The 139294-nt window shown below is 43.7% G+C and overlaps 6 protein-coding genes across 6 annotated transcripts in view; 3 read left to right on the top strand and 3 right to left on the bottom strand.

Annotated features, from left to right (window-relative positions):
* The first annotated feature begins 11688 nt into the window (after positions 1-11688).
* On the top strand, positions 11689-14382 carry terb2 (telomere repeat binding bouquet formation protein 2). The gene is made up of 7 exons (XM_018739582.2): positions 11689-11798; positions 12158-12239; positions 12682-12821; positions 12964-13019; positions 13169-13212; positions 13629-13717; positions 13935-14382. The coding sequence occupies exons 1-7, from the start codon at positions 11735-11737 to the stop codon at positions 14036-14038; spliced, it is 579 nt and encodes a 192-aa protein (XP_018595098.2). The 5' UTR covers positions 11689-11734; the 3' UTR covers positions 14039-14382.
* Positions 14383-28554: 14172 nt separating this feature from the next.
* On the top strand, positions 28555-37593 carry sord (sorbitol dehydrogenase). The gene is made up of 10 exons (XM_018739571.1): positions 28555-28631; positions 30857-31021; positions 31326-31359; positions 31618-31782; positions 32332-32491; positions 32721-32839; positions 33266-33331; positions 34110-34288; positions 36630-36751; positions 36953-37593. Exons 2-10 carry the CDS (start codon positions 30968-30970, stop codon positions 37116-37118), a joined length of 1065 nt encoding a protein of 354 aa, XP_018595087.1. The 5' UTR covers positions 28555-28631; positions 30857-30967; the 3' UTR covers positions 37119-37593.
* Positions 37594-38409: 816 nt separating this feature from the next.
* On the bottom strand, positions 38410-56348 carry LOC108926713 (dual oxidase 1-like). Its single transcript, XM_018739591.2, has 33 exons — positions 56274-56348; positions 55963-56046; positions 55556-55720; positions 54742-54929; positions 53680-53878; positions 52403-52569; positions 51979-52042; positions 51368-51464; positions 50034-50124; positions 49662-49764; positions 49042-49214; positions 48764-48939; positions 48499-48617; positions 47646-47783; positions 47267-47380; positions 46140-46342; positions 45596-45781; positions 44679-44904; positions 44437-44530; positions 44036-44208; positions 43825-43897; positions 43604-43687; positions 42189-42367; positions 41849-42079; positions 41100-41199; positions 40906-40955; positions 40659-40786; positions 40269-40422; positions 39809-40041; positions 39560-39718; positions 39290-39445; positions 39045-39173; positions 38410-38940 (listed from the first exon to the last, which is right to left on the bottom strand). The coding sequence occupies exons 1-33, from the start codon at positions 56326-56328 to the stop codon at positions 38818-38820; spliced, it is 4614 nt and encodes a 1537-aa protein (XP_018595107.2). The 5' UTR covers positions 56329-56348; the 3' UTR covers positions 38410-38817.
* A 1239-nt stretch (positions 56349-57587) lies between these two features.
* On the top strand, positions 57588-60380 carry LOC108926707 (dual oxidase maturation factor 1-like). Its single transcript, XM_018739583.2, has 8 exons — positions 57588-57630; positions 57851-58073; positions 58503-58560; positions 58828-58962; positions 59058-59265; positions 59414-59628; positions 59874-60061; positions 60369-60380. Exons 2-8 carry the CDS (start codon positions 57927-57929, stop codon positions 60378-60380), a joined length of 963 nt encoding a protein of 320 aa, XP_018595099.1. The 5' UTR covers positions 57588-57630; positions 57851-57926.
* Positions 60381-65164: 4784 nt separating this feature from the next.
* On the bottom strand, positions 65165-121119 carry LOC108926703 (amyloid-beta A4 precursor protein-binding family A member 2-like). The gene is made up of 13 exons (XM_029256046.1): positions 120969-121119; positions 85041-86104; positions 82501-82581; positions 81353-81389; positions 79226-79371; positions 75987-76019; positions 74521-74607; positions 72095-72280; positions 68705-68884; positions 68199-68411; positions 67617-67736; positions 66673-66813; positions 65165-65526 (listed from the first exon to the last, which is right to left on the bottom strand). The coding sequence occupies exons 2-13, from the start codon at positions 86061-86063 to the stop codon at positions 65455-65457; spliced, it is 2319 nt and encodes a 772-aa protein (XP_029111879.1). The 5' UTR covers positions 86064-86104; positions 120969-121119; the 3' UTR covers positions 65165-65454.
* Positions 121120-134436: 13317 nt separating this feature from the next.
* mtmr10 (myotubularin related protein 10) overlaps positions 134437-139294 on the bottom strand; it is a 24113-nt gene continuing 19255 nt past the window's right edge. The window contains exons 8-16 of the mRNA XM_018739661.2: positions 139268-139294; positions 139072-139160; positions 138198-138328; positions 137791-137860; positions 137404-137474; positions 137111-137283; positions 136828-136998; positions 136543-136722; positions 134437-136427 (exon numbers count right to left, since the gene is read on the bottom strand). The exon at positions 139268-139294 is cut by the window's right edge and continues 61 nt beyond it. Coding sequence (XP_018595177.1) covers positions 135813-136427; positions 136543-136722; positions 136828-136998; positions 137111-137283; positions 137404-137474; positions 137791-137860; positions 138198-138328; positions 139072-139160; positions 139268-139294 — 1527 coding nt within the window. The 3' untranslated portion in view covers positions 134437-135812. The remainder of the gene's footprint in view (positions 136428-136542; positions 136723-136827; positions 136999-137110; positions 137284-137403; positions 137475-137790; positions 137861-138197; positions 138329-139071; positions 139161-139267) is intronic.

The raw sequence follows: 139294 nt of genomic DNA on the forward strand, positions 1-139294 counted from the left end.
CTCCTGTACAGAGCATGCTCACATTCACACGTACAGTACAGGGTGAAGTGAAGGTCTGATGCTCATAGTGCTTCTCAGTGGTCATCCAACTTAGCCATGGACACTAAGTGCCTGGTTTTTAGCGCACACAGGATAGGATGTGCCAGTCCACGGACAGATGGTGTGTGGACGATACTCTGTGGGCTCAATTATAGCACTCAAGCTTTTTTCTTTTTCCAAGGTGGAACCAAGGGGAGAGCAGGCAGACTGCAGAAGTTTACACATGTCCAGAAATTCAGTGCTGACTAATGGGCCTTTCACTGACCCCATGGTCATACACAGGAACCTATTACTCATTCTGCTGTGTGACTTCTGCTGTTTTCCAAAACGTAACCTTCATTCCACCATGACAGACTAGTGGGAGCTTATCTCCCCTTTGAAGTGATGACCTGGGGTCTTGGTGAGAGGACAAGAGGCAGAGTGCAATGCAGCCAATAAAGTGGAGCCAATAAGTTAACCAGGGCAAGAATTTTGCCAGGGCAATACAGAACACCAGAGCTCTGTGAAATCAGTCGTGTCATTGAGCATTGTGCAACTACTTTTCATGTATTCTTTCAGAGGGCAATGGGTTGCATAGTGGTTAGAACCATTGTACTGGGTTCAAATCCTTCTAGTACCCTTGATCAATATACTTACCCTAAACTGATATAGTAAGATTACCATCCTCAATAAATCATTGTGAACAGCATGGTATAGAAACCTCACACTCTAAATCCCTTCAGACAAAGGTGTCAACTAAACGAGCGTTTCAGCTTTTATAATTTAATACTGTCATGGTGTAAGAATGATGAGTTTCACTATTATAATAGTAATAAAGCATCTGGTGTCCATGTGACCAAAAAATTACACTACTCTAACAATATTTTACAGGCCTTTCTACTCGTGTGTTTCAAAGGGTGATTGAGATGTTCTCAATATTTCTTTATCTCTTAGTTTATGTAGTTCTGAACAATTCTAACATCTGTTATTTGTTACTTGGATTTATATCTTAATGACTTCTGCTTTAAATCTATTCACAGAGCCAGATGGTTGGTCTTAATGCTATTAGTTAGCTATTAGTTTATCTTGTTTTGCTCTTGTATGTTTGATTGGTTTGGCATCTGTTGCATCTGCAGTAATGTAGCATCCTTAGACACTGCAAGACTTCTCTTTAATACATCCTACACATAATGTCTTAGAAAGTAAACACTTCTAAACAAAATTTTTAGTGGACTTGAAAAATAGATGCTGTAGTTGATCCAACAGTGCCCTGCAGACTTACCTGTCAATCTGCTCATATTCAGAATGTCAGGCCTTTGCACATTAGCTGTCAAGACTGCTGAATTTAGAAATGGTATGATTTACTGTTCTGTAACCTGCGCATTTGTGCTTCATAGAGTACAGTACATATTAACCTGTGTCTAGGAAACACACTCTGTACTGGTCTGTGATGAAGAGAAACAGACCTCGATCTCAGACATAACGGAACAAAACCAGACTCACGCAACAGCCTGTAAACCATTTTAAGACCTTGCTTTGCCTTGGCTGGCTGTTACTTTACACACAAGTGTGGCAGAGGAAGGAAAAAGAATGAAAACCTCTTTTAGGCAGGTTCACAGGGATAAATTCCTCAAAATGCCTTTTACTTTTTTCTTTCCTGAAGAAAGTACAAAAATCAATATAAGGTGCCTAAGGCTGCCACACATGCACACACACGCATACACAGGTTGTCCCAGTTGCATAAAACACTGTCTTTGTGTATCTATCTCCTCACTTTTAAATCTCTTCCTTTCTGTCCTTAAACTTTCCAAGCCACAGCCTCATTCCCCACACAGGTGACTCATTTGGCTGGAGACACTAGTGTTGGCACCTTCTCTGTCCTGGAAGTATCCGAGCCAAATCAGGCTATGCAGTTCCTGCAGTGTCATGCATGCTGGGAAGACTGGGCTCCGTCAATCCTAGCAGGAAGCCACTCGGCATGTCAGCACCATGTCCACCGCTGACCTGCAGTGCTAATTATAAATTGTGAAGCCAAACCAGGGGAGCAAGCCAAACATCCCACAGCTCACAGCTTCGCCTGTTTTATCCTGAGGTGGACCTGCAAGCTTCACATTGACTCCACTGTAAGGCATGGCACATTTTGTTTCCTCTTACTAGTCTGAGAGAGACCCCACAGCTAGAGCAAGCAGCACATCATACTAGTCAGAGCTGAGAGCCCCAGCTGGACAAGGAGACATGACAGCACATGACAGCACAGGACATAAAGACATGACAGTTGGTTTCCTCCATACACCATATCACACCATGCACATCAAAGTCACTTCTTAGTGTTAACTCCCATTTTGGAAACAGTAGAGAATCACAAAATTCAATTATCAAAATAAGCAGCAGAACACAGATACACACAAGGTAAAACTGATTTCATGTAAAAAAATTTTTACTTTTTGGAGATTTTACTAGTGCACCTTTTCATATATAGCATGTTCGCAGCTAGAGGTTATATCTCTTCAAGGTATTGTATCATGCAGTATGCAGCAGGAATTTCTTAGGAAGTATGTCAAAATTTCTATATGAAACGCTGGAAAAAATGCTGGTGTCTCGCAGCTCCTGGGATTTTGATTCGGATGTGGTTTGAACCCAACTCAGTCTAGGTGGGGTTAGCGTATTTGCATGTTATCCCTTTCTTTGCACGGTGCTCTGATTTTCCCCTCAGTCCAAAGAAATGCTTTAGATGAACTGGTGACTGTGAACTGCCCTTACATTGTGTTACATTGCCCATTGTATAATAGGTATAAATGATTGATTGTTGTGAGGGGGGTGCGGTGGCGCAGTGGGTTGGACCGCAGTCCTACTCTCCGGTGGGTCTGCGGTTCGAGTCCCGCTTGGGGTGCCTTGCGGCGGACTGGCGTCCCGTCCTGGGTGTGTCCCTTCCCCCTCCAGCCTTACGCCCTGAGTTGCCGGGTTAGGCTCCGGTTCCCCGTGACCCCGTATGGGACAAGCGGTTCTGAAAATGTGTGTGTGTGTGATTGATTGTTGTATCTAGCATTGTATACAGGTATTAGCAAAAGTATCAGCTAATTACCAGTGTAGAAAGGTAAATTAAGTTGTAAAAAAAAAACAGAGAATTTTCAGATGAGTGATTTTGGTGACGAATTTGTCCCATAGAAAGGAACGAGTAGGTGAGCTCAATGGTGCAACAGACTTCAGAAAGCGCAACAGAGTGGGGCATATCAGGACATCCTGCAGTGGCCTTAATCCTAAAACCCTTGAGATTAAGAAGCTTCTTCTGAAGTCTCTTGCTTAGCTGCAGTGGAAAGGCATGACAGAAACAGAGGAGCAAATGCACTGCCTGACTTTCAAAAACCCTGTCTCCTTCTCCTTCCACTCTTCCTGCATACAGACCAGCACGTGGGCCGTGGGCCAGCAGCGACACACAGCAGGGATAAGGCAATATGTTAAGCACGTGTTACGTAGCCCCAAGTTGCAAGCAGCACGTGTCACTTCTTGTCACCATTTTGGGGGGCCAGGCAGATTTATGGCCACTGAAGCGTGGACGCTTGCTCCTCCAAGCACTTTTCGAAACAGACATGGGGAATGTCATTGGACACGCACCTAGCATAGATGTGGAAAATGTTACATCACAAGCATGCGCGCGCGCACACACACACACACACACACACACACACACACACACACACACACAGAAAGGCAAAACAGCAATAGAGAATGTTAGAGGACACACACAGGACAGATGTGGTAAATGTCACATAACACATACTCAGACACAGAAAACGAGAATATTGTGGGATGAAAATACACACATAGGACCCATGGGGAGAATTTCACAGAATAAACACATAGAACAGACATTTACATTTATTTATTAGATGCAGTGAACTGCCACCTAGTCAGGGGGTCTCCTGCCTAACCCTACACTTCCCAGACTCTGGACTTCTGCAACCCTGAACTGGACAAGTAGTTGTCAACAGTGAGTTTATTCATTTAGCTCCAATTCAGGATATGTACCTTGCTCAAGAGTACTACAACAATAGGTGAGATCTGAACCTGGGGACTTTGAGTGACAGCTGCCCATCTAGCAGAGTGCACACATGGGACAAATTGCAGGACTGTCACACACAATTTTATTTAATCAAGCCTATTTTTCTAAAATTTTAGGATAGATGTATTATGACACAGCAATGTACCATGGGCTGTCACTTTCATGTAAAAACCACAATGTTCTTTACATGTATTCCTTTAGCAGGCCATATTTTACAATGAAAAGTTTAATAGGTTGTTTAAAAGATTTACATCATGTATTGTGGTGTGAGAGGAAAAGAGAAGTCAACTCCATTTAAAAATCACCAACAATGCAAGACAACAAAGAGAAGAAGCACAATAGTTGTTACTATAGCGCAACTGTTTCCCTGACCATTAGATTCGCACATCCTCAATTTTGTTCATTAAATAACCATGCAACATGCTTTGCGGCTGAGAAAGGTGTCACCTCTAGCACTGAGAGACACTCGTATCAATTCATCCTCAATGCATCAATCTCCCTGTCCGTAATGATTCCACCATGCCAACCAGTTACTGCCTGCTGTATACACCAGCTACTAAACTCTTATGACTTTCCGTCATTCAAGAAAATCAAGGAAAAAGGAAACAAACATAATAATGGAAATTGTCTGCAGGTCATTAAAAGTTGCTCATCCCCCTGCACCTGTACACAACTCTATAAAGGAAACACACAAATATCCATCCATCCATTGTCGACAACCGCTTGTCCCGAGCGGGGTTACAGCAAGCCGGAGCTTTACCCGGCAACACAGGGTGCAAGGCCGAAAAGGGAGGGGACACACCTAGGACGGGATGCCAATCCATTAGAAGGCACCCCAAGCAGGGCTCAAACCCCAGAGCGGTCACACAGCAAACACCGGCTGAACCCGCTGCACTACCACACCCGCCCGCACATAAATATTTAAAATTCTAAGTTTTTGTTGACTGCCAGTATAAGGAGGAAGACAGCATGGATATCCAGAAAGAGAAACAGATGGAACTTGGGATCAAATCAAATCAGAACTGTCTTTAGATATGCAAATAATGAGGCTGAGGTCATCACTTTTTGGACACAACATGAGAAGACTGGATTCTCTCAAAAAGCATGTAAAAAGCACTGGTACAATAACTTGAAACCTTTCCGGCACTCTGTTTCCATAACTTCAATGATAAATCATTTCTCATTTCAAAGCCATGCACAGGCTCTTGTTATGTCAGTGCTTGATGTAACAAAGTACACCCTGCAGGAATGCTTGGGTTTTTGTTATTTTTCCTTTTCTGTGCACAAGCATATGCAAAATGCTGAGCTCCTGCAGCTGCCTTTTGTAAATTTTGTACCTGGCAATACATGTGTACACTCTTTTCTACTTTTCAAAGCTCTTATCATAGAACTGGAAGAAAAGCTCACATGCTGCACAAAAAACATCCAGCAGAACTAACCTTAGGCAGATCAATACGTAGCTAGTAGCACCTGCAATCAAATCAGTATATCACTGCTAATCACCACAGGTGCTCACCATCACAATCATTGTGAGATATGATCAATTCACCACAGGCTGCTGTTTGTCAGCAAATTGTCATGCTGCTGGAAAGGCTCAAATGACACCTACAGAATGAGGATGCAGAATGCAGCCCCAAAGATTTGCACGAGTGGACCACACCCCACCGGTGTAAGACACTCAGAGAGGGAAAGACTGTGAAACAGGTGTTGGTGATGCAGTGGTGCTGCACTTCCTATCTTGAATATCTCTTGAGTTTAATCATGGTGTGATTAGTTTTTCCATCTCCTGCCATACTCCAGACTGGTTTGACCAGTTTTCATTGTGCTGTTACCCACACTGCTCTCATATTGTTCCTAATACTGTAATGTGAGCTTCAAACACAAAGCTACACCACAAAATGTGAATCAACCAGAAGACGGAAGAAGAGCTCGCACAAGCCACACGGAAGTTCATGTGTTAAAAAAGCTCATTTATGTTGCATTTCCTGATCGGTCTCATTCTGTTTAGGTGGTTTTTGTAAAGGTCGTGAAACATGTTTTGAAAACCTTTTCTCTACTCATCCCCTAAAAGTTAAACATATTTGCAAGACAACGTTTGTCACAATCATCTTTGTGCTTCCTCTCATAACAGCTACTTGGTACGGTACACACAGGGATACGGTGTTATGAGACAAACTATTCTTTGACAATCAGGTGTCTACCTTTGTCTGTTGTAGGATGCATTTGTTACCGGGTAGGCTCCAGTTCCCCGCGACCCCGTATGGGACAAGCGGTTCCGAAAATGTGTATGTGTGTGTGCTTTTATGTTGCTTTAAATAAGTGTCTGATGAATGAGTAAATGCAAATTTAGTTGCTCCAGATGTTATATATCACCTTGTAACACATTTTGTTGGAGGTTACGTAACAAATATGACATATCTCATATTGTATCTACTGTATATAATACAATCAGCTATGTAGAAACAAGCAATATTTCAAAGAGATTTTTAGACTTTGAAGTGAACTGCAATCAATACAATAAAAATCCAGAAAGAAAAACCCATTATTCTAAAAGCAAACGGAAAAACACCATATTCATCAATAATTCCTATGATTATCTTCATTGTACTGTCCATTACACCCACAGTAAGAAACACTCCCACTTTTATCACCATCAGCTGATCAATTCCTTAGGCTAATTGCCATTATCTTAAAGGAAGAGTAAAAGACTGAAAGAAGAGCATGCATTATAACAAAATTATAAAGAAACACAGCGTAATATGAAAATTCCACTGGCCACCTTCAACCCAAAATGGGTTATGCATCAGCTATGGATTAATCTTGCAGTTCTTTTAAGGTTTACAAGTGTTCAGTAAAAACAGTCTCTGGAGAGCTACAATTACTACAGATCAACTTAACTAGCCTAAATTAAATTGTTTCAAGCCATTATTAATTTATGATTATGGGCAAGTGCGCACACCATGCAGCCAAAGTAGTGTGTATTATACAGCATCATGATGAGTCATGAGACTCTGACATGTCAGTCTGCAGCACAACCTCGTGGCCACAAGTACAAATGACGCCTAAACACTGAACAAGAGTGCCACTGGAGTACAGTACCAACAAAAAACATGTTATCCTGTCATCCACAATGATGGCATTTTTACATTTAAATATATCATTTTGAATAACTAGGTACTCTGTAGTACCCTAAATAACTGTCTCTCCAGCTCATGTATGGTGTAAATGTTCATGCACCATAACTTTGTGAGCATCACCAGATAAAGCCTTTTATCAGCCAGTACTCCGCCATTTTATTTGCTTGCTTGTGTATCTTAATATTATTTTTTTAAAAAAATGGTAGGAGGGTATCAGGATTTGTCTATCCTGTGTTTTATGCACCTACTTGAACGATGAACCTCGGTGCAGCAAGTGGTAGGTAACAAACTAGGTTTACTTGAGTCACATGTCTGCAGCTATGTCTCTTTCTCTTAATGTAATGCATAAATTGTACTTTTGCTGAGATGTATGTTGCTTTGGACAAAAGCGTCTGCTAAATGAATAAATGTAAAGATAAATGTAAACTGACTTGTCAGTAGCTTATATTCATACATTGAGATACTCTGGAAAGAACTTTCTTCCCAGAAGAGAGCACCTGTGAAGCATGCGGAGTCAAAGAAGTACTGTGTTAGGGCGGATTAACGTCAAAAAACTTCATTGGACACACACATGAACATGTGTGAACGATCATCGGGGGCAGAGGCAAAAAGACCAAGGAGGAAATGGCTTACCATGGATTGAAGGCAGGGGCTATGTAAGGGGGCAGTGGAGGCACCACTACTTCACTGTCCTGGGAACTGAAGTGCATCTGGTTGTGTGGTGCCATGGGCCTATTTTTTGTTCTGTTCTGGCCCACTGAACCCTTTGTCGCAGACTGATCTGGGAAACAGAAAACGCAGGACCTCTTTCACTACACAAGCCCAAAACAGAGAATGTTAACCCTCAACTGCTGCCACAGGTGTCAACAAATGAGGAGAACCAGACGAAAGATTTTTAGGCAGCAGTGTGGCCTCAAGATTCACAGGAAATTGATCTCAGGCAACAGGTAGTGAAAGTCTATTTGATAAAATATGAACTTGTGTTTATAAGCTTAAAATGTTTACAGAATGTAGACACTGTAACAAGACTGAAGCGGTCTGCAGAGAACATAACCAAAATTGTAAACACTCACGTATGAGGCAGCTGAACAGACGATACAACCGTAATCCCCTTAGTAACAATATCCTCAGACATGGAAAAATATAGAACAGCACTGCCCATGGCCTAAAATTTCAAGTTCTATGTGTAATATAAATACAAAACCTAATTGGAACCTTATTTCCATTTTGCCCTTGCCCAGGGTGTATAGGAGATATATTTGAGCTGTGCCATGACTCACAGGAACCATATGCTGTATTTTTCAAACTACACCGCAGTAACTAGCCACTAATCTCTTCAGTGCTGTGACTTAAAGAGGCTTTTTTGGGCTTCTTAGGTGAAGGCCAAAGCTTAGTGAGTTGCGCTATATATGTAGTCTGTACAAGTCTGTACAAGAATATTACATTTCAGCACTTGCATACAATTTTCACAGACCAACAACAGAAAGGAGTTCTTCAAGTGCTATTTTGAAAAGCTTTAAAGATTCTTTCAAATGGCCTCTGACAAGGACATGTTTATTGGTACATTAACTTAAATGTAACACAAAATCATTTCTCACATTCAAGCACTGCACAGATTAAACACAGGGATAACATCCTGATATGAAGCACTCTACAAAATCTCCAACTAAAACACCACAAAGACTTAAAAGCCTATACATTGATTAAGGGGCAGACAAGGACATTTTACTAGAGTAATCGCAGTCAGCTGCTATAGCCAGCAGTACAACAGCAAGGCCACTCCTGTGAACTGAACAAAAAGCCATCGGGTTAAGTTTGTATCCTTAACCCACACAACTGTGCTCTCTGCTCTTTCCTCAAACCTTGTTATATGACAGTTTGACCGATTTCATTAACATCCTAAAGATTTTTAGCTGAAGAAGCCTTTACATTGTAACCGCACTGTTTTTAATTAGCTAAATATGATCCTACTTCAAAACCTTACTTGAGCCCTAATGAATGAATGAAGAATTTTCAAAAGCTAAGGGAAAAAAACATTTTCATATGCATTTGAAAATACATGATAAACATTGTGAACCAAAAACGGTTTCCATTTTTCAACAAGATAGACAGATACAACATTGGAGCAGTAGCTAAATCGCGGCTCTCCTCCTAGTAAACACTTGTCTAATCTAATGTAAGCCAGCTACTGGATAAAAAACATCACAATGAAGGCTGTACCTTCACAATCCAGGAGAAAGCAGGTGAGCAAGTGAGGACACACTTCTTCTAGAACTTTGCAAAAGGCACAGAAAGCCCCAGGGTCCTTCACAGACAGCTGGTCCAAGAACACCTCAGCCCGTTTTGCATTGGTTTCACACCCCAAAATCTCTTTGTATTCTCCAAGAGAGAACACCTTGTTGTACACAAGGTACGGCAACACCTTGTTCACATTGAGGTCTTTCAGTATGACTTCCCTGTGTTGCTGAAGGATCTCAGCCACCCATTTCTTCCTCTTTTTCTTCTTACCAGTTGGCTTCATTTCGTTCTTTGCAAACCAATTTCCAGTGCCACCACCAAACATTTTTAAGTTGAGGAGAAACGCTAAGACTTCTGACGTTCTGCTAAAGTAATGGTCAGCGAGAGGAAAGAGCATATTTCACATAAAGGAATCAGCCATGTCCCATTTCTCCACTCACACCCTTTTGTTATTGCCACATAATACGCCTGGAAGAAATGCTGATAGTCTGCTTCGGGGCCACAAAGTTAGCCCAGCGCTTACAACCGTTAAGAGGATTACTGTTCTCTAATTAGAAAACACAAACCGTTAGCCACTACCGAGACGTAATTAAACTATTCATTTTTGTTCCTTCAAACCACATGCAACAAAAGTCGCATTATGTTTTTTGTCTGCACAATGTGTTACGTTTCCCAAGGGATTCCACAGCATACAACCAGTACAAAAATACCAAAATATATACAAAAAGGGCATTATCTCAGGGGTGCTATCAACAAATGGCATTTAATGTCTGGATTCACTAGTGGTTCTGATTCATTTTCTTTAAATAAAATGTTTTCATTAGTTTTTTAATAAAATTAAATTACACACAGATTTCTGAATTTTTTGTATATACATAAATAATGAAAACCTTAAGATCAATTGCTATCTCACAAGATCAGCTTAACATTACCTTCAAAACCTGGTGGGTGAACTCCAAGAATGGATCCTTTCAAATCTTAGTTTTCCTCTAGTTCTCCATCAGAGTTACCTAAAAAAAATCAAAATATAGGATCTAATGATACACATTTAAAATCATACAAAATGTAAGAATTTTCATATAAAGTAAAATGCCTTTTAGCTATACTGCACATACTCTCTTGGTTTCCCACAGAGGAGGGTTTTCAGGAACAGCAGCGTGTCTACCAGTCATTACTAGTTAACTCAACAGGAATAATTGGTGGCACTGGTTTGCTCCTCTGCAGGGGGGTTCCAACTGTGCCCAAAACGTGCTGATGAAAACAATCTGTTAATCTGCCTTGACGTGAACATGTGCTGTATTGTTCCAGGCAAAGTCCTCGGGCATGATCAGCTCCTGTCCATCGGAGTGAACAGAGGAAGAAGGAAAGTCGTCAGGGACTTAACCACAAGCCACCCCAGATATGCGACGGACACCTTAACATCATTAACTTATATTTAACTGATTCTTTTGCACAAAAGCAACTTACAGTGTTACACATAATCAGCTTAATAGTGATTTCACCATTTGTATAGTATGGTGTTCTTGCAGTTTTAATTCAAGGTAAGTACCTTGATCAAGAGACTAGCAGGAGGGGGATTCAAACCGAGCATCTTCAGGTTACACCGCAACAGCCCGACCCACTTCCCCTCGTACTTAGGCATGTACTCGTTCCCCAAGTCACAGGGGACTCCTGCCATTGTCTGAGGAACACACACAGAGAAAGTGATGTAAACAACCAATGTCATGGGTCTGTAAAGGTTGTGGGGTTGTGTCTCAACCCATGTTAATACCCCTAGTACCCTTGATAAAGGCAGTTACTGTAAAAATCTGCTTTTTAAGTATCTTGCTTTATAAATTAATAAAATAGTAAGTTGCAGAATATTCATGAAAGCAACTATTTATCAATAATTTCACAAGTTGTAAACGGTCCTACGTCCTGCGACACCCATAAAACCCAGCCATTTAGCGAGATAAACACTTAACTTAAGCCTTAAGTTAAGGCCAGAGAAGGGAGTTACTTATCACGTTATTACAAAAACATTATTATTCCTTTGGGAATTCTTTGATAAAATGTTTACTAAAACAAAACCAGTTTATACCAATAAGCTTGCTAAGTGTAGCATTTATTTTCTACATTAATTACAGCACCAGAAGTTCTAGTCAAGCCGGTGCACTACTCACTACTGCGTTCGATGATATCGTCGATAGTACCGTTTAATAACGGACTTCACAAATAATAAACAAAGAACCGGGATTTAAGAAATATTTGTTACTAACACGGTACAGCACACAAAAGTGACATGTTTAGGGGGAAAAGTGCCTGGTTTTCAAAGAGTGTGAATGAAGACCTTCGTCGCCTCTGGGGTACAGGCCCAACACCGCCGACTAGCTACCCGTCCTTAGCTAACCTATCGCTAGCGTATTTCGCAAAACAGCTACACTCAGAACATACAACCTCTTTATTTGGGTCAATCATAATAACACATTTATTGTCGCGACGTCATTTGCAGGACGTATATCTGTGAATAAAAGAAATTAGGACGGTTAAAACCGGTCAGGAGTCTATCCCCCATTTTGTCTGAGTAACGACTAACGTGCTCAAACTCAGTAAATGTGACGAAAATGATAAAATACACCATAAATGTGACACGACGATGCATGATTCTCTAATTCGGGTGACTTCGGGGTGTGTGACTTTTACGGTTGTAAACCGTTCTTTTCAGTGTCAGAAGGCGGAGAGACGGCGAGCTGTACCACCGCAGACTACCTTTTCAGCCAGGACGCGTCGTGCCCTGATACGAGACGGTATTATTATTATTATTGGTTTATCTAACGCATTTTGTATAACGTGACCTATTTTTTCCTGCGATACTCGCTAGAGAAGTGCTTTCCAGATATACTCTGCAACAGGACTTTGCTAAACTTGTCTTTATTCAAGGAGATTTACATTCATTGTCAGGCTTACAGAGAGCAATTTACCGCTGTTCAACCGTTCAACTAAGATGGGTTTTTTTTACTACAGTAAGTCAGAGTGAGTACAGCAGTTGCTAATGGGAATCAAACCAGCGACCCCAGGTTACGGAATTATGGTTCTCTTCTTAGTCTCTTGGTCCGAGCCGTTGGCAGTTTTGTTTGTTTTGTGTTGTATAACCCTGCTGAAAAAAAAGGTTCATAATCATCGTAAATGAACTGTTTCTTTCAATCTTATTTCAATATTTCTTCAAGTAAGACGTTTGCATCCACACAGGATTTATGAAAGTGCGGATTATTCGGAAGGCAAGGTGTCCGTTTTCCACAGCTCCTACGTGTCGGCGTGCGGACGAGGGCAGAATGGAGCCTCTGTGGCCATCGGTCACTACGTGCTGCCTCCCGCATGTGTTCAGCAAGGTCCCTCCATGCCCGCCTTTCCCTCACTGTACACACACTGTACTGTATTCAGAAAAGAGCAAGATGCAGATTGCATCCTATCCTCCCTGCACAGTGTAAGTAGTGACGCACGCAGGTAGCTCAAGTTTTTCTTTCCTTTCAGAAGTGAAAGCTGCTTTGGGAAGCTTCGTTTGGGAGCAAGAGGAGCAGCACAAAGCGGTGCAGGCTCTCATTTTACCGTGCAGATAAGCTACACGTTCTGTTGTATTTTATTAACAATAGTGTATGTACACTTACTGTTACGTTTACTCAGTTATTTTTGCACATTTTAAAAGTTTTTTTTTTTTTGTTCCTTTTTTGGAGTACAGGTGGAAGAAGATAACCGTGAAACCAGAAAAGAAACTAACATTTCGTATGTACATTTAGTTGATGGAAACCGTACAAATTTGTACTGTACGTATTACTGTCTGTATGCATGGTACAAATTTGCCGAAGTTGTAGTAGACTATTTCAACCACTAGGGGTCCTACTGGTTCAGTGAATACCACGTGGCAGCATCCGCGAGAACCTCGTTAAACTAATTGGTTGAAACGAAATGACGCTACAGTACATCGCTCTTTGTGCTCTGCGCTGTTGCACCTGCCAATTAATTAATTGAATTTTAAATAATTGGTTTAATGTAAAACGAAGTTGAAGTTCTTTATATGAATTTTCATATGAAACTAACTGCCAGTCAATAATTACTTAAATTTTAAATCATTGGTTTAATGTAAAACAAAGTTAAAGTTCTTTATATGGATTTTAACGTGACCATTTTTATTTTTAAAGGCCTGAAGAGCTTGGGATAGAAACCTCAAAGAGAGGGCCATTCACCTGTTGCAATACACAACATTATCCTGTCAACAACATGATCACAGGTAAAATGAACATGTTTTATTAGTCTAGAAAGACTCACTGCTACATTTTTAAGGAAAAGTTCCTGATTTAGAAGCTTCATTTATTTAGAGTAGAAAATGCATAAAATGAGAACCATCAGTGCATTATACCTTTTCACTAAACTAGTTGTCGATTGTGAAGATAGTACTGTCTGTATGCTAAGAGGCCATATGGCATGTTTTGTAACTTCTCCTGTAGGATATGTTTCTGCAGATGAATTGAGGAAATATTCTGGTGAGCTGCACGACTTTCTTCCTGGTCACCTTGGTTTTTCAGTCACTAAAGCTCCTTGTGAAAAGTAAAGCATTGCCCCTGTATATACAAAACAATCACACATAGTACTCTAATAGTGCTTCTGTATAAGTTTCTTATTACGTAAGAAATGGCTAAATATGCTTTGCAGGACACTGGACTGCAGAAAAAGAAAACTGAATGCCTAGTCTCAATAAATTTTGGTTATTTTACACTAACGTCTTTCTAGTATGAGTAATTATAGCAGACCAGTGCTTAGAAGTAAATTAGGAAGGAGTGTCTTCGTATTTGTCACATTGATTATCACTACTAGATGTTGTAATTAGCTGGCATTTCCATTACAGTATCTCTCTTTATTATTTGTTAGAGCAGCATGTATTCTGTACAATTAACATTAAAGTATTGCCTTTATATCTTTGACTATATCAAAAATATGTCAATGTACGTTTTACTTTATAAAGCCTTTCTTTGTTAAAAATAATGCATTGGAACATCCCACTTTAAATACCCTAAAATAATCTTCCAAATTTGTAAAAATGTTTACTTTGGTTTAGATGTGGCTTTTGTACTTGATAAATTAGTGCTGTAGTGACATATACAGTAAATACTCAATGCTGTGTGAATCTTTCAGTCCTAAATGACTATAGTGATAAAGATTTAAATGCATCTGTTCCCTTATACAGAGTATAGCTAACATCAGATTTTTTTTTCTTGATGTCAGTAAAATAATTTTCTCTATTTTCCATTTGTGCCGAGATAAAAAAGGCTGCATGGTGTTATTTGAAAAATCGAGATCACACTATTTCCCCCTATATTCAAGTCATCATTTTAAGAAAGTAGCTAAGGGGAAATCTCAGTATAGATGCACTGAAACCTTTCTTGGCCAATGGCCATAATTGTTGCTGTGAACTGGTTCAAGCATGTGTAAAAACAAAAGTGACATACTGAATCTTAAATGTCTAAATTGAAAAATTATCACCCAATCTGTTATATTTTTTAAATTGTTATTGTCATTATTACTGATATTATTTAATACCCAATATATAATATTATTACATTAATTTACTTATGGTAAGATTTTTTTAAAATATACCTAGTATTTCCTAGAATAAGACAAGTCTCACATACTGTGTAATTCATGAAAAGCAGTGTAAATATTGCATTTGGTTACATTTGCATTTATGCATTTAGCAGATGCTTTTGTCCAAAGCGACGTACATCTCAGCAAAAGTACACTTCATGCGTTACATTAAGAGAAGGAGACATAGCTGCAGACATGAAAGTCTCAAGCAAACCTAGTTTGTTCCCTACCACTTGCTGCACCGAGGTTCATCATTCAAGTAGGTGCATAAGACACAGGATAAACAAATCCCGATACCCTCCCACCAATTTTCTTTTTTTTTTTTTTTTTTTAAATATAAGATACACAAATGAGCAAGTACAATACCAGAGTAGTGGATGAATGAAGGTTGTATCTGGGGATACTTATGGAGTTACAATGCATGCTCAGTTACACCGTAAATGAGCTGGAGAGATCTTGGGCGAAGTGGATCTGGAAAAGGTGGGTTTTCAAACCCTTCTTGAAAATAGTTTCCACAGTTCTGAGTGACAGGAGAAGGTCATTCCACCACAACGGACCCAGAACCGAGAACCTCCGAGCTTTGCCTTTCGTGCGCGGGACCACCGAGCGAGCAGAAGTAGACGAGTGAAGGGGCCTAGCTGGGGTATACCGGTTCATCAAGTCCTGTAAATAGCCAGGAGCAGTTCTGTTGATGCATTTGTACACAGTAACCAGGGTTTTGAATTTGATACGGGCAGTCAGTGCAGAGAGGTGAGTAGAGGAGATACATGGGAGCGCTTTGGCAAATCAAACATAACTCGTGCAGCAGCATTCTGTAGAAGCTGCAGATGTCTGGTGGCATTAGCAGGAAGGCCACACAGAAGAGAGCTGCAGTAGTCCAGATGGGAAGTCACCATGGCCTGGACAAGTAGTTGGGTGAAGTCAGTAGTGAGGTAGGGACAGATCCTACAAATATTATGCAGGATGTATCTGCAGGACCGGGTTGTGGTGTCAATATGTTGAGAGAATGACAGACTCGCATCAATTGTAACTCCCAGACTCTTAGCAAAGGAGCTAGACGAAATGAGTGAGTTGTCCAGTTTGATCAAGAGGTCGTGACAGGAGGACAGGCCAGCTGGGAGGTAAAGAATCTCTGTTTTGGAGAGGTTGAGTTGGAGGTGGTGATCATATATCCATGAAGAGATGTCCGACAGGCAAGCAGCAATGCGTACCGAGATGTCTGATGCACCAGGTGGAAAGGAGAGAAAGAGCTGGGCATCATCAGCATAGCAGTGGTATTTGAATCCATGGGAGGCTATGACCGGACCGAGGGAGGAGGTGTAGATGGAGAAAAGAAGAGGACCCAATACTGAGCCCTGCGGAACACCGGTTGAGAGAGGCAGAGGAGAAGAACGAGAGTTCCGCCAGACCACTTGATAGGATCTGTCAGAGAGGTAGGACTCAAACCATCTTGAGTGCCGCACCTTTGATCCCAAGCTGGTTAAGAGAGGAGAGTAGAATCCGGTGATTTACAGTGTCGAATGCTGCAGACAGATCGAGGAGGATGAGAACTGAGGAGAGGGAGGCAGCTCTAGCAGCTTGGAGAGCGTCAGATACCGCCAGAAGGGCAGTCTCAGTGGAGTGACCAACTTTGAAACCAGACTGATAACCATCAAGGAAATGGTTCCGGGTGAGGAAATCGGACAGTTGATCACAGGCTTCCCGCTCAAGGGTTTTGGACAGGAAGGAGAGGAGAGAGACCAGTCTGTAATTTTCAACCAAATTGGGGTCCAGGGAGGATTTTTTTAACAGAGGTAGAATTAGAGCAGTTTTGAAGGTGGCTGGGAAACAGCCAGAGGAGAGTGAGGAGTTGATGATAGTGGAGATGAAGGAGGAGAGTTGCGGGGAAATGTTCTGAAGAAGTGATGATGGGATCGGATCAAGCGAGCAGGTGGTGGCTCTGCGCAATATCAGGAGGTCAGCGACTTCAGATTCGGGGAGTGGCCTGAAGTTGGAGAGGATAGCTTTGCAGGGAGGTCCAGCGTGAACCGGGCGGGTTGATGGTAAGAATGTATCAGTGATCGCTTTGACTTTGTCTCTGAAAAAGAAAGCAAAGTATTCAGCAGTGAGAGAAGAGGGAGGAGGAGGAGGTGGCGGGGGGACACAGAAGGGATGAGAAGGTGGCAAAGAGACTGTGTAGTTTTTTGGATGCAGACTATTTTGTTGTGGAAGAAGGAGGTTTTAGCTGAAGAGGCAGCAGACTGAAAAGCAGCTAAAAGTGACTGGTAAGGATCCAGATCCGATGGAGTTTTGGATTTATGCCATCTTCGCTCTGCCGCCCACAGTTTGGTCCTGTTAGCACGTAACATATTAGACAGCCATGGGGTAACAATGGGGCGTGTTAGTCTAGAAGACAGAGGGTAGAGAGAGTCAAGGGTGGAAGACAGGGCAGAGAGGAAAGTGTTAGTGGCATCATCTGCAGATAGATCTGAGAATTGTGGAGCAGAAGGGAGAGAGGCCAGAGTAGCAGAGGCAAAGCAGGAAGGTGAGAGAGATTTTAAGTTGCGGTGAAAGGTGACAACGGGTGCAGGAAGAGACAAAGAGTTAGTGGTGAGGGAGGGTTGAAAGGAAATGAAGAAGTGGTCAGAGACATGCAGCGGCGTGACAGAGAGAACGGGACAGCCACAGTTGCGGGAAAATGCAAGGTCAAGACAGTTGCCCCCTTTGTGAGTAGCAGGGGGTTGGGACAGGGAGAGATCAAAGGATTTTAGGAGCAACAGAAGGCCGCTTGCATGAATGTCATCGACATCCAGGTTGAAGTCACCCAGAAGAATCAGCGGAGAGTTGTCCCCTGGCAGAGCTCAACAAGATGTCAAGGTCATCCAAGAAGCGGCCAAGAGGGCCAGGAGAGCGATAAAGAACAACCACAACAAGAGTGATTGGGGCAGTGATAGAGACAGCATGCCATTCAAAGGAAGACAGATCATGCAGGTGAAGAGAGAGAACAGAATATTCCCACCGGGGAGAGATGAGCAGGCCTGTGCCTATACCTCTGCCAGAGGAACGAGAGGTATGAGAGAAGGAGTAGTTAGTAGAGAGTGCTGCAGGTGTGGCTGAGTTGTCTGGGGTGATCCAGGTTTCAGTTAGAGCCAGGAGGTCCAGTGAGAGATGGGAGACATAGGTTGGTATGAAGTCAGCTTTTCTCACAGCGGACTGGCAGTTCGAGTCCCACAGAGAAAGTAAAGCAAGATGGAAGGTTTGACAGGTGAGGATAAACCAGATTACAGTAGCAGCGAGAGCGCCCAGGTCTCTGCTGGTGGCTACTGCCTATCAGCTGACTTCCTAATCGAAACCGAAACTACACCAACAATGGCGACCAAAACAACCAACCAACCAGACGCGATTAATCGAACCACGGAGTCACGCCCACTCCCGCTACAGGACACAGAAATGATCCGGAGAACGGTTGTATTAACAAACCACTAACTACTACTTAACAAACAAAATAATTACAGTGCCACGCAATGCTTACACAAACACACAACCGATTGTTATCTATCAACCCGCACAGCTACAAGACACGAATGCGCCATGGGAAAAAGCGGTAGCAAAACAGCTACACTTACCCGAAACACCACGAACAGCAGCGACGCACCTACAACGCAAAATATAATGCACACAGTTCCACAAATTGTGGTTAAGACCATAATGTTATTGTTCAAGGAGTCATAGGATGGGGTGGCTATGGTGTTTCTTATGTTGTCTTGCTATCATCATTTTTACAATTATTTTTTTTGTTTTGTTATTTTTCTTCTAAAGCTGCTTACAGTATTTGACATTTATACTGTTGGGAATTTTTACTAGAGCAATTCAGTCTGAGTGTATTGCTCAGGAGTAAGCAGAAGTATACCAGAAGAATGGAGTGGGGCTTCAACAATATTCGTGTTATATGTAGCCCACACACTCAATTCTGATGTTTTTTTTTTTTTTAAATATTACTAGCATGGGAGGTGAATTGGTGGGGTCTACAACACAACTTAGGGATGCGTGTACTGTTGCTCCCCCAATTGCGGGGTATGGCTCTCGCTAGGGTGAGGAGAGGCCCAGTTAGCGTCGTGCAGCTATACTGTTATACTACAGTGAGTACAAACCTCCCATGCGTCACACACAGCAACCTCAGCCCCGCCTTCCTTTCCCCAAAAAAACATTCACACCCACACAGGGACTGTCACAACATTCAGGTGAAATAAACCCAACAAACATTTAATATAAAGCATCCACACAAATAAACATTATTCACACCACCAAAGAAAATGAACACGTTTTTTCCTTTTATATGACTCGGTCTCTGGTACCGTTGTCTCGTTGGCGCGCTTTTTAGTCTGGAGCTCCTTGTCCACCACCGAGGGAAATTCCCGCCGTTACTCACGGTTTTCGTGCGGTGCAGGAAACCGACAGCGACCTGTCCTCACATCCACCCTCTCTTCAGCGAGGGTGGAACGATGATGGCGAGCCCTGGCGACACTCTCTCAGTCGCGCTGGCCAAACCCTAACACTTCCACTCCCCAACTCCGAAAAAAAAAACTCGGTGCAAACGCAGTGTCTCCCACACGTGCTCCGTTCCCCCTCTTTCCCTTAAACTACTCCAAAACTAACTGACTGCCCGCGGGCTGGTTGTGTTGCTCGCGCCGTTTTTTTTCCCAAAACACCCGAGCGAGAACGAACCCAAACCGCTTGTTCTCCTCGCCCGGTCTCCAAAAAAAAAATCTCCCCACGCGGTCTTCCAACTCTCTTCCTCCTCCCTCTTCTTCCCCTTCTCCCCCGGAACATCCCGCCCCACAAGGTCGCAAGCACTTTCCCCACCAGCACTGATTGGGCAGTCCCTAAATGACATCTCTCCCACCAACAAACACCAAAGAAAACGCACAATACAGGAACAACAAAAAAAACGTCACGTTACAAAACTATAACCCCCTGCATATTTATATAACCATTTTCCACCCCAAACATCCAACCACACATGGGAACAAACTGTGTGGGGGCTACACTCTCCCCCCACCAAAATTTGTCATGTCCTCATGACAATCAACCCACATCACATCCCATCCTTTCAACATCTTATTAGAACAGAATATACACATTCCCTTCAACCTATCCACTTGTACAAAGTGCTGGTGTATCTCCGGATAGGAGGTGAAGAGAAACTACTAAGATCTTCACCAACCTTAACTGAAATAGCTCTGTGTGTGCTAACAGCTACTGTAGTGGGGCTCCCCAGCTTATCATAGGTGACTCGGGTAGGGGCCCTTCTCAGTCGCTGAGGCCGCGCAGACTCCGCCGAGCTCTCTGCGACATTATCCAGTCCCTCACTCACTTCTTCTGCTGTCCGTACCCCAGCACCACACTCGACTTCATCTCCCTGGACACCCGTTCTACAGGTTGCAGTGGGTCCATCCACGTCCATCACTGCCGGCCCCACAACCGCAGTCATTTCCAGACCTGAGCCATTCGTGAGGACATCCAGACCCAGATCCAGGTCAAACAGTTCAACAGATTCACTGCTCAGAGGCTCTGGCTCTGGTGACCTCCTCTGAGGATAAGTCATACCAGACCCCCATTTCTTCTTCTTCTGAATCAGACTCAGGCTCCCTTGCGCATTCCAGTTCAACCGCTGGCAAGCAAGAGCAACCACAACTCTCATCTCTCTTTGCTTGGAGCCGCTTACTAGCCCTCCTTTTAAATTTGGATGTCCCTGTAGTCTTTTCAGACCGCCGTCGTACCTCCTGCCCAATAGGCAGAATGTGATTGTGGTGCAGTACTTTCCCAGGGCCCAATTCACCCTCTGGCTTCAATCTGAACACAGGCAACCCAGGAAGTTGATCCTCCACAATATAAGGGGTGTCCTTCCAGCGGTCAGCAAGCTTGGCCTTCCCTTGTAGTCCAAGATTTCGAATCAAGACGCGGTCACCAGGGGCTAAAGGGCAGTAACGGACCCTCTGATCGTACTGTCGCTTGTTCCCTTCATTCCTCTTCTTAGACACACTCTCAGCCAACCGATATGCAGCTTGAAGCTCACGCTTCATGTTTTTGACGTATCTTGTATAGGATTTGTTGGAGGTACCGTCACCTGATGCTCCAAATGCCATATCTACTGGCAATCTGGCTTCTCGACCAAACATTAGGAAATACGGCGAGTAGCCGGTTGACTCATTCAGCGTGCAGTTGTACGCGTGTACGAGATAGCTAATGTGTTTACCCCATTTCCTTTTGTCGGGTGCGTCAAGGGTCCCGAGCATATCAAGCAGAGTTCGGTTAAACCGCTCCGGCTGGGGATCGCCCTGAGGATGATAAGGTGTAGTTCTTGACTTCTTTATGCTGAGCATGCTCAACAACTCATGGATGAGCCGACTCTCAAAATCCCTGCCTTGATCGGAGTGCACCCTCTTGGGTAGCCCATAGTGGACAAAGTATTTCTCCCACAGGACCTTAGCGACCGTTTCCGCCTTCTGATCCCTAGTTGCAAAAGCTTGAGCATAACGGGTGTAGTGATCTGTAACCACAAGCACATTGCAGAGGTTGCTGGAATCAGGCTCAATCGTCAAGAAATCCATGCAGACGAGATCCATCGGTCCATCACTGTGAAGATGCGACAACTCAGCAGCTCTCTTGGGCAGTGTCTTCCTCTGAATACACCTGAGACAGCTTTTACAGTACCTTTCAACCTGTGTCTTCATGCGAGGCCAATAAAACCTCCCTCGTAGCAGCCCATAGGTCTTCTCGAACCCAAGATGGCCCGACTGGTCATGTAGAGACTGGAGTACTGTCTCTCTGAACTCTTGGGGAAGCAACAGTTGCTGGCGAGGTGGCTTGTTGGGTGGCTTACTCATCCTTTACAATACGGAATTCACAACCTATAACTTGTCCCACTCTTTCAGCAGCAAAGACACATCAGGATGTCTCCCTTTGTTGGCACGTTCGGCATTCTTCTGATTAACCGCATGCCACACTTCGCCAATGCAAGGGTCTTTCTGCTGTGAATATGAGAGGTCTGTTGGAGTCAGTTGGGGCAGCTGCTGAATATTCAGGAAAGACAAGTTGCTATAGGCTTTGGGTACCGCCCCTTTTGATGAGCCCATGAGATCAACAGCTCTGCAGTGACGATAGCGAGGTGGTCTGACTGAGGACATCTGGCAGATAGCTTGGACTGAGTCAGCTGGCATGGCCCCCCTCCCCTGAGATGCCGCAGGATGGACATGTGAGCGCCGTGACAAGGCGTCTGCCTCAACATTCTGCTTCCCGGGGCGGTACTTCAGGCTGAAATCATATGTGGCCAGTTCCGCCAGCCATCGATGCCCTGCTGCATCCAACTTGGCTGTGGTCAGGACATAAGTCAATGGGTTATTGTCCGTGTGCACCTCAAACTTAGCTCCATAGAGATAATCATGCAGCTTGTCGGTAATCGCCCACTTTAATGCCAAAAACTCTAGTTTATGGGTGGGGTAATTTTTCTCTGCTGGGGAGAGGCTTCTGCTGACAAAAGCCACAGGGCGCAGGCCCGCTCCCTGATCCTGATAGAGGACACCCCCCAAACCTTCTCTACTAGCATCAACATGCAGCTCATAAGGCAGTCCTGGATTGGTGATAGCCAAAACCGGGGCCTCTGTGAGACTCCGTTTTAGCGTTTCAAAAGCTTTCTCGCAGTCCTCATCCCACCTAGGACCAAACAGCTCTGAAGGGTGGTGCCACTCCTTTGGACACAGACCTGATGTTGGTTTCCTTCCATCTTGAGAGGCAGTCTTAGCCGCTGCCACTCTTCCTGGTCCTCTAGCTACGATGCAGCCCTGCAGCAGTTGATTTAGGGGATAACAGACCTTGGAGAAATCTTTCACAAACCGTCTGTAGTACCCACAAAACCCGAGAAAAGAGCGAAGAGCAGTAATGGTCTCTGGGCGTGGCCACGACTTCACTGCTTCAACCTTCGAGGGATCTGTAGCGATGCCATCTCTGGACACAACATGCTCAAGGTAAGTCACCGAAGGGCAGCAGAACTGGCACTTGTCCAAAGACAACTTCAGTCCCTTCCCCTTTAGTCTGTCCAGCACCTTTAGAAGGCGCTTCTCATGCTCCTCCAACGTTCGCCCAAATACAATGATGTCATCAAGATACACTAGGCATTCCAGAAGATTCATATCTCCTACAGTCCGCTCCATGACCCGTTGGAAGGTTGCTGGGGCCCCACATATCCCTTGTGGCATCCGCTCAAACTGGTAAAATCCCGCGGGACAGATGAATGGGGTCTTTTCCTTGTCTGCTGCACTCAGAGGGATCTGATGATAACCACTTCTGAGGTCCAGCACACTGAACAACTGGCTACCACTCAGGCAGGCCAAAGCATCCTCCACCCAAGGAACTGTGTACTGATCAGGAATTGTTCTCCTGTTCAGGGTTCTGTAGTCCACACACATACGTATGGTTCCGTTTTTCTTCCGAACCACCACTATCGGAGAAGCATAAGGGCTCCGAGATTCTGAGATGATTCCAGCCTCCTTCGGATCATGGAGATGTTTCCTCACATCCTCTAGATCCCCTGGCGGTAAACGTCTGGAACGCTCTCCGAAAGGCGTTTCATTCGTCACTCGAATGTGGTGCTACGTACTCTTAGCACACCCTACATCAAATTCACTGCAAGAAAAGACCTCTTTCCTCTCCATCATTTTCCGACACAGTCGATCCTTCCACTCAATAGGCACAGGAGAGTCCCCAAAGTTGAAGGAGGAGGGGGACAGTTGAGACGTATGTGGCATCGTCTTCTTCCTTCCTAGCCCCTTATTCATCACATCCACTGGGAATAGATGCACAATAGGCATTCCACGTTTTAATGTCACCGGCTGCTGAGACACATTCCTCTAAGTGACTGCAAGGTGATGGCATTGGACAGTTCCTGGCTCTTCTACAACAAGCATTACCAGCAGCCCTTCCGGGAAAGGGCCCTCCTCTGGGTGAGGAGAGGCCCAGTTAGCGTCGTGCAGCTATACTGTTATACTACAGTGAGTACAAACCTCCCATGCGTCACACACAGCAACCTCAGCCCCGCCTTCCTTTCCCCAAGGAAACATTCATACCCACACAGGGACTGTCACAACATTCAGGTGAAATAAACCCAATACACACACACACACACACACACATTTTCGGAACCGCTTGTCCCATACGGGGTCACGGGGAACCGGAGCCTACCCGGTAACACAGGGCGTAAGGCCGGAAGGGGAGGGGACACACCCAGGACGGGACGCCAGTCCACCACAAGGCATCCCAAACGGGACTCAAACCCCAGACCCACCAGAGAGCAGGACCCGGTCCAACCCACTGCGCCACTGCGCCACCGCGCCCCCCACCCAACAAACATTTAATATAAAGCATCCACACAAATAAACATTATTCACACCACCAAAGAAAATGAACACGTTTTTTCCTTTTATATGACTCGGTCTCTGGTACCGTTGTCTCGTTGGCGTGCTTTTTAGTCTGGAGCTCCTTGTCCACCACCGAGGGAAATTCCCGCCGTTACTCACGGTTTTCGTGCGGTGCAGGAAACCGACAGCGACCTGTCCTCACATCCACCCTCTGTTCAGCGAGGGTGGAACGATGATGGCGAGTCCTGGCGACACTCTCTCAGTCGCGCTGGCCAAACCCTAACACTTCCACTCCCCAACTCCGAAAAAAAAAACTCGGTGCAAACGCGGTGTCTCCCACACGTGCTCCGTTCCCCCTCTTTCCCTTAAACTACTCCAAAACTGACTGACTGCCCGCGGGCTGGTTGTGTTGCTCGCGCCGTTTTTTTTTCCCAAAACACCCGAGCGAGAACGAACCCAAACCGCTTGTTCTCCTCGCCCGGTCTCCAAAAAAAAAAATCCCCCCACGCGGTCTTCCAACTCTCTTCCTCCTCCCTCTTCTTCCTCTTCTTCCCCTTCTCCCCTGGAACATCCCGCCCCACAAGGTCGCAAGCACTTTCCCCACCAGCACTGATTGGGCAGTCCCTAAATGACATCTCTCCCACCAACAAACACCAAAGAAAACGCACAATACAGGAACAACAAAAAAAACGTCACGTTACAAAACCATAACCCCCTGCATATTTATATAACCATTTTCCACCCCAAACATCCAACCACACATGGGAACAAACTGTGTGGGGGCTACATATAAATTTATATCCTTAACAAAAAATGGAACATAATCTGCTGAATGGGTTTCTCTTTTTTAAAATTTACTTGCCATCATCACTACAGCTGTAATTTGTTGAGCAGTAGCTAAGTCTCTGGCATGGCGATAGGTTCAGTCTCCTGTTAGTTTTGGCAACATCCGTATAATAAAGGCACAACCAGCTAAAATTCCCCAATTTGATCATCTGGTAATATTATCTTTTCTTTTTTTTTCCTTGAGAAGCTTATTGAAGACCAGGGAGAATTTTGATGTAAAGAACATGCCAGATTGTTACCCCATCGACCATTGTATTGGATTTAGTTATCCAGGACCAAAACAGATAGTCCTGAATGCCTGAACTACCATTTTGTCCACATTTGAACTGTAAGAAAGATGTAAGTCATAGAATTATAACCTGTCGGACATTGTGGAGGTTCTGCTTTTTTACCTCATATTTACATTTGGCTCCTTCTACCAATGAAGTAGGGGAAGGAAGTGAGGACAGGAACACTCCACATTTCCAGATTAACAGCTCCCTGGAGTCTTGGAGGATCTCATACAACTCTGAGAAGTGGGTGTAAGTTCACATGTCTGGATATGTCAACATGTGGCCTTTGCTGTCTGAGAATGTGGATTGCAAAGGTTGTTTTAGTCATGGACAACAGGAAGAATTAAAGATTAGCAACTTTACAATTGTGGGTGTATGCCATGTACAAAGGGTTGAGAGCAATGCAATAAGTAAATAAGCATAAATTGACTCTTTACAATAATGAGTTTGTAAAGATAGTCATCTTAAATCTGAAAATAAGTGACGTAATAACAAATTACTTTAAATGTGTTTTGCACAATAGGGGGGTGTGGTGGTGCAGTGGGTTGGACTGGGTCCTGCTCTCCGGTGGGTCTAGGGTTTGAGTCTCTCTTGGGGTGCCTTGTGACAGACTGGTGTCCCGTTCTGGGTGTGTCCCCTCCCCCTCCAGCCTTATGCCCTGTGTTGCTGGGTTAGGCTCTGGCTCCCCGTGATCCCGTATGGGATAAGCGGTTCAGATTGTGTGTGTGTTTGTTTTGCACATAGGATATGTTTGGATTTAACACATTTGGGTGTGGGGATGAAGTACATTTCCTGGAAATCATTTTGAATATGTAACTGAAAATTTTTAAAAATACTAACAAAACAACTGATTTATAAAATGTTTTGTAAAACAACTGATTTGTAAAATTTTCTTGGCTAAACTACATGTTTTTGAGGAACATGGGTATATGAAACTAATAATAAAGCTGTTTAAAAATTGACATTGCTTAAGGCTGTATACATAGTCAGTGATAATAAAACTAATTTTGGAAGCTCTGTATGGGGGCCAAGATATGGTATCACTAGTAATTCAACAGTTCAACGTCATTGTTTGCTTTACAAGAATAACCTTTTCCTGCAAGGAAGTATTTTATTCTTTCAGATGAGGACATTTGCATATTTTTCAAAAAGCATTTGTTAATGATTAATATTTTGCAACTTTATAGTGTATCATTTTTACAGGTAGTTGTTTTCCAGGAGTAATTCAGGTTGAGCACCTGGATCGACAGCCTTACGAGGCCATGCTTTTAATCAATATTTCCCCTTGTGACCCCAGACTCTTGGGTGTTTGTATCATTCATATGAGAGTGTTCTTAAAGGCAGTGAGTTAGTTATTCAGGTCAAAGGGTTGAACGCCAGATATTAAGCCAATACACACACACACACACACACACACACATTTCCAGAACCGCTTGTCCCATACGGGGTCACGGGGAACTGGAGCCTAACCCAGCAACACAGGGCGTAAGGGGAGGGGACACACCCAGGACGGGACGCCAGTCCATCACAAGGCACCCCAAGCGGGACTTGAACCCCAGACCCACTGGAGAGCAGGACTGTGGTCCAACCCACTGCGCCGCCACACCCCCCACTAAGCCAATACAATGCATTACAAAACAGTACTATAGTATTAATGGGTAAAATGTAATTTTATTTTTCTTTAACCTCAAAAACCATAGTCAATTTGTCACTAGTGTACTGACAGATCAAAGTGCATGTTGAAAGATCCCCTTTTCCTTTTGCATTTTGTCCCCAAATAAAGTACACTGGCTCCTCATGTTACAAACATTAGAGTTACAATTTTCAAAGACTAGAACATTTTGCCAATTATTTTTAATTGTACATTTTTCGTTGCACATGTTAATGGAATGAATGTCAACAATCAGCTGTGAAAAGGGTTTACTGAGAAAGTTTATTTAGTTTACATTCACACACACACACTCTCACTCACTCACTCACTCTCTTTCTGAACTGCCTGTCCCGTACGGGGTCGCAGGGAGCCGGAGCCTAACCCAGCAACTCACGGCGTAAGGCTGAAGGGGGAGGGGTCACATCCAGGACGGGACACCAGTCCATCACAAGGTACCCCAAGCGGGACTTGAACCCCAGACCCACTGGAGAGCAGGACCCAGTCCAACCCACTGCACCATCGCACCCCCCTGTTTACATTAACTGTTACTTAAATTTAATAAAATGTTCAGATGAAAACTACTAATGTATTTTCATGTTCTCCTGTTTCCTTCCACATTTGAAGTTTACTGGTGACTCTAAATTTTCCATAACATATGCGTACATGAGTGTGTGTAGCTTTGCTGTGATGGACTAGTGGCCTGTGTAGGGTGTAACCAACTGAGCCTTGCACCCCAAGGTATTGGAATAGACTCTGGACTGCTGGAACCCTAACTTGGACAATCAGTTACAGAAAGTAAGCACATCAAAGATTTAAACATAACTTTACTCATAAATACATTGGGGGATGTCTGTCTTATGAAGCTTTTATTGATTGTATAGACTGAAAGTTGGCCTAAAGTGGACAAACATTGGACATTCATCCATGATGAATCAATCAGTGCCATTGAACAGGAGTTTGTGGAGATGACATTTTTATTTTCATCGATTTCAAATGTTTTCATTTTAATGTAGTTTAAAGTTATTTTTTTAAAAAAATAAAATAACTATTACCCTGCATAGTGGCAAATAGGTCTGGGATACAGCAGACCTCAGCAACGTCATGTTGGGCAAGAGGTTACTGACAATGGAGGATGGATTATGTATTAATATATGGAGGGACATGTGTATTACTAAGTTTTTACAGCTCGCAACTTAGTGGTAAAAGTGACATAAGTTTTGACCAAACAGAGATAGAGATACAATTCCACTCCCAGTTAGGACCCGATGTACGTTAGCATTAGCCATAGAAAAGGTTCTACGTGTACGCCACCACTTTGCGCATGCGTGTTTTCGTTTTGGATCTGGATTCTTCCTGTTATGAGAAGTGTGTCGCGCGGTCCTTATCGCAGGGGATTAGCAGGTATTTAGACTCTGTTGCAAAATGTATATAGAAAAAGCATTCCGTCAATAAACAGCCGTTTGCAATGGCTATACAGACATGCGTCACTTACGACGCGGGATACGTTCTGAGAATGCGTCGGTCGTTGGCGAGTTCGTTGTTGTGTAAACAGTCATTAATATAATTTACCACAGTAGCTCGATGTATAGAAATCTCAGATTTCTATAGATTTAATCTGCATCATATACGATATAGCCTCAATCACAGTGTACTTATACAAATCTAGATGCCGGTATAGCCTCGATGCAATCATTGACTGAGTCAGTCAAGAGGCGCGGGTAAATATGACGCTGCTGCCGGCGTAACACTGTTTTACAGTAAACTTTTTTATAAGTAGAAAGAGTACAGTGTAAAATAACGGTAAAAAGTACAGTAGTAAGTAAATACACAACCAGTAACATACACTCACCGGCCACTTTATTAGGTACACCTGTTCAACTGCTCGTTAACGCAAATATCTAATCAGCCAATCACACGGCAGCATCTCGATGCATTTAGGCATATAGACATGGTCAACACGATCTGCTGAAGTTCAAACTGAGCATCAGAATGGAGGAGAAAGGTGATTTAAGTGACTTTGAATGTGGCATGGTTGTTGGTGCCAGATGGGCTGGTCTGTGTATTTCAGAAACTGCTGATCTACTGGGGTTTTCACACACAACCATCTTTAGGGTTTACAGAGAATGGTCAGAAGAAGAGAAAATATCCAGTGAACGGCAGTTCTGTGGGTGAAAATGCCTTGTTGATGCCAGAGGTCAGAGTAGAATGGCCAGACTGGTTTGAGCTCATAGAAAGGCAACAGTAACTCAAATAACCACTTGTTACAACCGAGGTATACTGAAGAGTATCTTTGAACGCACAACATGTTGAACCTTGAAGCAGATGGGCTACAGCAGCAGAAGACCATACCGGGTGCCACTCCTGTCAGCTAAGAACAGGAAACTGAGGCTAAAATTTGCACGGGCTTACCAAAATTGGACAATAGAAGATTGGAAAAATGTTGCCTGGTCTGATGAGTCTTGATTTCTGCTGCGACATTCAGGTGGTAGGGTCAGAATTTCACATAACATGAAAGCATGGATCCATCCTGCCTTGTATCAATGGTTCAGGCTGGTGGTGGTGGTGGTGTAATGGTGTGGGGGAAATTTTCTTGGCACTCTTTGGGCCCCTTTGTACCAACTGAGCATTGTTTAAATGCCACAGCCTACCTGAGTATTGTTGCTGACCATGTCCATCCCTTTATGACCACAGTGTAATCATCTTCTGATGGCTACTTCCAGCAGGATAACGTGCCGTGTCACAAAGCTCACATAATCTCAAACTGGTTTCTTGAACAAGGCAATGAGTTCACTATACTCAAATGGCCTCCACAGTCACCAGATCTCAATCCAATAGAGCACCTTGGGATGTGGTGGAATGGGAGATTCGCATTGTAGATGTACAGCCGAAAAATCTGCAGAAACTGTGTGATGCTATCATGTCAGTATGGACCAAAAATCTCTGAGGAATGTTTCCAACACCTTGCTGAATCTATGCCATGAAGAATTAAGGCAGTTCTGAAGGCAAAAGGGGGTTCAACCTGGTACTAGCAAGGTGTACCTAATAAAGTGGCTGGTGAGTGTATGTGTTTATCATTATCAAGTAATATGTACTGTACATAATGGTATGTGCTATACTTTTATACGACTGGCAGCGCGGTAGGTTGTTTACACGAGCAACACCACAACGAACACGTGAATAACACGTTGTGCTACGACATCGCTAGTCGATTAAAAATTTTTCAGCTCTATTATGGGATTGCCGTTTTGCTAAGTGGTGCATGACTGGTTTTAAAAATCCCGCTGTAGGTTTGCAACGCCCAGCTTCTGTCTGCGCACAAGCACTCGAATAATTCAGAATACACTTGATAGACTTTTTATAACTAACTGGATTACTTGGTTGGGAGGCCAGCAAGATAAAACAGTTACGTGTTAATGTAGAGTTAACTGTTCAGTTGTGTATATTGCGCTAAATAATGTTTAATCCTCCACCGAGGTTTTTCTGCTGCAGAGGAAGGTCTGTCATGAAGTTCAGTGGCACTCTAACATTTCTTTTCTACATGAACTGGAATTTCTCAGCCCTTTTAGTGTTTTCGTTGAAAATGGGTTAGTCAGCAATCCCGCTGTCTTCCCCGTGTTTCCCAACAGGAAGCGTACTTTGAGCTCGAGTCCAGCCGAGGGCACATCCAGACCAACCCGCTTCAAATCCGCTCATTCTGAGCTTTTTTCATTTATTTCCAAAACACGGGTAGCCCGAATATGGCTGAGGACAATCTCACCGTGGTGCTGCACTCCCCAGGAGACCTCAGACTGGTAATTTGCATGGGAACATAATGTACAGCGATCTCGGTGCGCGCCTTCGTATGTTCTGCATTACCAAGATGCTGACGTCATTCTCTTTAAACAGTGCTGGACAAATCCGTCCAGATATGACTTATAGTGACTGCGCAGATATAGTCAGTGCATTATTAATATGCACTGGTATTAACTGAAAAACAGTGGAGCGCCTTTGTAAAGGGCACATCTGTGCCACCTGTGACAAACTGGATTGGCAGTCAGTTGGATCCAAAGACCTGTCTATTTCTTTAATCAATTACCTGCTTCTGTTATTTTGTAGGAAAACCGCCCAATTCCTGAACCAGGACCAAATGGTAGGTCAGAATGTGAATTCACGGCTGTGTTTTCGGAGATGTCACCTCCCGAGTTGTCTGACTTGCATATTTCATTTCATACTGAAGAACTGCTTGAATTTTTTTCATTGTGAGTTCCCACTCAGCACAGATTTGCTTTTAAGTCAGTGATCATGACATGATTTTCATTAAAAATGTGGGCTGTGTCATATCGCTGGTGTGCCGCAGTGTACAAAGACAGCATGCTGGTTTTCAAAACACCTCCTTGTGTGTCCTTAGAGGTGCTTCTGAAGATGCACTCTGTGGGGATCTGCGGCTCTGATGTGCACTACTGGCAGCATGGACGCATTGGTGACTACGTACTTGAGAAACCCATGGTCTTGGGTCACGAGGCCTCTGGTCGGGTTGTCAAAGTGGGCTCAGAGGTTAAGCATCTCCAACCAGGTGACTATGACTGAAAAGGAGTCACAACACTGATGATTTTTAAAACTTGCAATGAATCTCTACATATTATTTAATCCATGCACATATTGTTCCTAGCATTCATGCATCTGAATAGTCCAGATTACACTTCCAGGGATGAGGCCTCTAATAAATATAAAATTTTGATATTTTGGATGAGGGCAGTAATATAGGGTCTAAACTGTATCAGCTGGAAAGAAAACAGACAAAAGGGAAGACATTAAAAGTCCTGCTCAGCAATCTCATGTTCTTCTAAAATCACTAGCTCATAATAGCTGGTACTTTTTGACTTTTTGACCGCCTCCCCCCCCCCCGAGTGTTGCGGAACAGTCTGGAGCCTACAGGTTATCACTTGCCAGAAATAATCAATATTCCCAAAACTAGTTGTTTTTGAAGTTCCATCTTACCACACCAGAGCACACCATGCAAGTGATCCATTAGGGCTAGGAGAAGGGTTTTCTACAGACATCTAGAACATAATAGAAAAGACTGAAAACCACAAGAAGAAACATTTTTTCCATTTATTTACAGGTGACAGAGTAGCTGTTGAGCCTGGGGTGCCTCGTGAGATGGACGAGTTCTTCAAAATGGGACGCTACAACCTGTCCCCCACGATATTCTTCTGTGCCTCACCACCAGATGATGGCAATTTGTGCAGATACTACATCCACAATGCCAACTTCTGCTACAAGTCAGTGATCTACCTTTCTCACTCTGGCAGATTGTGTGTGTCACTTGATCGATGCCTAGTCAGATGTCACACCTACTGTAAAATCCTATTGTGTTTCAGACCAAGAGCCCTAACTGAAATCTAGCATTATCTGAATTCTACATATGTCCCAGCTGCATTTAAAAGAGCCCAGAGGTTTCCGTTTTGGGACACATATTTCTGGGCTGAATCATATCATCTCTGCCGCCAGGCTTCCTGACAATGTGACGTTTGAGGAAGGAGCACTTGTTGAACCACTTTCTGTGGGCGTCCATGCCTGCCGAAGGGCTGGAGTGACTCTGGGCAGCACTGTGCTCATCTGTGGGGCAGGTAAAGCATGGTGGAGCATGGGGTGGTTAGATTGTACAGCAGTCCTTAAATACACTAACAGAACAGCTATATTTCAGTAATTGTTTTTCTGTTTGTGAGCTGACAGTCTTGACAGTACTCAGATTCTCGTATGGACTATGATGAACAAAGCACCTCATCTTAATTACAAAGCAAACAATCAAAATTGCTGTTATAATCTGACTAAATTCATGTTATCTACCAATGCGTAAGCAGTCAAACTGAAGATATGTGACAAGAGTTAATTGTTTAAAAGCCTTTTGTTTGTTGCTCCCAGTTGACCACACCAAATTATGTCTGTCTCCATATTTCCAAAGTACAGTTAAAGCAAAGGTAAATATGACAAATTGCTGATAACTGTTCTCTGTAATTTTATCAACATCCATTTCTCACATTTCATCATCACAGGGCCAATCGGCCTTGTTTGTCTGCTCGTAGCCAAGGCAATGGGAGCCTCACAGGTAGTCATAACTGGTAAGTAGCAGAAAAAACAAAAGATGTGAAACCAGGCTAATGTTAATGATGGCAACAAGAAAGACATACCTTGGTGGGTTTTTTTAAAAAACACTTACAGGAAATTTTATAAATATTTTCAAGAATTTGTTTTGTGTAGCATAGTGGGGGTGCGGTGGTGCAGTGGGTTGGACCGGGTCCTGCCCTCCAGTGGGTCTGGGGTTCAAGTCCTGCTTGGGTGCCTTGCGATGGACTGGTGTCCCGTCTTGGGTGTTTCCCCTCCCCCTCCAGCCTTACGCCCTGTGTTGCCGGGTAGGCTCCGTGACCCCGTATGGGACAAGCGGTTCAGAAAGTGTGTGTGTGTGTGTGTGTGTGTGTGTGTGTGTGTGTGTGTGTGTGTGTTTTGTGTAGCATTACCTCTGTACTGCTGTAGATGCTAGAAACTGTCCTTAAACAGCTCTTATGGTAGGAAGTGCGAAATCTTGGTTCAACAGGTTTATTTTCCAAAGAACAAAGAAACAGCTTGTTTTGTTGCTTTGGTAGCTTTTTAGGTTAAACATTCTGCATTGCATTCCACTGATCTTTTTAAGGGGAGAGCTCACAGAAGCTTCATTCAGTTTTACTGCTGTCAGAAAATGCTTGTTTATATTTTTGAGCTGTCTTATCCATCTCACACAGTTTTCAGATGGAAATAAATTCCAGGCCTGATTGTCATTCTAACTGTCCTTCCCTCTCCTTGTGTTGTACTGAAGTGCTCCAGCCTGATCAAAATATGACACTGTGTTTTGTGTGTTCTAAGATCTGATGGAGTCCCGGTTGGCAAAGGCCAAAGAGCTAGGTGCCGACTTCTTTCTAGTAGTGAAGAAGGAGGATGCGCCCACCAACCTGGCCAAAAGTGTGGAGAAGCTGTTGGGGAGCCAACCTCAAATTTCCATTGAATGCACTGGCATAGAGAGCAGCATCCAGACAGCTGTTTACGTGAGTGTGGGTTCAGCATGCGTGGCGCAGAGAGACTTTTCTCCAGTTGTGTCCTCTTTTGAAACTCAGCCTTCTAGTCAGAGTCGGGAAGCCCTTTACATCAAATGAACACATTCTGGGATGGTTCCCATGTAAAGTGCTTAAGTGACTTGCTTGTTGTCCAAGCTCACCTTCAGTTTACAGTTTTTGTACTGAAATAATTAGTTGCCTTGCTCAAGGATGGTACAGCAAGGGTCCTCTTGATAATTCCACTGGGCATCCTTCAGAGTGAAAAATACTTCCTACTATTCTTATGTTGAGCACTTTTTTTTTTTTTAAATGAATTTATTCTGTGGTGGAGGAGGACATACATAAAATATACATTCTGTGCAGTGGATGACTCAGCATTCCAACAGCCCACTATTTACAAATTACTAATGGAAACATTTTTCTGTATAACTTTGTGCTCACTACCTTTAAATTTCTGTCAATCTAATTGAAATTTTTTGTTTAAAAGCTACAGTTCACACTTTATTGTGATCTGAGGCAACAAATGACTCACCAATGACTAATTTTTTCTTGTAAATTTTCTCTTGAAATGTATCACTGCTCAATGGTATTTATGGAGTGAGTATACGTGTCTTTTGTTAATGTTTGGTGTAAGGAAGTAGGAAGCAAAATAAGGTGTTTTTCTCAGTTGACACTATGTCAAATCATTAACAGTATTGTAGGTACTTACTAAAACTGGAACTCTCAAAAAGAAAACCACCATGGTGAAATAATGTTTGGATATGCATTAAATCAGAGCGAAGAGGGGTGTGGTGGTGCAACGGGCTTGGCTGGGTCCTGCTCTCCAGTGGGCCTGGGGTTCGAATCCCGCTTGGGGTTCCTTGCAACAGACGGGCGTCCCATCCTGGGTGTGTCCCCCTCCAGCCTTACGCCTGTGCTGCCGGATTAGGCTCTGGCTCGCCGTGACCCTGCTTAGGACAAGCTGTGTGTGTGAGAAATCAGAGCAGGCTGAGTTCATAGGTTGTCATTCAGCAATTGTCTGAGACAGCAATAGATGTTAGTAAAAATTGTTTAAAGCAATTATGTAAAATGTGTTAAAATACCAGTGGTCCTTGTTTGCTGTAGTACTGAGGTACTGTTGATCTCTATACTAACCAATATATAACACACACACACACACACACACACACACACACAGACAGGCTGAAACCACTTGTCCTGAGTAGGGTCGCAGCGAGCCAGAGCCCAAGTGAGCAACACAGGGCATAAGGCTGGAGGGGGGAGGGGACACACCCAGGATGGGATGCTAGTCTGTCACAAGGCACCCCAAGCAGGGCTCGAACCCCAGACCCACCAGAGAGCAGGACCCGGTCAAACCTGCTGTGTCCCCCCCCCCACCAATATATAATTAACTGTCCCATTCCACGTGCCTTTGGTAACAACCGCCCGCCTTCTCCCTTGACTACAATTTTGGATCCTCGCCTCTGTTAGTTCGCTGATCGACCGACCATTCGTCCGTCCCCAACCACGAGAACATGTCTAGTCCTTTTGATTATGAATAAACGATCTAGCACGTGGATCCAGCCTCCTTTGTGTCCTCTGTTCATCACACTAGTAACATTTGTCTTTCTGTGTTATTGTATTGTTATATTAAAGATGTTTTAATGTATCTGAAGTGTTTCTTTAATGTTTTTTATGTATGGAAAGCTATGCGATATACTAAGAAAACAGTTGACAAACTGACGTTAGATACTAACCATACCTAATTGTTCCAACTTATGTACAAATCCGACTTAAAGACAGACTGAGGAACAGAACTTGTTCATAATCCAGGGATTGCCTGTACAGTGGTGGTGTTTATTTTGCCTATATGTTCATGGCTTCTACTTTGTGACTCCATTTCTTATAATCACAATTTTGCTCAAAACTTTTGGAATAGAATTTCATATGGTCTTACATTTACATAATCATACCTGTATAAACCAGATATGATTTAAAGTTTTCACTGCTTATCAGGTTTTGTGACATTTCCTCGTCACTCTTTATTTTGAGATACAAGGTTTTGACTTCTGCTGGAGAAGTGCTACCGGTTGTAATACTAACATGGATTATAACATCAAGCTTTTGGCATGTTATGAGTATTTTCTAAGTAGGGATCATGAGTTTAAGGCTCTTTTTTTCATCAACGTGGAAGTGACATTGAAGATGGCTGCTTTTACCTTCTCGGGTCACTTCATGGTTACCCTAACCCTTGCATCAGAAGCTAGAATTGATGGAACATTTCAGGCATTAGAAATGCTAATCAGAGAATTGGAAAAGGTGTAAACTGGGACTGTGTGTTGTCACCTACTAGGCAACCCGCTCGGCTGGAGTTGTGGTTCTTGTGGGCATGGCCTCAGACATGGTGTCCATTCCACTCATCACTACTCTTGCGAAAGAGCTGGACATTAAAGGAGTCTTTCGATACTGCAACACGTAAGCTACCACTGACAAAGTTTGCTTGAACCTGCCACTCTACGTTTTATACCGTGTGCTCTGCCATAAGCAATGATATATAATATAATTTAATATAAAAGTGTTTACTGCAAACCTGGAACATGGTCCTTTGTTTTACCTCATACTACAGTTGCCTAACCAGGATTTTTGCATTTGGCTTACACACCTGTCTCTTCACAGGTGGCCAGTAGCCATTGCAATGCTGGCCTCCGAGAAGGTGAATGTGAAGCCACTGGTGACACATAGATTTCCCCTGGAGAAGGCTATACAGGCCTTTGAGACCAGCCGCCAGGGCTTGGGCATTAAGGTCATGCTGAAGTGTGACAAGAATGACCAGAACCCATGAGGAGAAGCTGGTCCTGAAAGGTGTCACAACCAGAAATAATCTTTCTCTCACAGTACCTGCCTGGAGAGTTCTCAGATTCTAACCTCCATACCTCTCCAAATTCTGCTTACGTATTAAAAAAAGTAATGCATAAAAATCATTTGTATGAAAACAAAGTCTTTCAGACTGGAGAAATTTCACTTTACCAAGTATGATTTTAAGTGTCCGATTTTGTAGTGATTCTTAAACCTCCACCTGGGAATCTCCACCAGCACACCGGCTCAAGCTAATCATGTACCTATGTTCAGTGGAATGAGGTGTTCTTGGGCTGGGATTGAAGTAATACATGGAATGGCTGGATGTTCCTAAGGAGGTTGGGGAACAAATTCACTTGCTATATTAATGCAATTTAGAGCTAAGTTTTCCCAGAGAAAGCATGAAAGTATTATTACAGACTGCAAAAAATCTGAAAAAATAAAGAGAAATTGTAACAATACATTTGTTTAAGGTGTTTTTTATTTGGGTTCTTGCTCAACAAGAATTTTGGTTTAATACCAGTTGCTGTGATAAGGGATTCAGGATGCAGAGGTTTCCAAAGACATTACACAGTGTACACGAAGTACACAGAACCCTGGGTGTAGGCTGGGTTGTGGCCTGTCAGTTACTTACAAGCCATTTTAAGCCATATCTGAAGCTTCCATGCAAATATGCAGAGTGACATCATAGCAACGGAAGTTCAACATCCAGTGATCAGCCCTTTTAATACCACACAAACACCATTTCAAAGAGGCTTGCAGTGATTTTCCACCAGTTAAGATTTTCATCTGGGATGTCATTATTTTTATAGGCCAGAGAATTTTAATATGCTGAAACATACTAAATGGAAAATCAGTCATCATTGACTGATTCATCATCATCATCATTCCGTTGAAATATGTAAAGGCCTTTGTCAGTTTGTTTTTATTTGTTTTAGTCTTTTTTAAGTCAGATAAAATCATAGTTTATCAGCTCATAGGTACATACTCAGTTGATCACTTTTTAGAAACACTATTTTGCAATCCTTGATTTATCCTTCAGTTATTTCCAGTATTGCTCTGTGTTTTTTGCTTTGTTTGTCTCTGTGTCACTGTGACCCAGGGGAAAAGAGTGTTTATCAGGAAATCCATAACGGAAATAATGAGCATAAGATTAGTGTTAATTTAAAAATAGTGTTTATTAAGATTCTTAATAAAGTAACAGCTGAAAATATTTCATTTTGAATGTGGAAGTCATCAGTATTAAGAAAAATTTTCAATTTAGATATGCATGTACATTCATTTAAAAATCATTAATTCAATCACAGATCATTATACTGCAGAATTACACATCATTATATTCTGAAGTACAAATCCAATTGTATTTTTTATATAGACTGAATTTGATCTGGATTTAGGAGAAACTTCCATTTTAGTCTCACAATTTTGCCTTAGTATTGTATATCACAGGTTGTATAGAACAACAGCAGTAAAATTTCAGTTTGTAAAGTGAACAATCACATTATTTGTGCGAGTAAAAATGCATGTAGAAGTATTGAATGTTCATTTTTTGGCGGTGTTCTTGAACACATGCTGTCAGGAGCCATGTCATAATTGCTTATAGCACGCTGTCATTGTAAAAGCATGGCTTTCACTCAGTAAAGTGGAGTAAAGTGGATTCCTTTGTGGTAAATAGCCAGGAATGGTCAGAAGTTCTCATAGTGATGAATGAAGTGAGTTTGGTCCTGCTTGTTCATCTGCTGACAGGCTTTCTCCACATTCTTGGTCAGCCCAGGTGGTCCACAGCTGAACACTCCAATTTTGTGCACCTTAATGGAGGAGAGAAGAGTTTTCTACATGCTGCAGACACGGGGATCCGTGAGGCTGAGCACACTTTTGAGAGAACAGAGCACAAGGACAAATCAGCTCTCACCTCAGGATGCACCTCCTGCAAGGAAGTAAGGAAGGACAGGAAGGGGGGTCGGCCGAAGTGTGTGATTGAGCGCAGGCCAGTGAACAAACTGCGATTCAGTACCCTCTGGAAGTGACGCTCACACACATACTGCATAAAGAAATGGTTTACAGCCACCATGGTTTTAGGCAAAATGAATATTATGTCACCGACATACATAGTGGTTACACTCAGCCACTTCCTGACATCACAGTGAGCATCCTTACCAGCATAGTAGTCCGCAGATCAAATTTTTCAGCCAGTTGGGTGATGTAGATGTGAACAGAGACTAGATCCTGGGTGTCCATCTCCTCCACATCCCTTATGATGTCAGAAACCCATTCAAATTGCCGCTGTGTCCGAGTGACCCAGATGAAGTACACCTACACAAGGAACGCAGGCGATATCCAATCTGTCACATATCCATCAATAGAAAAGGCAAAAAAATCATGGGTCCACTGTAATTTTTTTCTTCCTGATGCAATATCTATGCTTACCTTTTTGCACTGAAACTTGAATTTAGCTGAAAAATTGAATGCCAGGTCCTTTAGAATGGAAGCAAATGGGGTGACCCCAATACCACCGCCCACCAGGACAGACACTTCAAAGTTCTTCCAGTCTTGATGACTCTCTCCAAACGGTCCATCCAAATACAGCTGCAGTATGAGAAGAGAGTTTCGATAAAGGCCATTCGCTCAGAATTGCTTCAGTCTGAGAAGGAGATTTTTACCCTTATGCTCACTTGCCTTGGGGTAAGCACCAAGCTCCTCCACTTTCCTGGGGGAAAAGGTCTCCCTCAGGTGACTGGTCCATGGCCCCACAGCCCGGATGTGCAGGCTTAGTGTCTCTTCGTGGGGAGCAGAGGTCAGGGTGAATGGGTGGTATTCACTTGTACCTAGTTCCAGGCAGGCTATGCGGACCCACTGCCCTGAGCGGTACACGAACTCCTGAGGGCGTTTGAACTCCAGGTACACCACACCTGATAGGGAAACAACCCAAGGCTCACAGAGGGAAATCAGCTGTACCATTCAAAATAAAATAAAAAAAATAAAGGTAACAATCTCAGCTGCCTACCGTGTGTCAACTGCCAGTAGCTTTAGTAAGTAAAACCATAATATCATCTCCAGGGATACTGTCGCCTCACCATGTTTGTGTGTTTTGAATCTTATTTCAGTTAATCAGTCTAGTTTTTTTCCAAAAAATTACCTGATGGGAGCAGCTCAGCTTTCAGCACAGGAATCTCCACCTTCTTCCGACTGAGACTAATGAGTTTATCCACAAGGAAGAGAATTGCAGGAGGGATCAGGTAGATGTGGAATCGTGGCTCCTGGATGAGACCAAAGCTCCCGTGGATGACAGTCTAGAGGCAAAGTGACCAGGCACAGCATCAGGAACTTTCACTGAGCTATTTAACATACTTTGATGAGGTCTATTCATAGATTATTTTTTTAGTCATATTACCATCAAACACATATCTAAGCAGCAAACTTCAGACTTCGGAATGTTTTGGATATCTTCCCAAACGCATTAAAATCACTTAAAGTGCTAATTATTAATGTTCTGTTCAAAGGTGGTACACGATATGTCTTTGCTCACCAGAACATAAATGACAATATAGAAGTAGTGAGTCAGCCAGAAACCTTGGAAGCTGATGCGGCGGAAGTAGCGTGAGGCAAATACATACATGAGAGCCAGAAAGACAAGCAGTAGTACACCGGTAAGGCCTGCTCCAGAACCAAAAACACACATACAAGCACTTTATGAGCTTCTGTTCATAGACGGCACAGTGCTGCTTAAATATAAATCACGTTGTTAATGTTTATCCACCTAAGTGCTTCGTTACCTGGGACTGTCTGAAAGAACCACCAGGTCCACTTCTTTGGAAGCTCAGATCTAAAACAAAACAGCAATTTTTACAGCTTGTGTGCACACATACACACAGATATACATGTATAAATAAATGTACAATTCTAAGTGGAAATTCCTACGCTAATGACATTCTTACAAGTGTATGGAAATTAAAGAATTAACAATTACCCATCATTGATGAAGACTTTGGGAAACAGACAGGCCAGGATGCTGAGGTCACTGACACATAAGATATAGACATTGACCACATGGCCTAAACTGTGAATGACTGCAACACAAAAGAGGGAAATAATAAATGACAATGATCATAAAGCATGAAAAATGGCTTTTATTATAAAGGTGGTCCCTGATTTACGATGGTTTAGCTTAAGATTTTTTGACTTATGCTGGTGAGCTGGCGATAGACATTCAGTAGAAACTGTACTTTGAATTTCGAATTTTGATTTTTTCCTGGGCAAGCAATATGTGGAGTAATACTCTCTCGCAGTGCTGGGCAGCGGCAGTGATCCGCATCTCCCAGTCTGTCATGTGGTTATGTTTTGTACATCCATAATGTCATAGAAACACCCATCTGTATCTCCTGCTACTGGTGGGAAGAAGAAGAGGAGGGCAGTTACTCTTGAGGAGAAACTCAAGATAATTGTCCAGCCTGAAGGCAGCAAGCCCGTAATGGCCATTGTGTGTATCCTAGGCTATGGTGCTCGGTAGGTTAGGTGTATTAAATGCATTTTTTGACTTACGATATTTTTGATTTACAATGGATTTTGTGGAACGTAACCCCAACGTAAATCGGGAACCACCTGTACTTTAAACTCAGTTGTCCATTTCATTAATTTAAAAAACACAATGTTTATTTGCTTAACCATACTGCATCAAAATAAAAAGTTTATAACTCAGGAAACTCATTATTGTTTGACCTGTGAAGATAATGGCTGTCATGGCTAAACATCGGTGGAAGTCGATGGCTGCATCAAATGGGATGTAGCGATTGAGGAAGGTTTCACGGCCAATCGTGATGAGGTTGCGGCACACGGTGAGAAGCATGTACGGGAACAGGAAGGAGATGGCGGCAGCCGAGCCGCGGGACACCACAATGCCCACCGCTGTGGTCTCTGGGATACCAGTAGATTCTGCCTGCAAGCTGTAGTCTAACAACAGCACTGGAGAGTTTTTATTTGTCTGACTGCAGAAGTCCAGTTTTAAAATGAAGCTGCCTTCTTCACATGATCATTTTACCCACAAGTCATGGTAACTCACGGTAGCACCGCTCCAGAGTCACGCCTGCCATGATGCCGTAGAAAATGGTAAAGCAGACGATATGACAGCGGTAGTTCTCCACAAAGCGCTTCAACTGCTGCAATTTCTGCTGGAACCGACTCCTGTTGTACCGCTCCCTCTGGGGCTTCACATACACATCCAGACTGTAGTGGCCTGTGCTACGTGACACACATCAAATATATGAGTCAAAAATTGGAGTTAAAAGGAGTTCATGGGGATGCAGGACGTGACACAACAGTCCAAACATTGCTCCAGAAAACATTTGACCTTTTTAGCGAATGTCCTTGTATAATCTTTACATAGGCTGATGTTTGTGGAAATGTTTAATTGAATCATTCCCTATTAGATGTGACTGAAACCAAAATGTCTTCTTTTGGGAAGTACACTTTTTTCAAACGCTCTAGGCTATGTTATGAGTTCACACCAGTGTAAGTCCCAGACAGACATGATGTCACTCACAAAAGCAGAGGTAACCTCAGGTCGTAATTACTGGTAAGCTTACACTGGTAAGCTTACACAGCTAAAAAAAGTAATGCCATGTTATTACCATCAATGCCCCACAAGTGGATGTACATAGCCTGTGAGAAAGCGCTCATGACAGATCCATGTTCCCAATTCTCAGTTTCTTGTCTCCCACTCCCTTTGGAATTATTCATATCATCAGATTTGTGGTTTCTCTTTAACATGAGTGTATATGCACACAGAGTGCCAAACACAAACGTGGTCCAGAACGGGCTGGGAGAACATCAGGTCAGGGGCCGCACATGTGGGTAAGCTGTTACTGATGTCAAAGGACAAAAGGAAAGGAAAAACAGACATGCAAAATTGTGTAGAATGAGAGGAAAAATACACTTCAGCACTTTGGGTAAATTAGGTTGACTTGGCATACAAGAGGCAATGTTTTCACCTATTTAAATATCCATAATTCACCTGCGTTTCAGTAAGAAGATGCAGCTTTATGCCAAAACCAAACATACAAGCCATTTTCTGTATTTGTCTTGCATGACCATAATATGAAGGATCAAAATGACAAACTAGACATTGGATGAGGCACAGAACAATGTGGAGCAGACTGAATACTGATCACACGTGGTTATTAACCTACAGGGTGCTGGTTCAGTTCTGAAGAGGGACCCTGTTGTAATATGTTTGTAAAAGGCACTCAGTGTCATTTGCTTAAGTAAAATAAGGAGCTGTTGAAAATTTCTGTGTCACTTTGAATTTCCAAAGCAGCACAATACTAGAAAATAGAAAATGAAATGGTTGGAAAAAACGGGAATAAAGGCAGGAACTGGAAGTTGTGAATTTGGAGGAGCTCCTCAGCGAGGAACATTTCACGTGGTAGTGCGACATCATCAACACTGAACAAATGTTTGAACCAACATTGCTCTTACTTTTTCCCATGTCTTCTGCGCAGGTCCTGCCCTTCTCTCCCTACAACACCAAAGGCCAAGTTCTTTTCTCCCTTTGTCTGTGAGCTGAAAATCAAAAATAATTGAACACCCTTAACATCCAGTACACAATGCTGAGTGATGATGAAAAATACTAAAACAATAACATAACATCACTTTTCTCATTTTCGTTTCCCTTAGGATCTTTGACTGCATGACCTCACTTTTTTGGGGTGATGAAGGACACTCTCTGGTCTCTCTTAAGTTTGTTTTTACACTGTATCTCCTTTTCCATCCCTGTAAAGAGAAAGGACGTAGACAGCAAAATTGTTGGGTGCTCAAAAAGTGTATGGCCCTGGTGAGACCGACCAAGAGGAAAGGAAGATGCAGACAGGATAAGACGGGTTTCCACATATCTGCTTTAGCCGTTTTCACCTTTGATGTTGAGCTGAGAGAACTGCAGCTCCTTCTCATAGTCACACATGAGGGAATGGAAGTCCTCCCAGGCAATCTGCTCTTTTTGGTCAAACCCAGCTGCCTGTAGCATAGTCTTGATGGCTTCCTCTGCCTGGCTCTTGGATAGGCAGTTGGAGATTTCAAAAAAGGACCTGCAGGCCAACGCACAGGGAATGCACAGTTTGAGAGAACCATTATTATGTGTATTAGCTCCTTTCCTTCCAAACAGAGCAGGCACCTCATAGTACTCTAAGGAGTGACGTGTAAGATTTTTCTATGTAAAATCGCCCATGTGGTTTACCTGTTGCATTTTCTGGAAAAGAAAACACTGCAATATGCTGAGCACTGCAATTAATGATAATTAGAAACAACTGGTTTACCTAAGTAATCTAGAAAACTCCTCTTTTGATAAGGAGCCATTTCCATCTAGGTCATGCATTGCAAACATCATCTTTGACTTCTCTTCTGGAGACCCTGCCATATCCCACAAAAAGAAAATCATGCAAAAAAATTAAATAAGGGCTCATTAACAATCTTCTAAAAGTACAGTTAATTACACGTAAAATTTATTCATATAGCGGTCATCAAACCTGGTTACCCTTTGCAAGCAACCTGTCCTCACCTATAATGAAAATGACAATAACATCAAGAAACTCCTGGAAAGAGAGGTAGCCGTTGCCATCTTTGTCAGCTAAGGTAAACATTGATTCCACAAAGAGTGAGTCCTCCTTGAGCCCAAGGGCGTCAGCAAATTCTGATGCACTGAGCTCACACTGTAGTGCCTCCCTCCTCTTCACGGGGGATAATGAGCTCAAATCCCCAGCATCATGTTTGTCAATCTCCAGGATCTGATAGGTGACAGGAGAGCAATCCTTATTACAATAACGTTGTCAGGTTACTTCATAAACAGTTCTGCTTCAAGGGATTGATGTATAGTTCCCCTAAAGAAGCTCAAATTTTTACATTAGAAAGCCAAAATCTGTAAATCCCTCATCCACGCAAAGTTAAAAACGGACAGATCCATCTGAAGTGCAAAATTATTTCTACAGTTTGTGGTTTTATCTTTCGTTATATTTTTTACACCTTAAACTGTGTTTTAATGAATTTGAATTTTTTTTTCTGACACACTGCTGGATGAAATGTTGGCCATCTGGAACATCTTGCTAGTGTACTTTCAGTAGTTAGAAGTACTACACCGTGAGTTTGGGCAAGTGGTTAGTCAACTTTCCATCTTCGCTTAGAGTCTACAGAAGGGTTTGTACCTACTGCCGATGAGGTGTTTGAGCCCAACCAGTGGGACACTTAAAAATTGGAGGTGGGGGCAGTGGTGGGTTTGAGAAAACCAATGCATTTGGGAGCCTGAAGGTTCACTGGCTTTCATATTTGTTGTACATGATTGACAGTTGGGCCAAGTCAGGGTTTTGGTCTAATAGTTCTTCCTCAAAATGTAGCTGTCTCCACAAACTCTAATTTCCATCAGTTGCTCATAGCTGTATTGCAATACTGTGAAGGATTTTGAGCTTTAAGCCCAGGGTTCACCTGAGAAAAGGCATGCCTGAAGAAGGTTTCCACAATCTGTGACCTCTGTTCCTTCGTCACAGCCTCTTCCAGCATCTGTTGTTCCTTTGCCTCCCTCACATTCAGTCTCCTGTTCCATGGGGTCAACTCAGACTGTAGGTGATTCACAAACTCAGAACGCTTGTTCTCATTTTCGAAAAACAACACCTGGAACAAGGCAGACTGCTGATGAAATGGAGATCCAGACAACACAAGAAACATGCTATAAACTGATTGCTGACATATTAAACATGGAAGCGAAGCAAACTGTGTAAAAAACACAGCAGTTTTAATCAACAAAAACCATTCAAGAAACAGCTTGTAGTTACTTTCCACAGCAATCATGGTAATGTTTCGATTAAAGCTTGTCTTATAAGGGATGCAAACCCATAGTCCAACCCAGACAGTGTTGCTTTAGCTACCATTTACATTTACAAAAATCTTGCAATAAAGATGCCAAGAAGGCAGATTTGGAAATGAAAAGGAGGCAGACAACGGCTGGTCGAATGTGGGCCCTTCCACTCACCAGATCGTACTCTTTGGGGACCTTAAGCAGCAGCACACGGCAAAGGTGATCACTGGAGACGTGAATGTCCAAACACTCCTGTCTCACCAGACTGAGGAAGCGCACTGTTGAGCCTCTGTTATCGAGCACCAGCAGCCTCTGGAGTGCATCCACAGTCAGGCCAACAGGCTGCAGGGGCTCCTTGGGTCCCTGCCACTCACATGCTGGGTGCACAAAGGGAAAGCTCTCACTGAACAGAATGTAGGTGGAGTGAAATACTAAACTGTGAACGATAAAATGTTTATTTTGTAGGGATTGAAAACTTAAGAAATTCAAAATTGTTGAATGCCTTCACCAAGTGCAAATTTGGAAAGGAGGGCTTATGTGAGCTATGATAGCCTTTACATCCACAATTGTTCAGTCCCCTAGACACACATTAACTGTGCATGTTGGTGTTTAATACAGTTGGTGTATTAATGCAAAAAATCCATATAGGAAAAAAGAAATACTGAAACGTTGCTCTTGCACAAAATATATGACCCACACATTGCCGGAAACTGCTTGTCCCGAGCAGGGTCACAGCGAGCCGGAGGCTAACCTGGCAACGCAGGGCGCAAGGCTGGAGGGAGAGGGGACACACCCAGGACAGGATGCCAGTCCACCACAAGGCACCCCAAGCAGGACTCAAACCCCAGACCCACCAGAGAGCAGGTCCTGCCCAACCCCACTACACCACTGCACCCCCCCAATTGTATGATCCACTGGAGATAATTTTTTAATGCGTTCTACAAACTAAGGAATTTATCAAACCCAAAATTTCATAAAGTTAATGGGGCTCCTTTCATTGCATCTGTTGCTTGTCAGAATCTCAACATGTCTTTTCATTTCAGTGGTTACACACCATTAACACATAATGAGATATTCTTAAAATGTCACATTATCTATTCTGAACATAACTAATACATTTAATTTCTTGAGCGAATAACATCTGTCATGAAACAGCTTGCGTTTAACAAAGCTGTTGCATAAGATGAAAAAATCTACCACAGACCCAAGTAGGCGCAGTCAGAAGGGGACAGGCAGGGCAACCCGAGCCCTTCACCTGCACGCCTAATCACAGCACCATTGTCTGCGGTCAATGGTCCTACCTGTGATTCCCACAGCGGGCTCCTCTGTAATGTCCTTGGTCTGGTGCTTCCTCTGGAATCTCTTGAACTTATAGTTGCGGAAATAGGCCACCGTGTAAGCCAGGAGAAAGCTCACTTGTGAGGGGAAAGAGGGTGAAATTACAGCAGGCTCCCCAATTGATAACGGTGCTTTTGAGATTAATGATGGTCAGGGCTCATTAAAAAAACATCTCTGCCATCTTAACTGTGATCCTTCTCCTCATTCTAATCTGGATTGTACTACTAACCGCAAGACTCACTTTATTACCGAAGGTCTAATTTTTTCCTTAAAATTCCAAACACTTAAGGAAATTCCAAAGCGCTCAACTGTACTGAGCAGAGATGGTAATCAAAGTCAAACCTGGTGGCAGGAGAAAGAGAGCAGAGACAGTGATGCCAAACCCAGTCTGGCTGCCGTCAAAGTAGTGCAGGTCAGTGGCGTTGGTGCAGCTGAAGAGCTCTGCAGCTGTTATCTGCCTGGGCTGTGGGCAGGGGTCACCTGGATGACACAAGGATACTTAAGGCACTCTTCATCACATACACTGAGCACACTAATCTCTCCAGCCACCAAGGTGAGGTCCAACAAGTAGATCTGGCGTAAACCAGAGTAATACTCCAGTTACTGTAGCATTTCTGTTGCTTCCTAACGCACTGCCATCACCATGCCGAACTTTATTGCCAGGTTAATGATGCATGACAGTGACAACCTCTGGCTCTATCATCTGGAGTCAGTGCTCTTCATGGCTGAATAATCAAAACAATATGAAACGAAAGAAAACCAGACTTAACCTTCAAATTTTTGTCTACATTTATTAATCTAGCAGACAACTTTTCTTCAAAGCAACTTCCAATGAACTCTATGTAGTGTTATTCACCAAGGTGACTTACACTGCTAGATACACTACTTACAATGGGTCACTCAGTCACTTATCAGTACAACACACTCTCTTTGTATCACTTACACACTATGGGGGAACCTCAACAGTGTGTTTTTGGACTGCAGGAGGAAACCCACACACACCCACACACAGGGAGAACATGCAAACTCCACACAGACTGAGCAGGGATTGAACCCATGCTCTGTCATACCACCCAGGAGCTACGCAACAGCAGCACTACTTGCTGTGCCACCATGCCACCCAGCAATGTTTAACAATACCTATAGATCATTCTTTTATGTGCCTGAATAAATATGCAGACAACTCCATTATTACCATCCTCCCAGACAAAGACGTTTTTCTGGAAATCTTGAGATTCAGAGCCAGTCACAGCAACAAGTACATCGTGGAAGGAGGTGTTGCGAATGTCCTGAATTTCTTCTGCTGTGAAGAGACTAAGAGATTTGTCATGAGAAGACTTCCGTGGTCGTATCTCCACACTGAGACAGATGCATGTATAAAGAGGCATGGCAGAGTGTACAGAACAAGCCAACTAAATAAGCAGGGTCATACTGAAATACACAAGGAGAAGATCTCCTACCCATTTAGCTTGTTCTCGAACCAGAAGCGATCACCATCCCGGATGCGTTGGAACTGGTCAAGGATTATGGAGGAAAAAAGTGGTCCTGGGCCCTCTGTAGACTCCAGGAGGCCTCCTGGAAAAAGCTCCAGTTTGGACATGTCGTTTTCATAGAGCTGGGCTAGGTTCCTGAAGATCTGAGTGTTGAGGAGGAAAAGAGCAGGTGCAAGATGACCTTAATGCTTTACAGCATTTTTTTCTTAATCTTTGTCCTTCACCTTTTCCTCCTACTCCCTCACCTCGGGGTTTGTTCTGTTCAGATCAGGGTTTATTTCCTCCCAGCTGCCCACTGGCTGCAGGCCAAAGGACTCCCTGGCCTGGTTGTAGCTGGGGAGGCCAAAATCCCGGCCCCTCTGGATGGTGAGCGCAACAAGGTCAGATCTGGAGAACCGCAGTGGGCCATACATGTAATCTGGCCAGTGTAAAGGAAGGAGCCATCAATGTTGGCATTCTTCAACAGTGATGTTAGCCTTTTTAATTCACTACAATATCGTTAAGTAGCACCAGTTTTGGTGTTGTTATTCAGCAACGTCAGAGCTCTGATGAAATGACTCTCTCCCCCACACTTTTCCGAACAGATAAATAATATTTGTACATAAAAATCATGCTGTCTCCATTAGCCACCCCATCTTAAAGGTAAAACATATAAAAGTGCACAGCTTTGTTTACACATTTCACCGGTGATTCAAAGAAAATTTCTCCTCCTAAAAATGAACACAACGACAGTAAACTTTGCATCATTGAAATGCAGCCCGAAATCAGTAATTTCTATTAAAGGCAGTGAAACTGTGTGGATAATACAATGTGTGGATAATACAAAGTGGCAGACACAAAATGCAACAAAACAAAGGGAAATAACCTCTCAAATCCTCCACAATGATGTTGTCCTCCTTCTCTGAAATTTGTGATGCCATTCCCATCAGGAGATCATCCACATCTTGGCCATTCTGTAGGTTTGGATTCTAAACACAGGACACCCAACACATGCAACCATTACATGCATGTACACAGATTGCTTGCTACTCTTCTATTCCAGACGGAACCAGATCTATGACTCAAATGCCATTCCGAAGGGTTTTTATTCAACCTTTTTCGAACACTTGATTCATTTCCTTTACAAATAATGTCCTCAGTTTACGGTCACGTAGCTGAGGCAGTCTGGGGCTAGCAGACCCAACTGGACCAACTCCCAACCTCTGGCTATCATGTCCATCCCATCCGTTCAGTTCACCTCTCTGTTCCAGAAGCTATTGCACGTGCGCATGGCTGGGGACACGCTGTCATCCAAGTTGATGATGTTCCGAAAGTGGCATGTCCTGTTCCTGCAGCCAGTACAAACACAATGTACTCAACATATAAGACATTTTCATGACCTTATTCATCAGTCACCTCTCTATAACTGAACCGGTCCCTTGAAGGATACAAATCAGTTTTGAATATCTACTGTACTACTGGCTGAGCTACAAGTCCATATTCACATAATTGACCAGCATTGCTTGGTCAAATTTTTTAAGAGACTTCACCTTGCAAATATGCAGATAGCTGACTAGAGATTGCTCAGAGTAAATTATACTTCCACACTGGTCACAGAGTGAAAATGTTCAGCTTTATATAGTACATATCACAACCAGTTGTTATGGTGGGACATAATCAGTTATGAGACGAAACTGGTTATGTCCCACCATAACTGTCATGCTCACACCCGCAAACTCAGCAACAGCACCTGTTGCTGATTAGCACGGCCAGGTATAAAGGCAGCGCCGTCACAGCAACAGAATCTACAACGCCCATCGACTGGCTTGTGCATTCAGCGTTCTGTTTCCCAGTACCCTGTTCCCTGCTTAAAGTTCCTTATTCTCCTGGCTTTATTGACCTTGGCTTGTTCACACGTTTTCTGAGTATTGCTTCGCCCCTGAATCGACAATCGTACCTTGGAAAACCCTTGCCCCTCCCCGACCTCAGTCACTGATTGCTCCTGTGTTTTGGCACCGAAATAAAAGCACCCGCACTTGTGTCCAAACCCTACCTCTTGTCTCCAGTCCTCAACACTGACAATAACAGCTGGTTGTTTTATTGTCTATTTCACAAAATGTACTCAGATAACTCCACGCTTAAAACAGGGTATACTTTCCCCAGGGGCATAACTAGTTTTCAGGTATTGATAGTACTCAGTGGAGTTATACCCAAAAATGTGGTGTGGCGAATTACACTTGCATGAGCACTGGGTGGGACAAGCTCCCCCGCGATACACATTTGACCTTTGCTTTGACTGGTTGCATCCAGTTTCATTTCCTGACTAACTGGTTAAAACTAAACAGCTGGTTAGTTCATTTGCCAAATCCCAATAACCAGCTGAATTGGTTAGTCACTGAATCCTCAACCACTCAAATTCCTGGGTAAAGTCAAATCTGAAGGTCATAAAAAAAGTACCAAAAAGCTTTTGCATTTCCATCTACAAAGAACCAAGATGTTGGAGCATTTTCAGCATTAATCCAGTTATTCCCATAGCGGCATCAATAAGCACAGAAGCTTCCAGAAGAAGAAAAAGGTTCATTATAAAAATACCTCATGTAAACACCAGGGGGAACCGCTGTAGCCCAAACCCCCAAGGCAGCTGCCTGGAACTCAGGCGAGACACCAGGGTCTACAAACTTCTGGTAGCCTTCATGAGGGAGAACCATGGAAAGGAGAAAGAACAAATGAGCAGGAGGAAACAGCATTGTTATTAACTTACAGCACAGCATGTCTTTATGAAAAGAAACTTAGTGCTTTTACTAGAACGTTTGAGGGAAGTAAATTGCCAAAGGGCACTATGGCAGTAGCAGGGGTTGAACCTGTAACCTTCATGCTACAAGTCAATGTCCTCAGAGACTACGCTGCCTCCTGCTATCTTTGTTGGACCGTGTCTCACGTTCTCGCTGTCTCACTCACTTACTATCCCAGTACAAATCATACAAGACTCAAAATCCATAACCTTTCTCTAACAGGTCTTATTAGGATCTCCTCAAAACACAATGTTTTGCTGAGCATTGCTGCTCTGGCCAGTGTACAAAACGGCTAAAGGGCAGCTCCTTAAGGGTCTTACCTCCCTTTTGTCACGGTACAGATGTGTATAGACACACATACACTTAAACAATGGTGCACAGTGATGCACAGAGACAGTAACATCTTCTCACCTCGGTAGGATGGCACAGTCACATCTCCCAGATGTCCAGGCAACCATTCATAGAACACAATGCTCTGGTAAGAGGAAAAACTGAGGAAAATTAAGATGTAACTCTTTAACGTAAATACACTTAACCCAAATTATTGTTACTCGGTCTTTACTGATTGCTGTATTAGTGTACAGTACTCAGTCTGAGCTATTCTCATAAGGAATGAGACACATCACCATTACGCCTGTTGTGCTTTACAGTTCCTGAAATCTGAACTCCCTCACAACGTTTGTAGGTCTCCAGGACCTCAAGGCAGTGTTGAACTGATACACCTACTTTTGTCCTACGTGCCAGAATTCGAACACATGCCATGTTTTTGTGAATTCTGCTGGGGCATCTCAGGGCAAACATACTAATTATGTGGTAAATGAGGCCATTTCTGTACCTGTAATGTGGCAACCACCCTTTTCCTGGCATTCTGAAAGAGCTCCTCATCTGACCATAATGGGTGTTTCTCCTGCAGCTGAGAAGCCAGGTAATTGTGGTACCTAAACCAGATAATCCCCTCTGCCACTGTGAACACATTCTCATTCCCCCAGGTGTTGCCAAACTCTGGAAAAAAAACAGGGACAGAGGAGAAGACATGGAGACCCCATCTCTGACACAGATTGAAAAGATCTACATGACACTGTATGAGCTCTTTGTTTGGCCAATATAACATTTATGTTCTCAGGTATTCTATGCAGTTGTTTCACAAGCACAATATTTGAAACACAGGACTAATCAATAGTCCTATTTGTCTATAGTTTCATATGCAATTTTTGAAATATTCCACAAACTGATCCCAATACCAAGTTAGATGCCATTTTTACCAGACTAAATATGGTATATTCTGTTATTCATTGTGGGGGGGGCACGATGGCGCAGTGGGTTGGACTGGATCCTGCTCTCCAGTGGGTCTGGGGTTCAAGTCCTGCTGGGGTACCTTGCGACAGACTGGCATCCCGTCCTGGGTGTGTCCCCTCCTCCTGCAGCCTTACGCCCTGTGTTGCTGGGTTAGGCTCCGGCTCCCCGTGACCCCGTATGGGACAAGCGGTTCAGACAGCGTGTGTGTGTGTGTGTGTGTGTGTGTGTGTGTGTGTGTGTGTGTGTGTGTGTGTGTTATTCATTGCAAAATATTCAGAGTTTAACATGCCTTCCTGACAGTCGCTTGCACTCAGTTTCAGTGAAGAAAATTAATCCACCCCAGTTGGAGTAAAACAAGAAACCAACATGCCATTATACAGCAACAAAAACACAGGATTATGGTAGAAGTATGAGTATAACACAAGCGTATCACGCCATCCCACAACAACAATGACTGATTTGTCACAGTAAAGAGAACCCAGGACACAATAAGAGGGCAAAATATGAAACAGCAACACCTTTCATTAACTAAATCCATCATAAAAGAGGAATATCTTAAACCAAGAACTATATGTGGGCACATCATTCTAGAAGTGTTCCTTGAACTCATTAGTTCAGCACTAGAACATTTACACTGCATTACACTGTTGGGTTTAAGGCAGGACTCTAAGTCACATCATGTGTATATGTTCATGATCCAACATATAGTCCAACACTGGTTTAAATGCCCAACTTGTGGGTATTCAAAGTCAACGTTCTAAACTCTACAATGAACTTGCTGTACTTGCTGTGGGAGGTAGTGGGAAATTCTCTTACCATAGAGGCCCTGGCGACCATGCTGGCCTGTGGAGGGGTCAGCGGAGGCCCACATGAAGTTCCCAGTGCTCTGCTGAGGCAAACCTGGGTCAGGACCCGTGGCTAAACGTCCGCTGTCAAAGCTCCTCAGGGCATCACACCAGGAGCTGGAGGTTCCATATATGGAACTTCCATCAATCCAAGAAGTCACATGGTTTACCTGTGGGATCACAGAAAGAAGTGAATGAAGGCAAACAGAGAGAAAGGAGGAAAACAGAAGGAAAAGTTATGTAGTAAATTTATTCTGGCTCAAGTACTTCTCTTATTTTTCCAGCATACACCTTCCAGATAGGGTTGCTTAAAAAACTCAAGGTCACAAAGTGTCACCTTTCTGATTTGGTAACAGCATGATGACAATATCTGCAGTTTCTAGAAAAGAATCGACTACTCTTAAGCTTAATATAGTTTTGTTTCAAATGCTTAGATTCCAACTGTAAATGCCTAACATCCTGTGAAAAACTGGAAGAGACCTTGACCAAGTCCTTAATGAAATATCATTTATTAAAAAGGGGTGAAATTACCAGCCTGAATACAGGATCGCTCCTGAGAATTGGAGCGAGGACTGAAACCACACTCCTGACTTGTACAAACTCCTTTCTACAGTCTATAAAAATAATGTTATTCCAGTAAAATAACTTGACCACAGGAATTTCAGGCACTACACTGTGTAGCCACCTAAATTCACAGTTAGTCATTATGTTGCTTGTAGGTCCACCCTTTCTCACCTGACCTTCCTTGAGAAAGGTGACTGGTCTACCTCCTGGTTAAGCACTACCACAGTAGTGTTGAGCAGTGCTCAGGAACTCACTGTTCATTAATTCCCTGAAAAGTATGTCTTTGGAATGCAGGAGGACATCTAAGTGCTGGCAGGAATCCCAGATAAGAAAAGAGAAAAATCTCTACGGACAAAGAGCTTACGCTACAATCAAACCCACAACCCTAGAGCTGTGAAGAAACCGTGGTACGCAGTGGACCACCACCAGTGTGCGGTACACAGAGCCTTGAGCACCGACACCCTGTTACCTGTGTGCGGGGGCTGTTTGGGCTGCGACTGGTGTGCTTGTCCCACTCGGCACGCTGGAATGGTAAAAGAATCGTCCCAGTGCTGTTGGGGTCAAAGACAGGATCCCCAGTCGGGACTGCAATGTGGATGAACTCTGGAGGGCACCCCGGTCTCCTGGAGTCAACGATCTCGGATAAAACATGGTAACCTGGGCAAATGGTCATGCGCACTCAGTCAGATTCCGTGGCTCTTAACATGAAATTAAATTATTAATTTTTTTTTAGAGAGCGCTCCTCTCACGCAGTGACACAGAGTGCTTTAACACAGGCATACAGCAAGAAAAATTGCAGTGACTGCAATTTTAAAGCACTTTTCACCTTCCAAAAGCACTTTAAAATAAGCTCAGATGCCACTGATCTACAGCATTGCCCATGCTCCACCTACTGCTGTGGTCAGCTCACCAATGGAATATTCATTGCTGATATACAGACTATGTGGCCCCATTTTTTTCTAATTTTCAGTTTTTTGCCTGAGATGAAATTTTGGTTCAGGAACCAACACTCACAACCCTTCCCTTTCCTACAGAGGCTCACAGGTGGTTGTCTCCTTAGTGGGACCGTATCTGATTTAGAAGGAAGAGCGCCACCTGAAGGTCCACAGCAGCACTTCTAAAGGAAAAGTAAAGGTTCCCCTCCAGATGTCAGCCTAACCCATATCTGCATAGCTGCTTCGCACATTTTTGGGTGGTTAAGATAAACACAGTAGTCTGGTGGCCAGGTGTTAAAAAGAGTCCGTGTGAGCCATTTGGGGAGAACAGATGATGGTTCTTCTTACCAAAGAAAACTGAGAGGACAGTCTGGTTCCTGAAGGACGGCTGGCCGGATGGCCCGTTCATGATAAAGTTGCTGAACTTGCGTGGGTTGGGCAGCAGGGGCTCCTGAAGAGGCTGGTACACCCCATCAGAGTACCATGGGGGCGAGTGGCGCATTAAAGGAGAGCCTGGACAGCACAGTCAGATCTAATGAACAAATGTGAACATCCTTTGACCTTGACCCTTGCAGCTCTATTGACTATGACCATTACTGCTGGATTGACCATGACCATTAGTCACATTGCACTAAGTTCTCAGTGGGAAAAGTGCTTCATGGATGAAAATTAAGAACAACACACTTCAGCTTTAAGGCACTGACTTCAGTGTCAATGGAGCAGAAGCCAGACAAGTAGTTGCCTAGAAGGTGTACCTGCCGCGCCTCGACTGTGATCCGCTAGATTGTTGTACCAGCCATCATAGCGCTGCACCTCCCAGCTGACACTGCACTGAGCACCTGAACATGTGAACAGCTGTTTTTTTTTTACATCTTCAAACGTACATATTCATACAAAAGTCCTGATAATAGCAGTATAATATCTGAGTGGTTGAGTGCAAAAACCCCTGAAATGCTGAATGCTGCATTTTGACTCCACAACCCACTCTATGTGAAAAGGGATTTTCAAAAATGTAAAATGGAAAAAAATACAATAATTTTAAAAATTACATAATATGAGTACTTACCTGGAGGACTGACCATGGACATCAGCAGCAGGATTGGGGACAGGAGGTGTGACATCTCTGTATCTTGTAACCCTACTGATGTAGACAGACTTGTCTAAGCAAAGCTCTCTCCAGGGAAATGTCTCCAGCTCCAGATCTCTCTCTCCCTGCCTGGAGGGTTTGTCTCTCTGCAGGTAAGTAGGTGCACCTGCTCCTGAAAAGACAACCACTTTTTTTTTCTCCATCCTCTGACCTTTACATCCTCAACGCATCTCACCCTCTAACTCCAGAAATCGTAGCTTGAGTCCATTGAACGCGACGCGCTATTTACATTACATTGATTGCATTTACAGTGACATTTACATTTTCATTTATTCATTTAGTACACACTTCTCTCAAAGCGACGCACATCTCAGAGAAAATACAATTTGTGCATCACATACTATGTGACATAGGAGAAAAAGACAGATATAGAGATATGTGATTCTAGTAAATTTAGTTTGTTTCTTCCATTTCCGATGTTCATCCTACGACGAGGTGCATAAAACTCAGGACAGACGATTCCTGATCACCCTACATTTTTAAGTGCACAAACAGCGGTATTATTCGCTGAATTGTATTAAATGAAGCGCTATCCATATCATGCCGAATATGGTGCCCTCGGCTCGGTGCGTTGCTCTGTCTTTCACGCTCCGGGAACAGCGGCAGGATCCCGTGTTATTTAAATGTATATTTGATTGTTTGAATTAACTGATGTATTATGCAGGATCCCGGGTGTCGGAGCGCCGCCCCGAGCCGCAGGTAAAACAAGGCTCCGCTCTCCTCTCTCTCCACTCAGCCTCCGGACTAAGCGCGTTCGCATCTCCGTTCCGCGTACCGAGTCGTGTGAAGGCAGCGATTTATTTTAGACGGGACAGCTGGTTAGGTTTAGCCTTTAGGTTTAGGGTCGCGGCTGTTGTACCCTTGAGCAAAGCACTTACCCAGCTGTAAGTGTTTTTAGAGAAAAGCGTTAGGGTCAATAAATACGTGTGAAAAAACCTCATTTGAAAAAACTCACCCGAATCCCCGCTGCAATGAATTCCCCACGTGACGTTTGGCCAATAAAAGCACCTTGAAGTTCTCGCGCTCCCGCTCACAGCAGGAGTTGCGGACGATGCTTCAGGAGCTCCACGTGCCTCTCCGGCTCTGGGCTGCAAGTGAGAGGGAGATTCTGTGTCCAGGGATGGTTACCGTCTGTGGCTCCTATGTCATTGGTCCGTCCGCGGCTAAGGAAGCTCATTTATGCAAATGAGGCGGGGTGGAATGATATAAAAGCTTGAGGGAGTCGGACTGATCCTCTGACAGACAGTGGAGGTTCACAGCACCACCCTGCACCCAGGTAGGTGTCACATCTTCTCATTTCTTGTCCAGAAGCTGGAGAGACCCCTGTGTCGATGAGTCTGCGGATTGCTAGTAAAGGGCCCTCAGTGCCAGCTGTCATAAATACATGTCCTCATTGCAGTAGGATGCTCTTTCACCCTTGAGGCATTTAACACAAAGACATGTGGAAATTTAGGCTCAAATGCTGCTTGTCTGGATGGACTTGACTGTGCTGGCAGGTACCTGAGGGGTGTCCACTGAGCCAGTGAGTCCCTGTGTGTCCCTGTGTGCCCCCGCTGCTCCCTCCCAGCAGAGATGACGTTCTACGATGGCATTTATCCATTCTACCCCAGACAAAGGACCCCCTTCATCTTCAGTCTGGACCTGCTCACTGTAATCCTGGTCTTCTTGGTCCTCGCCGGCACTTTCTGCCTGATTCTTCCAGGGATACGGGGAAAGTCAGTGAGTGTCCAGTGAATAAGTCCTGCTGTGTATCCACAAAAACACCTTAGGCCTTGTTAAAAATGTGAACCTGATAGATGCATTTTGATTATGAATTTTTAGTCATCATATGAATGAATGTATGTTGCTGCTGAAGCTGGTGAGGATCATTAAAGAACCTTAAGTTTCCTCATTAGTCTTCATTACTGATACTGTATGTGCATCAAGATTTGTAGTAACAGTAAAAAATTATGATGTTTTAAAATGATTTTAAATCAGTTTTGTGGTCCAGAATGGTAAAGCAGACCTCTGCAAGATCTAATAGTTACTGGAAGTTTTAGTAGAATGTAATTTGATAGTATTTATATCAAATTGAATCAAGTAAAATATGTATGCATTTACACTGCAATATGCATGACATACACTCTGACTAGTGTGTTTCTATTTTAGAGGCTGTTCTGGATGTTCAGAATACTTCTCAGTTTGTTCATAGGTGCAGTAATAGTGGGTGAGTAACTGTGAAAATCCCTCAAATAAAGGAAAGCCACAGAGTAGGTGTGTCACACATAGCAGATATAAAAATATAGCAGATATGTGATTCATGAATAATAATGTGTACTTCAGAGCCAAATGATTGTCAGCTGAATAAACCTGCAGTGTGTTTTGCTTATCATTTTGATGGAGCCTCCTGGTCAGCGCAGCCTTTCTCCAGCATAGTCATTAAGACGTCTGTGTTCACTTACTGACGTTTATCATCATGCTTCTAATTCCTTAGCTGTCAATTTCTCGAGGGACTGGGCCACAGGCGGCGTGAAGGCCAACACCACTTACAAATCCTTCAGCAGCGCTGTAGTACATGCTGATGTTGGCCTCTGGGTCGGATTGTCAGGAATCAACGTGACGCTCAAGGGTCAGCCTTATTTAAAGCAAAGCACTCTCAGCTGCTCTGTGTTGGCTGGACACACATCATCTAGGGCTGAATGTCCATCCATATTGTCCACACAGGAGATCCTGTGAACCAGCTGAATGAGACCATAAACTACAATGAGATGTTCCAGTGGACCAATATCTTGGATGAAGACTATGCTGAAGCGTTGGAGAGGGGTCTGCCCAGTCCCATTCTATACATAGCTGAGAAGTTCACCTTGAACAGTCCCTGTGGTCTCTACCACCAGTACAGATACGCGGGACGATACACTTCTGCCACCTTGTGGTATGGTTAAGTGCCATGGTGATGTGAACTTAGTGTGGCCTCTCCATCATGCAGTCAAAGGCCACTTGACATGAATGACATCTTCTCCTACAGGGTCTCAGGTCGTTAGATCTTCATTTCTGTCATGGTTTTGCTTGTGCCTCAACAGGACTGCATTCTGCTGCTGGCTCATTGCCAACATCCTCTTCTCCATGCCTGTCATCTTCTACGCTGGTTGTATGATGGTCACCACGGGAGCATTCATCTTCTTCTCCTTGGCCTCCTTTGCCACCATACAGAACATCCCTCCATGTAATTTCACCATGGGTGCGGTCTCCATGGAGGCAGGATTTGGCAGCTCCTTCTGGCTGGCGCTGGTAGTAGGTAAAGCAGCGGGGCGTCGCATCCTTGCAGACTACTGCCACAGAGCACAGCAGACCTTCTGCAAGCTCAGAGTGCCCGTTTGGTGGACTCCAGAACTTGATATGCTGTTCAGTGTCATCGGTGTATGAAAATACACAGGAAGTATTTGCTCACTGGAGGATGAAGGGATTTCCCTAATGAATGATAATGAATAACATTTCCAAGTAATGACAGCTGAACAGCTAAGGGAACTTTGGGCTTTGCAGGTCTTCTCTGCACACTTCTTGGCTTGCTTGTGGTCATACTGGATTCTGTGGTACCCGAGACGCTGAGGGAGGCCTTTGGCGTGTCTGGTGATGTCGAAGGTGAACAGCCTGCTTTGGGGAAGCAATATCTCAACCCCGGTTTTGTTGAAGGAAAGGACATTAATACCCACCTGCATGGTGACTTCAAGGTAAGTCTCTCAAGCCGGAAAGTAAACTTGATTTTGTGAATAAAGTGACACCTATTGCAGTGACAAAAATAAGGGGCTTTTAAGATTAGTCTTTTTAATGTGTGATTAGGCAGTCCTTTGAGCTCATGTAAAGTGGGCTCACTGTCCAGCTTTCAGATGCTGCACTTTCCTTACGTCAACGCAACAGTTGCAGCTCTGAGCCCCGTGCACTGTTTTAAGGACAAGTTGTTTATTAGCATGTCACATGTATGTTATTCACAGCAGCTTTTACTAGGTCTGTTTCATGCTGCTCCTGCTCTCATCTCAGGTCTCGGTGTGAATGAAAAGCAGCACTGAGCCCTGGTCACGCTGCCTGGGACTGAAATACTCCTGTTACCTGCAGAGTCACATCTTTATCATAATATATTCATTACATTGCCTGTTTATCACTGTTTGTAGATTAATGACTTGGCCAATATGTAAAGCACATGTAAATAATGTAATATTTGTGAATAATAAAACTGGTTGTAAAACATTCCTTCTTTTGGGGAATTCATGTGTGTGTTGTGTATAAATTAAGGCTTCTAGGAACAATTTAAATAAATGTTTTGCATTTGAGCAGCACGAAGGAGGTTTTTATTGTAGTAATCACACAGCACTGATGAAAAAGTAAAAAATGAATCAGTGTTAAACTTCTCTGGAGATGTTAAGTTTTATGAAAGAAGTATTACCTGATAGCTGGCAAAAGATATAGATTGATAGAAACCAGATGCGCAAGACACACACACACACACACACACTGTCTGAAACTGCCTGTCCCGAGCAGGGTCGCGGCGAGCCGGAGCCTAACTTGGCAACACAGGGCGTAAGGCTGGAGGGGGAGGGGACACACCCAAGACAGGATGCCAGTCCATCACAAGGCACCCCAAGGAGGACTTGAACCCCAGACCCACCAGAGAGCAGGACCCGGTCAAACCTGCTGGGATGCGCAAGAGTTAATGAAAATTGGAGGGGCCCTCACACCTGGAATGCATGACTGCCTCTTAGAGCAGCGGCTCAAGAAAAGCGGAGCTCTGCACGAGCAGCATGATACCACTTGGCGCGCGCTATAGTGGGAGGAAAAATGTGCTGTACTGAAGAGCGAGGTCTGGTGGCCATTCATGCGGGCGCCATCAACGTCACTCGCTGCAGTGGAATGTCTAAGGCGAGTGCTCAGGAGTGCTGTAACAAACATCCAGGAGAAGTTTACTTGTGACGAGATGAGAGTTTGTGACTTGGTAAACCATGTTAATCACCGTAGTGCTCGTGTCGGCACAGATGTGGAACCCCACACAGCTGTGGAATTTCCTCCTGTCCCATGTGCTGGAAAAGCAGCACGTTGTGTTCAGCTTAAGCATGTGGGTTTGTACCCTAAAGGGTGTAACTTAAATGCTGGAGTCCCACTCCCTTCCACTGCTCTAGTAGCTGGTATTGTGCTGTGGCAGGTCAGGTTAAGTACTTTGGTCAACGGTACAAGGGGACTGCAGCAGCTGACATGACATAATGAAACTGTGAGTGAGATGCATGCAGACCTGTTTCAGCTTCCCGTCTCTTTTGCTGATGGTGCCTTAGATTCTGCTTGGTCGCCCTTTAAAGACACATGGGACGGACTGGCACCCCGTCCTGGGTGTGTCCCCTCCCCCTCCAGCCTTATGCCCTGTGTTGCCGGGTTGGGCTCTGGCTCCCCGCAACCCTCTATGGGACAAGCGGTTCAGACGATGTGTGTGTGTGTGTGTGTGTGTGATAAATAAATGAAGAGGAAATGCAGAACTGGGTTGTACTGTAAAAATCAACACTTTGTGCAAAAACATACAGGGAGACTCGTGTTGCAGAGAAAACTGATGTTCTGTGGGGGTGGACAATGTAGACTGAAACACTTCATCGACTGATTCAGTTCTCGCTCTCTTATTATATAATTATAGACTAACCTTCTGTCTTTATCGGTAGTTATTGTGCAGAATTCAGAATGTGTAAAGATATGGCACACAAAGTATTTTAGTGTACATAGTACATTTTGGTACCACAGCAATTTTTTGGCAGTAGTAGCAGGAGGTAAACAGACATGTCACTGGTGTACAAAACAGCACAGCACTATAGAAGACAAGTATGTGTACACACACACTTTCTGAACCGCTTGTCCCATACAGGGTCACGGGGAACCAGAGCCTAACCCAGCAACACAGGGCATAAGGCCAGAGGGGGGGGGGGACACACCCAGGACAGGACACCAGTCCGTCGCAAGGCACCCCAAGTGGGACTCGAACCCCAGACCCACTGGAGAGCAGGACCCAGTCCAACCCACTGCGCCACCGCACCTCCTTAGAAGACTGGTAACTTTTTTCAAAAACTCCTTTTGTAGTCATATAAGATGATAAACTGAAAATAAAAATACTCATTTTGGTTGCTTTCCCTCCCTCTGTGGACCTAATGATGTATCTGTGCTGTCAAAAAGTCCTATAGGAAACAACGTATCTGTGAAGCAATGTATAACAGAGCAACTTATAGCAGGTATCATGGGTACCAATATTCATTAGTTAATTGATAATTTATTGGGTAATTAACATTAATGAGTAGCAACAAGAGGAAGACAGTTGGTAGTGTAGTGGTTAGAGCTGTAGAGTGTAATACCCTTGAGCAAGGTAATCACCCTAACTCACTCCAGTAACACTACTGACCTGTATAAATAGGTAAATAACTGTAGAGTGTTGCAAGTTGCTTTGGAGAAACACATCAGTTAAATTAAGAGCTGTAACAGCTCTTTTATATTTTTCAGCACCAGAAAACACAGTGTAAACAGTTTTGTAAGTACGGTCACTAGGAAAGTGTTAATTTTCATGTGTCACTTTCGTCCACATTATCATTTAGCAATAACTTGTATGTGGAATTCATGTACACCTGCTCAGCAGCCACTTTTTTTGTATAAGCTTCATGATCCTACCATTAATTAAACACGTAGATAAATGTCCCTAAATGTGCTTGTATTTAAATATGAAATTATCACAGCTGCTATATCTGGAAAAACATCATACAGTCATAATGTGAAAAAGTCAAAAGACAGGTTCAAACCCATGCTCCTCATGTAGCACCCTTGAGCAAAGAACATTTCTGAACTGCTGTAGAATCTACCCTGATTTACAGATGGGCAAATAGTTGTATTTAGCATAGTGCACAGGCCAAACGCTGTCATTTGCCTTGGACTACGGTATTGGTAAATGATGGCTAATAATTGCTTTCTGCAAAGCTGCTCATGAACCATGCAGCAGGACTGTGTGTCCCTGCACCAGGGCTGCAGTGTTTGCACATTTTGGATGTTCATCAGCTCTCAATTGCTTTTTTGGACTTCACATTTAGACAGAAATCTAGCTTCACATTTAAGTCACGCATTAATATCTGGGCCCAAGACAACTGGGGTTCGTCTGCTATGGAACACGGCTTTACGCTCGAACAGCTGGAGCCGTTTTGGGACTGAAATAAGCAACATTCGTGTGACACAATCAGTTCCTTCGCCAGTTTTTGAGTAACATAACACACCCACTCACACACTGCAAGCCATTTAGTCACCAGTTCACCTGAAAACACGTCTTTGGACTGTGGGAGGAAACTCACGCAAACGCAGGGAGAATGTGAAAAGTGCATGCAGACTGTGTGGGGATCGAACCCCTGCTTGATGGCACAGTCCAGGCATGGTGAGGCTCCAGAACCACTGTCACATACATGTAGAGAGGCAAACATAGAATCCAATGGAAAGGAAAGCGCCATTCTTGAGTCAGGGTTCATCAATTTTATTGTTCTTTTTTCCAGAATAACTTGGTTCTATCCTCAGCTGCATGCAAACAAGTAACTACTTTGTTAATTTCAAATCTCAGCTTGATTTTAGTCCAATACATTTTAAAAGCATTACTGAACAGTAAGGCTTTTTCAGTCACAGTGTATTCTGTTCAGTCATTACCTCCATTACCCTTTCATAAGTGAGGCCCAACATGTAAGGGACACATCTGTGGTGAGTAACAGTAATTCCCTAATGGGCACAATACTAGACACGGCTTTCATTACACACACACACACACACACACACACAGTCTAATACTGGGGATGGTCATGGACACAGTCATAGGAACACATTACATTCACAATCCACTCCAATAACTTAGAGCTTCTCTTGAAAAACACAATACAAAAAAATAGAAGGGGGGTTTAAGTATACACAGTATTCGCACACACAGAATAAAGTCTTGAATGGAGGCTGAAGAACGATTAGTTTGTTTCTCATTCATGGGGATCGTGACTTTCCGTTACAGCAGTTTATAAAAGACTCGCTTACATATTTCTGAGAAGAACAAAAAAAAAAACTCTAAAATGCGGTTTATATGGGCAAACATGATCATCACATCTTTGGACTCTTTAATACCCACAAAACTAACACGTGTAGAATTTGGTGGGACACACAACATCTTTATACACTCTCATTGTCATTGTTAGAACCAATCCAAGCCAAATATCAACACCCTTGGAATCGGTTCCCTCGGCAGTCTACAATGAAGGCACACATGGCCACATCATTCCAGCTTTGTAGCCACAAGGCTTAACTGTTGAGCTTGAAACAAAAAAACATACATTTGAAAGACCTTCAGAGCTAATTATCTATATAGAATTAAAAATGTTTACTGTGCTACCCATATGTGGGAAAAACAAGACCTTAAAATCAAATCTGGAAGTAATCGCATATCTCACAGTGCCGTGTGTTTTTGGCACCTGCTCCAAAAACCTGCTGGCAGCATCTATCATTGTGTACGACATCTGACCTCTTTGTCAAGAGAGCCCACACAAAGTAACAAAAAAAAGAACATTTTTACAATTTAAAAAAAAAATACAAAAATGAAACAGATGCATACAAATATACAAGTACACTGTGTTAATATTTATATGTATGTAAAAAAATAAACCACGATACCTGCGTTCATCCTTTGCATATGACTTTCCTGGATGCTCCCTGCACGCGCGCGCGTGCGCACGCACACACAAACACACACACACACACACACACACACACACACACACACACACACACACACACACACACACACACACAATGACTGTATGAACTGCCCAGAGGACCCTCAGCGGTTAGTGCTATTTTCAGGTTAAAGTCTGTATTATTTTCAGAGTCCGTTATGTGTTAATGTCAATGACAGGGGACATAAAGACATCCTTTCAGAAGATGACAAACCAAAACAAAAAGACAGCTGGCTGGACATGGCGACAGCAAAGATTCTCGGGTGACGAGTCAGTCTGCTTGTTTTGACCTCAAGGGTCCCATGCCTGAGAGCCCCTGGGTGGGCTTATGGCTCTCCCAATCAAAGAAAGGCAGTCCAGGCTCAGATGTATATGGGGGTTTCCTGGCCGGTTAAGAGTCTGAACATGGCAGCTGGCATGGTCTTCATGTGGATCTGGCATGGGGAGGAGAGCAGAGGAGACTGTGAAGACAAACAGGACTCCACAGGCACTTCCTTCAACACCATTTCCATTTCTCGTGATGTGGCAACCAGAGCATAAGGCAGCAGAGAGGTCAAGGTAGGGAGCAGTTAGAGCGATGCACTTGGGTTTCCACTGGCAGCGTTCAGATTACATCTCCTTGCTCCTACTGCATTGCCCTGAGACTTACTCTGAATTACTCCAATAAGAATACACTGCTGTACACAAGGGTCAAACACTAAGTCACTTCAGGTAATAGCATTAACTAGGCAACTAATCAACTAATAAATACTTGTACCAATATTATTCCTTTTTTAACCAAAACTTTAACTGAAAGTGACTTACTATTTTTATCTGTATTTCCATTTTTTACATTGGATATTTTATTGGGGTAGATCAGATAAGTGTTGAACAAAACATATTCCTGGGTCACTAAACAGCACTTTCTAATTCCATGTCTTTATCTCCTATGCCACCTGACACATGTGTAACTTGTACATTATTGCTGCGGTGCAGGGTGCATTGCATGAAAAATATATATATATAAAATATATACATGGAAAAACAAACATAGTTAATGAAAATGTGATTGTGTATTGTGTGGCTATGTTGCCTAGGATAAATAAGGTAAGCAGAGGTCTGACTTACTGCAAATGATACAAAACAGAATACTACTCTGTTCATAAAAATGTTAAATTGCCTTGTTTCAGTAATAAGTAACATTAAAAAAAATAGTTAAGTGAAGTATTAATCAGAACACAGGTTAGACCCCATGCCTGCACTGCTTCACACCTTAAGGGGGAGCCATAGGAAAGCAGATCAAGAGTCAGCCCTTCCACAAAGAGCTAAAACCTAAACCATGGCTGTGTCAGGAAAGCCTTATCAAATCTTGATGATTTATGTTGTTTTCCACAAACAAATTAACTTGTGTTTCATTTCATTATCTTATGTTATAACAATTTTAAAAGAGTCAACTTTCTGGCCCTGGGGTGTTGAGAACGAAGGGCATTGTGTTACTGCTGTGGCATAAACGCAAACGCCCACTGTAAGAAATCAATGTAAAAGCAATGAAGATGCTGATGGCGAGCCTCAAGATCAGAAGCGTGAGTCCCCGAGCTCACCTCGCCCACGGAGTTGGACAGGGCCTGCACGATCTTCTCATGGGCGGTGGCCACTACGCTCTGCCCATTGATCTCGATGATCCGGTGACCGACTCGTACCCCGCCCCGCTCTGCGATGCCTCCGCGCATCAGACTGCAGATCTGGGGCACAGGCAGTGTCATTGTCAATTCCTCCATCATAAAATTCTTTTACCCACCCCACTAACAAACACAAGAGCACATAAAAACAGTGTAACTAGATTAGCAATCAAGAGCCAGGAGGCAGCGAGACAAGGGAAGAACTGCAGCCTCTACACCGTGTGCACACATCTGTGACCACGGATCAATACAGTCAATATCTACATGGCTCCGGCACCGTGTGAATCCAGCTCTTAAATGGCCTTCATGGCCTCCTGATGTAAAACAGAGGGACACCATATGGTCAGTTGGGTTTCTTTTCAGAATTGCCTTCCTGAGCCATGAGAAGAATGAACGCCGAACAGGAACGACGTGACAGCGATTAAACTGAAGGCTCAGCACGGCAGTGTGAGCTCAACTGGTGGTTCGGCACACAGAACACCTCAGCAGATGGGACACTGAATGAATTCCAACAATTAACCAATTTGCCCACAGATAATACAATTCCAGGAGAGGAGGAGGTCTCATTAAACTGTTGCTGGAGTCCACAATCCGCAGATCCTCAAACATGTGTTATTAGCAAATAAATCTCAAATGAAAATATAACTGTAAGTAGCAAATTCAGACATCATCATGGCTCAGGGCCTAGAAATATCACCTTGGAGATTATGTGATCACTGGAAATTGGATTAAATTTGAGTAATAATACAAAATCAGTGCAGTTGTATCCGTTTGTCATACATGAAGGCCAGGCTGCGATCACTGCTGGGTTTCCTATCGTTCGGTTCAGGACAGCGACCCAGAAACGCTCGTTCCTCGAGACTCACAATGCCATTTTGCACGCTGAAGCCGAGCTGATACTTGAGGTCAGGTCGCTTGATGAGAACCGTGGTGACAGGAGGGCAGCTCACAATGTTCAGCTTCACCTGAGTCTGGTTCTTCAAGCCCTAACATAGAGACACAGATAGAGAAAGAGGAGCCTAAATAAATAAAAACAGCAATTTTTAGAAAAGTTCCTCTTCAGTTGCTTCGAAAACACCCTGTAGGTTCTCAACATTCCTTCAGAAAATGTTCGAGCTAAAGGAATTGCTATCACTATTCTCCATTCATCTATCTGACACCTTTCTCCAAGGTGATGTAACAGTGTTAGGTAACTGAGTTTACAATGGTTTGCCCACTAGGGTACCAGCCAGGTATTCTTACCATATCAATTTGGGCCAGTTCCTTGTTCAAGAGCCCTAGTAAAAGAATGAGATTTAAACTCAGGTCCTACGATTGCAAGGCAACAGCTCTAACCACTATACCGCTCACTTCTATGACTACCACTGTCGACATCAGCCACTCCGCAACACTGGACACAAGTGTACGGAGCACCGAGGTGTATGAAGCTGCTCTCCCCACACAACTACCTTGATGATTCCCTGGCAGGTGGCCAGGGGAAGGCCCACCAGGCTCGTGTTGTTGACGGACATGATTTGGTCCCCGATGCTGAGCTTGCCGGAGCGTGCAGCAGGGCCGCCGTTCATCATGTTGGCCAAGATGACGGTGGGCAGGATGGATCCCCAGCCCGATTCTACAATAACCACCCCCAGGATCTCCCCCTTGTGCTTCTCCAGCTGCAGCTGTAGCCCATTGCCGCAGACACAGCAGCGAGGGATTGTGGGAGTGAAAAGAATGAAAAAGGTTCAAAGTGATTTTTAGGACAGCAAGACAAATGAGTTACAGCAAACAATGAATTGTATCCTTCAGCAGAAAGCTTTGCCACAGAATATTAGTACAGCCCACATGTCCATGAGAGATCAACATGGAGCATGTGGGACACGGGACACCAGGTCACAGGATTGGTCTGAACTTCAGGCTGAGCCAGACCTGCAAAACCACCCCGCCGGTTATCTCAAGCAAACCAGCTCCCCACCTCTTTGCAGTTTTCCGAATTGGAGAAGTGGATGAGATCATCGTTGTACATCTCCTGTGTGTTGATGATGTCACTGTACTCTTTCTGGCTGAGATCCTCGGGGTTGATTCCATTTGCCCTCAGGAACTCCTGGTACGCCACGCTGAACGCCTGCCCTATGGACTGCGCAATGAGCTGAGCCTGTGGGGGGAGGACAGACATATTTCAGGAGGAAATGAGCTATTTAAAGTGACAAAGCAGAGCAGGAGAATTGAAAGCACTGATGCGTTACACAACTGAGCAGACCAAGAAAAATAATGTTATATTACTCGTCAACGGGCTGCATAGTGAGGTGGGTCACAGAGCCAGCCTGCTGCCCCCTCTTCCCTACACACCGATGAGAATAACCCCAAAGGCCTAAGCGAGATCATGGCTAAAGGAAATTTCCCTTATTGCCCCTGCTCTCCAGCAGTCAGCAGCACGTGATATTATTCTGTTCAAGTCACGCTGTGTCAAATCTTGAGGACAAACCCAGCTCACAGTCTCCTTAAAGTTACAGAAACAAATAAGGATAATCTAAATTACTGGCTGTCTTCAAACCAGTGGATAATTTAAATATTTACTAATCATTATTTAGCTGATAGGGGGGTGCAGTGGTGCAGTGGGCTGGACCACAGTCCTGCTCTCCAGTGGGTCTGGGGTTCGAGTCCCGCTTCGGGTGCCTTGCGGCGGACTGGCGTCCTGTCCTGGGTATGTCCCCTTCCCCCTCTGGCCTTACGCCCTGTGTTGCCGGGTAGGCTCCGGTTCCCCGTGACCCCGTATGGGACAAGCGGTTCTGAAAATGTGTGTGTGTATTTAGCTGATACTTTTGTGCCAAGCAACTTGCAATGTCATCTTTAAACACTAATTGTTTTGCCATTTATTCACATTCTGGATAATTTTCAGCTGAAGTAATTCTGGGTAAGTTACACCTACAGCAGTAGTGGGGACCTAAACCTTGGTTCTGGAGCAGAACCCATCAGTTCGAAACACTATGCTACCTGCTGCATGTTTTTTCAACACTTCACACTTTTCTCAAAGGGACATTTGAGACTGAAACAAACAAGTTTCCCAACACTGTGACTGCAGACAGACTGCTGATCTGTATACACGTAGAGTGTACTAGCAGTGAAAGAAATCCTGACCACATGCACCACCTGTCTGGACACACAGCCCCACCTGGTGATGGCTTGTTAGAGAGCGAAACAAACAGGTGCGAACAAGGGCGATCAAGGCACCATTTATATGTGAGAGTGGAGTGACAGGTAAAGGGGGTGTGTAAAAAAAATAGATAGATAGATAGATAGATAGATAGATAGATAGAATTGCAGCCTTTGGATCCAAAGGTAGCAGGTTCCCCACCTCCCCACCTCCAGCTGTAGTACCCTTGAGCAAGGTACTTACTCTAAATTACTCAAGTAAAATTACCCAGCTGTATAAATGGGTAAATAATTGTAACCTTAACATTGTAAGTTACTTTGGAGAAAAGGATCCACTAAATACTGAATCCACTGTCCACTGAATAACTGTAAATATATATATATATATATTAATTAACCAAAAAACTCCTTTTCCACTCACTACTGTCCCTTGTCTAGTGTGTCCATGAACATGGTACCTTACAGCAGTGGTTTACCCTTATGGGGGGGGTCTACATCTCTGTACCATTCCTGAATTGTGGGAGCCCTGTAAGCAATGGGCTACACTCTCCGTTCTGCACCACAGTTTACAGTGTGTACTCTCTAACGTTTCCATGACTATAGGAGTGATGCCCACGAGTTCAATTTCACTCGATTCAGTGGTGAGGATGTTCTTTAAACTGGTCACACAATGTCTGCCCCCAAGCCACAGTAATGATGTGTGTAGCACTGATACGCAGCTCAGGCTGCTCTATCCAAAAGGGCCATCAGAGCTGGACTTCCATGGCAACCCGAATTGCATCATAATTCTGAAATATCCACAGTATAGAAATAGATGATTCAAACTGCTCTTCTAAGATGCTGCACATTGCATGGTATAAATCTAGCCTCTGTACTTCTTACAGCTGCATCTGTACTGCAGGCCTAACCGGTCCTGTAGCTGCCAGATGCATTGCATTTCTTTTATTAACTTTGTGCTACACTGAAACTTATTTACAATGACTGAAAATAAAAACAAAATTCTGTTCAGTCCTGATTTTTGGCCAGTTTCTCCCATGAACACGTACAATGTTTGCCAGCTTGTTAATAACCCCTGACACTCATGAGCAACACACAAACTATAAATGTCATGGGAGGCAGATGAATTCTCGGCAGAGAATGAACCCTCATTCCTTAACCAAGGCGGACCCAGACTCAGTATTCCGTCTCAGTAAGTAAACACAGGCCGTATTCACTGTGCAACAGAAATACAATTAAAAATAAACTATGTTAAAAAAATGTGTAACTTTACCATTTGTAACATGAGTCGCCAATGTGTTCCATTTGCAGCTGTACTGTACTTTCTACTGTAACTGTGCCCTGTATTGTATCCTGAATCTGTGCTGCAGCTGTAGCCTGTACCCGAGTCCTAGTTCAGTGTATCTTAACAGCGATCTTATTGCAGGGATCCTTCTCCCTGCCTGGAGGAATCCAAGCAAGCATATCAGAGGTGATGCTGACAAATAAATGTTAAAGAACTGGAAATGGACTCACAGATTATAAAAAGATCACATATACTCTCCATTCAGGAAAACACATGAATTGTATAAATACTTCAGTTTAATTTACAGTCCAGTTTTCTGGAAGTGTTTGCCCTAGAAAACTCCCAAAAGTTGAAAACAGGAGAGCAGTCTACATGAGTCACGTAAACACTTGACTCACAGCTCTTGACATATGTAATTGGACAGTGAAGAGCCTGGAGGACTGCAGCGCAGAGCTGGGAAATTGTGTGTCACACCACCTGGCAACCCCTTCAGCCAAGGCCAGCTAGGACATGGGCACACACTCGCTCTCCAATTAAGTCTCCATTTAGCAGCTTCATTTCAGTACTTAAATGGTCCAATTTTTTTGTATGTGTGTCTATTTGGCTGACACCCAGGAAACCTTTGGCGGATTTTCAGCTGGGTTATAAGCGGTATACATCTGCTCACATATCATCCTCGAAGAGAATGAACTTCACTTTTAGCTGTGGGAATTTAAGCTTCCATGTGAGGCATCTACAGAGTTTTACGCAATTCTTCATGCAAAATGCCAGTTCTGTGGTTCCAGTAGAAAATGCAGGCCATGCAAGCAACAAGGCACAAGGTACATCACCTGAAGTGTGTCGCTGTGCAGCAGTACAGGGTCAGGGCTCTAAATGCCAAAGAGGAACATAACACACGCAACTGTTAACACCAGAAAGAATGGCACTCACGTCCTCGGACTCAAATACATGGCAGATCATCTTGTACTGCTTCTTGCCCTCACTGGCGCCAGGTGTTGTCTCGATGCAGTCCTGCGAGGCTGTGCGGGGCATTCGCCGGCGAGCCATGAGCACCACGATATTCCCAATGTCAGCAATATAAGAGATGGTGCGCAGTGCATTGTCCATCATTGTCTCCTGGGAACAGCAGAAGAGGATGTGGAGGTGGTCTCCTTGGAGATGCCAAACACTTTGTCCGTTTTCTCATTTCCTTGCTTTGCTGACAGCTGTACCCCAAGTGACTTGCAGTATTTGACCCATTTATACATTCAGGTATTTTTACTGGAGCAATTCAGGTTAAGTACCTTGGCTCAAGAGTGCTACAGCAGGAACAGGGAATGAGCCTCTGCCTTCAGGGGACGAGTATGTGTCCTTAACCACTATGCTACTTGCTTTAACAAAAAAAAAAAAAAAACACACACTGCACTTAAACCCGTTTATTTAAGTCACTTAAACACAGTTAACTGACAATTTCCTTTTCAGGCCTTTGACAGGGAATCCTTTAGGGGGATGTTGAAGGGGAAGACGGAGCATGCTAAAGACGAGGCATCTGATAATGCATCAACAGTATGTACACAAAAGTGGGAGTGGGTCACTACATTATTATGCAGTCATCAGAATTAATTACCCAATTTGTCTGCTCTTGCTTGGGCGCACATCCTTTAACCTCTATCTTGGAGTATACGTCGGAAGGCCAGTGGATGCATTCGCATTCACAGCACACGCTATGCAACATCGGGCCGAAAGCAGAAACGTCGGCTCCCATTAACCTGATTTTCGCTATGCCTGCCGTGAATAGCGAAGTGACCGTCTGAGAGGCAACGAGCATGCTGATAGGCCATCAGCACGCGTGCTGCACACTGCATATTCCAGTCGACATAATGTATTTTGCGACATGTTCAGCACACTTTGCCGTATCAGTTTAATGCAATTCATGCCTGGTGTGGAACATAACATGATATATGATTCAGAGGTATGTTCTAATATGAGGGTAATAAAATTACTAATTAATTTAGGTGATGCTTTTTTCCAAAACACCTTACAAGGTTCTGTTTGTATGTTAAGCTACTTAAATTGTACCCATCTACATAGCAAGGGATTCTAACTTGATCAGTTCAAGGGGGTCATGATCAAGGATATTACAGTAGAAAGTGGGACTGAACCAGGAGCCTTTCAATGGAAAGCAAAAACCCTAACCACCATGCCCCCTGCTGCCCGTCCTTTGGCTCTGAAGCTGTATATAAAATTAACTATTTGTCCTTTCAGAAATATGAATTCAGATACAGATAATTTTGTATGTAATGGCAGTATCTCTCTTTTAGCCCTGCTTCTTTATACAAGAAGCAGCTCATTCCCTCTTGGTCCGTGGCTTTTACCAGACAGCATGCGGTGGCATTTGGAACCAAACAATGGACTGAAAACAGTAAAGAAGGTAAACAAATCCTGCATGTCACCCATTGTTTTACTTCACCATTTTCCCTCCTATCTCACTCCCACTCTCTGCCTATTCGTCACACAACACCTGCTGTCTGCGTCTCAAATGACATCTCTACAGACGTGCAAAAGTCTGGGCTGGGAAGATGAAGTATAAATATGCAACAAATACTTTCTCATCCATCACCTAGGCAGTAAGAATGACATCAGTGATGGTGACACTCATTCACCATTTCTAGGGGGCAAAATCAACATCTCTGCAATGAAGGCCAAGATGGGAAATGTTCATCAAAATGTTGACAGTCTGTAAAATGAAAAAGGTTGGTAGGAGTTCAGCCTGCTTCCTCCCTGATGGAAACAAACCTGGAACAACAATTTTATATTTGTATTGAGAATATTGTGTGCTTATGTCATACCAAAAGGCATTATAGCTAATTTAACCAGAACAGGGCCATTCGAGATGGATATATAGCACAGAATGATATCTGGCAGTAGAAGCTCAGCATGAGTGCACATTATTTTTCTGAGCCTCTTAAAAAAATTCAGCCCATCATCTAGAAAACAAAAAAATGTATGAATATGTACGGAGGCAGCTGGTAGCACAGTAGTTAAAGCTGCTTCCTTTAGATCCAGAAGATTCAGGTTCAAAGCCCAGCTGCAGTACCCCTGAGCAAGGTACCTATCCTGAATTGCTCCAGTGGAATTGCCCAGCTGTATAAATGGGGTAAATAACTGTAGATACCTTAGCATTGTAAGCTGCCTTGAGAAAAAAGTGCCAGATAAATGTAAGCATGTGACAATTTCCCACTCAACTTTTCCAGGACAGAGTAGAAAAGTTGGAACACAACAGCGGTATTAGTAAAGGGTTGGGTCACTTCCTCATCATATTCCTGAGCCTCCCAACCCTCACACCCACCTTCAGCTGCATACCCATCATGTCTCACCTGGGTGTCGGCATTAAGCACCTTGATCCTCTGTGTCGAGATGAAGAGGTCCACCTCTGTCAGGGCCTGGGCGTCACCATCTGGGCTCTGGGAAGAAGAGAAAGGCCAGGGAGAGGGAACATCAGGCCCCTTCCAGTGGCCAAAGCAGCTGTGACGACATCAACCTAGCCACCAGGCACAGCCAGCCTCAAAGAAAGCAGCAAGAGAGCGCGCCCTCTAAACCTCCTTTGGCAAGCAGTTTAAATGCTCACCTCATTTATCGAGCATTAATATAGGCTAGGCCACAGGGGATCCTTCACTAGGAAGGATGTTGATGTCGCTGTCCAGCTGGTGGAATATTTCCCTTCCCTATAAAGAAGAACTACAGCACTACACTGGTCTGCTACCTCTAGGTAACACATATACAATTAACAATCCCAGGTAGCCTCTAACACACACACAAGCTGCACATACACTGCTTTAAGTCAAGTGTTTTGTCACTATGTCCTGAGCATGAATGCCATGAATGAAAGGCGGCAGCTGTGTGACCACATGTAGTCTATGCATGCTGCTCCTCTGTGTGTTTAGTGTCAGCTGCCATGGGACTGTATCCATCTTCTTTGAACAGGTCACCATGTGGCACAGCTGTCAGTACAGTTTCAGTCATATTCACTGTTATATATGCAGAGAATGAGGACAGCAAGTTGCCTTAATGGACAGGTGTCTTTCTCACAAAGCTTCTGTCAAGTGTTTCAAATGAGACTCGTGACTCCGACAGGGCTCTCCGCAGCCATCGCTGTTCAACATATGCTTTATTAAACAAAAGGCTACGAGAAAACATGAAAGAACTGACAAGAAGGAAATAGCTGAGCAGTAGCATGCATGCCGAGCAAGGTAAAACACAGGTGGTTTGGGGGTTGAGCACAGAGACTCCCACAGGGCACTAGCACCACGCTGATGAAGGATGGCCAGGAAAGGGGGTGAGGTGTTTCATGGATGTAGGGGCAAAATCAGCCATAATGATGTCTGAGGTAGAAGCAGAGCAATCACAGACTCCTGGTTTCACACATTATGTTTAGTATAGATTAGCTAATTTGGCCTAAACAAAAATATACCTGAATTGTCAACACTTCGTCTGTCTGAAAGGGCAACTCTATCTGATTTTATTTGCTTCACTTCTCTTACATGATAGTAATATATTTTTAGCTACATTATACATTTTGTATTTCAGAATGAGAGCCCATGTTGGGTGGGATACACAAGGGCCAGATGATACAAGTGTGGGTGTTGGTGTTTTGTACCAAAATGAGAAGATGACCAGAATGCCTCTAGCTCAGATCGGAACCTGATGCCTCCAGAGTACACAGAAACCAGACATCGCAGACATCAGTGGGATGAGGGGCAGTGAAAAGGGGGGAGACAATGTGTTCCTTGCTTTTCTGTCATCCTGCTGTTTTTTTTTTTTACTTGTATTTTTTACACACCACCTTTTTCTTGATTTTGGCTGCCTTCTGAACCCTCTGGAAGGCGTCACGACAGAAACGGGGTCGCCAGACCGGGAGCAGCAAAAATGCAGAAATCAAAACAAAGAAATTAAACACAGAAAAACACAAATAGAACTAAACACATGTGCTACCATCGCTGCTCGTGAAAATCGGAGGAGCGATGGCACGGCTGTGTTCTGCAAAAAAAAAAAAAAAAAAAAATCAAAATAGCAATTAGCAGGACATAATTGCTCTTTCTCTTTGCTTGAAGCCAACCACATAGCATGCAAACATAGACTCCTACAGACCAAAAATATGGACAGAATACATTTAACAGAGTTTTAACATACCAAGACATAGCTGACCTGCTATATTTTATAAGACCTCTGCATCAATTATCTGCTGTGCAATTAAAAGCTTTTACGGAAAATCAGGTGTCAGATTATTTACAGTGCAGAATTACAAACCAGCCATACAGTTCCCAGAGCAGTGAGACCCATTTAACTGAAAGAAATAAGTAACACTATAATAGAACTCGCCCATTGCTTCTTGTAGCTAATTTTGTTTGGTTTGAAGTCTGATGGTGATTCAGTGAATCCAGTGGGAGAGTCCAAGCATTTATTTCATGTACAAGATAAGATTTTTTCAGATTTGATGTTTAAAAAAGTTCAGAATCAGTGCTTCTAAGCATCCATCCATGTTTATTGACCGCTTGTTCTCATCAGGGTTGGAGGGGTCCAGAGCCTATCCTGGAATCACTGAGCGCAAGGCCAATGGGGGTGCACACTGGAAGGGATGCCAGCTTATCGCAGGCTATTAGTGCTTCTAGCTGGTGCAGCAACACAATGGCTTTTAAACTGTGGAGCCAGTGGACAGGGTTGGGGTGGGCTGCATTTGGAAACCAGCAGGGACAGGCTCTTGTGTGCATTTTGATGAGGCCCACGAGATTTTTCTCTCAGAAAAGGTGTCACTGAAGACCATGCGTTCCTTAGAAAGCTCCTGGTGCTGCTGAGGAGATGTGCTGGACGGTAGTATGTGCAGGAATGGAGGTAAGATCACGTTTGTGCCACAATACCTGGTGGTGTGGCTCTGGCACCAGGAGAGAGGAAGAATTCACACCTATCTGTGCTTTACATCAACACACCAGATAGGACCATCCACAGGCCCAGCTCTCATCCTCAGACTGGAACACTCTGATCAAGGTCAGGATGCCTTTCCAAGGCCTTCTCCTTTCAGACCAAACCTCCAAGATACCAAATGTTCCACCTTATTTGCGTGCTGAAACTGCTCGACCAGAGTTATTCTACATGGATAATCCCAAGGGGAGCGTCCGCCTCCAGCTCCACCCTCCGTTCCTTGCAATCTCACAACGTGCGGCAGATATCTGCATCCTCCCGAACCACACAATCCTGACAGAGGAGTGAGTGGGGAAATGGCATAAATACTTCATTGAATCTGGGCAGCAGGCTAAAAAAATGTACATAAATAAACCATGGATGTGTTCATAAACATGCAGCACTTCTCTTTCTCCCTTCCTTGTCCCATTCCTCTCAAAGTGGGTGAGGAGCAAGAGGTTTGAGTCGCAACAAAAGGCCCACCATAGAGGGTGGATTGAGGGGCAGAACAAAAGGGTGTCTCTTTGAGCTACATGCTACCGTTGATGTCCCAGCGGACATGTCAGATGGGAAGGGAAAATGACTGCCCTCCTTTCAGAAGTCCTCCTCCAGGAGGAGCCGAGGGCAGACAGCAAATGAAAAAGGGAAAAAATAGGAAGAGAGAATCTGTGGCAGTTAAGTGTTGCCATGGTTTCATCTTCAATGGCATCTGATGGCTGATTCAAAGGAGGACACAGTGTTTTTCAGCAGGTCACATGGCCTCTTTCTTGAACCTGCAGCCATAGGCACAGCAGAAGCAAAGGTTGCTCCACTCTCTCTTCTACGTGGGAGAAGTACATTAAGCTTTCTGGTCTAGATAAGCCAGCTGCAGCAGAGAAAACAGGCCTGATCAATGGGCTGAAGGCCCTCCAATACCCAGTCTAACCTCTGCATTGCTTCGTTCATACCAGAGTGTCCCAGCACAGGCCTCACTGGAGGGGCTTTGGCTTAGGCTTCCACTCCGTGTGACAGAGCAGGAGGCTCAGCTCCAAGGCTGTGCACCATGTAGGATCATCTGAGATGGAACTTCTATGAACCTGGCAGGAGGGATGTGTTGACAGTGTTGGGTGCCCTGGACCGAGTCCCAACTCTGCAAGACAAGGGGATCTTCTGTGGAGGAATCCAGAGCTCCATCTCCATGCTACAAATGGAGTCATGTTTTCAGATGCTCGCAACCAGCAAACTACAAAATACTAGAAAGCAAGCTAATGGAAGAGCATATCAATAATTCACAAGAAAACACACTGAGGAATCAGATCAATTTAAAACATTTGATGTACAGACAGTTCGCCAGAGCTATAAATTATAAAGCAATTATTTTACTGCCTATATACCCTAAATTCAAAATCCAAGTGAACATATGAGGCCATGCATTCATTTTATAGCCCTGTAGGCTGCAGTAGAAAATAACAGGAGGGCAGAGGGGGAACTACAGACAGAAATTTTGCAGTCTGCATCTCCACATGGATCTCAACACAGTTAAACTGCAGGCCTGTTAATTTGGCAAAAACACTTCTGTTCTGGAGACATTGAAAGCAATAGTGTCTTGACAGAAATAGGGATGATTTTCTCTGTAATTACAGTCATGTAGAATACAGATGCAAGGACCAAACTATGGGAATCCGGAGCAATCACACACCTAATCATGTAAGAGGTTTACTATGTTTTAACCAATGTAGTCTAGAGCAGAACCTATGTTTCCCTGTATGCGGATGTGCCTCCTTCTTTGCGTGTCCATTGTACGCACGAGAGTGCGTCTGTGTCTGTTTCTGTGTGCAGTCGTATGAAAGACTTTCCTTCTCCACTGGGTACCATCAGCTTAGGACCAGGCTGAAAAAACATTTCCTTCTGGCTCACACCCTGACAGCAAAAACACTGTAAAGCTGCATGCTGGGACTGAGCACAACTGTGTTTCTACCTCCCAGAAATGATGCTGCAAATATTAATTAGACAGCAATCCCTGAGCGGCAAACACAAGCTGCCATCAAGCATAAAATCTTCACCACAGATAATTTCTCCCAGGCCGGCACAGAAAGCCTTGTGGGGGGAAGAGGAAGGCTAGGGCCAGCAGACTCTGAGAGGGTATACCTTGACCCGGCTCACGGCCTCCTGGGCCTGCATCATGCGGATGTTCTTTGACGGGTTGCGCTCTGACAGCAGCTGGGTGGAACCCAGATAGTTGGCAGCAAAGATGATTCCATCGATGAGGTCCTCAGGTTCACACGGACCTGGCACTGTTGAGCAAGGCAAAGGCAGAGAGGAGGGGGCAGATGGTGACAGTCAGGGGGCTGGGTTTAGTCATAGCAAACACATGTACCGCAACTATCAAATGAACAGACAAAAATGGAGCAAAAACCTTCTTAATTATTTATAAAATGTTCTGAAATACGAAGACATGAAAAATCGGCCCCTGAACATAATGAACACACACACCCACTAACTGAAAATATCTATTCTGCATTAGCATAATACCACTTTTTAATTGGAATACCAGTGAAAAGCCTGGAGCTTCTGCAGGCTCATTTGAAGCTTTTATCAGCATGTCTGAAACTGCCTCTGCCAGTGCATTTGACAGTTGAGACTTTTTTCCCTGTGACTGTCACTCCAATCTGTCAAACAGAGCGCAGGCCAACATGTCGGTAACGAAGAATCTATGCCTCCTATTCAGACTTGTATAGTAAATGCAGTATGTGACCTGGGGCTGAGTGTACATAGTAAAAGGACATGTGGGTTTAGAGGAGATGCATCAACATGCCAATCCACACAGCTAACTTCAAAGCCTTTACTGAACGCCACTTAAGAGAAGGACAGTGCCCACTCACACACTTAATAATGACTTTAAATGTTTACAGCATAAACATCTAAAGCGACTTACAGAGTTAAACTACTTACCATTATTTATCCATTTATACACTTGGGCAATTTTACCGGAGCAAAACTCAAGTACTAGGGGCCAGCAGGTGGTGTAGTGATTAAGGGTGTGAAAGTCCCCAGGTCAAAACCTGCTCCTGCTGTAGTTCCATTCATCAAGGTACTTACTCTGAACTGATACTGTAAAAATACACTGCTATACTACACACACACACACACACACACACACACACACACACACACACACACACACACACACACAGTCTGAAACCACTTGTCACGAGCAGGGCTGTGGTGAACCAGAGCAACACAGGGTGCAAGGCTGGAGGGGAGGGGACACACCCAGGACAGGATGTGAGTCCGTTGCATGGCACCCCAAGCAGGGCTCGAATGTCGGACTCGCCAGAGAGCGGGACCCGGACAAACCTGCTGCACCACCGCACCCCCCTTCCTGTTGTAGCATGAATGTGCAAATCACTGTTAAGTTGACACAATGTAACAAAAAGGTTATTGTTGTTTTTTTGCATTTTCCATTCAGTTTTGTTACGTTAAACATACTTTTGGCGTTAGTTTATACTATATGTCAGTTTTTAGAAAAATCTTCCACATTCCTTAAATTTGCAAATTTTGATTACTTTTTGGGACTGGGTTCCAGGCATTCCAGTACTTTTCAGGAGGTGATGCTTTCCAGAATGTTTGATACTTTCTACAATGTTCTGGTGCTTTCTAGAATCTTCCAATGGCTGTAAAGTACCAAACTAAAAGTGACACTCTGCAAAAACTAGTTAGTATTTTTGTAATCAGTAAACTTTAATCATAATCAATGCAAAAATCAACATAACTAAGAACTTTGAAAAATTTTGTTGCATTGTGTTGCGTTGTCTAACACTAAGTCACCGTGAGCAATGGTACCAGATAGATATAGGGGAATAATAACTAACGGCCTTCTGAGGTCATATTTTGGGTCTTGCGCTCAACCACTGGGGTTCGGGACACAACATCTGTAGCTCGCATTACGCCCAGGACCGTGCGTGTTCGACAGATCTGTTGTGAATATTTCTCTGAAGTTTCTTCAAAGTTGCACTCACCACTGTCACTCCATATTTGCTACTGTGAGTGTAGTTGGCACTTGAAATAAGAAAAATAAGACGAACTCTCCCTCTTCCCATCACTTTGCTGTACAACAGAAGACAATGTTCTATCACCTTACTGCTTCTCGTCTCCTTAGGTACTATATTTGTTTCTGATGTTGTGAATTGGATTTCTTATTTCACTCTGGCAGATTAAAATGTCCCGGGCAGATTACCAGTCTTAGTAGGAGAAGAAAGAAAGGAAGAGCCTCACCATCCACAAAGCTGGGGAAGGAGGCCGTCTTCTTCGTCTGCTGCAAAACACAAGCGTGGATTCAACTCTCCAGAGGCAGCCTGGGCATGAAATATGCATGGCTCACCGCATCTCCTGTAGTTTACACAAAAATCTTAAAACTGCAAATGCCTCTGTATATTACATGTGCTCCAACCCTATTCTTGCAAGAGGCAACAAACATAATTTTGAATAGCACTTTAAAATGCTTTCTTTCTTTAATCACAATAATGATTTTTTTCAATAATTTTTTTTTATTTTAATGATTTTCATATTTACATTAGTAATGTATCGGACACACAGAACACTCTCCAATGTGTCCCTTACTATACACCCACGTAGTAATATATAACGCACTCTGACAGTTACACTGTGCACTGAGAGCACACAAACCAAGTTAGATGTGGACTGTAATAGAAGAAACCTTATCATATGACATGCCAAAAAGCAAACGGTGTTAATTCCAGACCCTCCAGCCCCATGTCTGCAGTGAAAGCGCCGTCCATTAGGAGTAATGACCTTTGCTCGCGCCCGCATTGCTGTTTAAGAGCAGCATCCACGCCAGGGAAACATTTCACTTGTGAGCTGTGAGCGAATGCCCCAGAGTGCTGTCAATCCCTCTAATGAAATGAACGTTTGCTAGGGGTGGGGGGGAAGGGGGGGTGACCCACGATCGTGGCAGATACATAAAGGCTCGTTACAGACTGGAGGAGAAGGACGGCACACGGCCATCAGATCACCCCAGGATCCATCTCACTTCTGAGCGCAACGTTGCTCTGCAGCATCGCAGCTGAAATGATGCAAAGTGGGGACATGAGTCAAACCCTCCAAGCCCAAGAAATTTCCCAGAACAAATTTGCAGAATCTGACCGCATTGCCTTTGATCAGCGTATGTTTGCTCAAGTCAAATCGTGCTGGGCTTCGAGCACTGCTGACAAGTCTGAATATCCAACTGAAGGCGAAGGGACTTTGCCTGATGTAGACAGACTTCAGCTCTGTACCACAACCTTTACTACACTAGCAATGGGTAGCACAAGAATTATGTTATGGAGGACATAAGTGTTTTTTCTTGCACTGCTTATACTGGCACACAGATACACTACAAGTGAAAGGTGAAGCCAGCCACTGACCTCGAGAACATTATTGTTCTCCAGCGGCCCGTTAAGGTCTGATCGCTGTTGTTTCCTGGGCTGCTCTGTGCTGCTGGGAACCTGTTCGGACACACAACGGGTAAGAAAGAGTTAACACAGTCCAGGAACAGACAACTGAAGAGAGACTCTTCTCGGCTTACTTGCGCAAAGGTTGGCAATGACTCTCAGAAATGAATAGGTCTGCTTAACGCAACAATGGAGGTAAAATTCAGATGAATGAGCCAATTTGAGGGTCAGATACACTGAATGATATGAGAACTGGGATGTTCCACTCTGCACGTTTAAGCAACATTAGACGTCTAACAAACAGAAGTGAAGATTTCACAATATCCATCAAAGTCATCATGAACAGATACATGTCAACACATACTCAGAGGCATATGGACCCTACACACGCACGCCGATAGCTGACCGCCCATCCAGGGTTAAGCAGTGCTGAGCTGTGTTCCCCTTCCTGTGCCTTCAAAGCAAAGGGCTGTGAAATACCTCTGGGTTCCCTGTGTAGTCACAACAAACACACTTTGAACTCCTACATGCAGGCTTTCCACACACTTGGGGGTTCATGTGAGCCATGACAGCAGAGGCAGTAAAACGGGTTCAGTGCACTCTACTTACTACTGTCAGCGCTGCAGTACCGCAGTGCTGCGGAGACATCTTTCCTTCCTTTTTTGCAGCGCCTGCTTATGGGAAGATGTCAACCAGGTTTCTAGGCAGATCCTTTTGCCATCAGGCGTTTAACATTAAATTTTCATTCTCATTTTCAGTGCACCAACTCTAGCAAGACACAGCTCCTTGTTTATGGGCTGCACAGTGCTGGAACTGGGTGGCTGTGGGCTGTTTTCATCCTTCCCCACCACACTCACATACAGATGTCCAGCAAGTGACATCAGACCTGTGTGTGTGTGTGTGTGTGTGTCTGCGTGTGGGAGGGGAGGGTTTGGTGGCTTCACAACCCTCCGAGACACTCTTGACCTCCTGTATCGTTCACGGCCTGATGGGGCTCGGACTTGTCGTCCTCCTCCTCTTGTGGTTCCAATGGCTCGTTTCTCACTCCACCTGCTGCTCCCGCTTCACTCACTCCCTAACCATGTGTCCCGTCTTCCTTGTGGACACAGTCCTTGGTGGACAAACCCGGACACTCTCTACGCTGACACTTAATTCTGCATAATGTACAATTTCTGTTTGTGCGCTGTCATTAAGTTTGCTAGCATCTACAGTCCTGGCATTCCAGAGTTTCACTCGAGCCCTGATTACCTAATTGAATTCATTAGCTGTTTAATTGGATGGAAGCAGCTCCTTCCCCCAGTTCTGGAGAAGCTGCAGTGAGGAATAGAGAGGCTCTCCTTAGAGGGTTAGCATTAGCATTCACTTGCGCTGCACACACGGAACAGGGCTGGTGGGTGAGGAAAACACCTCCCTCCTCTACCAGAGCCTCCCAGGCACTGCATGAGGTCCACACCATTATTCCAGGAAGCTCCATCTACTGTTCCAGCTCACAGCACAAGGGGAGCACGTCCTTCCAGGCACCTCACTGATGACATGAAAACGAAACCTGTCTTGAGTTCAACCTTTCAGACATTTAAAATGCTGGAATTTTTTTTTTTTGTAACTGAGATGCACCATGAGTTACCTGTTATAATCACACACTTTATCATAACTGCAGGAATGACACATCCAAGAAGTGCATTTCAAAATGGGAATTAAAAATAACACCAATAATAATAAATGGTTTAATCAAAATCCCCCCCGAGGCTGGTGTTCACCTGCTGGTTTGACTATAGACAGACTAAGCAAGGTGCATCTCTTTAATACCCACCTTAGAAATAGTGCTTATTCTGTCTTTCTGTGCCTGGAATTCATTCTCTGGGGAAATGATTTTATTCTGTTGCTTTCTGCGCATCAGGGTTCTTGGAAATTAATATTGGAAAAAAGAGTCCAACAGTAACATGCAAAGCAGCCTATTCTTAAGAAACTATTTAACTGCATTAAATTTGATGCTTTGGAAGGCATGAAATCAATCTCACATGAGCAGTTTGGCCCAGGGATGGAATCCTGATTAAGTTTAACAAACCGGAAAATATTGCATCCACATGGTACACACGCATACACCATATTACCGGTCACCATATTTCACCACACATTTCTACACTTGTTAAGACAATTATTTTCCCATAATAAGACTTCTAATATCAAATTTGGTCATATTTCAAACCTGGGCCCTACTAACTAGTTTCGAAAGTTTACTGCTCAAAGGTTCCAAGCAGACAAGAATTTGGTGGTTGGATGTAATTTCTATATATATATATATATATATATATATATATATATACACATATATATTATATATATATACATATATATACACATACACACTCTCATATATATATATGAGAATTCACGACTTCCCCTTTGACCTAACCCTTTCTCAGTGACACTAAATTGAGGGCCGCTCAGGATGCATTTCCCACTGTGCCACCATTCCCCACAAATTTAATGTGAAAAATGCTCCTGTGCCTCACCTGCTCCTGCTCCCATTGGTGTCGCTCCTCTGGGGTGCAGGCTCGGCCCCTGAAGCCCCTCTGTATCTCGGGGTTGTGTCTGGTAGGGGGCAGGTTGAGCGACTTGGGACGGATGTGGTGACGATGCTGTGAGTAGGAGGCGGGGGCCGGGCTGGGTCCGGCGGTGGGCTCAGGGGCAGGTTCCTCAGGGCTCTGATCTGTGCTGCTGCTGAGGCTACCCATGCTCATACTCATCTTGATCTCAGCCACAATTTGGTCGATGTCTTCTTCAGCCTCATCTCCACCCTCTCCTGGACGGTAAGAGTGCGCCTGCACACCATTCCCATTGTCTGCTGGCGCGTAGTAGTCCCCAGTATAGCTGTGCCCGTCACGCTCCTCTTCTTCTTCCTCCTCCTCATTAGGGCAGTACCCCTCGCTGCCCTCTACCTCCTCATCCTCCTCCTCCCCATCCCGGGGCGGGGGCTCTTGCCGGAGGGTGGGGAGATGATCCGAGACCGGGTCCAGGCCGCCATCGTACCCCGGTGTGTCCTCCTCCTGCTCCAGGACAGCACGGTGCCCATCAGACTCCACCCACTCCTCCACTGCCTCTTGGCACTCATCAGCATCAGGGGGCTGCTCAGAGCGAACGCTGCCATAGTCCCCTTCACCACAGTCCACCCCTTCAAGGTAGCTATCGTCCTCGGGGCAGTACCGGATGTAGTAGGTCACGCCCTCATCCTCTTCAGGCAGCCCCTCGTCATAGTCCTCCTCTTCATCAGATGTATTGTTGACATACTCAGAGCTCGAATCCCCATCCATGCTGTCGGGATGGCGGCGGAGGTCATCGCGGACATTGTCCGGTGTCATTGGCCTGCTGTCAGTCATATCGGGCCCCTGGGAATTGCAGTAGGGATTCTGGGGCCCCTCTGGAGGTTCCCCCTGGGTCCCCTCATCACTTTCTTGGGCAGCAAAGGATGGAGGGCCAGACCGAGCACGGGGTTCGGCCATGCTGCTGCTCGTCCCAGGTCTCTTCCTGTGAGCCATGGTGGCTGCTTACACACCGGGCATTTCGGTCCTTCTCACTCCTGCACAAAACATCAGCATTAGAATCAGCAGCGCAATTAGCACCATGTGTGCACGCACGCACGCACACACACACACACACACACACACACACACAGAAAAGATTAAAAAACAAGAGGCAGGATTCGGTTTTGGGTTGCAGGCATCCCTAAGGAGCCGTTTACACACAGCGAGATGCTTCAGTTAAACATGCTGGTGACAGCAATTAAAGATACTGTGATCTTTTACACTTTCAACAGGGAAAATCCACCAAAAGGGATCCTTTCAACTCAAAGGGAAAAAGTAAACATGAAGGAAGCCAACTGCAAAACAACACAACCCACAGAAACTATTTTGTCACTAGAAATACTGTAAAGATAATATGATGGTACTGAACCTGCATGATAACTCGAATGAATCCTGTAAGATCTGCTCACCTTTCTGGAACTTCTTAGATGGTGACAGTTGACCAAGTCTGATTAATATTGTTACTGTTTACCCTGCTGCTATATTTGCCTGTATATTTATATATCTGTGTGTTCACAGCTGACTGATTATGACTCTGCTCCTGTGACAAAGCCCTATTCTGTTGTGTTAATTAAATGAAAAGGACAAAATAATATGGTTGTACAGTATTCGCATGCTAATGATTCAGTGAGAGATGTCCCGAATAAAATTCCTCTGCGCCTTATCACTGCACGAGAGAGACCTGTACCTTCTGTAGGTTGACAGCAGTTTAATAAAGACCTTTCTGACACATCCAGGGACTGAGGCATTACCGAGAAAGATTGATTTCACAGCTGAGCACAAACACCTCTGTCAACACTCCTGGAAGTTGCGCTCACGCCTACACTGAAAAAACTGATCAATTACTGGTGCGCTGCCTGCCTGCTTGCCTGCCTGCATGCCTGCTTGGAGTCATGAAATCCCCCTCTTTTCTTAGCAGCGTTCTGCTCCCGACGCCCATCGCACTCCACGCCAAATGCCGTTAATCAAATTCTAAACCGAGTTGCTGTTCAAATGGAAACAAAGGAGCTCTGTAGATTTTCCAGATCTTGCCATCCACTGTGGCATCATGATCTGTAGTCAAAGTGAGGTCTTTCAGAAAGGGAATAAGGACGAGGGTTGTTCAGTGGCCATACGTGAGAGTCCTGAAAACAGACAGACATAACACTGCACACAGAACGCAGCCCACAGGCTCCATTTAACAGACAGCAAAAACCACTGACAGCCAAACCACTGGGCTCTGCTTCCCGCCGTCATGCTCTACGCCATATCTTCCCACAACGTTCCCCTCACTCCTTACACCATCACCAGTCATAATACCCTGCCATCCCAACCCCCATGCTGTCTCCTCCTTTTATGCCCCTCCTCCAATGGGGCCTGCACCATCTCCACCAGTAGCCAGCCTCCTCCTGGCCCTTTTTTTGACGCTTTTGTTTTGTCCTCTCCTTTTTTCCCCTGTTAATTATGCTTTCAATCACAAGTGATTTCCATGGCTAATTATCAGTGTTTGTACAAAGGAGGCAGGCTCCCCCTGGCCCCCTCCCCTCCTTCAACCCAGTGCCGTGTTACACAGAGACAGGGACTCGCTGCGGATTGGAGGATGGCATGCAGGGCTGCAAGACACAATCAGGCCGGATGTACGAGCCCTTGCTAGGCGCGCTGCACCAGGTCCAAGGAGCCTCCCTCTCGGAGCATCAACACCAAGGCTCTGTCTTCCATGACCCTGCAGCTCATGCTGTTCTCATCACCAGTGCACCCCCGCCCCCCCCCACCACACACTCCCTCCATTAAGGGACCGCCAGCTCAGTATGTCACCTCCTCTCCTCTTCATTCATTCACACCATGTATTATTGCCTTTTATAGCTCCCCTTCAATAAAACATAAGGAGTCACCACCCGTAAAACAGAATGGTCCCACCAGCTTCTGCTACTGCACTGCAGAAGTAGTCAGTTAAAAGGGTAAAGCAGGGAAAATGTTCCATCTCTTACCTGTTTGGCAGATCGTGACAACAGCTGCATAGGGAATGAATTTCTGCTGGGATGCACAACAGCCCTTCCCCCTCCAGAAACAGCACCAAGTCCCACCCCCGCCCACCCTTGTCTCCGTCTTCTAGCAGTGGGCTCCACCTATTTTCTCCTCTGTTTCCTAACATTTTGCCCTCCTCTTCTGCTCTTCTGTCTCCTAGTGGTGGGCTCCACCCACCCTCTCCTCCATCGCCTAGCAGTTGGCCCCACCTTCCCTCTCCTCCGTCTCCTAGCAGTGATGTCGTATTTGCTTCCCACAAGGAGCTACTGGTAACTACGGGATACTGCTCCCCATGGGTACCACTGACCTTTCAACCCCGTTTTGTTAACTTGCGAGGGCCGTGTCCCTGCCCTTTTGGGCGAGGGTTTCATTCTGCTTATTGATCTGTGATGCCAAGTTCTTTCCGACTAGCACAGACTGAGAGGAAGTGCACTTCTGCTCTCTATGGCCTCTGGGACTGCTGCCCATTTGCATCATACATCCTAAACTCTGCAGTGTTTATTGGATCTGAATACATTATCATGAGAATACAGACCTCATTATGACAGATACAGTACAACGCCATGTGGCTGCCTGAAATTAACTCAGTGGTCATCCCTTTAAATCAATGAGATATGTGCTCTCCATGAACCTCGGGTAAACTTTTAAGAAAAAGGAAATTGACCCTTAAACAAAGGTTCTTCGAGTTTCCCCAAATGAGCAAATACCCCACAGTTCCTGGGCTGTGTGTTGAGACATGGGTTGAAATGGTGCTCAGTCTGTGTGGAACTTACATGTTTGTCCTCTGTTCAAGTGGATGTCCTTTCACAGCCCAAAGATGTGTTTCAGCTGAATTGGTGAAAGTTCAACGGCGAGTGTGTGTGTCTCTGTGTGTGTGTCTGAGTGTTTGTTTGTCACATTGCTTTGTTGTGTGAATGTAAGTATCTTAGTATCCTGTATCTAGCTGTATGTCGCCCTGGGCAAAGTCATCTGCTAAATACAAAAGAACAGTAACACTACAAACTTGGGAGAACGACAATGTCAGATCAGTGAGAATTCTGCCACACTTGCTTTCAGGTTCAATTTTGTTGATTCCAGGGAGGCCAGATGCTAGAAAACAACTTCGAGATGTTCAGTGTCAGGACTCTGGCTGTAAGCATCAGATAGAGGAAGGCGGACACAGAGAAGCAGGCAGGGCCAGGGCGGATGGTCAGAGGGGAAATGAAACCAAATCACACCACTGATTGAAATGTGCTCCCTTTGGCACTCGTCAACAAGATAGGGGCAATATTAGTTTTCTAACCGAAACTGCTTTCAGGTACCTCATAAATATTTACAATGGTGTATTCCAATAAGACTTAATTAAAAACAATCATTTGGACTTTCTCATATGTAAGGGCAGATAAACAATACAGTGCGTTTTTTCTGCTTCAATTAACTGTGCTGCAGATGCAGATTATGGCAGTGGTAATTGTCTTGTAAGCTTGAGGAACATGTGAAATTAGAAAAAATGTAAACAGATGCAGAGTGACACAGCCCGTGTCTGCAACACAATCTGTCTAACTCTCAGATGAGTAGCTGGTAATTGGTGTAATTATCTTCTTAATTGGACTTTGGCGCTTGTCAATTTAAATATCTATAACAAGTCTCTGGCTGGCATTCTCTACAGGATGTCTCTATAACTCCCAGGCAGAAACACATTACAGATATTGCTGCTGCCACGTGTGCTGGTAAAACTGCTTGTTAGACTGATTGTATCGGAAACCCTTGACATCCACCATGGCACGTTTAAGAGAGCATTCCTGTTTGTTTTGTGAGATGTCACAGCATCTTACAGGAGACCTTGGGAAAAGAACCACCCATGCAAAGTATTTACAGAGCAAATAGAAAGAGAATACTGCAGGACAGGGGTCTGAAGGTAAATCGTCTGGAAACCAAAGCCAAGGCAAAGACGTGATGTTTGGGGGTTTGTTGTACAACTCCACAGAGGAGCCACAAAAGGCAACTCTTCCACATGTGTCCTTCCTCACAACATTCAGCCAGCTGATGGGCTTTCCAGAAAGACATGAAGTTCACTCAACAGAAAAGACAGCCGCCTTGGAAGCAGCGTCCATCTTTTTACCCATGATGCACTGAATGAGTAAGGATTGTACTGCTTGGCCAGTTGCTAATTGGAGTTGCTAAGACTACAAAGATAGGCTTCAAATAAGGTTCTTCAGGAAGCAGTACAATACATATCAGTTTACTAACAAGTTCAACAACTGTCCATTAAAGTACACTAAGTAGAGCTTATACGGTGTGGGGTGATAAAACTACAGAGTTTGTTGGAAGTCGCTTTGGAGAAAAGCGTCTGCTAAATGAATAAATGTAAATGGTGTTATGTATAAAACTGTCCCTAGGCTAGCTTGGAGCACTTTTAGCACCTCCCAGGGACACGACACCTGCATGAAAATGGCTTATGACAAGATGGGCGATGCCTCACATGGACTCATGCCCTGCACCACTGAGTCAAGTCACTCACACACTGCAGTGGCACAAGCAACTTCATTGGTAGAGACTCCTGAAAAGAAGTGAACACGCCTTCCTGATGAGAAAGGACTGGAAAAGATCCAACGTGAGAGAAAACTGCAAAAACGAATCATTGAAAGGATATAAAGGGAAAGTGTATGTTTGGATTGATATAGCGGCGAATCTGCTCTGTACACAATGTTGAGATTAAAGGCAGAACAATAAACCATGAAATCCCAGTAGGTAAGAGGCAGAGGGGTTTTTTTTGTGCAATGTAAGGTCTGGCAGTAAGGTCTGCGAAGCCTATTCACAAGCACAGGAAGCCATTTATCAGGCCACTGAAACAAATGCCAGAAAAGCAGCCCTACCTATTGCACTGCAGTAGGTTGATGCATTATATCAATTTAAAAGCCTGAGATCCAATAAAATTCATTGTTGCCTTCCTGCACTACTACGCCCAAGAGGAGTGACAAATGAAAGCAAGCTTGCTCACCCGAAAGGTGCCATACACTCTGGTTTTATTATTTTCCTTCCTTCCTTCCCCTGAAGTGCAAACACACAAGCTCTTTCTGCTGATGATGTTTCGTGTTTAACACCCCAACACCATCCAAAGCATGTCTTCCATTATGGGCAAGGAGTCTATAATTCCTCCAGTGAGAGTCATTAAATAATTTCCAGCTTTCCAAGGATGTTATCTACGGACATATTAAAAAAGACAATGTAGACCGAAGATATGAACTGAACACTTTGGGCTCCTTGAGCTGAGTTGTGCTCTGGCACTGACATGTGTCCAAGTAAAAGGAGAAGAATAAAGGTTTTTCCCAATGAATGACTACTGTTGACTATAATTTAACTAAAACCTTTGTCTAAGGCAAGTTACAATACTACATACAAAGCTTTACGCGTTATACTGTATGTAAAAAGATAACCAACCAACGAATGTCAACAACTGCTTGTTCCAAGCAGGGCTGCTGTGAGTCGGAGCCTATCCCAGAAGCACAGGGAGCAGAGTTGAAGGGGGAGGGGAAACACCCTGGATGGGACGCCAGACCATTGCAAGGCGCCCCAAGCAGGACTCAAGCCCTGGACCCGCCGCACAGCAGGCACCAGCCAAACTCACTGCACCACTGCACCACCACACCCCCCCGTGAAAAGATATTTATATGTAAATACAGCATCTTGCTGAACGGTACTACAGCAGTAATAGTGACCTGAATCACAGTCCATCTGATTGCAAAGTGACAGATCTGACCACTACACTACTCGCTGTCCCAGGTAGCCATCAAGCACAACCATCCACACTGCTGATGAGTAGAGACTCCAGTTCCGGACTAACAAATAATCCAGATACAGCAGTATTAAAGTTTCATTGTAGATAAAAACAAATTCTAAAACGACGTCTATCATGGTAGGCAGCTGAAACATTTCTGGCCTACTGGGAAGATGGTGACGGGACAGACAGACACAGGACAATGGATACAGGTTTTCAGTGCATAGATGGCTGAGTGAACAAATGAAGAAATGAGTGGTCCAAACTGCATTATATTGATCAAGTGCTCCTAACTGAGGCTGGCATTGTTTCAGGATGTGGATTGCAGCCATTTCTGTATTCCACATGAGACATAGCATCAAAAAAACAGGTAAAACCATCTTTTCGGGGGCTGATAAATGTCTCTCTTCTCTTTCATCATTTTGTTCTGAGAAGGAAAAAACAAACCTTTCCAATTTGTGCTCTAGACAGCAAAAAAAGTGGAGGCAAACTCGCATCTATCCGTTTGAAGTGGACAGAGCTGAAGGCACTTTGAACAGAAATGGAAAGGCCTTGCTGAGTGATGGTTGCTGTCTGGCCCTGCCTGCTTAGGAAGAGCAGAAAGGACTGATTGAAGATGTGTGGCCTGCCATTCTAAATGCTAATGCTCAAGATAAGGTACAGTAAATGCTTCATGTGTTTTAAACACTGCACATGCTGCCTGGATTAATATCTTACATTTACATTTATTCATTTAGCAGACGCTTTTCTCCAAAGTGACGCACATCTCAGAGAACAAAACAATGAGTGCATTACATCTTCAAAGGTGGCTGGGAAGAATTCAGAGTAAATGAGGCATCACCACCTTAGTCATATCAACTGTGCCACTGTCCAGCAATCTTCTTTGAAATAAAAACTAAAAACTCAGCCCAGTTTCTTAAAATCCATCAAAGTATTTGCCCACATCCATCCTTGCTGGACTCATTCAGATTTGTTTTTTCTAAGCTTATTTGGAGCGATGGTCAACACTACTGAAAAGGAAATTGATTCTCTAACACTATCAGGGAAATTTGTCCGTCCCTTATTAATAACCACTCACTTGTCCAGTGGAGGGTCACAGTGGTCTGGAGCCTGATCAATGGAATTTGTATTGTACATTTCATTAAAATTTGTATACCAAATCATACTAAAATTGGATAACAACAGCCATCATTTATTGCTACTGAGAAGAAAAAAAACTGAGCTGCGCTGAGACATATTTCCTGTGCAATACTGTGTTTGCAGCTGTCGGCGCAGTGTGTTGTGGGGGTGGACAGTGAAGCTAAAGAGTAAGGGAGAGCATGAGGGTCAGCTGGCATTGAGGACACCAGGGAAAAGTTTGCATTTCAATAAGAATTTTAATGCCTTCATTTGTAGCGTGCTGCCATTCTCCATGACATATTGTGTCCTTGACACTACCTGTGAATGCAACACAATGCTGTGTTCATATATTCCTCAAATATAATCACTTATTAGGTTGGTATTATGTACTGATACAGCCAGTTACAACAGCTCCATGGAAATGTCACTGCCTCCCCAAGGACATCATCTGTAACAGGACAAAAAGCAATTTAGCACTCCTGGCTATGTGGAAAATGCTATTTATTAGAATTATTGATTGTGTTATTGTTCTAGTTATTGATTTAAAAGGCTTGGAATACAATATTCGCTTGTAGAAAGTACATCAGCGTTTAAACGATAAATGGGAATAACATTTTCACTTAGAGGTGAGAAGGACAATCTGAAAGTGTCACTCACAGAAATTTTCACACCATCCCCTTCCGTGCAGCTCATCTGGTGTCGTCTCATACAGTATACCTGCACAAGCCTGCATCAATCTGTCAAGCAATTTAATAATCCAATCAAAATGCCTTAGGAAAATTTAAGCCAATAGTACTTCTGTCAAATCATTTAAGGATTATGGACCCATATATTAAAACAACAAATTCAAATTGCACTGAAATATTCAAAACACATTGATACCAGTATATCAGAGAAATAAAGCCAAGCACAATAATGGCTCAGAAATTATGGCAGATGATGTGATAGACACTGCTTTTTGTAAACATGTCAGACTACGACATAATTCATTATTTAAATTTATGATATATTGATATAGTCAGATTTAGAGATCCAGGGTCATTACATCTGGATCACCGCTGTCAAAGTCCACAGCAGAATGAACTTGTAAAATTGTACTGCAAGTCAGTTGAGATAAAAGCATTTGCTAAATAAATAGAGGGGGTGTGGTGGCGCAGTGGGTTGGACCACAGTCCTCCTCTCCGGTGGGTCTGGGGTTCGAGTCCTGCTTGGGGTGCCTTGTGACGGACTGGCGTCCCGTCCTGGGTGTGTCCCCTTCCCCCTCTGGCCTTATGCCCTGTGTTGCCGGGTAGGCTCCGGTTCCCCGTGACCCCATATGGGACAAGCGGTTCTGAAAATGTGTGTGTGTGTGTGTGTGTGTGCTAAATAAATGAATGCATTTCAGAACTAGTGGCACCATCATTTTAACATCACGACCTTGTCTATTGCCTTTGGTCGTTTACCAGATTTCCAGAGGCTATTTTGAGGGGCCATCAGGCATTTAAACATGTTGCTGTCTTGTATTTTTGTGTTGTGTAACATCTCTTGGCATAGTGCAGATACTATGACCAAACCAGTAATTCAACTGTTATCCTGAGACCTGCCTGATTCTCAGTTCCACAGCTATGCTTCAGTAGTAAGCAAACTGTGATTTTTTTGCAATTTCTACAGCCAGAGGTTTTTGTTACACTAACTGAGCTTAAGGCTAGAATAGCAGGTCACCTCCTGGGAACTGACAGAGAGCTTCATCAACCCCTGCACCAGCTGTATAAGTTGAAAACAGAAGCCTGTTTCGTATTTGTTTTTAAAGAAAGCTCACAGAAACAGGATGCTGAATCCGAGAAGATGGGATGAGCACTGCCTCCCCAGAAGATCCCACCCAGGACCAGTGATCTTCACAGAACTCACACCCCCCACCCCACCTGCTAGTGTTACACATTAGCGAGTTGCTTCCTTACAGCACCTTTATGACTTGCTTTATCAACCTTGACCGAGTCATTAAACACCAAATTAAAGTCATGGAATGTACTCAAGTGTTAAAAACTTATAGAAAAATTAAAAGATTTTTTTTCTTCAGAATGCCACAACAATGTCTAATCCTGTGCAGCACGCATTAACTATGTAAGACGGATAAAATATTTGGAAGGAGCCTGGATTTGTGTTTCTCCTTCAAGAAGTCTCAGAAACAGTGTTTTTTTTTCTAAATCAACACCACCCACACAGCTGTCTGGTTATCAGCGAGCTCCACTTTTTCCCAGCAAAAAAAACAAGAATCTCCTCATGGCTTAAGTGGAAGGGACGTCTCAGCTCCGGCTGTGAGGAAAGGGGAATGGAAAACACAATGTTGGCTACCTGCCGTGCACGTCCATCTAAAAACAGCACTTTGAAATGACATTCTACAGTAGTTGCTGCAAATGAAACACACACACAGCCAAACAAAGACACACCCTAGGTTCCTCCACACTCATCAATGATCACTATTTCTTGCCTGACTCATTCACCTCACCTCACTTCTTCAGGGTCTTGCAAGATTTCCCACAGTGACACCTAGTGAGACCTGCTGACATGGGGGGTATCATGTCCTTCTCACTCTCTCCACTGCCATACTGACTATGGCTGTGGAACGCTCCTCCCTCTGAAGGGCAGCGCTATGACAGTTAAGACACTCTCTTTCAGCCTAATTACCCTGTCCCTTTATCTGCCTGCCATTTCACAATACAAATGACCTTACTCTCTGCTAGAACAAAACTAAAGGCTCCTTTTTAACAGTCAATAGCACCACCGAAGTTCCTGCTATCCATTCACTCACTCATTCATCCATCATCAGTAACCATTTATGCCACCATGCTCATAAAAATCAAACAGTATGAGGACGCACCTTGGAAGACACGGGTCATACTATGATTTAAAGGCATGGGTCATAAAGTGGTGCAGTAGTTTGAGCCATACCTTGCAACTGAAATCCCACCTCTTTCACTGTCAATAGCTTAGTATAATATACTGTACCTACTACTGTCGGGGGAGGGTGCAGTGGTGCAGCGGGTTTGGCCAGGGCCTGCTACCTGGTGGGTCTGGGGTTCGAGTCCTGCTTGGGGTGGCTTGCAATGGAGTGGCGTCCCGTTTGTGGTGTGCCCCCTCCCCCTCCAGCCTTACGCCCTGTGTTGCCGGGTTGGGCTCGCCGTGACCCAACTTGGGACAAGCGGTTTCAGACAGTGTGTGTGTGTGTGTGTGTGTGTGTGTGTGTGTGTATACACTACTGTAAGTTGCTTTTCGCAAAGGTTCCAGCTAAATAATAGTCAATAACAGCTGCTGGGAAGAAGTATTAATCCTCTCTAGCTATTTGGACACATATCTGGACAACTGTTCAGTTGAGGAGAAGGGGGTGCGGTGGCGCAGTGGGTTGGACCGCAGTCCTGCTCTCCGGTGGGTCTGGGGTTCAAGTCCCGCTTGGGGTGCCTTGCGGCGGACTGGCGTCCTGTCCTGGGTGTGTCCCCTTCCCCCTCCGGCCTTACGCCCTGTGTTGCCGGGTAGGCTCCGGTTCCCCGTGACCCCGTAAGGGACAAGCGGTTCTGAAAATGTGTGTGTGTGTGTGTGTTCAGTTGAGATGTTTGGCTATGGTGTTTGTCACAGTGTGTCTCTAAACAATGTCCTTGGAAAGCCAGATATACCTTAATGTCTCTCTTTGGAGGAATTCTGGAACCTATATTAAAACGAGAGACCGGCCACCTCTAGCTAAGAAAGCTTAGTGTACCAGCCTGACATTGCAGGTCACTTGAGGAAAGCACCAGCTAAATGTAATGTAAATGTAAATAAATATTAGTAAATCTAACTAAATAATAACAGTCTAGTTTTCATTAACTGGTGTGAATGGCACTTGAGAGCTGGTCTCAGTGTGTGCTGCAAGGACACAAACCTCCTCTCATTGAGATTCTGCATCTGTCATCCTGGTTGCCTCCCATGGGTAGCAGGAAGTGGGCGTGTCAGTGTGGGGGCCGAGCACACAGCCACCGAGCCTGGTGCTGCCTGGCTCCCGTCGCCCCAGCAACCCCCTTTGTTTCCACTGGTGAGGTCACCCCAAAAGATCTGCAGTTCAGCTGTCGAAGAAAACCCAGACACACCCCAGGCGAGCCTGGCCATACACCCCCATAACATTGCATTTTAGACCCAACAGATCACCTATGACCGAAAACTATGCTCATCTCCCTACACTCCAATTCTCTCTTCTTGAAGCAAGTAATGTAATTTTGGGCCTAATTCTCTAAAAGCATCAGGTCACTTTAATGCAGCAAAAGGTTTACAAAGGAACAATGATACACACCTGGTTGCCTGTGTCAACGAAACAACACAATTAGTTTAAAAAATAAGAAAAACAGCCACTCTATTACTGCTGGTCTCTGCAAGGAACCATCAGGAGAAGCTCTGAAGGAAATGTGGCTGTAAGACGTGCAGTACACAATAGGTAGCTATAATTAATTCCCTGAAGTACAGACACTAATTAAACGTGCCTCAGAAAGATATTGACGGAAGCCTTAATTTTCCAGTCAGATTTGCTCAGATGAGGTGTTTAGACAAAGCTTTTCCCCCCTTGACCCATGCAGTGCACCGGCAATTGCTTTAGCATCTACTAATCTCACTGACTATGGTCTCTTCCCACAGACACCCATCGAGTCAGGGTGAGAAAACTATAGTTGGTGTCTGAGGGATGCACATGGGGGTTGAGAAGAAGGTTCATCACCGAAGAAGGAGCCTTCAGCCCATGAAAATGGCAAAGGTGTTCCATGGTTTGGGGGACAGAGGGGAGTGTGAGAAGTAAGGGGCACCACCCTCATGGAGGACCTTTCCAGCCTGACAATCAGCAGCTCACTGTGACTGAAGGGTCACCTCTTAAGGTCAAGGACAAATACAATTCTGGGCTTGGGACGATGGGAATGATACAGGCAGATGAAATGGATTCATGGAGAGCATCAACATGCCAGTGTGCTGTTGATATTTCAATCAACAGCACCCCTTTAAAGAGGTCTGTAGCCAGTGTTCTCAGAGTTTGTTTCTGGTAGCCAGAGGCATAACGAGTACAGATGACACCAATGGCCATCAGGGAAGAGGGCCAAAGTAAATGGAGCAGATGTCCACTTTCTCACCCATAAATACACACACCAGTGCTGAGTACCTTACTGGAAAAGTGTTATTACACATTATTTTTTACTTCTAAAATGTAGTGTAATATAGATGTTCCAGATAATATGCATCCATCTATTATCAAGAACAGCTTGTCTTACTGCTAGGTCCCAGTGGGCTGATCCTGTAAGCATAGGATGCGAGGCAAGGTACTCCGTGGTCTAGACGCCAGTCCATCACTGGAAAGTCATACATGGACAGAATGGTGAATTTAGAGCCACAAATTCACTTGAAACATGTCTTTGGACTGCATGAGAAAACAGGAGCACCTGGAGGAATCCCATACAAACACAGTAAGAACATGTGCACTCCACATAGACTGAGGTGGATTCAAACCAATGACCGCACCTACAGCGCAAATGTTGTGAAGCACCAGTGTACCCCACTGTACTACAGTACCAATATTTATCATGTACTGCTATTTTGTGTAAAATAAAATTTTACACAAGTGCATCCTAAAGTGGAACAAACTACACTGTTTTATGTGATTGGGTTCTTTAATAACCTGGATAAGAAAACAATGGTAAAAGAATCTGACTTGGTAAACATGTAATTGAGATTTCTGATAATGCAAATATATTATAAACTTAAAAATTAACTCAGTATTTGCTCAGTTGAAAAGCAATATTACTTTTCATTGTAATATTTTCATTATCATAAAAAGTGATAATGTTACATCCTATAGTGGCGCGCGCGCGCACACACACACACACACACACACACAGAGAGAGGGAGGACACTGACACCTTCTGATTCCTCAGCAGTTAGACCATCAAGCAAATATTGCACACTGGCCTCCTAATGTCCAGCCAACAACAACACAACAAAAAAAGCAAGAATAAGTGATTGGCTGTTATCACCTTGGTCTCGTTTCTCATACCTCACTGAGTGCAGCTGGTGTGAGTGACGGATGGCGACAGCAGAATCCCTGCTGCACAACACAGCCGTGGCCCCTGCTGCCCCTCACTCAGATGCTGGCTGCTCGTCATCCTCCTGAGGCCATCTGGAGGCCCAGTGGCAGCCGGGAGTGGGTAAAACCATGTGTCGCTTTTCTCTAACAAGAACCACCATTCTGCACTACTTCCTGTTTCTGCTCGAATCTTACCACCACTGGCTGTATTGAATGAATATTTATGAGCGGTTGCAGCTGAAAGAATTATAACTGCAAATAATCAGTGAGTGCCATGTGACTATGCATAGAAAGAGATTACAAATAGGTATGAAATTCTCCTGCAGGACACTGAAGCATGAAAAAAACACAAATCATTGGCAATATTCAGAGACTCATTTATCCTGTTATTACAATCTTGAATATATTTGGTAATGAGAGGAAATTAAATTAGTGGAGCTGATAAAAAAAAAACACACTTTAAAACTTGAAAAGATAACTGCATGCCACACAGTAACATGATGCCAAGAAGAGGAAGAAAGTGAACCTTTTTTTAATCTGGATTTACATTGTTTTTGACAAAAACATAATGGTCCAGGAAATACTGGAGAGCCATTCATGTTAAAAGCAGAGTAGATATGGCATAACTGGCTAAATTTGTACCAAGGTGTTAGGACAGATTTAATAGAATAATGAGGACAATTTACCCCATCTGGATTTTATCTTTCAATTAATGTCTGGAAGACTGTGGGCTCATTAAAGCTTTAACAGCAGGTAATTGGCTTCGCCACGCTCCGAATACTAAGGATGAGATTTGCTCGTGAAAGTAAAGTCACAGAGAACAGACAACCTCCAAATGACCTCTGCTTGGACTCAGCAGTTTTAGTAGAGCCCAAGGAGATGCCGCCTCACTCAGAGTGCGCGGTCTTGCTACAGGACCTCCATGGCAAGCTTCACCTAGCAGTGAACCCTATGTTGGGGTATCCAACAGCCCTTCCTGCTTTCTGCTATCACTAATATCCATAAAAGAATTTTAAGCTGAATCAAAAATTCATAGGAAAGCAGAAAGAAAATAATGATAATAAACGCCTGCAGCAGCTGACAAGTGCATCACTAGTTTCCGTAAACCATTTTGCTCGACACGTGTGTCAAACGGATGGAAGCAGCTGTTTCCATGGGGTAACGTGACGAAGCTCCTTCCAGCTGCTCTGCCAGCACAGCTGAGACAAATCTCTACACCCTACTGGAACTCAAAAGGCCAAAGTGGCTGGACTAAGGACCACCTAACTGAGTGTGTGTGGCATCCAGCATAGGCTTCCTTCCTCTGGGAACCAATTATACCAACACTCCCTAAAAACACAGTAAGTATAGCAAGCTGGGTAACATCACATTCTCCAATTAAAGTTAACTTGAGGACACAAGTGGAAAAGTAGAAATTTAGAAAAGTACAACAGAAGGAAGGGTTACTGCCCCTAACAGCTTTTGTGACCCTCCATATGACAACTACATTCAGCATAAAATGTTCATGTTGTCACATATAAATGCAGCAAAGTTCAGAGAATAAACCCAATGCTGAATAATAATAATATGCAAAATCTGAACAGGACATACTTGACTGAGGTTGATTGTCACTTAACTGTGACAAACACAGGAAATCACATTTTGTAATTACACCTGTTCAGTCTAATCACTGTAACTACAGTTTATAGTTAATTACTATGAATGAAATTTGAAGTTAAATGAAAGCTTTTTAGTTTCAGCAGTGCAAGCCACCTGATGCTTCAAATTTACTATATGTACTTGTCAGTGAAAAGCCAGAGGTCACATTAGCATAAAACTGCTGGGACTCCCCTGGCCAGCTCCATGTTCGCTACAACTATTCTTAGCTCTCACCTACAGTAAAGCTTCTAGCCAACATGGTACTTTTGGAAGGCTTCCAGGTGAACAGGGATAAAATGATGGGCAGAAGGATTTAATCAGGAAGCCAGACGGAGAACAGCGCCGAAGCAACGGACAGGGACATGTATTCGCTTTGGCTATGTTATAAGCGACCACCTTGTGTCTATGAAAGAGGTAGCCATGCAAGTCCTGGCAATGAAGGGAAGGCAACGGGAATATGTAAAATAGCAGCTATGTCTACACATACAGGATATAGACATTTTTCATAGCACAGGGACTGTGGAACAGCAGCTGTTGCATTCAATGAGTGAACTGGGATGTTACTGTTAGGTACTGGAAAAACACTCTGTGTGTGTGTGTGTGTGTGTGTGTGTGTGTGTGTGTGTGTGTGTGGATGAGAGGTGCATGCCTACCTGCCGCTGTGGATGTCATGCATGGCACTACGCCTATAACCCTGACAAACACACTGCTCCATGGGGAAACCTCACCCAAATGACGGCTCTCCCCTGTACTCGGGCTCACTTATTAGCCTGTCTGTCTTTCCTTTTAACACCATCCTGCGAGACAAAGAAGAATCAAGCAAATAAATACAGCTAGTTCTGCTATAATGCATATGTATCTACTGTCTGGACATGATGTGATGAATAAAGATAGGAACTCAATTTACATGATGAAATCCTTTCCCAGTCTTATTTTGGAATAATGTGCTCTCATTCCAAAAATTCAAAATCATGCTCTGAATAGGAATATACAGCAGTGGAAATGATGTTCATCACAGGAGTGGGATGCTCAGTCTGTACTACATGCTTGCTTTGATCGCTGTTTGTGTTTTGTGTTTGTCCACTCTATCCCTGCAAATATGATAGGCAAAGGTGATAAGAGCGTAACTCTGGTGGTCCAACTGGAGATTGTAAAAGAAAGGCTTATAATGTTTAAAAAAAAAAAAAAAAAAAAGTCAGACATTCCAAAGCACTCAAAGAAATGAAAGAACATCACCTTATGCATACAATAGGAAGTAGTGAATCCACACTGTGCACCATTAGAAACACTTGTCAAAAGGCACAAACAGCTGCATTACAGGAAAAAGCTAAAGCGCTAGACTACAATATTTAATTGAGGGTTTGCTCAGCTTTTAGTAGGTTAATCTTGGCTCCTTCTGCGGTACCCTTCATCATGTGTAGCAGCTGTATCTGAACTGTTATAGTAAGAAATCTTTCAGCTTTTGAAACTATCAAAATTATTTTAAGCAGTTTAGTATTCAAATGTAAGACACTTTGGACAAATGTCATCTTAAAAACAAATTACATAAATGTTTGTAAACCTCCCATAGTGGGACGGCTCCTCAGCCTTGATGTGACCTTTTTTTTTTTTTTTGGTCATAATAAACAGGTTTAATCTTTTACTGAAGTGCAGGTTTAGAAAAATGGACAGACTATTAGCACTTCAGAAGATTTCATTGACAACACTTGAATTTCATGCATTAAAGATGCTTTAAGACACTGGTTTATTTCAAGCTAATTGTTCAGACAGAAGAGGCCACTTCATTGTTCTTGCCACTTATGCTGTTTAACAGGAGAAATTCAAGCACTTGAAATGACTAGTGTGGTAATTCAGAATCATACCACCCACATGTCTGAACGTGCATTACTCCTCAGCAAAAATCATGCTCATAAACTTGGTTTCATGGATTTAATTCTTCATGCTGACTCTGACCCAAGTACCATTACAGCCTGCAATATCTAACTGAATTGATGGATATTCCACTAACTTGTAATTTTCTGGCCTCAAGGGCTCAGAGAAGGAAAAATCAAGTTTTAAACATGTTTTCATTCTCGAGCAAGAGCAGTAAATCGAGGGAGTCCAGTGAACTTTTTGTTTCTCAGAACCTCCATAATATACATGATTCAAAGGAAGTAAACACCTTGAGCCGACCACAAAGATTACAGGGGACAAGCGGCTATAACAGGGCGGACAGACAACAAATGGGATAACAAGTTGCCATGTGTGGACACGAGCGACAGTGCAGTAATGAAGCTGAGAGCAGCGGAAACATTAAGAGATAAGATGAGATTACACTCCACATCTATACTGCTGCAGTGGAACAACATGGCTGAGTACAAAAGGTGAATACAGGCGAACTGGCGTTCTCCTAACCTTTGGATACTGCACTCCAAACATGCAGCGTTGTTCTCGTTCTCCCGCTGCTGCCAACGCCCCGTTCCTATCAGCTGTCCAAACGAGGCATATGATGAATGGCAGCGTGAGTTGGCCTCTTTGTGCGGATCATTGAATGGAATTTTACATGAGGGTGAGATCAAATAAAGCAATGCTTTTTGGCACACGGGTGACGGCCAAAAAATGACAGATGCATAAATGTCAGTTTCTCCCAACATCCTCCCATTCCAGGTTGTCAATCTGAAAGGATAGTTCCGGCCCAGTCCATAGTAATAAATAATAAAATGCTGGTGCTTGTAGCTGCCTGAATAAGTGTCTGTTAGAGCATCAACTGCCATTCACTTAAGAAGACAACTGCATTTAAATTTCACTTCCCATTCCAAAGCTGAACAGAGGCCTGGTATCACACTCTCTTCTGTCTCCCCCAGGAACAGGATTCCTATTACCCTCCACAACAAGACTAGCCCTGCATAGGAAACCTTTTTGCATGCTGGGAAACATTAAATTGTCCCCGTGTTTGTTTTAGTGCTCAGGGCATCTGGTACGTTCTCTATTATAGCTGTCTCTTGGCCAAGGTAATTTGCCCTAAAAGGTGGGTCACATTTTACCTGTGATGGAACATGGTAGTCTGCGGGGTGTTCACGGGATGTGTATGAGACAGGTTTCTGTGGATGCTTGCTGTCTGCATGATGAAGGGGGAAGCTCTGGTGACACTGCAGTGACTCAGACAGCATGCGGGCAACCGTCAGGGGAAATGATGGTGCGGTTGCCTTTCCATTAGTTCACCCTTGGTGTCGTCGACTTAAGCTGATTGAGGCACTGTGGGTACATTACAGCCGTCATCCACTCTGAGTCCCTTAAAGGGCAGCTTAAGAGGGAATGATAATGATGCACAAAGACTCTCTACTGACAGCAGAGAAGCTACAGCGACTCAATGGCTGAACAAAGGCAGCAATAGCAAACTGGCTACAGGCTCCATCCTGGTTTCCCGGGCAGCCAACTGCAGGCATGCTCTGGCTCTATCTGTAATGTGCAGATGGTCGGGGGTGGGAGAATGTTTTGGCGGAGATTACAGGCCTGCAGTCTGAATGTATGCTGGTCCTCAGGTCCAGTGTGCATAGTATTAGCATATCTGCTCGGTCTTGGGTCTGGAGTAGAGCTTTCTGCTGTCTTTCAGGCTCAATTCCCTACCATTCTAGCACCAAAACCTACCCTACCCTTCTTTCCCAATTACTTCTGGGTTTCCTAAGTCTTCTTAGAGCCGAGCCCATAGCGTAGTGGTTAGAGCTACTACCTTTGGATCCACAGGTTTGATCCCCACCTCTGCCTGTAGTACCCTTGAGTATGGTACTTACCCTAGATATCTCCAATAAAATTACCCAGCTGTATAATTGGGTAAATAACTGTAATCTGACTGTAAGTCAGAGTTCAAGAGAAAAGAGTCAGCTAAATGAAATAAATGTAAAGAGTAAAATCTCTTCTGGGGGATGCTCATCCCAAATACAAGCAGGAAAGACTACGAAGTCAATTTGAATTCATTATGACTAAGATGAAGATTTCATTACCTATATAGTAACACCTCACAACATTTAACTTGCAAAGCAGCTGTTCATAAACCACAGGCATGACCACAAACCAAAAAATTTAACACTGCACTGCAAAGATCTGTACCCCTCAGTGGGCTGACATGTCATATGTTCTCCATTACTATTTGTTACCATTCTCAGAGCTCACACTATTCATACATATATAAATAAAATATATATATAAAAATGTGCACACACACACACACACACACACACACAACGTTAACCAAAAAGGCATGGGAGTATTTTCATTTTTACAAGCCAAAATTTGTTTTCAAGGTGGTCTATTTTGTAAATCCCCCCCAACCTAGCATATGACATCGTTTGAAAAACGACAATCTGACAGCCGCTGTCACTTCTGCAATGAGTTACAAGCCTGAAAGGGTTAGTGGGATATCAACAGAGGAAAGGGATTCTAACCACCACCCAATCGCTCCAGGGCTGAGCCTTACACTGTACTGAACGCACATGGACGCCTGCTGTAGGACAGGGGCCAGTTCTGGCTCAGCAGTTGAGCTCTGGACATAAGCTAGTGTGACATGCTGGCCCTGCAGTCTGTCTTCCACAGCGAACCCTTATCACTCTGTCTTCTACTGCTATCAGTGAACAATAATGATGCAGCATCGTGTTACTGTGCTGCTCTCTGAATCCAGAAACCTGCTCAGCTTTATGGCAACAGGGTGGCCATGCTGATGGGTCCAGCTTACATCAGTATGAAGAAGAGGAACTCGTGGACCCACACATACGCTTCACACGGCAAGCTGTTTTGTATTTTTCCCTTTCTTTATGGTACACAAACACACATCATCTTCTGGTTGCTGTTAAACTTCTTAGGATGACACATTGCACACAATAAGGTCAGGCTCTAAGATGCAGAAGCAAAGTATTCCAAAAAATTACTCACCAATGTCACAGAAAGTCATTCAATTCAAACGGTGTATTAATCATACCCAGACACAATCTGCCAATGTTTTTTTGCTTTCCAGCCCTCCCTGGTTGCAGTGGCTGAAGAGCCCATCTGATAAAGAATTCTTGTGCTTAACTAATGCCACTAATGGACAGCTTGCTATTCGCTATAACACAACAGCAAATCGTGAAGAGCGGGGAACATGAGCTCAGTGCACAATGAGCTATGCAGCCATGGAGACAGAGGACTGAGAGACCCCTGCAGTCAGCACTCAACCTCAGGCTGGCTCCTCGCCCCTTTGGCAGCCCACAATGCACTATTTAAATGGGGAAAAACAGCTCTGCTGATGTGCTGCTGGGCCCTGGGAGAGGACAACTGGAGGAAGGTGTACAAAGCTGAACTCAGTATGTGAAATGCTGGGTCTGTACCTTGGACCCCTTGCAGATTTGGGGAGCCATCAGGGCCTGGAGCCTGAGCTTTCCAAAGCAAGGCTCTTCACTGACTCAACAGCATGGCTGTCCAGGACCATGTCCCACAGCAAGGACACTGAACGCCAAACAATCTTCTGAGTGAATGAGGAGTTTTGAAATCAGAGATTACACCTGTCTCTGGGGACTGCAGAAGAGAGGTGAAAAACATGGGCAGTGGCACTTCAACCCAGATGACTGACATGGACAAAAAAAGAGGGGTGTGGGCCTGCTAGGCATGCACTGGGGTTGAGGCAGTGAACATCAGAACAACCGAGGTACATACCACCGCTCGCTGTAGGACTTGCAGTCCTCCTATCTAATGTCCCAGGCCGGGGCTACCCTGGCTAACAAATACAGCCAAACCTTGCTGATGAGGCTAGAGCTCTTGTGGGGGCATGGGGGCTGCTATTACAAATACTTTGTGACAGAGGCCATCTAGGTCTGAGCCATCACACCTGGTAAGTGTGAGACATGACAAGCTTCACTTGCCCTGATCTGTGTGAGCTCATTTCTCTCTGATTCAAGAGCTGTTTATATCCAGAGACTTGTTCTCTCTCAAAGCTGTTACAAAATGAAAAAAAAACAACGTTTCTGTGTCCGTACGCATTGATTTTTACGAATGTTCTGTACTCATGATTACCTGACGTGAAAACAGCATTTTAACCTTTAAATGGCATCCAAATAGACTCTGTTCTTGCACAGCTGTGCCTGTTCTCACAACAAAACTGGAAAATACATTTTTCCTTTTTTTAATTTATGGTAATCAAATATTGCATTAAAAAAATCCTCACTCATCAAGCACTGACAGGCACTGCAGATGCATCTGTAAAAGTTTCAACAAACACACAGTGAATGAAGTACACATCAGAGTACAGAAATGCACATACTACCATGACAATCCAAACATAAACTCACTGTTGTTGTGTGGCTGGAATAAAGCACAAACAACTGGGAGTTACAAATGTTGCCCACATGGTAATTTGCACAGTTTTGCACAAGGGGAGCACCATAACGGAAACGGATCAGCTATTGTGTGCTGACTTGCTCTAATCACTTACATCTCTGGTCAGAGGCAAGGAATTGGCCATGAAAAGCAATGTCCTCTGTGAAAATGCCAACAGACTCTACAACTGCAGCATGATACCACCATCTGAGTAAAGAAAAGAGGCATCAGAGAGACACTCTAACAGGAGGAGGAAAGGCAAGAAAAGCTCCTGAAAATGGCCTGTAGCCATTGCTGCAACGCCAGTAGTGCCACCTCCACAACTCTCTGCTGAGGGCTCATATTGCCACCTGTCTGTTTCCAAAAGCAGGACCCAATCTGCTGTAGTCTGTCGCAAGAGACCGGACATTTGAAATGTGAAGAACGGAATCAAGGTCTATCGCCTACCAGCCAAGGAACTCTTTCTGTGACATACAGACAGAATTTCTCTAATGACATCGAAAGGAGCTCCTGCAACAGCATCCATAACACTACAGAATCTGCATGGCAGAACCTACTGAGGGGGAGTCATCCAACAGGACAGGGAGCTAACATGAGAGCCAGGACAGCTCACCAACCACAGGTCCCAATAGTGCTGTTCATCACCATTTACTCTCCCTTGATATGAAACCCTTTAGCACATCATCCCAAACAAGCTGTAATGGCTTCTTCCAGCACAATGATCCTTCCAGCTCTCCTGTTTACCGCTCCTCAGAGACAAACGTCCATTAGGAATCTGCTCATTAAGTTCTATTTGATGACTTGATTATGGTTAAAATGAGGGTGATGAAAAGTGAGATGTGCTGTACAGTATTTCTGGTACTAGTGTTATTGTTTCTGTCTGTCTTTTCTCTTTTCTAACTGGGCTCCTTATTCTCTCATCAGGATGAATGAGCCTGGTTTGCAGAGGTTAAAAAAAAAACAGTTAGTCCTTGTAAAACACCTCGCAGGCATGTGGAAAGTCTGTGAAGCCATGAAGTTTGGTGGATAAGCTTCAGCTGCCTCTCAGCACCAGTTTTACTTCATTACTCAGATTCGGTTCAGACGCAGTTGTGTCCACACACTGCACACAAAGTCGCAGCTGACTTGTTATACACATGAACTTGAAACCTGAAGATTGTTGGTTTGCTTCCCAGCAGAGCCCTTCGTGTACATGAACTGTTCCAGTGTAATTTAAAGCCGTGTGAATGAGCAATAAACATCAAATAAAACTGAACTGAAATAAAAACAATAGATGCTATCTACCTTGTATCTTGAGAGAGGCACTACAGCAAGGCACCATCCTCCCCCTGTTACAATCTGGAGAGTTTAATTTGGGTTTGGCACCCCAAGACGATGCACCCTTTGGTACTTCTGGTCCTCTTGTTTTGAACCCTGATTTGTTTGATTCTCACATTCTTAACTGAGGTGCTCTTGTGTTCTGCGTGGGGCCTCTGTGCCTCTGGTCTGTGAAGGAAACATCAGCAACAATGTCTTTAAGCACAGCTCTCAACTGTCTGATGGCTTTGTCAGCACAGGCATGACTTTTGTAAGACAGAAAAGAGTATAGACTTGTCACACTGATTTGTAGTGTTGATTAATTCATTCTCAAACTGTTATAATCACTCATACATACACACCATCTACATTATTAAGAAACATTTTTGCTATATGGGTGTTTGTGTCAGATCTACAGGTCTCTATATGTCATGGATACATTATGAATAAATTACCAATGACAAATTCTTGCCAATGACTGTAATACTTGTTCTTAAGGTGCGCAAGACATATTTACTGCAAAAGTTTTCCTGTATGAAAGAGATTATTCACCCCTTCTCAGAAAATTCTCAGAGCCAATATCAACTGTTTTGCAGTGCGATCAATTGTAGAGGCATACGTGACAGTTACCTACAAACCAGATATTGATTTGCTCAGCAGCCCTTCTTCGATGAATATTTGTGCCTTGATACTCAAAAGCAGTGATTTCCCAGTGGATACAGAATATAGTCTTTCATTAGGGAGGTGAACAGAAGCAGCATTATGTATGAATCTCACTGTTTGTTTATAAAAGAGTCACACCGCTACTAAACACTGGTGTCCACTGCCTGTTCTCTCCTTCCAGTCTTTGTACATGGTTATCCTGGAGCGCTGCTTCCTGCAGAAGCAAATCACCCACGCTACTTGTCACTGTCTGACACACAGACATGCATGAAAAGCACAGGAAAGAAATGCATCTGTGCTTTGATGAGTGTCAACTTATTAATAATCTGACACAAAAACACACAAGCAGAGTCAGGGAAAGAAAACACCCAAATGATGAGATCTTGACCTACGCAAACAGCCAGATCTTTACGGAGCTCTGGAAAAGTTATATTTGCTCTTTGAACAGAATTTGGCTTTTGGCCTTTTTGGGTGTCGCAATATTACTGAATATTATTTGCATATATTTTTATGCTACATTACTGAGATTAACTGGCATCCTGTACAAGGCATACCCTGCCTCATACCCTCTTGTTTTGAAGCTAGGCTCCAAACCACCATGACCCTGCACTGGATATACTATTATTAGTAAAGATTAGATGGCGTAATTATACTTTAATTATACTTTCATTATACCCTAATTTAAATGACAGGTGTGACACAGTTACTTAAATTGCATATACTGTACAAAGCCGATTGAAAATGCTGTTTCTCGTGAGCAATAATACACAGTCACACAGATGGAAAGTTGTGGCGCTGTATAAACACAAGCAAGCATTAAGAACTTTCACATTCAAATGTAGCAGCACATAGTGATTCATTGTAATTATTATCCTGTACAACTGCTTCAGCGGCCAGGGCAGAAACTGCCCACATACTACAAGGAGCCGTCTCAGAGTCGATGGTGGGCTGTGAAAGGAGAGAAAGCTGCCATCATCCAAGCAAAAACAACAGCCATAAGTGCTTATTAAGATGCACAGGCACCCAGGCTGGGATTTACCTGAACTCGTGGGTGACAACAGGCTTTTCTTGTGAAGAAGCTGAATGACTGTTTTGCCCTGATGGCCCCCTGAAAGTGCATCTCTCTAAGTGCTATGCTATTACCATCTACATGGCCACGTCAGGGCTGCCAAACTGTCCTGTGAAAATGTCATTCGTCATCAGCAGCTTCCCCTGTCCCACACCAAGTCAAACTTACCATAAAAACATGACTGACCTGTCCATGGTGCTGAACAGGTCATACCAGGTAAATGCAGAGATCTGTCTGTCCGTGTGCAGGTCTACAGAAGAATATTACAAAAAAATGCAAAAATGAATAAAGAAACAAAAAATGAAAAACACAGAAATGGTGACTAAAGATATGATAAAGGCCTCTGGAAGAACTACATTACTTTGCATAATGGAAATTTGTCCAGCGTAAGTCAGCAAAACCCAGTCCTACTCTCAGTACTCCAAATAAAGGAGAGGCGACTGAGGTACCAAAGAGTTACTCATGTAAAGCCTGCCTGCAAGACGGGTTTCAAAGATACTACACTCAACTAGATTTCATCTGAAAGCAGGTCCTGCTCTCCTTAACCTCCTAATGTTTTTCTGCTCCAGCTTCATGTGCTGCCAATCAATATCCTCTTCCCTGGAGAGATAACATCCCAGCAGAGATTTAAAAAAAGGAAAAAAAAAAACAATATTTGAACCAAAAAAAGCTGAATCAGTTCTGCAAAAAAAAAAAAAAAAAAAAAAAAAAACAGATAGATTGTTGGCCAGGTGAAGAGTGGAGAAAGAAGTGTCGAAGTGCAGAAGGCTGGAGGATGTTCTTGGGGGCTCTTTGTGCAGGCAGTGCAGAGAAGGTGCAGATCAAAATATAGTTCAAATTGCATTTACTCCAAACATGGATCTGGGATTGAATGGCAAGCATGTGGGTTGATGACTTGCAAAACCCTATTTAAACAACACCAGTAAACAAGTTATTTATTCATGGATAAAACACAATGAGGTGTCTGTAGCTAGTTTGTGGTGTGAGAAAGTAATGAGTGATGTTGAGAACTTAATTTTCACGACACTCCACAAACAACCATAATGATAATGATTACGATAATGATAATTAGTATAATAATTACCTGGCTCCTCATTCAAAGTGTGAATTATTTATCTTAATGCTTTTAGCAAACAATTGGCGAGTGAGGGGGTCAAAGTGATGGGCTGAAGTAAAAAATGTTCCAACCATCAGCCTTACCTTCAAGCGCCACTATTCCAATGCATACTTGGCCCCTTAGCGAACATAGCTAAGCTCTGACCTCTTTGGATTTCACAAAAGTTCAAGTCCAACTTCTTTATACAAGGTGTGGAAATATGTAACACGGAGATTATGAAAGTGAGCTTTTTATAGCTGGGATTGACATCTGTCATAACCCAGATAAGACAGTTGCATCCTGTGAGCGCTAATACACTGCTCATGTTTCTTGACATGAAGAGGGAAAGGAGGGGAACATCCAGCTCATGAACACAAGCTCTTGTCCCTCTCCCAACATGATGGTGTCATTTCATCTAAGTGCTAATGGAATAGCTTCCTCATCCAAATAGGATACCTAGTGAGTGGGCCAGCCACAGGCATTCAGGGATGTACGGGTAGGGAGTAATGACGGAACGTTGTGGCAGCACACAAAGATGGAGAGTCGTTTGTGTGACCTGCAGTGCTACTCTCAAGCAGACAGACAGAGTGGTACCTTACACATAAATACACACAGCAAATGTCTAGGAGGAGACAGACAGCATGATACCACACACAGACACAAACCCTTACATTTGAATTGTACCATCCTCAGTTCGTAGGAAATTTACCAACACAGATTCAGAATTCAGTATTTATTGTATAAACGCATTTGTTTATGACCCGCCATAAGCACATGGCAATAAATTGACTTACAGGTCCAGCAACTGTCGGTAGCCAATGCAAATGAACTACATGGGGTAGAAAGGGCTCCAGAGAGAGTGTGGCAGCAAGAGCAGCATTTCCACACATCTCTCAGCCTATCACAGCAGACCTTTCCTAGAGACACGTTGGTACACAGATGCAGGCCATGTAATACATCAGCCATCACCAAAAAACCAAAACGTAGCATGTGAAACAAAATGGCTCCATTTAACAGCCATTCGTATTGAGTTTCCATTTATCCAGCATGCCAGCATGCTGCCATCTCACTCCAAAGGGTGCCCGGAATGTTCTTCTGCTGAGTGTCCAGATCCACTACTGGAGATCCATGGCATTCGGATGCTAATGCAAAAGAAACAATTTGCACCTTTATGTTAATTAACTTGTTTTAGTTGAAATTTTAAGCACACTTTAAAGCTTTTTACAACTGGATTGTTCTCTGTGAAATCATGCAAAAATGAAACCCAGCATTTGTTCAACAAAATGACACATTTACATGTGACTCAAAAATAAACAGAGTCTATATATGACCTGAAAAAATATTTCGTGGGACCAGAATAAGCAACTAAACTAAAGATGTCGGTGTTGTATTCCCCCCCCCTTCCAATTCATAATTTATGCAATCATGAACGAAGAGCTTCTCTACCAGTAAGGAACTTCAATTTTCTCCTTTTTCCCCAAAAGTCTGACTCATTCAGAGAGAGACAAAAGCCCCCAACTCAGAGAAACAGAGCTGCTTCATTTAAATGCTAATGTACAGGGATCTGAAATAACACACGGCCATCAGTTCATACTGAAAAAGACACTGGCCTACAGATCACAGTGAGAGATCTGCATTTAGGTTACTTAAGGCTCTGAAAATTCAATAACCACATTCGTTCTACTTAAATTACACAGACATATTGGGGGATAAATCTGGTTGTAACAAGCAAATTATGGAGCAGTGGAGAAAAGCGACAGCAGTGCAGAGTGGGGTTCGTTTTCCAGGGTCCACCAGTCCTGCTTCACACCGGCCAGGAGGGAAGCAGCAAGCATGACAAACTGGTCTGCAGCCCCCATACCACTATGTGCATGCTGGAAACCATTATTTCTGACAGGGCTGTGCCATTGGGCTATGTCCCTCCGAAGCCTGGCCCTCATAAAGTATGGGAAGGGATTTTATTTTGAGACCACAAGGTAGATGGGGACACAACTCAGGCCAATGGAATGAACAATTGTGGTTTCAAAACTCCATCTAGTTTGATCCCTTCCCACTGATGCCACGAAAGGAGAAATACAAAGCTGGAGTATCCTTAATTCCTCCTTATATCTCCAGCAGACACATCCGCTGCTCTCCCAGATAGCCACTCACCGTGCACTCTAGTGGATGCGTCAGCTTCCAAGACGTGAAGCTAAAAGCTATTTCCACAGGGCAGAACAAGATGGAGTTATGCGTTCTGCCTATGTCACTGACATTTTACCCCAGTCACCGTGGAGACCAAAGGGTATCAGCCTGCATGATTGCACCTCTCCTCCTAAAAGGGGTCCAATCCCTGGTCTTGGGAGTGGGCTACAATGGGCCCATTAAGACAGGGAATCTGACAGGACTTTATGTTCTCCATTTACAATTGCAAGCTTGGGACTGTGTTCAAAAAGCAGGGCAAAATCTTTCAAGTAAAGCGATCATTTATATTAGAAATCTACATACACAGTATACATACACACAGTTTTATCTTTTCCACAAAGGAAAAACTGTTTTCCCTTTTGTCTGAAACCATACACCAGGGATCTTTATGACTGACAGCTGCACAAAGGAGAAGGGGAGAGTGCTGGGGGCGGGGTGCGGGGCTGCCGTAGAGTGTTCTACGTAATGAATATGACTAATGTTGTGTGAGGACATTAGGAGAGCGAACCCACGCTTTGCAGGAGCCAGGAAAAGAGGCAGCTTCAAAGGTATCCCGTTGTAGAGCAGTGCCCTCAAAAGAGCCTGTGTCGACATTTACGTCATCTTTCAAAGAGGAAAACAAGCACAACATTTCAAAGCACAACTCTAATGTTCTGAGGCATGACAAGTAGGAGTACATACATGCTTCCGCACGACGAGTCCAGATTTATCCAGAAGACTTTCAGTAAACTATTAAACATCTTTGGCATCATGGTAAGATAATTCACACTATTTAAATTGCATTTCAGAGCTCTGTGTCATGTATATGTGTGTGTGTGTGTGTGTGTGTGTGTGTGTGTGTGTGTGTGTGTGAGTGAGAGGCTGGTTTAACTGAACATTTATTTACCCTCAGCATCACATCTACTGATGGTAAAAAGGGCCTCATGGGAACACACTGTCATATTAGTTCTGATGAATTCCAAACTGGTAAAAAAGCAATATGTGAAAAATGAGACAGAATTTCCAAAGTATCTAACATTCATTACATCTTAACAAGATACCCCATCCCTCTGCTGCTGGTAGCTGGGCCTTAAACCTAAAGTCAGCATGCATCATTAAATGGTGGCTGCAGGGAATGTAGTGTTTGGAAGGTCTGGAGGTCAAAGGACTTTAGTATAAAACCTGCCAGTGCAGGACACTAGAAAAAGGTGTCAGGTAAATAAAGAACGATAAGTATTCTTCTCATGCCAAACAGAGAAACTTCTGGAGAAACTGTAGGGAAAAAAATTAAACATCCTCCTCAAACAATAAGTGACTGAGTAATTTATACCTCAAGGTAAAATGGAAAACAACTTTCTACTTTCTATTCTGCTTGAGCGCTAATTTCCGTTTCCATTCTAAGATGCAGGGCCACAGGTGGGTTTCTCCAACTCTCCAAGTTTTGGCAAAAACATTCTCAGTACCTAGTATCTCTTGAGTCTACTGTGTAAAAGACAACACAGAGACCTTATGCATTTGTAACTTCAACGGTTACTTCCACAGCTTGCGTCGCACATAAATACAATGGAAACTGTGAACGTGCTGCCAAAATTCCTCCTCAAACATTCCTGGGCCTGACCCTCATCATGGAAATAGATTACTTCAGATTATTACATTATTTAGATTATTACAGCAGTGCACAAATATATGTCACAACTGTCATTAGCACCTCTGAATCCTGATTTAGCTTCAGCTCAGCAAGCAGACCAATGTAAAATGTTTGCAAAATCCATTTATGTGCTGCCTTATTTTTGTACAAGAACCAGTCACATCACTCTCCATCCACAGATGTGTTTGTGACCAGAGTAATTACATTTTTCGACTAGGTGCTGCTGTGCCAGAGACTGAGTCTGTATCTTCACCCCGCTGATAAGTGGAAAATTGCTGTTTCCGAAAGAAGTGTGCACAAACAGATACCTTCCCCCAAACTTTGTGAAGAAAAAAGGTTAAGAAGAAGTCCAAAGTAATTTTCCGGAGGAAAAGCCAAATTAAACCAAACAAAGCTTTTAATCACTGTCTGCTTCAAACTCAGCTGTGCTGGGATTTCCAAAGTTAACCTTTCTCTTCTACTCTATGCAGTTTTCATGTGCTTGTAAAATGGTTTGTTTATGTGCTGTTTACCATACCTTCCTCTATGCCTTATAAATGTTCAATCTCTTCCCAAAACAGCCCAATCTGCAATGTGTCAAGAAACGTTGACCTTATCACAGTTTTTCAGAGCTAAAACAGATATGCAAAATACCACCTGGGAAACCCTGGAAAAACTTAAGAGAAAGAGTGAACAGAACAGTGAAAGCAAAGTGAACCACAAGTGTCCTCCATCTGTAAGAATTACTGCAGAAAGATTCCCTGATCAAACTTGTTAACCCAATGACTTGTAGAAAAAATCTGTTTCTGGGAAGTGACTTTTGAGTGATACTATATTCCTTATCAATAGCTCCAAACAGGATGTAAGTAAACAGTGATTAGGCCATCAGCCACGGCAATTCCAACACTTCCTATGATACAGTTCGTGTGTGCAGCTGCCACTGGGCCCTGGAGGGTGCGCACCAAAGGTGAAACGACCAGATGCTTAAAATGCAGCCTGGTGAGAGGATTTGCACGAGTGTCCACTTTGCAGTCAAACAGCACATCAGCAAACTCATTCTGCGGGCTGACAAAAAGGACAGAGAAGCCTAATGGTTGGGGTTTAACACTGCAAAACAGAAGTCAGGGTGAAACAGTCAGTGGTTGTGTTACACCCACATTTCGACTAAAGTCAAACTGCTGTGTGTTTGTTCATCAAACCACTGGGAATTACTGCAGAGCACCAGGTAAATTCCAAAGGCCTTCAGGTTTCAGTAAACGCTAAATTGAAGTGCTTATGAAGCACTGGCAAACAGTGGGAATACATTACAAACTGGGGCATTACTCTTAACACATGAAAATATTAGCTTTTCTGTGCTAAAAGCACAAGTATCTGTAGCACTGTCACCCTGTGAAATGTTTCTCCCCATGCATAATTCCCCTGAAATTGTTATTTGCCATTTAATGGATTGCAGAGATGAGCCTATTACACACTGAGCCCGAAGAGCTTTGCCAATCCATCTGGGCTCCGCTGTGCCCATCCCAGCCAGTGGGAAGAGGCAGCTGAAAAACACAGTTTATCCATGCATTTCCTCTAACAATAACTTCAGCACTTTTGAACCTTTAACCATTTCAAGGGAAGTCTTTGTATAAATACCTGGATACTCACCATGCACCAATTACAAAAATAAATTAAGAATTAGGGGGGCACAGTGGTGTGGTGGCGCAGTGGGTTGGACCGCTTCCTGCTCTCCGGTGTGCCTGGAGTTTGAGTCCCGCTTGGGGTGCCTTGCAACGGACTGGTGTCCTGTCCTGGGTGTGTCCCCTCCCCCTCCAGCCTTACGTCCTCTGTTGCCAGGTTAGGCTCCGGCTCGCCGTGACCCCCGTATGGGACAAGCAGCTTCAGATGATGTGTGTGAATTGTCCCATTATTGCTTAATTAATCAAAGAAACACTACTGGAAAATGGTGAGGAAATAGAAAGGTTGTGAGCTGTCCATGCTGAGTTGAACTGGGAATAAAATCCAGTGGAATCAACAGAAATACATAACCTTCGCACACCACCATGTTCATGTTTAATGTCCTATTAGCAGAAACACAGTATGCATCTATGGTCCAGACCTCCTTAGAGTGTTGCAAGATGGCTAGGGAAGAGAACATGAATTGCAAAATATAACCCCAGCACTGCACACTGCTTCTCTTCATGGGTTACTATGAGGAACAGCATGGCTGTGCCACACCGTGCCCATCTCAGGCAGGCACCCTCCTCTGCGCCATGGGCCAGCTGTCATCAGGCAGTGTCTCACACAGCAGACCGCTTAAGAGCAAAAAAAGTGGATGAATGCAGGACAATGACTTGCGAGCAACGGCAGCTTACAGAGCAATTCTCCCCCCCAAAGCAGCCCCCAGTGACAGTGGAGAGCAGCAGGCCGATGAGCAGCAGAGCGATGACGACACCTGCGTACTGCCCTCTACGTCAGATAACTCCGTTTCTCCAGGGCAGGATACCATGTTCAGGCTTCCATCTTGTTTCATGTGTAATAAGTGGTCATGCGACAACTCAGTGCCCTCTATCTGGACCAACATATCAGTAAGACAGTGTTTTCCTCATATTGCTGCTACTACCATCGCTGCCACCATGTCCCTCCTCATTACTGCAAGAAGAAATGACAGCATACAGCCCCGCATCACACGCTTGACTGGATCCCCTGTGGGCATAGCATGCCCTCGCAGCGCTGTTTTTGCCCCACCCTTCCCACAGTGCCACTGGCAAACACACAACACCCAAATGAGCAGAGTTACTACAGAGTAAAGAGTGCGGCCTGACAGGAGGCACAACCCCAGGAATGTCTGTCACTGATAACTCAGCTACTCTGAACTACAGCAGGTTGTCACACAGCAGCTTCTGTCCCCCTAATTGCACATGTGAGAGCAACAAATAACTTTAAACCTTTCAGTCTTCAATTCAGAGACCAAGAATGGCACTATAACCCAGCAGGCTGCATTACCACCAATTACTAAATTCAATAAATTGCTGTGGGACAGGCTGTCATTCAGTAGATAACAGGAAGGAAGCGCAGCTGCTAGTTTTCTTTTCCGAGGGACTGCAATTCATTATTTAAAAGATGTCTTTAGATCCAGAAGCAAATCACCTGAAAACACTTGGTTTGATGGCCTGCCTTGGGCTCAGATCTCACCTTATGATTACATATAAATCCTAAGGAATAATCCTTTTTGTTTTTAAGCAGAGAGCCCTATTTTTGTGACGTACAGTTCAGAACAAAGCCCTCGTGAGGCCTTTCAGCATCAGAAAAACTCACTCCTTTGGCTACATAGCTATTGACAGGATTTCCATAAGAAATCTCTGCTTTGTTAAGAGAGCATAAGGATAGCCACTAAATTAGAAAAAATCATGAAAGCAAAGAAAACCAATGCCTTGGGCATCACAGCCAAGCCTTGTCAAATACCATTAACATACCACGCTGATTCCGTTGATTGTAGCCGACACCTCAAAGAGAGAACAATAGAAACATACAGCAGGGGGAAAAATCCTATTAAGTTTCCACATGGTGAGTTGTGACCTGTGAGTTCTGCGACCTAAGCAAATACCAGCGATGACAAGAGAACACCAGCTTCTTCTGTATAAATCTACAGACTATGTTGTAATGGGTATATTGCATCACAACAACTCTCTACAAACTCGCTTTCAACTCAAGTGTTTAACGTGATAAATGTTCCATAGAAAATCTTTCACTCTAATAAATATCTGGTTCCATTCAAAAGATCTTGTAACAGTTCTAAGAGGTGAATTGCCAAGTATGGTAAAACTCGCAACAAAAGTTTTTCAGATCCTTTCTTGAAACAAATGCAAGTAAATTACTTATACTTTTGACTTGGAAACTGCAGCTATAATTCTAGTCAATAGAGCTATTAAGACATGTTAAGTACTTGCCATCCTGAGAAGTTATGTCAAATTTTAAAATGCAGGAAAGTGTGATATTTATGTTGAATTTCATCTTTGTCAATCAGTACTGTGTTCCATACTGTAAACTATGCAGTCCTGGATCCTACAGTCTTAAAAGCCCCAGACCCAGATTCTGCTGAGAGCTCATTATACACAATAAATCATTCAACAGCAGCGATTAGTAGCTTCATGGACAGAGCCAGTCAGACCACGATTCTTAATCAATCTGTCCTGTTTTCCTCAGGATATTACCTTCTCCCAAGTAAACTGGGCTCAAAGCATGACACTGTTGAGACAGTGGCTAGGATCCTTTCATTTCATTTAATTTCATTTCATATTTTATTGCTAGATCCCTTTTGTTTGTTTGTCTTTCACTGGGAGAATCTACTCGTTCATCTTTCATAGTGTCAGTTCATATTTAATTTAGTTCTGACTTCATCTTTCGTTGTTAGGATCATTTTTTCAACTTCATTCCTTTTGCATTCCTCTGTCATTGATAGGATAGGACCATTTTATATTCATCATTCATTTGCAAGATCATTTAGTGTACATCTTTCATTTTCACTGCTAGAATCTATTCATTTTGCTTTTACTGCAAGAATCCATTACGCTGGCATTCGTCTTTGGATTTGTTCATTTTGCATTCATCTTTTTTTTGGGATCTGCTAATTTTGTGCTCACCTTTCATTGCTAGAATTTATTCATTTTCTGATTGTTCATATTCATTTTTTCATTGGTTGAATCTATTTTTTTGCTTTAATTGCTAGGATCTTGTTCCTTATGCATTCACCTTTCATTGCTAGAATCTGTTCACGCTATGTTCATCTTTCATTGTGACCATACGTGTTCATTTGTCACTGCTAGGACGCATTCATTTGGCATTCACCTTTCATTGACAGGATCCATCAGATTTGCATTTCTAGGATCTGTTCCTTTTGTGGTCCCCTTTCATTGCTAGTTTGTTTGCGTTCATTTTTCCTTGTTAGGACCTGTTTGTTTTGAGTAAATCTTTCATTGGTGGGATCTATTCATTATGTGCTCTTATTTAACTTCTAGGATGTCTGTTTTTCATTCATCTTCCATTGATAGGATCCGTTCTTTTTGCATTTGTCTTTCATCGGTAGGATCTGAGTCTGTTCCTTATATGATCTCATTTAATTGCTAGGATCCATCCCGTTTGTTTGTATTCATCTTTCACTGAATGGATGTGTCCCTTTGGCTTTGCATTCATTTTTCACTGACAGGCTCCATTCCATTTGCATTGTGTTTTGTCTCTTTGCCTTTCCTTCACATTTGCTGGTGGGATCGGTTCACTTCACGTCCCTTCTCTTCCATTTCCCGTTCTTCAGCTTTGTGTCTACCTGCGGTGTTCGCCACCGATCTCACACTGAGTGTCTCCTTGTTCCCAAGTGTCTCCAATCACTCTTTCGCTGCCAAATCCCAGCAACGTCGCATCATTCACCTCCTCCATGATCCGCCTTTGCTCCACCGAATGACCCCGGCGGGTCACGTGAGCACGTACCGCTCGTAATACCGCGCGCTCTTGCTAATAATCCTCACAGACACCTTCATAAAGGCTCTTACTAATAACTCCAGATGGGGTGTACATATTATAATATTCGTCCGCAAAATGTGTCGCGGTGCCGCGACGCAGCGATCATTCGAGGTTTGCGGCGACGGACAGTTTGGCTCCTGCCGCGATGTGCGGGGAGGTAACAGCTGGAGTGACACGATCCTGATCCCTGATCTCTGCTCTGGCCGGAGCGAACGCGAATCCCCGCTCGACGAACATCACCGGCTCTCTCTCTGACACGACCCACGGCCGAGCGAAGCCGGAGCTACTCGCACTGCGCCCTCCGTTTCCTGCAAGCCAGAGTACAACCTGTCCGCGTGTGAAGGGCACCGAAAAAAAGCCGTTTCTCTTTCTTCAGCCGTACCTGTGGCTGTGCGCGCGCTGCAGCCCGACCGCCGCGCACGAGCTCTGCAGCCCCGCGCATCCCGCTTCAGCCGCGGGCATCCCTGGAGACCCACTTCTATTAAACAACAAGAAATACACAATTAAAAAAAATAAGTAAATAAAGAAAAAACCCTGGACAACTTACCAGCAAAACGAAAGCAGACTGCGGGGAAAATACAGCAATAACAACAAAGGTCCTCCGTTAAAGCAGAGAAGTGGATGCTGGATGTAAAGCACTCCTGCGCTCTCACACACATACACGCACGCGCTCGCAGGGACGAATGGTTTAAACAACCCCGGAATCTGGAAGCAGCATAAAAGGCAGGAAAACTGGAGAGCGCCCCGGAACGTGTGTGGGAAGAGCGTGCAGAGCAGAGCTGCTCGGGCCCCGGAACGTGTGTAGAAGGATCGCTGCACTGCAGGACCACGGGCGGATAGCGTACACCGGTAAACACCGAGAACCGGGACATTCTATATCCTCCTCACTGTTTTCAGCCCCCTCTTCGAATAACATCGACTGCAGTGTTGACCACAAGGGTTCACCTGCAGCGCCATTTTTAAACGCTGAAAGTAGTCTACTGGGAAATTAATTGCCGAAATAAAAAAAGAAAGAATATACTGTACAGCACGAATGTAACCACGACAGTACAACAAGACAGTTAAACAACAAGCGATCGGTATAGTTATAATCTTGCTCTCAAACATGAGGTTAGGGAGCTTCGTGATATATGATTTTACTCAACTCAGAGTTGTGGATCTATTTCCAGGATTACTCCTGCTTAATACATTTCTACTTAGTACATAATGTATTCTCTGTTTTAGTGAAAAAATGGCAATGAATGAATGATGAGGAACAATACGATGCTGCTTTGTCCAGACTGAATTATTTCTAATTTGTTTTCCATATTTAGAAACCCAACTACATTTTAATTTGATAGAAAATTTCTGTGATTGCATACTTCCTGAATAAAAACTGGATGGATGCAAATAATATATCGAGTTTAAAATGTGCTGGTTTTAAGAAATTCATGTTTTGCAGATAAAATAGGCACTCGGTTGAAGATGAATAGACTCCTTCACTGTAAACCCAACCAGTTCATAGCACTCTGGATATGTAGATTAATTTGACATTTGTGGCCAGTACCACTGACTTTCCAACACATTGGACTTCTGCTTTGCAAAGCCCTGTTGAGGAAAGGAGAGACTGCTGAGCTCCGGTGTGGGAACCGTCAGATGAGCCAATCAGGGAAGCGCTAAGATTTGATTGGATTGCGTTCCCATCTGTTGAGCCAATCAGGGAAGCATTAAATGAATTACTTACCTGTTGTAAGCAGCATACTTCCACCTGATATCAGGAGAAATGCACAGTGCATAGCACTGGCAAAACACTCCTTAAACGATAAAAGCTCATTGTTTCACAGTCACCTAACCGCTATTACCTCTGGCCAACAAAAGCAACTCTGCCTGAAATCTCGAAGGCCTTTCCATCAGTGTGTGATGCAGCTGCTTGATAACAGCAGTGGCCTGTCACCGAAGGCCTGGGCAGAAGCTGAGTGGCAAAAGCAATGAACTAAGGACAGTGGCTTATGGCTACACAGATTTATCCCAGTGCCTCTAAACCACCTGGAAGCCAGTTACACCGCCACTGCTGGGAGCGCCTAAACCGACTACGCACCGGGCAGGGCCGATTCAGGGCACACATGTACAAAATGGGACTAGTAGACAGCCCTGGATGCCCATGCGGAGAGCAACAACAAACTGCAGAACATCTACTGACTTACTGCCCCACGTACACACCCGCAACAATGGATCTGACGAACTTCGATGACACAGACGTTAAACTCCGGCTACATAAAGCCAATTTTACAGCTTAAAGCTTGCCGTATGTTGCTGAAGATCTGTTTTTGATCATATGATAAATAAATAAATAGCCAATCAGAAACAAGCAAAGTTTGGACTAGAAGTTTTCTCCATCAGATCAGGGAGTCAACAGTCATGTCCTTTGACTGACGTGATCTTCAAGCAAGCTGCATTATGCATTACACACTCATTTTAAGTGCCCACAAAATTCAGTCAGAATATGGGGCGACTTGGTGGCACAGCAAGTACATTTACATTTACATTTACATTTATTCATTTAGCCGATGCTTTTGTCCAAAGCGACATACTTCTCAGCAAAAGTACAAGTAGAGCTGCTGTCTCACAGACCCTGAGTGGTGCGACAGAATATGGGTTCAGTCTCCCCCCTCAGTCTGTGTGGAGTTTGCATGTTCTCCCTGTGTCTGCATGGGTTTTCTCTGGGTGCTCTGCTTTCCTCCCACAGTCCAAAGACATGCTGTTGAGGTTCCCCCATAGTGTGTTCCACTGATGTATAGATGAGTGACCCCAGTATAAGTAGTGTATCTAGCAGTGTTAGTCATCTTGGTGAATAAGGTGTGTGAGGTAGTAACACTACATAGTATCCATTGTAAGCTGCTTTTTCTAAATGAATAAATGTAAAGAGTTTCCTGTCTCTCTCAAACTGCTGAATTTGGTTTACTGAGGAAGTTATAATACACTACATTGGATGAAGGCAGACGATAATGAAATGGTGTATTTTTGGCTCATTCCGCTCTTTTGTTGTCTTAGAAGATGATTCCTAAGACTGGAATATGACAACAGAAAATCCAAAAAACCAAGAACAGAAATGTGTCAATGTGTCTTCCAGTTCCTTTCAGCTGTAAAAATTATTTTAAAAATAACATTCCCCACAGGCAGAGGTACTTTTCCTGATTTGTTTTATTCACATGACTGAAATGGATTTAAATATTGAAAAAGATTCAAAGCAGAGTAATCTAGCGTAAAAGTTTGGTAAAATGTGTAATAATTTTTTTTTTTTTTTTGCAGTGTATTTTTGTGTTGCTTTTTGTAGCCACAGAAGTCAAATCTTACAAGTGTACCAATACTCTGTTGCATAATCATAGCATTTTTTGAACATGTCCTTTTATACATGCAGAGATATGGAAAGAACTGCCATCTTCTTCTCTGTGCTTTCTTTCTATGGGCAGAGATGAGGACAGAGCCTGCTGGAAGTATCTGTGGTACCATGTTGCAGCCCTAGTTTTCAGACTGGTGGCATCTTTTTGCAGCCAGGATGCCAGCTGGGTTCAGTGACAGGAGGGGCTACTTGTGTGCTGCTTTCAGTGAGGCATAGAAATGGATCTCTAGTCACGCACACCGGCCTCTGGCACCTCCACCAAATGCCACTGGGAGCCCTGATGCTTTTTGGCAAGTTTGACACAGATGTTAGCAGGACCCCTTAGAAATGATTGCAAGAAGTCGCTGATGGTTCACTGCTCATATCAACATCTAGTAAATGGCAACATAAAAATCTCCAAATTTTTTGGATTTCAAAAAACACGTTCAATATTTTTTACTGTGGAAATTTAAAAGTATCATCCCTGGTCTGCAGCTTTCTGTTAGCACCCAAGAGACTAATATTTTACTCCAACAAGAAAAAAATATGTGTGGCAGATTCCCTATTAAATAATGCAATATTATTCTTCACATTTTAAAGTTACAAATGTGAGCACAAGTGATAATAGTTGATCAGTTTAATTGTTAAACTACAGCCTATCAAATCTAACTAGCAGAATATAAAGTATGAAACGCCTAAAGCAGAACATGAAAGCCTAATTCAAACAGCTTTGGTAACTGCTTGAACTTGAACAAGAACAGAAAACTTGTCCTTGGGTTGTGAGATTTGACTGATTTGAATATTGAAAATGTCTTCAAATCTGAATCTTACTACAACTGAAGAACTCACTGAAGTATAGAAGGTAAAATCTGATTACAAATGAATGAACAGAATACTTTAATTCTGGCAACTTTCTGGGCCCCTTGAAATGCCTAGATCTAGGGACATAAGGAACCGCTCAGGAAGAGGTTTACATGGGAAATATGCAGAATTCCAGTAGACCTTCAAATATGCTACAAATGAAGAACTAGCTGTTAACAGAGGACCTAGTAAGTATGAAGGTATTTCCTAGTCTGCTATAAAAATGAACGTGTCTGTGGAAGCGAAACAGATGCATTTGTAGGGTTTACAGTCTTTATTACAACAAACTATTATAAAATTTCCTCGACTGAAGGAGTTGTGCTTATTTGCCAGAGCTGTTTTTTAAAGGACGTGACTGAAGTGATTTAGAATCTGCTGAAGGCACTTCATTTAAATTCAAGCATTACAAAGGGGCAGCCTCATTTCATTTACCTTAATTCACAAGTTCAGGAGAAAAAAACCATCTCCAGGACTTAATGCCATCAGGGACAGCCTGCTATTTCAAGATAAAACCAAACATGTTTTTCGGAGGTCCAAGCCATTAAAATACCAAAGTCACAAAACTGCACAATATAAGCGCTGCAAAACACTTTTGTTGCACACTTAAGCTGTATGAAAAGCCATAATTACTAATTCATGTAAAAGGAAAACATTGCCAAACCACAGATATTTTCTATTAATTTTTCTCCCTAGTTATTTAACTATATCAGCTGAAACATAAAGCCACAAGTGAAAATGCTTTTTTGAGACTAGTATTGGTGTGTGAGGAGCCTGAGGAAAGGATGTAGGAGCAATTGATCTCAAAGGGCTCTGTGTTGATCCCTCAAGGAAGCTCCTGACCCCTCTCTCCCCTGCAACCTGACCCTTTAAGCAAGAGTTTTCACATCTCTCCACCCAGTGCCTGTTTCATCCAGTACTGCTTATGCTTCACAGGCCTCTGCAGATATTGGAGTTGAAAACTGTGCCAAGGAAAAGTCTTCTGAAAGAGCAGTGCCGCCTTCATAAACGTTTGTATTCAGAACCCACTGATGTCTGCTGAGGATAACGTAAAAGAATTTCTGTGGCTATGACCCTGAGCCTGGCCATTTTATGTCCTATCCTAGGACATGCCAGACACCAGTACCCTGACAGCTTCTAATTTTGTCTTTTTTACTCAGTGAGCTGCAGTCCCAGAAAAAACAGTAGACTGGTAGAAACGTGAAGAGGAGAATCCCCCATACTCTGCATCTCTGCACATGGAATGACAAGGAAGGGAATGAGGACTGGGGAAGAGTTGTTCAGTCTGTCAAGATTGAGACTGAATGATGAAACAGAGAGAAAACAAGGTACGTAAGGTCAAGAGTCATGAGGAAAACCATCCCATTGGTTCCCTTTGCCCTCTAAGGGCAACCAGTCCTCAGGAAGCATTGAAGTGTGGCTTCTTCTACATTCAGACACTCAGAAGGAAGGAAAACATGTGGGACTAAGGCCAGCATAAAGCCACAGTCAGTAAAGCCGCTGTAAAGCTCCTTCTCAACAAGGCAGATTAACTAGTGTGTAAAAAACATCATGATAACTCCCAACCTTCAAAGAGAAAAGCTAAAAATACATACAGCAAAAACTTTCAGAGTTTTACATTAAAAAGGCAACTATTTTATCATTTTGTAAGAAGCTGTGCAAAGTGTGAGTAGAGTATGTAGAGCCATAAAAGAAATGTCTTGTGGCATTATTTTATTATCCTGGTATTGTGCACAAAATCCTTCTAGCCATATGTATTTTAAATGATCAAATAAAATCCATCAATCAGTTAATCAACCAGTCCATCTATCCAAGCTGTAAACAATATAAATTTAAAATACTGTGTGCATTAAGTCAAATTCAAACAGCCAAAATTGTAAGACAAAATAAGTACTTGGTATTCTTGACAAATTAAAAGTGGATATTGCGTGTTAGCTCAAATCAATCTGACACGCCCTCGCCGCTGGAGCCCTGAGGCACACCTGAAACAACTCGCAGACTGACGCATAAAAGGTAGAGGAAAACAAGGAGCTAGCGTGGAACCTCGTTCAGCCTACCTGCTTGCTATCTTCTTGTGCTACCTATTACCTCCTCTGTGCCCCTAAACCCTTTGTCCTATTCCCTTATCCCTCTCCTTTGTCTCTGTGATCATTCTTGGATTATCGACCTCTTGCCTGTTTACTGACCTCGTCTTTTTGGATTCCCTTGTGATCGACGTTTGCCCATCGGAGACCTTCACTTGCCCACCGACTACGAGTTTGGCTTTGCAAAATAAAAGTCCTGTTAGCTCCGCACTTGAGTCCAGCCACTTCCTTCCAGAACCACACCGTGGCACGGCACAATCCATGGAAAAACATCTTTCGCCTGAAGTCATGATAGAACCTCTTCCACAAAATTGTAACAACAAAGAATCAGCCCATCAATTTATTACACATTCTTTTCAAAATAAGAAAAATATGAGGTATCTCTTCATTGGCTGCATTTGATCTTGCAATCTATATTTCCTGAGAGGACCCACAGGAGGGGCGCTGACAGAGTGCACTTTCAGCACCATGGACACCACCCCAGCACTTCGTACCAGGAAATGGCCTGAGTGAAGGGTACTGTAATAGTACTGTATACATAAGAAATGGTTTAAAAATAAAAATATATGCATTATTCACACTGCAAATATAAATTTGGGAGCTCATGTGGTGTGCAGCAGAAATTAAGTCTCCATTATTAAATATAATAATTTCCAAAGTGTGTGTGTGTGTATTTAAAACAAACCACATGACAGGTAGAGCCATGAAATGTTTCAGCAGAAATTATGGCAACCACTGCAGCCAGTGTCAACAATTCAGAGCCTCAGACAACTGATGTCAGCATCCCGGATCAATGTAAGGCTTTGGTACAATTAAGGAACAGCACAGAGCCCCAAATAAGTTACAACAGCATGAAAAGGAATCGGTTGTGGGAAGCTGTGAAGTACAGCGGAAATACCCTGGAGACATGAAAGAAGCCTTGCAGATAGCTGAAACGGGAACATAAATCACAAAGAAAATCAACACCCCTCTTCCCCCCACAAATCTGTTTTGTAGAGCAAGAGATGTGACACAGTGAGTGCATGATAGATCCATGAAGAATAAGAGATGGAGAACAAAGCAGCATCACACTCCATCGGGACCGTTTACCAATACATCAAAAAGTCTAAACTCAGGAATGGAACATTAATAGATGAATAAAAAGGAGTCTTGGACAAAAGTCCAGACTCAAGCAACAGATGGAAACCAACCACCAGAGAAGTACTGGAAAGGATAAGAAGAGTCGAGTCCAAAAGCTGTATCTGCCAGAAACAATTATGATGCTGGGAATTTGTTCTGCCAGAATGAATCGCCTGCAGTTTTGCTAAATAATGACAGCTACACACTCTGGTTTCCGAGGATATTTTTCGTTTTGTTGATATTGCTGATTTCTGTTGCTTTTTTAGCTTAATTAAACTATTTTTTAACTCATTAATAACTGTTATTGATTTTAGAATCCCAGAGAGTCAAATTTCTACTTTTAACAATCAACACAATTGCAGTTCTCAATCCTGTGTGGATTATGCATGAGTGGGTTTTCCATGAGAACATTGGATCTCTGTATAAGTACACTGCATCATCTTACTGGTTGCTGTTTGCTGGGACAGAGAAGATGTGAAGTAGCTGAAAATTATTATGTTAAACTTTGTGCTTTAAATGTCACATCCGAGAGAAATCCAGACTTTGCGTACCCTGCTTTAGAAAAACGGTGACTGTGAGCAAAAATCTATTGAGAGCTGTGATATCGGTGATCACTATAACACTTGCTGATTGCCATCCTACAGGGTCTGTGTGCGCCTCACAAAGAAAACTACCGAAAGTAGCTTTTTCATGAGAACTGAAGGATGCGGTATTGACCCAGGTCATGCTGAGCTGCCTGCTACAACTGATGTGTGCTGGCTGCAATGGGACAAACTGTTGGGAGTCAATCAGTTGAGCAGCTTGAGAGGGACAGATTACCTATTTTGGTGAAAAGGATCGCTGTGCCCATTGTGGAACATCCTGAGTTGAAATAAATGAAGGACAGTGACCTCAGTAAGGACACAGGTAGACAAATGATAGGAAAAAGGAATTTATTCAGGATTTATGAGCAAATACATTCCCAGACAGGGCAACAACTAATGATTTAGACCTGTAACCTGAACATTGCTGCTTTGAGCCCTAGGGAGGTGGTGTGCACTATGTTGACTTGTTCCAGGAAATTTTCCAGATGTGTAAATGGGTAAGATTACAATACAACAATATTACAATATTACAATAATACAATTACTTTGTCTGGTCAGTTCTTGATTTTCACTCTCCATTAGGATTTAATCACATTTTAACATTTGACCTCATCGGCCAGTGGTTTACTTCATGTTCTTTTGCTTGCATCCATGATGCCTCTGTTCACAAAGGAAATGGTCTCCCCCCCCAGAATTGTTCTTATCTACACACGGTGCAGGAAGTTCATGCACTGGGAAGGGATCCACGGCAAGAGCTGGCAGAGGCGAGCGCACATCTTGTCAGAGGGGCACGTGGACCTCCACCCTCCTGCTGGGAAGAGGACGCTTCTCCCCTGTGCTACTGTGGATTTGCTGCTGCTAAGGCTGGTGGCAGCCAAGTCACTAATGCTCTCATTTACAGTCCGCTCATGGCTGTGGTCGCTACGGATTTCTGCACTGTTCCGCGGCGGTATGTAGTCCATCATTATTAATAATGTTTACTGTGTCTGCTCCTTCTACACCTTTCAGGCTAAGAACCGAAGACAAGATTTGCACTCTGATAAGCTCAGTCCCTTCCTCTTAAAATACCATGTATTTTCTGGTAACAAATGAACAAATAGTCAGTAACAGAAGAAGCACTGCTGAAGTACTTTACCAATAAGGGTTCTGCTGAAGTCTAAATTTAACGCTGGCAACAACAGGAGCAAATTTTGCTTCATTAGGGTTTCTTACTAGGGAGGAATAACACATGTGAATATTTTTTGCACACATACAAAAGAACTGTTATAAAAGACCTGAAATGTTTTCAAATACACAGGGGGAGGAGTGACCAAATAATATCTTTTTTCCAGCAGAACAAAATTAGTATTGCTGCAAGGCTAGTAGAAGAATAAGTCATCACTATTCCCTGTTGTTGAAAACCTTTTATGCATTTCTGCCAGAAGTACAGAGGTAATATCAAAGTAAAAAGCACATATGAATCATTCTCACATGGCCTGCTCTTTCCAGCATTATGTACAGAAACACGCCGGGTGCTTCGGGAACCATTGAGGGAGGTTCAAGGTACCTGCCATCAGCATCAGTCAGAGGCTCTGACTCCTTCCCCACTCTTGGGTGGGAGTTACTCAGATAGGTGTGTCCAGGACCCTCCTGTGCTCACTTTCTGAAAAAGACTTCACCTTGAGGAAGGTGACAGGGATGAGCAGAGGAACCCAAACTTTGGTTTTACACTAGTGCAGTTACATTTCCATTTATTCATTTAGTCGATGATCTTCTCCAAATAAATGTACAACGGTAAGCAATTCCCTATCATTTACATAGCTGGGTAATTTTCTCTGCAGTAACTCAAGGATCCTACAGCAGGAGGTTGAATTGGAACCAGGGTCCTTCAAGTCCAAAGGATCATCTACTCCCCATAGACCTGGCTGACAGTTTGCTGCGAAGTACCCTTTACATATGTTTAGAAGAAAGATTATGTACTGACAACATTATGAGAACATAATGAAAACATCCTCTTCTGTCCTATTTTGCAGCTAAAAATGTGTGCCTGAATACACGAGCTGATGTTTTATCTGGCTAATGGAACTCCATTATAACTCTTTATTTAAAAAAGGTGAGCTTTCAGCTTGCAGGTCCTTTTCTCTCAGTTGATGTCACTGCTTAGAGGATCATCAGGTACCTGCTTATGAGACAATCATTTGGGCTTCCTCCCCTAACTACCAGTATGTTACCATGTGTGCGGTAAGCCATGCGTTAACAGCTTTTCTGTGGCCTGGAGACAATTAACGACTAGCATTAAATGTCATTTTAAAAGGTGTCTGAAAGCTCAGACCTTCCGGATGATTTTGAAAAACACAATAGGACGCTGCACTAACACTGTGGGGTTTACTCGTCATCCTTTTCACTCGACAGAGATGGCCACGTGTGCTCCGTGCATCTCTGCGGAGAGCTTTTATAACACGAAGCAGTCTGTGGGCAGGCATGACTGGCGTTGGACTACAAGCAGCACTCAGAGCAGCTCCTTTGTCTGTCCACACTGCACCAGGCACCAGCTGCCCGCCTCGCCGCATTTAATAAGGCCATGCATCATGTCTTTGTTTATACTGTAGGTGTCTGTTGCACAACTAGAATGGAGACTATTGGACACCTCTGAAGAGCAAAAAGGAAAGATGGCAGAAACTTGGCACAGGGGGAGAGGGCGTAGGATAAAATGGTAGAAGAAGAGGACTGTGAACAATTGATGAAGCAGTTTTAAAAATACACTGCTCTTTAACATGAGCTACATTTTCAGCTCAGAAACAAACAGTTGGCGCTGGTCTTCTCTGTGCTCCTTTGTCCTCCTTTGTGGCTGTGTTGGAGATGCCACACATTGTTTTTCAGTAGCGTTCCACCAAATAACCCCGGTCCGCCGTTGTCACATGATTTCCGTGCAAATAGGCAGCAGCACATGGGGGAAAAATAAGAAAGCTAGAAGTTAGTACATTTAGTCCTTGGGCAGATCTGTTTGGGAGAACATGTTCCACAGCACAGGAAGACACTGTAAGATGGGGCAGGACAGGGCAGGACAGGGCAGGACAGGGCAGGGCAGGACAGGGCAGGACAGGGCAGGGCCTCTGCTGGACATGAGGTGGAATTGCAGTTGACATGATTGTGAAGGAAGCTGGAGGCAGTGTGCTGTGCTACAGCACTGTGGTCTGCATCCAAAACCAGCACAATGTATGTATCTACACAGTGTTTGGATTGCATGTAGTCTACCTGTACTGATGATTACATGTACACTTTCTAGACTGTTCATTATATGCACAGGTTCTGTACCAGTTGTACACTATTGAATACATAAACTGCATGAAGAATATGTGTACAGTACCTGTACAAAGACTCAACCAGTGTCTACAACCCCTTGTCCAAGCAGGTTCACAGCAAACCAGAGGCTATCCCAGCAACACAAAGCACAAGGGACACATCCAGGATGCAAGGGCTTGAACCCAAGACTGACCACACAGCAGGTACTGGCCAAACCCACTGTGCCACCTTATATGCAGAGTGTGAGTAAACTTTATAAAGACAATATGTATGCTATGGACTACATTTTGACTGTACATAGACAGTTTATATGTAGAATGGACATAGACTGTATGAGCACTATGTTTAGAGTTAGTGTACCTCTGTGTAGAATGTGTGTACACCATATGCAAGTGTATCCTCACACATGTAGAATATGTATACCTGTATGAACACACATACACTATATGTAGACTATAGTGTTGACTATGAAGACTATGTAGAATATAGGTATATGTATGAAGAATGTGTGTACACCATATGTAGACTATAGACTATTGACTATATGGAGAATATATGTAGACTGCTGATTAAATGTAGATGGTATGTAGACTATATAGAGCTTTTTATCCTGTAATGATGTCCCTACAGAAGGAGCAGCACAGTAACCCCTGTGTTGAGTCCTGGTTCAGAATGGAAACTGTTAATAAATACACTAAAATTTTTCCTGGATGACCAATGCACATTTTTGTACCTTTAACTCAGTTTTAACTTTAATTTAATTTTTTTCTCTAAGTCTCAACACTAACTTTAAATTCAACACAGCTATCCACAGGCTGACAGAAGGCAGACGGGTGATTTGGGAGTTCAGGCAACTTCAGAAGTTCTCAAGCTTCAAATACAGATGGACTTCAGACTGTTCAAGTGTATCAAGAAGAACAGATGACCCCACCCAACCCATAACCACCACACCCCCTGTTGCAAGCTATAGGACATGGCTGATACAGCACTATGGTGTTCAAGTGCCACTGTGCTGCGCTGCCCCCTGCTGCCAGGAGTTTGATCCTGCACTCACAAGGGATTACATTCACTCATTTAGCTGATGCTTTTCTCCGAAGTGACTTATAGTGTTAGGGTTACAATTATTTACCCATTGATACAGCTGGGTAATTTGACTGGAACAATTTAGGGTAAGTACCTTGCTTAAGGTGAGATGTACATCACTTTGGAGAAAAGCATCTGCCAAATGAATAAATGTGATGTAAATGTACTACAGCTGGGGGTGGGGATCGAACCTGCGACCTTTGGATCCCAGCATTTAAAATAGCATTTATCATTTAAAATTTGTTTTAACGGGATGGAAACGCAGACATCATTCCTTTGTCAGGTATGGAACAGGTGAGGGGCTCCAGGATGGTGCACAGCTCTTGGGGGGGGGGCATGTCTGAATATTTGTTATTCATACTGATTGGCTGTCAGACACACTCACCACTGTGGTTATAATAGCTTGTGTATGGTGCTGATTTTGGCATTATACCAGCATCATGTTCAGAGTCATCTGGTGCAACACACCTACTTGTTCAGGTAGAGACAAGCAGCCCATGAGCAGTAAAAGAACAATACCGAGAAGCAGCTGGGGGTTGCAGGGAGCACCCATGTGCAAGGCCAGCCTCAAATGTCAAACCAGGTTTTCTGCACAGGTACCACTTACCCTTGGCTGCATTACTCCAGGAAATACTGAAAAAATATTGGAAAAACCTTCATACAGTTCTTGTGTATGTTAAACATAAAATGGGTAAACTGCTGTCAACGGTTGACTGTAAAAATGTGTCAGCTAAGTAATAGATAATAGAAAGCAGACAACAAATGGCAATGAATGCCTAATGTGAGACACGTACTGGAAACCGAGAACTCGCGAACATGCTTGCCTCTGGAAAAGGATTGTGCTGGATGCAGAGTCACAGAGGAAAACAACATGAGAGCTCTGTGACATTTTCTATTCCCTTTCTGCTATGCCATGGGACGAGTTCAGCCTTCATGTTGGCAATCGAAGCTCCCATTTGTATCTTTCATCGCTCACTGTTCCACATCTACAAACGGGTAATGTGATGCACTGAGGTCTCACCAGCTCATGAGAGAAGCATTACATATTTACACACAACTGGCTTAAGTGGTCTTATGAAACTGATCAGACTTTTACAGTTACCGAGCTGAAGTACCCCCGTGGTTTACTCCCAATGTGCACATTTCACTACAAAAGTATCGCGTCAGCTCAGGTCTGCCGGGAGACAAGCTGCCAGGTGCGCAAGCGAACCATCCACAGGACTGGTTTCCCTGATTCACAAAATGGGGGTTTTGTGGAAGATTCACACTGATCTGGACCACAGAACAGGAAGCAGTGTGGTCACATCTCATACAGTATCCCCGTCCTCTAAAATCTGACGTATTCATGTATATATGTAAATGACGGAACACAAACACAATAACACTTCTTGGCAAGTAGCTTTATTTGCACTACATCTCATGTATTAAATGGAGTCACTAGTTCATTTTGGCCTTGTGGCTGAGCCCCCTGCAATGCCAGGAGGGGAACCGATGTCCCAGTACTGCACTGCGCAGCGAGCAGCTCTCAAAAAACACTTGAAGGCTCCAGAACTGCAGAGTACAGATGAGTACAGGCAAAGCCCAACCTCCAGGTAAACACAGAGGCTAGACCACTGTTACTTCATAGAATTTTGGTTTTTTTTTTTTTTTTTTGTATTAGAGGAGATCCAAAACACCTGCACCAATATGGCTTCTGGTAGCAGCAGCACTGGAATCAGGGACCTTTTGGTACATTCCGGAATACCTTGACTTTTACGCAGCATGCCCAGAGAAATGCATCTTAAAGGAAAGTCCGTTATTCAAATAAAGGGTGAAATGCAAGCCCAAAATTCCCCTTTAAAGGCACAGTGGCTTTCCAATGTTCCCATTTGACCCATTTTGCATAACTGAATAAATATCAGTGCTCTGTTCCTGTGTCAAAGTGCGTCCACTGGAAAGAGCAGTTGTCATACTTAACAGCAGCGTCGATACCCAGTGAACTATTAGTGGTCGGTTAGCACAGGTCACCTTAAATCACAGCACAGCCCTTGCTATAATTTAAAATATCAATTAACAGAATGTACCAAACATTAAACTAAGCAAAATAACTCTTTAAATTCAAATAAATTCTGTACATTTGTTAGCCAAATAAATTTCCAAGCAAAATTTCCATTACAGTTCATATTACATACATACACTCATACATACTCTTTAAATATTTGGTGTCTTAAGGAGTCTAATCTACTGAAATTTAAAGTGGGTAATGAAACAGTGAATGTGATATGTACTGAAGGCTTTCACCCTGTTGACAGACTGGAAAATGTCTTCACATGACAGGTGATCATTATACCTATAATGCATATGATTTCGAACCCCAATATTTTCCACGCAGACTTCATGCCATATCTGACCCCTAACTGGGTCGCCAGCTCTGCCACCATACCAAACCAGCCAGCTGAATTACGAGACAGCAGCACAGAGCAACCCCACAGGGACAGGTTCTTGTACTGTCCGTAGAGAGCCTCCTCCCCATATATCCCTACCCGAAGTCCCCACAACTAGGGAGCTAAACATCTTGTTGTGTCCACTATGATATATCACTGACGGTTAAATATGCTTGAGCTTACCACGCTTGAAGCAACAGAACAGTGATTAAATCAATATATCACTGACTCGTCAACAAAGTGGTTAACTGTTGTTCATTTTAATGCCACCTTACCAGAAGGTGTAAAGGTACCCTAACCTGTATGTTCAGAACAACAGATTAGGATGTGTGAAACTACCACAGGAAGAGTCCTCACAAAAATTATCTTCATTTGTTCTTCCAGTGAAAAATAAAAAAGAATTAACTTGCTACATGAAGAGCTGAGCTCTGGTAGCCAGAAAAGAAAGAAATTGTAATGGACTAAGTGTGCAGCTGGAGAAACATGAACCAATGCTATGCAAAAGCAGGAAACATGAACAGGTCTTTATCACTTCCAGCTCTCGGACCGCGTCCCGCCCTGTTCTCTCCCATCACTGGGTGGAACTGTGTTGAGTCTGTCTCAGAGCGTCTCACTGGCCAGGGTTTCAGTGGAGAGCCAGATCTTGGCTCCGCTGAGGAATTTGCTGAATGGGGTTCCCAGGATATTACGGCGGCAAAGGTTGCCCACAGGGGAGAAGGGGAAAGAGGAAGTGAGGTACTCAGGGGGTGAAGAAAGGTCGTCCGGGGAACGGGCTTTGAAGTACATCCTACTGCTTTCTGAATGTGAGATGTTGGGGGTGGAGACCGTAGAGGTACTGGTGCTGGCACTGCCACAGCGCCTCAGCTGGGCCTGCAGTGCCTCAATCTCGTCTGCCAGCAGTGACAACCTGTGGAAGGCTGTTATGGGTCCGCCACGCGGGATTTGGGTCTCGGGCACCCAGCGCAAGAAGTAGAGCTTCCACAGCCGCAAATGCGAGGGTAGCAATTGGGGCAGCAGCAGCCCATGTGGATCCGCGGGCCGGGTGAGCCATTCGCGGAAGAATCGCTCAGACGGGCTCTCTGGTGCCTCGCGTGCCACTGAGAAGTCAGGTCTGAGCCGCTGAGCCAGGGAGTTGCGCCGTGGGAGAGTCTCCACCTCCATCAGCATCCCATTGGGCAGGGAGGGCAGGCCACGCAGTGTGGAGCTGTAGGTCTTCTGCAGGAGATGCACATGAAGAAACAGTTATGTTAGAGCTATGGCTAGGGGCCAGCCATGGCTCCTTCTCTCCAACACAGTGAAAGGGAACAGATGCTCAGAAATGCATGCTCACCTTTGTGCGCCGAAAGGTCTTCACTGTGCCGTTGTGAATGCAAGAGGTGCCCTTACCCACATAGAGTGGGCTGTTAAAAAGGGCCTGATCCTTCCGGGAGAACTGCTGGTCCCAGTCCCACACACAGGGGAAGCGCAGCATATTGAACTCCCTCACAGAGTTCTTACTTTGCACAAACTCCTGGGGAGGGGAGAGACAGCTCTGTTTTCAGTATAACCTGTCTTTGCGACCCTAAAAGCAAACCAAGGGAGCTGCACCCTGGGTAGCAGAGAAGGAGATGCTCACCCTGCAGTGCTCAGCACGCTGCCGCGGGCAGTTGAAGAGGAAGGTGCTGAAGATGGGGATCCACATGCTGTCGCTCAGTACAGTCAAGTAAGTCTCTGTGAACTCGAAAGCAGTGGGGTACTGATTCAGCAACTGCCACACACAGTCCAGGAGGAGCAGGAACAGGGGAGACTGCAGAAGGGAACAACAGGGTCTCCTCAGTGAACGTAGTTGGAGGCTCTAAATTGTAACAGGCCTTTCATGCTCAAATATACTCAAACGTTTTGTGCTAGGTGGACCTTACTTCCTCTTTGTCGTTCTTCTTCAGGTGGTTGCACCTGTCGAGGAAGCGATGCCCGGCCATCACCCATTCCCTCTGCACCAGGCCCTGGAAGCCCACTAGGCTGCGATAGTGTGGGTCCAGCATGATCAGTACCAGGGAAGAGATCACACAACTCAAGTCACGGTCCTCATCCTCTGCAAGGGGCCCAGAGGCAGAGAGAGGGGGAAATGGTGGGGGTCATACAGAGTGTGGTGAGAAAGACTGAACAAGAACACTGTATCCAGAGGCAAACGTAAACAGAGTGGAATAGTTACCTTGCAGAATGACAGATGCATGCTGTCCCTCCAGCATGTACACCACTTCTGCAGCGTGTTTCAGAAAGGCCCTGCAAGGAGTGACAGTATTGGAATCAAATATGAGTACTCATGGTGCTATACAGGTGTGTCAAACATCTGGTAAAATCTAAAGTCTCTGGCCCACATCATCTTGCCACTTGAATAAAAATGTTCTCAGCCAAATGTATGCACCAGATTAGGTGCAAGACCATCTAACATTCCTCTGTGCTATTTTTCAGAACTTCAGGATTCCCTTCTGGGATTAATAAAGTTTCATTCATTCATAGCTCCACGCAGGCAGCAATGACTCTCAGAACAAACAGGTGTCTTGCTGTTGGTCCAGCGAGCGCATTTGTTAGTCCATACCTAACATACTCCAGCCATCTTGAGCCTTCCATGGACGACAGCCACCTCTCTTCAGACTCTTCAAATGGCTCTGCATACAAACAGACAAGTGGTCGGCCAGGGTGAGGTGACAGTCTGCCTATCAGACAGAGTGGTTGGTTTTGGCTGACTAGTAGTATGTGGTGATGAGTCAGAGTGGAGTGAATATGTGCCAGTGTTGAGTAGCGCAAGCAGTATGTGTGTGTTTAATTTACAAAAAAGGGGACGGCTAGCCCAAGGACACAGAAAACAAAATGAGTGAGGGAGGAGGGCGGGGGGGGAATCTTGTCCAGCCCCCTTAATTTTAGCACAAGAGTTTGAACATCTTTCCCTGTGTATTATTGTACGTGGGAGGGGGAAAAAAAAATATCGATGTGAGAAATGCTCACCAATGACACAGATCTGCCGGAGTCGGACAAAGGCGGTTTGTATGTCCTGGATGTTTGGAAGGCTCTTGTCCAAGTCAGACTTCAGGACATCACTGCGTTTAGGGTGGCTCTTGGTGATGGCAGTGCAGATTCTGCAATGAAAAAGGAAGACAAGAGTCATCACTACAGCGACAATGTAGAATACGCAGCTTCTCATTGCTCATTCGCACCGTAATTTCAATATGTGAGAATCAGGACTTGCACCACACAAATCATTTTAAATATAATGACTGTGAAGCCAAACTTAATATTATACAGAGTCAATGCACAAATCAATTAAAGCTCACACGCATGTAGCACCAGATTAGGAAACTTTCAATCTTCCATTTTTCAATGCCATCAATAACAACTCTAGATTTAAAAATAAAAAAAAAAAACCCTTCTGGCAGTGCCTACTCTGTCCAGATTTTAAACTTACCAGGGATGTCTCACTCAGATGTGTACCAGTATCTTTGCCATATCAAACTGGAGGTGAACAACCCACCAATGATAAGAACATTCTTAATGAATATAATTTTGCGCTTTTTGTATAATGATTTTTTTTGTATATTCTATTAATGTGTGGGCAAATGCAGTTCTAGCTTTGCAGATGTTTATCATTTTTGTTAACATTTTTAAACACTTGATTAAATTTTTTTTAGACCAAAGACTGATTTTAGACAAGTTCCAGAAATCCATTTCTACAAACTAAATGTGGTTATTAAAAAATAAAAAAAAAACCTGACTTTTGTAAAGTTTGTGCAACAGAGAATGAACTTTTACTAAAACTGTAGCACAAACACGTCACTTCCTGAATCTTTGAAAGAATTATTTGATTGTTGTGGCTGTACAGTACCTCTGGTCCAGCTTCCTCTGCTGCACAGGGTCCTTGATGCTAGCCATTCGCACCAAGGCACTGCCATTGGGATGGTTCCAGCACCACAGCTGTGGAAGTAAAGAGAGAAGAAAGCTGGGTCATGACCTTTATGAATCAGTCACCATCCAGTAAAAGCACTAGACACCAGCCATGATGCACTGGGGCGAATACCCACCGGGAGGCGCTGGCCTGCAAAAAACCC

This window comes from Scleropages formosus, chromosome 11 (genome assembly GCF_900964775.1).
Source record: "Scleropages formosus chromosome 11, fSclFor1.1, whole genome shotgun sequence".
Classification (NCBI taxonomy): Eukaryota; Metazoa; Chordata; class Actinopteri; order Osteoglossiformes; family Osteoglossidae; genus Scleropages; species Scleropages formosus.

Bases quoted from the DNA above. Each gene is read 5' to 3' on its own strand.
- terb2 (XM_018739582.2), top strand. From the start codon at position 11,735: ATGTTTAGGGGGAAAAGTGCCTGGTTTTCAAAGAGTGTGAATGAAGAC. The intron at 11,799-12,157 runs GTACAGGCCCAA...CGTTCTTTTCAG, and splicing joins AGACCTTCGTCGCCTCTGGG to TGTCAGAAGGCGGAGAGACG. The intron at 12,240-12,681 runs GTATTATTATTA...GCATCCACACAG, and splicing joins TCGTGCCCTGATACGAGACG to GATTTATGAAAGTGCGGATT.
- sord (XM_018739571.1), top strand. From the start codon at position 30,968: ATGGCTGAGGACAATCTCACCGTGGTGCTGCACTCCCCAGGAGACCTC. The intron at 32,492-32,720 runs GTCAGTGATCTA...CTCTGCCGCCAG, and splicing joins AATGCCAACTTCTGCTACAA to GCTTCCTGACAATGTGACGT. The intron at 32,840-33,265 runs GTAAAGCATGGT...TCATCATCACAG, and splicing joins TGTGCTCATCTGTGGGGCAG to GGCCAATCGGCCTTGTTTGT.
- LOC108926713 (XM_018739591.2), bottom strand. From the start codon at position 56,328: ATGTCACACCTCCTGTCCCCAATCCTGCTGCTGATGTCCATGGTCAGT. The intron at 56,047-56,273 runs GTAAGTACTCAT...TCACATGTTCAG, and splicing joins GTCCATGGTCAGTCCTCCAG to GTGCTCAGTGCAGTGTCAGC. The intron at 39,719-39,808 runs GCAAGTGAGCAT...CTCATACTGCAG, and splicing joins AGCTTGGTGCTTACCCCAAG to CTGTATTTGGATGGACCGTT.
- LOC108926707 (XM_018739583.2), top strand. From the start codon at position 57,927: ATGACGTTCTACGATGGCATTTATCCATTCTACCCCAGACAAAGGACC. The intron at 58,561-58,827 runs GTGAGTAACTGT...CTAATTCCTTAG, and splicing joins CATAGGTGCAGTAATAGTGG to CTGTCAATTTCTCGAGGGAC. The intron at 59,629-59,873 runs GTAAAGCAGCGG...TGGGCTTTGCAG, and splicing joins CTGGCTGGCGCTGGTAGTAG to GTCTTCTCTGCACACTTCTT.
- LOC108926703 (XM_029256046.1), bottom strand. From the start codon at position 86,063: ATGGCTCACAGGAAGAGACCTGGGACGAGCAGCAGCATGGCCGAACCC. The intron at 74,608-75,986 runs GTGGTGTGTAAA...TCTTCTTCCCAG, and splicing joins CAGCCAAAATCAAGAAAAAG to AGCCCAGATGGTGACGCCCA. The intron at 65,527-66,672 runs GTGAGCTCGGGG...TCCCCATGCCAG, and splicing joins TGTCCAACTCCGTGGGCGAG to ATCCACATGAAGACCATGCC.